This window comes from Corythoichthys intestinalis, chromosome 16, assembly GCF_030265065.1.
Source record: "Corythoichthys intestinalis isolate RoL2023-P3 chromosome 16, ASM3026506v1, whole genome shotgun sequence".
Lineage (NCBI taxonomy): Eukaryota > Metazoa > Chordata > Actinopteri > Syngnathiformes > Syngnathidae > Corythoichthys > Corythoichthys intestinalis.
The window spans coordinates 20,180,305-20,301,126 of record NC_080410.1 but is presented as its reverse complement, the minus strand read 5'-3'; the positions used below and the strand labels follow the sequence as shown (position 1 = coordinate 20,301,126).

At 39.1% G+C, this 120,822-nt stretch overlaps 2 protein-coding genes across 8 annotated transcripts; both read left to right on the top strand.

The window, feature by feature from the left end:
* The first annotated feature begins 6,720 nt into the window (after positions 1-6,720).
* On the top strand, positions 6,721-7,452 carry LOC130932182 (ADP-ribosylation factor-like protein 8). Its single transcript, XM_057861654.1, has 2 exons — positions 6,721-6,849; positions 7,266-7,452. The coding sequence occupies exons 1-2, from the start codon at positions 6,727-6,729 to the stop codon at positions 7,431-7,433; spliced, it is 291 nt and encodes a 96-aa protein (XP_057717637.1). The 5' UTR covers positions 6,721-6,726; the 3' UTR covers positions 7,434-7,452.
* An 18,067-nt stretch (positions 7,453-25,519) lies between these two features.
* On the top strand, positions 25,520-120,472 carry LOC130904785 (thyroid hormone receptor alpha). Of its 7 annotated transcripts, none has more exons than XM_057817800.1 (11): positions 25,521-25,727; positions 45,308-45,387; positions 48,062-49,175; positions 69,142-69,370; positions 103,722-103,783; positions 106,549-106,670; positions 109,558-109,705; positions 110,379-110,584; positions 113,623-113,769; positions 114,739-114,997; positions 118,907-120,472. In XM_057817800.1, exons 4-11 carry the CDS (start codon positions 69,315-69,317, stop codon positions 119,155-119,157), a joined length of 1,251 nt encoding a protein of 416 aa, XP_057673783.1. In that variant the 5' UTR covers positions 25,521-25,727; positions 45,308-45,387; positions 48,062-49,175; positions 69,142-69,314; the 3' UTR covers positions 119,158-120,472. The 7 variants fall into 7 exon arrangements, with proteins under 7 accessions (XP_057673785.1, XP_057673783.1, XP_057673781.1 ...); XM_057817799.1 differs by lacking the exon at positions 25,521-25,727 and adding an exon at positions 44,257-45,089; XM_057817802.1 differs by lacking the exon at positions 45,308-45,387 and having other exon boundaries at positions 25,520-25,727; positions 106,570-106,670.
* Positions 120,473-120,822: the final 350 nt, after the last annotated feature.

Sequence of the window (120,822 nt, the reverse complement as noted above, 5' to 3'; positions counted from 1 at the left end):
TGAAACGTCGTAAAAAATTTTTAAAAAAAATCAATGGGAGCCTCCACAAAACATCCATATTTACGTAAAATAAACGCTAACTGCCCGTTGTTTTTTTTTTTTTTTTTTTTTTTTTGTTTTTTTTGGTTTTTTTTGCTTTTAACCAAGAATTGTGTTTTAAGTCTGTATCTATAAAGAATTCAGTGATTTAAGCATTTATTCACAATGAATTTTGAACGTAAAAAGCCAACTTATGATACCAAAGCTAATAGACTAGCATCATTCTTCGACAGATTTAAGTAAATTCAAACTGCCCATTTTTTTTTTTTTTTTCTTTTAACCAAGAATCAAGACTGATTTACGCGCATATACTGTATATATAAAGAATTCAGTTATTTAAGCATTTATTCAAGAGATTTTTCTTTTTTGTTTACACATGGAGGCGGCTAATTTTCGTAACTGAATAGCCTCATTGTTCGCAATATTTACGCGCTTTTATGCTTTTAACCAATAATCGATTACGTCCATATCTATGAAGAATTCTATGAAGAATTCAGTGATTGAAGCATTTATTCGCAATAATTTTCATCTTTGGTAATGATTTTCTTCTTTGATTACATATGGAGGCGGCTTAAAGACAAGCCGCACATTTGCCATATTTACGTAAAATACATGCTACCTGCACGGTTTCTTTTGCTTTTGACCAAGAATCGAGACTGTTTTACGTCCATATCTATAGCATATATTCACAAAAATTTCAACGTAAAAAGCTCTTTGTTTTGATACGGCTGCCATGTTGGATTTTGTATCTTTTATTTTAGACATTTCTGCTTCAATATTAAAAACAATTTTTATTTTATGTAATATTTCAATTTAATAACTTTCAGTGAAACACCATGATCCTACACCAACCCCTACGACGACGGCAACAAGCAGATCTTCGTCTATTTTGACCTCGTGCAGTTTTGGAAAAATATCTACAGCAGCTTCCACAACAACGGCTGCATGGTGCTGCCCAAGTGTCTTGGGGCAAGTAAGTACGCAGCTTTATTCACTTTATAAAAAGGATGAATCAAAATGCATATGTTTCTAAAACAAACATGTTTTGTAGGCGGCTGAGAGGATGAGGACGGCCCGATTCTCAAGCCTGAAGGCGCTGGCCAGCTGGTAGAACTACATGTCCTGGACCGTGCCAAGGCAGAGGAGAAAAGGGATGACGAGGTGATCTTGATGTTCCTGGCGGCCTCAGACCTAACCTTGCAGGGGTACAGGTGCCAGGAGGGGGCACAGGTTGATCAACACCTTTTTGCCGCACATCAGCAGGTCCCTCTTCAATTGTTTTGGTGCGAACTTCTCCAAGGATGTGATTTCTGAAGTGAGGACGTACAAGGCCTTAGAGTGGCAGACCGGCAGAAAGGAGTTGGCGAGGAACAGAGACTTGTACAAGTCGAGGAAGCTGACAAGGCATAGTTCAATATTCATTTGAATGCAATATTCTATGTTCAACTTTTTCACCTGCAATATTCAAAGCATTAACTGTCAAACTGCTGCTCATTCACTTTATTTGCACTGCCTGAACATACGACTATCTCATACGCATTTTATATTTGTTTATTTAGATTTTATACTTGCAAGTCACTTTTGAGATTTTCATTTATAATGCACAGTAAAGGGAAATGCTCCACGATTTCATTGTACACAATTAAGGGTGATTCTATTCTATTCTATTCTATTCTATTCTATTCTATTCTATTCTATTCTATTCTATTCTATAATAAGTTGTGATTGTATATACAATTTATTAATAATCTATTTATATATTATTTTTAATTGATTCTGTTTTCCTCAAGTAATAAGTTTTAGAAAATTGAATGATTTATATCTGTTGAAAACTTGCAGGAAATAAAAAAATAATTACGGTAAATTGCTATTTTGGGCAAAAACGTATATGTTATGTTTAATATTGCTATTGATCCTGAAAATATAGGTGATTATCTCTAAATTTGGTGATTTTTGTGCATTTAGTGTAAAATTGGAGAATTTTATAGCCATTTTAAGTTTTGTTATACAGTGGTACCTCTACATACGAAGTTAATCCGTTCCAGGACCTTGTTTGTAAGTCGAAATGGTCGTATGTCGAGTAGGATTTTCCCATAGGAATACATTATAATTCCATTAATTCGTTCCACAGCCCAAAAACCTTCACTAAATCCTTAAAAAATACTGCTGGTACTATTACAAATGGCAATTACACATAGCAAAACAAATAAATTATAAATCAAAATCGTAATAATAATAATAATAATAATAATAATAATAATAATAATTCCTGTATTAATGTAACGAATCGGGTTCTAATGTGGCGGACGTTTTTTGCTGACTCTGAACGCACCGCGGGGCTGACGTGCCAGAGACAGACCGGTGAGCTTGAGTTTCACTTTCACTTTGAATGTTTTCTTGAGAACACCGTCAATTGCGGCAGACAGAAGGTGTTTTTGTTTTGAATAAGTTGTGAAATAAATGATAAAAACGTGGCGAAGTTGGCGATTTCTCTGGAGATGTTACCACAATAAGAATTGTCAGCTTAACTTATAAAGACTGGCGAACGATGGTCGAAGGAGGACCGTGGAGATGTATTGTTGAGCCATTTCACGGATGCCCACCCTACGCTCATATTTTTCTGTCATTTGCATCTTCATTTAGAAGGTAAGCGTCAACTTTTTCCTTGTTTCACCACCTGTACCAACCTTTTCTGAAACCAGTGTTGATTTGTCACACAAGATGTGCATTCGTCTGCGGTGCTGCCATTGTCGTCGTATTTCGAGCATGTCGTCGGATGTAGAAACAAATGGTGAGTCAAATTTTACGTCGGATGTCGAAAAGTTCGTGTGTTGAAGCGATCGTATGTAGAGGTACCACTGTACTTATATAGAAAATAATTAATCAGGATTTTATAAGGGAATGACTTTGAATGTTTTGATGCTGCTGCTCATGGAGACTCATATATGGCTAAGGCTATGGCCTGTTTTGGTTTTAGGTCAGTAGCAGCTTTGGTTTTTCAAAATATTGAATTTGAAGTTTTTTAAAATAAGCTCCCTACGGATCAGCCCCATTTCCCGTGTCCTGTCAAGTATTATGAAGTCTATTTAATAGGTTAACAGAACACTGCAAAGTGCACATACAGATGCGATGGTATAAGTGTGAATTATTGTCTCCTATGTGTCTAGCAACGGACCCATGAGTAGTCCAAGGTGCATCCAGTCAGCTTGAGAAGAATCCTAGTCACGTGACTAGAGTTGTGACCCCCCCCCCCAAAAAAAGAAAGAAATATGAGTGTATCGACAGCAAACTCTTCAATCGAAACAAAATTCACCAGTAATCAGAGATAATTGTTGATTGTTGTGTTGTGCATCAGATATCGCAAGGCTCGAAAGTGTCATTCCGAGGCTTTACATTGTTTCCTATTTGAAACACTATAAACACTTGCATAGAAGTGTTTTCTTTTTTTAAAACACCCATATTCCTTGACATCCTGAAAATACATGAACAACATGTGTTTTAAACTTTTTAACCTTGAAAGTTTGCATATTTAGGTTGAAATATCGCATCTTTCCTTGTTGTTGTTGAAGGCATTATTTGACCCAATATGTTGTTTTGCCTTTTCTTTTTTCAGAAATGCCTTCTTTTGATTGATGTCTTGATTTTTAAAAAAAATTATAATAATAATTGCTGGATCGAATAATTAGGGCCCGAGCACTAAGCGTGCGAAGGCCCTATTGTTTTGCAAAGGATTATTTTTTTTTTTATTTTTTTTATTTTTTTTCAGGGCAAATGAAAACGGCCAATTTGGAGGCCTGAACATGCACGAAAAGTCACCAAAATTTGCACATACGTCCGGAAAATTGTAAATTTCGATAATTTTGCAACGTTGCAAAAAAAATATAACAAAATGGCTCAGTGGCGCCCCCTTGAAATTTTAAAATTGGCCTATAACATTAGGGTCTTTCAGCGTAGAGCAATGAAATTTGGGGGGTCTATACCTTGTCCAAAACCGCTCCAAAAAAGCATTTACACGCATATTCCAAACCCAACAGGAAATCGGTTATTTTGGGTCAAATATGAAATTTTTGTCGATTTACAGGGTGCACATTTGAGACCTTTTCGCCGAGGGAGTTGGTTGGATCATCTTGAAAATTGGTGAGACTATTCAGGAGACATATGAAATCTTAAGTTTTGAAAATGGTGCGTTTTCATTCACGGGTCTGACCTGGGCGTGGTGCCAAAGTCGGCCATTTTTTCGGCAAAATGACAAATTCAGTAAATGACTAATAGTTCCTTGACACAACGTTCAATCTTTTTCATATTTGGCATGTATGTGTGGTATCCCACCCTTAACACGAGTGCATTGAAATATTACCCATTAGGTCTAGCGCCCCCTAGTGAGAACAGGAAATGCCTTTTTTTACGAGACAGGTTCCTCCTCCAAGGGAAAAAAATCTGTTGACCTCAAACCTGCATCAGGGGAGCCTTAAGACCTGTGTTCAGGTGCCTGATGAAAAATATTGAGGTTTCGTTGAGGCGGAGGGGTCCAAACAGGAAAGTGAAAATGAACGTAAACAATTTGTCACGCAAAAAGCTTTGAACAGTCATAACTCGGCAGATATGCAACATATCTGCGCCAAACTTCCCGTGTTTCTTGAGAGTCATACCCTGAAGGTTCTTGTAGGGGTCATTTGCATCAACTCTACAGTGCCAACTAGTGGCGACAGAAAGAAGTTTTAAAAAAGGCCTTTCCTATTGGGTTTTTTCAACATAGAGCAAGGAAATTTGGGGAGTAGATACCTTATGCAAAACTGCTCCAAAAAGTCTCTTGCACCCATATTCCAAATCCAACAGGAAATCGGGTATTTTGGATCGAATGTGAAATTTTCATGGGTTCACAGTAGGAGTTTACATTTGGAGGCTTGAATATGCACAAAAACTCGTAAAAATTTGCACATACATACGGCTTTGGATAACGTTAAATAATCTTGCAACGTTACAAAAACTTGTAACAAAATGGCTCAGTGGCGCCCCCTTGAAATTTTCAAAAAGGCCTCTCCATTTAGGTTTTTTCAACGTAGAGGGATGAAATTCGGAGAGTCGATACCTTGTACAAAACTGCTCCAAAAAGTCTCTTGCATGCATATTCCAAACCCAACAGGAAATCGGGTATTTTGGATTGAATGTGAAATTTTTATCGATTTACAGTGTGCACATTTTACACCTTGACACCTAGGGAATTAGTTTGATCATTCTCAAAATTGGCGAGACTGTTCATGAGGCATATGAAATCTTAAGTTATCAAAATGGTGTGTTTTCATTCACGGGCCTGACCTGGGCGGGGTGCCAAAGTCGGCCATTTTTTCGCCAAAACACCGAATTCGGAAAATGACTGATAACTCCCTCATACAACGTTCAATCTATTTTAAATCTGGCATGTGTGTGAGGTATACCAGCCTGAGCAGGACTGGATTGAAAATTTACCATTTGTGCTTGGCGCCTCCTAGTGGGAACAGGAAATGCCCTTTTTTTACGGGACACACTCCTCCTCTAAAGGGAAAAAATCAATCTACCTCAAAGCTGCATAAGGGAAGCCTTAAGACCTGTCTTCAGGTGCCTGATAAAAAATATTGAAGTTTCGTTGAAGCGGAGGGGTCCAAACAGGAAAGTGAAAATGACTGTCAACAATTTTTCTCTCCAAAAACTTTGAACAGTCATAACTCGGCAGATATACAACATATCTGCGCCAAACTTCCCGTGCTTGTTGAGAGTCATACCCTGAAGGGCCTTGTAGGGGTCATTTGCATCAACCCTACAGCGCCAACTAGTGGCAATAGAAAGTCACTCGTTTTTCCAATACATGTCCAGTTCTTTTCAGGTTGGTCATTGTAGTTTCAAGACCTATTAAAATACTTATTTACGGCCCATGTCCACGTGTCTCTGTCTGTTGCCGTGACGACCCTTTATTCGCCATTTAAAGGAAATACTTTTTTTCAGAGACTCAGGCAGCTTATAGAGCCACAATATTTGGCACACTTGGTCGAATTGGCCCAGTTAGAATATTAATTTTGGTTTTGAATTAGGGCTTGGCTGCACAGCTCAGTAGTACCTCCTTTTTTGTAGTACTCTCTCCACTAGGTTTTTTTTTATCTGTTAGGTGTGTGAATGTAAAGAGGCGACTTTCGAGCTTGTTAGGTTCTAATGAGATGATTAGAGAGGAGGATCTGCCACCACCCTGACCTGCACACAGTCCGAGTTGCGCTAGATTGCGAGGGCCCGTTCAGTCCTGCTTGCAGGCCTAGTTGTTCTTTGTTTCTCTATAACGGATCGTATCATATTGCTTCTAAACCGAATCATAATCGAACTATTATGGCCTTAAAGATCACGCAACCCGTGTATCTAGATCAGACCTGTTAAGTTTCACGATTTGGTCGGGAGACTCCCGATTTTGACCCCAATGCTCACGCCTCACGATTAGAAAGCCAAATCTCCCGATTTTCCAAAAATGTCTATTTTTTTTTTTTTTTTACGTTTTTGTTTGTCACCGTTTTGTAACGATACCATTCGGCCCGATTCGGAAAGTGACCAACAACGAATAGCCTGGCCGTCTCCGACTTCCCTGCCCTCCCTCCCCTTCAGAGCTGGAAAAGCCCAACCAATCATCTGACAGGGAGGGAAGAGGCGCAGCACCACCGACTTCCCAAGATGCTGGCACTAATAAACCAGCTTTTAGACTGGTTCAAGTCTTTATTTTGGAAGGAAGAGATGGAGCTGACCCTGGTCGGCCTCCAGTATTCGGGAAAAACGACGTTCGTCAACGTAATTGCCGTAAGTCTTACCTGCCAGCGATAGCTAACTAGCCTAATGCTAATAGCATTAGAGCGAATGATGGGAGAACGATGAGGAAGAAGTCGCTGCTTTTCTCTTGTGTTTTCGTGGATCAAACATCATGGAATATTAAACCACTGCGGTCCTACCCACACAATATATGAATTTAAGTGAGAAAGCATATCGTTACTTACTTGAAGTTTAATCATTTAGATTCGCTATTATGCTAAAGCTAAAGTGTATACTATACACTTTATTACATTATATCATTATTACTGTGCTGAAACAAAAAATATAAAGTTTCAATTCTAGGTTACAATTCAATTAAAAAACTGCCATGACAAAGATACTTTTAAAAACAAATATGATTAATTTTCTAAATGATGTAATTAATGTTTTTAATCTTGCTGATTTAGTCTGACGAAACCCAAATTGGAGTGATGGTTGATGAGATGAAGAGGCTGCTGAGGAAGCTGATGTCCAAATTTGTGCAAATGGATGTGATCAGGAAAGCTGAGGATATCCTAGATGTTGATTACAGGAACAAGGAGAACTGGCATGACACAGGCAACATAGCAGTATAACATGATGCCAGACAATACATGGAGCAAGTTGAAGACTATCTCTGATGCCACCAAAAAGAGGTTCTTTGACAGTGTAGTTAATTTTTACACAAGTGTTGTGACCAAAATGAACTTGAAAAAAAATGGTTGCATTTTGTCTTAGCGATTGTCGCGCACGCGCGCGTTATCGGGGTTGGCAAACAGAAATCTCCCTATTTGCAATTTCTACAACTTAACAGGTATGCTAGATATGCATTGATTCAATCACATTTCAAAGATTTCCAACCCTCTCAGTGACTCTAGTGAGCAGATATAGAAACTGGTTGGATTCAAAGGTTTTGTTTCTGATAAGCTCTTCACAAAGTTCTTAAATTGTGTAGGTAGTCAAAAAACAGTTCTTAGTGTATTATCAAATTGATTTCCATGTTATTCTTAATATTAGAAATATCAGTAAGCAATATATACAATAATATTTCCATCCTCTTCAATTCATTCACCCTAAGAAAGATATCAATATTATGTACAGTATGTGTCATAAAATTCATAAAATGTGGTAATTGTACCAATAGTGTTATGTTGTGTACTTTAGAATATCAGAGAGTGTGTGTCTATTATGAGTTACACTGTATTAAATATTTCTGTTATATTGCATGGTTCGTTCTATTGATAACTATCCCAGAAGCTCCTCCTATTTTTCTCTTTTTTCCTTTTTGTTCAAGCTTGCTCATGGTTCGTGTAGTTGTGTGTCTCTGGCACAGTAATAAATGCCAGAATCTTCAGGCTGCATATTTTGTCCGTTTAGGGTTACTGTTTGGCTGGAGGGGTTTAGTTCAATACTAAACTTGTTTTTCAGGGAGTCCTTTTGGTAATAGCCTCCAGTGTATCTGGTCCCAATCCATTCTAGTCCTTTCCCTGGAGGCTGCCTGACCCACGCAGTGTAGTAGCTGCCCAAGGAATAAGACACCTGACAGTCAATGTTTAAAACTTCACCAGGCCGGAGAGTCCGAGATGCCGGCTGGGTCAACGTTTCACCCTTGACACCTGTGGAGAGAAGCATAGTAAATGTTGAATGTGACAAGTCAAAAGCAATATGTGCCTCATTGACACTCACTGGAAACAGCAGCCAGCAGAATCAACAGCGATAAAAAAAACATTGTTGTTATCAAAGGTTTGCTGATTAAAACGGCTCATCTCTGAGGTATGACTAGAGGTTATATAGCACATCGGTGGGGCGTTCACTTTGCATAGTGGCACAGCATGTCCTTTTAAAAATGGCAGATTCTGCATTTATGTGTAACCATTAACTTCATAAAACAACTTATGTAGCAAAATAACACGGATTATTATTTAGTCTTTATTAGTACTGCTCTATTATTATTATTGTTGATATGTTTTAAATATTTTCAAAGCTTTTATTGTGGCAGTAACATCTAAGATGAATGCATATAAACATTTTTTTTAACTGATTATGATAAAGGAACTCTTAGAGAATAGAATTTTATCAGATTATGATATTAACTAAAATATATATTCATTGGCTGCCACTGGCGGCGTGGACATCCGATCCATTTTGACTGACGTTTGACGATTTAATGATCGATGCCAACTCTCCAGTCAAACTGGATTGGACTTCTGTCGCTGCCTTTGGCGTGTAACGTGATCACTCAATGCCAGCCATCCCATTTGAAATAAGTTTGATGGCTATCAGTGTCGATGGCATGGAATGTGTTAATAATATTAACAAAGTTTTTCATTGAATATATTTCTTTGACACTGTCTTAGAAACAAATTCAGACATAAAGCCAGGAGACAGATACTCTCCTTTTTTCCAAAAATATAATCAATAGATTAACTTAAAACTGTGAATTGCACATACAGGTGTTTGATATAAATGTGAATGGTTGTCTGTAAGTGCAGTGCAATTGACTGGTGACACTTTCAAGGTGCCTCATATCAGCTTTGGCTGCAGGTTATGTGACTATACGTCTATTTCGCGATTTTCTCACACCAAAACATTCCTGCACCCGTCCACGGTGAACCTCGGCGTCAAACAGAGCTCTCTTCAACAACTTCACTTACAGTAAGTTTCGGACTATAAGGTGCACATGAGTATTAGCCGCCATCCACCAGATTTGACATGAAAATGGCATTTGTTTATAGATAAGTCGCACTGTACTATAAACCACAGCTGTCGTCACTGTGTGATCTTATATTTACACCAAAAGATAACCGGTAACGCTTCATTTGACAGCGGTGTCATAAGACTGTCACCAGACCAAATCAACTACCATGAAGCTTTGAACCAATTGGCAGCAAAGCTTGATTGCTTCATTTGGCCATCACTGCTCCCTTGGAGGAGACAGTCAAGTCCTGCTGCCACCGTAAACACTGTTATCGTCCAACATGCCTCCTAGCAGGCATTGCAGCGATACAGATGTAAATAATAATTAAAGTTTATGTTAAACGCTAATTATTTTTTCAGTTACTGTTCCAGTTGTTTTATTAAATTCTAGTTATGTTATTTGTTAAAACTTTATTTCATAGTGGCACCATAAGCCTGTCATACGACCATCATAATTATGACGTGACACTGCCATGAGCATTAATGAATGCTTATGGCAGATGTCATTTTGTGTCATCCGGCAAATTATCTCAATTCTGAATGGATGTAAACGATCCGAGCTGGACATAAATGGAGTTAGTGGCATAATTTGTTCGATGACACTTAATGACATCGGTTATAAGCATTCATTAATGGCCATGATTGTGTCATGTCATAATTTTGACGGTCATATGGCAGTCTTTTGTCGCCACTGTCTAATAAAGTGTTACCTATTAACCCAATAAATCAACAAATAAGATGCACTGGATTATAAACCACAGGTTTCAAATTGAGTGAAAAAAGTAGCGGTTTACAGTCCGAAAATTACTTTTCTTACTTCACATCGATTTGGTAAGTAAATATTTTACTCTTTTAGAAACTGTCGAGTTGCCTTGTTTAATATGGCAATGTGACAGTGTATAAATGAGTAAGATATTGTAGCGTCTGATATTAACTTGTTCCGCCACAATGGACGATGGTTAGTTGTGGTAACCACGACTGAGAGTAGTTATTGCTGTTGTTATGTGTGTTCTGTTCAATAAAGTGTGTTGTTTCTTGGGGTCGTGTAATGTATGGGGGACAAAAACAGGAAGTGTTAAAAACAAAAGCCAGTCTTTGCCATTTTTCTCCACGTTGCTTGCCACGATATTTATTTTACCAAATCGATGTGAAGTAAGTGATGATGTTGAAGAGAATTATAGTTATACTGTATAAGGCTATACGGCTGACTGTTCATTTCACACCAAGCATTAACAAAATATTCAGCTGTATGTCAAGAGCCAATGTTTTAAATGCATTGTTGAGCATTTTAAAAGTTTAATTCTACTGAATGAATCCATTGAGTGTTCTCCCTTCATTTATTTGAGGGCAGAGTCATTACTGTTTCAAAATGTGTTCTTTATTAAATTAGCATAGGCTGTTTATATTGTAGAATTATTTCAGGTAAAAGAAAAAAAATGAAGTTCATATGATGAATTGGCAGCACTAAAGTTCTCTAAGGTATTACCTCAGTACTGGAAGCTCACAATAAATAAGTTACTGTGATCTAAATCAAGTTATTTTGAGTACTACAAACTCAAAATTAATAAGCTACTGTAATTTAATTCATTTAAATTAATTTATGTACTGCAAGCCTAAACACTTTATTCATTCATTCATTCATTCGTTTTCCAAGCCGCTTATCCTCACTAGAGTCATGGGTAAACAATTTACTATAAATTTTTAAGGTTAATTTGAGTCCTTAAAACTTGAAATAATTAAGTGAATTGCATGTAATTATTTGTAAGTAACATAAATTACATTTTCTAAGGCAGGAAGTTTGCATTTTTTAAAGTAAAGTCAATTTATCATATTTTACCGTGTAGTGTATTGAAACATATTAGATTCAACATGGAAATGATAGTAAATGCTTGTGCAACATTATTTCCATCCACTTCAATTCATTACATTTAAGATAGATATCGGTGTTGTGTACAATATATGTAATTTAGTGATTCCCATTGTGTGGTAGTAGTAGCATTAGTGGTATGTGGGCTTCCATATAATTTTAAGCAAAGGGAATCAGCAAATTAAATGTGTCCCGTGCATAATACAACAATTCTTTTTTTTTCTTTTTTTTATTATTTTAAGAAATTCATTAAGTAGATTTTTTTCCAAAGTAAAACAGTGTATAATAAAACAACAATATATTAACATACTCATAATTTTAAGATAATAATTCTTTGTATTTCAAATGAAAACTTAATCAGATTAACTACTACATTTTAATACTGGTTATGGTAGTACTTCAAGAGCCAAGTAATTTTAAGATAGCCCTCTATGTTCATCAAGCACGATGTAATTTGTGTATTTCTTCCATTTATCCAGAGATGGCTTCAGATATACATTTTTTGTTGTTATTTTTTTGTGTGTTTGTGTGTGAATTTATCAAAGTTTAGTACTACTGTATATTAAAATCCAAAATGCACGAAAACTAATTTTTATAAATTTTATAAATATTATGAATAAATCTGACTTAACTTGATGAACAACATACTTAATACAAGTCTGACAAGGTGAACAGGAAACGATGGAAATAACTGATTAATTTTATTTCATTCAACACAACATTTTTTCATATTTTTAATGATACCAAATATAGTATTTTATTACTTCCTAAAAAAAAAATGGGAGCAAAGAAAGCATAAAAAATTGATCATGTTTCTTTAATGGCAGATGGGTGTTTCAACTTTTTAAGTTTTCTTTTGTGTCTTAAGCATTTGTGCTATTATGGGAGAAAGAAATGTTTCTAGTTCCTCTTTCACACGAGCAGATGGTGTCCCAGTGGTGCTACCAGTAAGATATGTTTGGAAACCGAGAAAGCTTAGCTTAACTGAACAGAAGTTTCTAGTAGGAACATTTGTTTGCATGTGTTAGCATGCATAACCGTAATTTACATATACATTATTTTCCTAGACAATGTTCACACTTCATCCTGTGATACTGATCAATATTATATTGTTGTTAAGGGTGGTAGTGGTGGTGGGGAAGGGGTATTTTGGTGATGGAAAAATCAATTGAAACAATGGATTTGGTGACTTTCATTTTATTGTGATAGTTCGCTATTTAGGAAATTAATTAAATTAAAATTAAGTAATACAATTCAGTCAGAGCTAAGTTTTGCCACTTCAGATGACATTTCAAAAAACAAGTTAAAAACACATTTGTTTTGACATGACTGATTTGTATCATTTAAATATTGGGACATCATTTTATCACAAACAACTCACTAACACACTTACTTTGTGGTTTCTTGCTTACAAGCTCATTCATTCACTCATTTTCCATGCCGCTTTTCCTCACAAGGGTCACATAGGTGCTGGAGCCTATCCCAGCTAACTCCGGGCAGTAAGCGGGGTACACCAAGAATTGGTTGCCAGCCAATTGCAGGGCACAATAAGACAAACAACCATTCACGCACACACTCAAACCTATGGACAATTTGGAGTGTTCAATCAGCCTACCACGCATGTTTTTGGGATGTGGGAGGAAACCGGAGTCCCCGGAGAAAACCCATGCAGGCACGGGGAAAACATGCAAACTCCACACTGGAAGGCCGGAGCTCGGGATTGAACTGTCGATCTCAGAACTGTGTCGCAGATGTGCTAACCACTCGGTCACCGTGCCACCCACTAACCCGCTTATACTGCTCACATTTTATTTAAAATATAAAGCAATTCTACTCATAAATACTATATTTAATGATTGATAAGTATAATACATTCTGCTATTCATGTGAAAGTGGTTTGTTTTATGTATGCATTTGTGACCAGAATCAATGCTGTTATGTAAAAAGGTGATTTCAGGACTTATACATATGTTAATGCTGGAAAGAATCTGTCATAGTAAAGCCTCCATGAAAAGTTACTATTACTTCTTTATATGTCCCAGTGATCCAAAAACTTTGTAGTCATTTACCATAGATGGAACTACATTAATGACAAAAATCCAAAAAAATAGAAGTGTGAATGTACATGGTATATAAAATTGTGCATCATGAGTTCCATATTTCTATTCCAAAACAAAGCTGTAGCTATTATTCATGAGTGACCTCATCTCTTCTTTCTGACATAGTTCACAATGATCACATTTTGCCCCTAACATACTTAAACATACCCACTCTCAATATAGACAGCATACATTCATGTCTATCTATACATCTAGCCATATGCAATAGTGCATTTACTGTATATATGCTTCTTAACAAAAGCAGACAGCATAGCCCTGGAACAAGCCCTTTATCTTTAAAAAGGAGACAAGTGAGTAATGCACTTTTTACACCATTTTAACTTTATACCATCCTCGAAAATTTTTAGCCCAAGGAAATATGAGGGAGGAGTCAATAGCATTAACTGAAAATTCATTTGTAAAATGATCATTATATTGTTTGGTGAGATGATGGAATATTGTTGAATAGTGATTATTTACACCCCGTAGTAGTGCTGATGTAGCTTCATTATAAATTGAAACAAAACGGGGAAAAAACTTCAAATTTCATGATTTAAAAAAACATTTTTTTAAGATTATAAAAATCTTTATCTTGTACATTGAAAAACTAAAATGTACATTACATGTTGAGAAGTTCACTGATTGCAAATTGATCAATATACCGTGGTAAAAAACAAATCATATAAATGATATCAAACCAAAACAATAAATAATGCGTATCAGTTGTTGTCATCAAGTTGTTGCTCTGCAGAATTGGCCTGCTTGAAGCACCTTTTGTTAAAATATGCTGTGGGTGATTTTGTCATGTAAATTAAGGATGAACTTATTCGGGAGGAACTATACCTTTTTGTGTTTGGAAATGATGTGAGAATTAATCGTTTGGGACCAGCCTTTTGTGTCTAATGAATGATACAATGGGGAAAAAAACAGTTTATTTAGGTAATGTGTAGTGGTGGATGTTAAGTAAATTTTTCCAATAAATGTGCTACATTTTACGTCAAATCCAACTGATTGTGTCATGTACAGTAAAAAAAAAAAAATAATAATCTGTATCGCTTTATTGTTTAATGTCTCACTAGAGTTGATACACAGAACATAAATATATTTTTTAAAATAATCCAGTGGATAGTTCAAACACAACTTATAACTTGAATTTTATGATTGCATGCTTGTGTCCATCCCTACTGTTTTGCAGAGAGCTCTTACACACGATTAGGTAGAAGGTAATTATTGCTTTTTATTGGCCCACATACATGTTTTGAATTACCAGGGAGGTTTTAACCAAAAGAAGCTGTCAGAGGGCTGAGCTCAGTCAGCCTTTAGTTTCCTGTTGTCAGTCTTTGGCACCCCTTAGTGGAGAAGTTTGAATGTACTGTTTTCATCATGAAGCGGCTGCTTGATGTTTTAGTTATCTCTTGTTCCTCCTCCTCCAAGCATGTGTGGGTGTGTCAACATTCTGATTATAGGATTGGACAGATGAGTTAACCTGGGACCAGGTGCAGACGATCATCATCCACAGCGTTCTTAAACTAATCCTTTCCTGAGTTTCCTCTACAGGTGGATTGCCTTCTCCGGGAATGAGGTCCTGCCTCAAGTGAAGGGGTTCAAGTATCTTGGGGTCTTGTTCACGAGTGAGGGAACAATGGAGCGTGAGATTTGAAGAAGAATCGGGGCAGCAGGAGCGGTATTTCAGTCTCTTTATCACACTGTTGCAACGAAGAGGGAGCTGAGCTGTGAGGCAAAGCTCTCCATTTATCGTTCGATCTTTGTTCCTACCTTCACCTATGGTCATGACGATGGGTCATGACCAAAAGAACAAGATCACGGGTACAAGAGGCTGAAATGGGTTTTCTCAGGCGGATAGCTGGCGTCTCCCTTAGAGACAGGGTGAGAAACTTTGCTACTTGCAAGAGACTAAGAGTCGAGTCGCTGCTCCTACATGTAGAAATGAGTCAATTGAGGTGATTCAGGCATCTTGTGCGGATGCCACCAAGGCGCCTCCCTAAGGAGGTGTTCCTGACACGTCCAGTTAGGAGGAGACCTCAGGGCAGGCACAGGACCAGGTGGAGGGATTACATCTCAATACTGGCTTGGGAGCACCTAGGGATTCCCCAGTCAGAGCTAGTTAATGTGGCCATGGAAAGGGAAGTTTGGGGCTCCCTGCTGAAACTGCTGCCCCCACGACCCGTCTTCGGATAAGAGGTTGAAGATGGATGGATGACAGTGTCAGATATTTGACACTATTATTGAGTTACCATATTAACACTTTCCAAAGTGTAACTTTAACCTAGAATCTGTGAGAACGATATAAAATCTGAAAAAGTGTTGATTTTTAATCTGAGTTAAATTAACAGTCGTGATTTTGCTGTGTAGGACTAAAACCACATAAATAACTAACAGAATAGAAACAATGAAGAATAATAAAAAACAATGTGTTTACAATCAAAATTCTGCCCATTGTCTTCATGGAGTTTTCAAAAGCGGTTGAAGATGTCATGGATGATGGATGCATGTCAAAGAAGTAAAGACAGAGGACAATACATTTGAATTCTTTTCAAACTGAAGAGCACTTGCTTTACCTTGACATTTTTTTTTATATATATATCTTATGGTAAACAATTTAACTTTGATCAAAAAATGTACAGCATGAACCTGTAAATATCCTATTTATGTAGATTTTAATTTGGTGTCACCCAATCTTTCCTGAGTTGTGGCGCATTTCATTGAATTGCATTGTATTGTGTAGTGGTCCTTTCCCAGACTCCCCTCTACTTTGACTTTTATTGTTGTAACTCTTCCTGTTTTGACGTGTGGCATTGGTTCAACCTTGCCAGGCTGGGCGTGGTGGACCTGAGAGTGCACCTGCAGCTAATTGGCAATCACAACTACTTTTATCGAGCAGCCTGGGCAGCAAGCAACTGTCAGATGATTCTGCCTGTCACATTGGTACATCGGCCAACTAAAGGGCCATTTACATGGTGACGCACCCAGAATATGACAAATTTCATATTTGCATTTATATGGTTCCGTCTTGGTTCCCCCATTCGAACGATGTCGCGATTCCGCGTGAAAACGATGTAGTACGAAAGCCAATGATGCACTTCCTTGACAACAGCCGCCTCGGCGAGGAAGACAACATACCTGCCTACTCCAAGCAATGGTGTCCATGGGGTTTTTTCTTTTGCTCCAAATGGCACAAAAATGCAAACATTAAATATATTTAAATTGAGAATATTATAAAAACAGCTAATTAAAGCCAACGTCCCACCATGTTTGCTGCTTTGAATGTTTAGTAGCGGCTGTGTTGGTGTCACAGCGTCACTGTGTAAACGGCCACTAGGCCTAAAGGGGCCGTTTACATGGTGACTCTCCGAGGGGCCGTCTCCATTCAAACAATGTTGCAATTCCGCATGAAAACGATGTAGTATTCATACGAGGCCCTAGGGGGCATTGCAGATTTACAAGGCGACAGCAAATGATGCACTTTGACCCCACCAAAGTTCCTCAGCTCGGAAAAAAAAATATTCCCGTCCACTTGAAGCGATGGCATTTTTCTTTTGTTCAAAAAGGCACAAATATGGAAACATTCAACATATTTAATTAAAAAATATTATTAAAACAGTAAATTAAACCCGACATTCCGCCATATTTGCTGTTTTTAATGTTTAGTAGCACCGCTGCGCACGCCCATTGGGACGTGTAAGAGTGGTGACATTATTGGCGTGGTGTCGCGCCGCGGGAGCCTTTGATATGCATGCGGAGATAGCCCCCCTCAATCCCCCGCAATCGAATTATTTCACTTTGGAGGCAGGATTCAGAATTTTTCGTCTTCGCCGACACCATATGCCATGTAAACTGCCCCTCTTGTTGTTGAAACCTTGACTGATTCTGTCTTTGCCTTCAGGACACCCACCCAGCTAAGCCTCCTACCACAGCCACATTACTGACTTATCACCCTCTGCCAGCCACCGAACACCTTGTCTTTGTTTAATACATATCACTTCACTCTTCATCTGCTTCCTGGTCGCACTTTGGTCCACGTTGGCTCTGCCTACCCTGCTAACAGTATCGTAATGTATTGCATTGTATTGTATTGTATTATATGCTTTCTTATCGGATCATACCGTGTTGTGTCGTGTTGTCGTATCGTATCTTATTGGATAAAATCTTATCGCATTGGATTGGATGCGTGCACGTGTGTTTTGCTTCAGTGGTATGATAATGCACTCAAATGACCAAACAAAAAAGGACAATTTACTGTATTACACATATGTAAAAATAATCCAATCTTTTATGAGTTTTTGAAAACATGGAGAAAGAAGGGGATACAGTCATATTAATGAGACATTCCAAAAGACAAAGCAAATCCCATATTTTTCTCTCATAATCCAATATTAGTATAGTAACAAGTATTTGATACACTCACAATGGGAAAACCCATTGGCAGTGTATCAAATACTTGTTCTCCCCACTGTATGTATATATATATATATGTATATATATATATATATATATATATATATACATATATATTAAATTAAATGAAAAGTCACAGGAGACGGTAAAATCAATAATTAATTTTCCATCCATCCTATTTCTCCCATTTATCTGAGGTCGGGACAAGGGGGCAGCAGCTTCAGAAGGGAAGTGTGGACTTCCCTCTCCCCAGCTGCTTTCTCCCAGGCCAGCCGGGAGACATAGCCCCAGCGTGTCCTGGGTCGGTCCTGTGGCCTATCCCCGTGGGACGTGCCCGGAACACCTTACCAGGAAGGCCTTTGACTAGCACCTTAGACAGTCATTTGCTTTGCTTAGCCAAAACCACCCGAAGACCAAAGAGAAGATGGATATACGTAATTTTTTCAAACCTAAGCTTGTAATAGCGACAACAACTACTGAGCAAAAACCAAGGATTGAAAATGTGGACCATGAAACGCCAGAGACCGCCGTCAAAATGGTGAGCAGAGTTTCAATTTTCCCCACTAAAGTAAAATAATTGTACAACCGAGCCACCACCGGTGTCTTGCCAATGTTATTACCCAAAAATTGTATCCCCTGGCCACGGGAGCGCACACACACATATTAGTTATGAGTTATGTCGACTTCAACAATTAATTGAAGCCAGAAAAGAACCACAGTTGTATATTTTGCACATCGACGTTTATTAAACTGGAGAAACTCCATACAGGACTTGAATTACAGTAATAACAGGTATAGGCCATCATACTAGAAAAACAGTAAAACATTACCTTTTTTTTACATTCAGTATGTAACATTCCGTTTTATTTTTATGGATAGGCCATGTTTTAAAAACCTCGTAGATAACTACATCGCCAAAACACGGAAATCAAGCAAATCAGTGCAGTGCAGTGGCTCTGCCCAGGGGATACAATTTTTGACGGGAGTAACTACTTTGAAACGACACCGGCAGGCGTACTATATTCAATGGATGACGATCTTGGCGAAAAGTATAGCTGTCCTAAGCAGCCTGATTTAGAATTCCCTTCAAGAATGATGTGAAACAAAAGAAAAAACACTCATTTTCAACTTATTATAACTTATAGGTAAGTTAATTAAGTAAGTTAATTTTATTGTTGACACTGCGTTTCGGGGCCATCAACATACTGTGCCCCCCTGCCCCAAAAGTCAAACTCCACATATGGTTACATTTCAAATCCCCATTGTTACAATACCCTTCATTTTCCCCACAAATGTACTTAACACTGTACATAGGTAAATATTTTCCTTTTCTCCCTATGGAAATCGGGCATCCCCTGGCGCACTTTTTAAACTTATTAACTGCGATTGAAGGTGCTAGACGTAGGACGTCTAAACCATTTCATGTGGGAGCGCAGGCCAACCATCTCATTTCAAATGGATCTACTCGTGACAAACATATTTCAAATTACACCACAAAAATGAAAAGATCCACATTATTGGACGTCTATCATCGTCAAAGGTACTGAAAGAGTTAATTGACGTTCCTGGGTAGGAGTGGGAACCTCTTGGTACCTCACGATGCAATACGATTTGCGATACAAAGCTCACGATAACGACGATCTGGCGATATGTCGATACAACGATTATCGATATATTGGTTAGGAAATCATTCGGATATTCTACAAACAGCTAACAAACAGAAAAATAAGCTTCTGCTGTGAATTGGTAAGAGTTAATCAATAGTAGACGTCCAATCCATTTGAACTGGGAGGGTGGCAGCGAATGAACATTCGTTCATTTGCTGCCATCCCTCCCACTTCAAGCGGATTGAACGTCTATGGCCGTCAGTGGCAACCAATGCCGGGCAATGAGGTAATTATGGGCCATTTAAGGTCATTTACTTGTTGATGTTCAGTTACTTCCTGTTGATTTTGGGGTATTTTATGGGTCACTTCCTGTTTATTTTTAGTCACAGTACAGGAAGTGACCTGGGAATCACCCAAATGAATAGGCAGTGACTCAAACTCAACAGAAAATGACCGGTAAATGCCCTAAAATAAACAGCAAGTGAACTGTAAATGCCCTGAAAATCGGATAGAATGACTGTGAATGAACGAACGTTCCCAGTCTAAATGGATTGGGCGTCGAGCACAGTTAATGCAGCCTTAGAGTTAACAGACACTATTATGGTTGAAGATTTTGGTAGCAACTTGTTGGTTCCTTTTTATTTATTTATTTTTTTTAAGACATTGACACCTTTTTAAAACGATATGTCGATTCTTGGCAGCAGCATATCGATAATCTTTTGGGATACAAAGTATCACAATATATCACCATTTCGATATTTTATCACCAGTGTTGTTAATAACAGCGTTAGAATATAACGGCGTTACTAACGGCGTTATTTTCTTCAGTAGTGAGTAAATCTAATGAATTACTTTTCTCATCTTGGCAACGCCGTTACCGTTACTGAGGCGGGAAAGGCGTGCGTTACTATGTTGGTGACTGACGCGAGAAAAGTCTGAGAAAAACGGACTCATGGAGACAAGAGAGCAGAGCAGGAGTGTGGCGAAGGCAAGGGAGGGTGACGCCGTTGCAAACACGATGCTACTATGCTAGGTGGCTCCAATAATACCTGACTGTAGCCGATAGCCGAAAAACTACGCCCACATGATGCTACGGTAGATATCACATACTGTATATACAGGACTAGATGCAAATGACAGACACGGCTGCATTAGCAACATGTATAATAAAGAACTAGATGCGTTAGTAAACAGCCGCCATCTTAAAGCAGTAAATTTATCAGGAAGGCTCTGTTGTAGAGAACCTTCCTAGCGAACCTAAGTAACTTTTTATCTAAAATGCTCCTAAATCGGCAAAATCTTGACTTAAATCTATCTTTAAATGATGAAATAGTTTTAAAACTTACACATGTCAGAAGTAGACAGAAGGGAATTAATGCAATAACGGGAGCAATTTTGACAACTTTAACAGTTGATTCACAACATTAAATGATTTACACACATAGCAAAGGTTACTATCTAGTTATGGCAATATCCGCAATACCCCTGTGTCTATTTAAATTTAGGGTAAAGAATTGGGCTAGGGCCAACTGTCCCACAAAAACCCTTTAAACTTCACATTGTGTGACCTCCTTTTATTTATTTATTTATTTATTTATTTATTTTTGAGGGAAAAAAAATTATCACCAATTACTTTGCCAAGTAACTAATTACTCTTACATTCAGGTAACTGAGTTACTAACGCAATTACTTTTGGGGAGAAGTAATTTGTAACTGTAATTAATTACTTTTTTAAAGTAAGATTAACAACACTGTTTGTCACACCCAAGGGCGTAGGTTTGGTCTTAATATTGGTATGGACGATATAACAGCATAACCTGTATGTACACTTTATGCTGGGGACGGGACATTAATAAGACCAAACATATTTGGTGAATTGGGGTCAGGGCTACATTTCTCACCAATATGAACCTAATTAATTGATAGGCTAAATGATTAATGCAAAATAAATCTGTATTGACCTATACTAACTTTCACACTGCAAATTTATAACGTCTTAATCTGATATCTTTTTTTTTAAATCTAGTCAAATAATTGTCTCCATCTTTTTTTGAATGATAAAGGCTAGTTAACAGACTTATGCGTCAGATTTTTCCACTTACTTTACGTAAATATTACTATTTGTTCGTATTGAGCTCATACATCTAAAAGTTGGTCATCTTTCACCTAAATCAAGAAAAAAAATCTTTCAAATAATGTTTTGAACAATACTTTTGAATTAAGAACATTTCTGACAAGCAAGTTTTTCTTTTAAGATTTTTAAGATTAGATATACAAACCTTTTGCCTAAAATAACTCTGTTAAGCTTATTTTGAGCTAGCTGTTTTTCTTATTTCAAGAAATCTCAGTGAGTAAAATCGACTTGAAGCACTGTAGCAGTAGAAAAATTAGTGGAGTGTCTTTTTACATTACTTACAGTGGCGGCTGCTGGCGGGGGAAAAAAATAATATCTCTTGTCTTTGAGGAGGCGGCATGTTATTTCTGTCGGGATGTGAATGTGTGTGTGGGGGGGGAGGGGGGGTTTGGGGGGGTTGAAGTTTGGGGGGGTTGAAGCAGGGCTGGAGTGGGACTCATTTTCAGACCGGCCCTCTTTGTGTCATGACCAACCTTATTTTAAAATATTATAATAACCGTACTGTCAAGCGATTAATTTTTTAAAATCGCGACTAATCGCATGCTGTCAATAGTAAACTTGCGATTTTCAAAATGCATAAATTATATATTTCAATTTTTAAATACACCTATTAGCACAGGAGTTCATCAAATTTAAGCCTCATTAGAAACAAGAAAAGAGTTTTCCTTTACACTTGTAAAGATGAATCAAATATGATAATCAAATAACTTGTAAAAAGGGAGGCACGGAGGAAGAGCATGTCTACTGACAGTTCTGAGATCAAGGGCTCAAGCGCGGGTTCCGTGTGAAGTTACCATTTTATTTTGGGGGTACTAGCTATAATTATATCTTATATTAGACTGACTTTTTAAAGAACGAGAAACCTTTTGCAGGTGTTTTGAATTACACATGTGGCAAGTGTGTACAAAACTGAAGCTTTTCATCATATTCATTTTTTTGGGGGGTTTGTGGTACATGCAAATTGACATACTCAATTTTGTTGGTTTAATCTACCAAAATAAAACAACTTTTACTTCATATTCAAAATTTGGGGGGCATACTGTGTATAGTTTAAATAAATAAAAAAATAATGTAACATATCATTGCTAGTGTTTTCATATTATTCATGACATAAAATTACCGCAAAAAATTAAATGTGAAAGACTGAATGATTGATTGAAAGAATAATTGAACTCACCAAAACGGCTGTCTCCCAATGCACTTATACAGTTCAGACACCTGTTTATTTCAGGGTAGTTCACGCTCATCAGTCCACCTCAGAATGCAATGTTTTGGGTTAAAATGCCTACTTATGTTTTGCCTGAGAACGTGGATTTCACCCCAATCCTCCGTCTTTGTCCCCAAAAATAGTGTCTGGAACCTCCATGGTGGAAGTTTTAGTGGTGCTCTCATTAAAATCATTTCATTCTGCATGTTCATTTACGTTTACTGTGTATTGCAGTAATAAATGACAAGAGTGACACATTTTGGTCTAGAAAAATACAAAGGCCAGGGGATTTCACCCCGAGGGTGAGGCTGGTCTGACTGCAGTAGCCTCTGAGTGCTTCTGTGGGTCTGCCCTAGGGCGTCTCGGGCGGCTAACAAGCGGGTAGGTTTATCGCTGTACTTTTATCCAAACATGCTCAAAAACAACGATAATGGGTCGCGCCAACAGCCAGACGGGTTCACGCTCGCCATGCTGCCTCAGCGTGCCCCGTTTCGGCCATTAAAACCCAAAATTGAGTTTTTCCAGAATCAAGTCAACAGTATGATATCATAATACTCTTTCCCAGAGGCAGAGCTGGCGGCATTGGAGAATGGGAGCCTGTTGCGGGGTATCGAATTTCAAACTACGGAATGCTAGAAAGGCCACAATTTATCGCGCAAAGCAGGATTGCGTTAATGCAGTTAGTTAATAGTTTAACTGAAAGCTTCGTTAAAAATGTGTATTACGACCGGCCCAAACGTCAGGCCGGCCCACCGGGAACTCTCCCGGTTCTCCCGATTGGCCACTCCGGGCCTGGGTTCAAGTCATCAGCCAATCAAACGTGCGTTTCAGGGGAAAAATGGACTGCCACATTCAGCGAGTGAAAAGGGGTCAGTGTAAGTCTGAACATTATGAGAGTACTGTAATTCACTTAACAATGGTAGGATCAATTCTATCCTTACAACATATAGGAAGACAATCTAAATGACCTACAGTTGTGATCAAAAGTTTACATACACTTGTGAAGAACATAATGTCATGGCTCTCTTGAGTTTCCAGTTATTTCTCCAACTCTGATTTTTCTCTGATGGAGTGATTGGAACAGATACTTCTTTGTCACAAAAAACATTCATGTAGTTTGGTTCTTTTATGACTTTATTATGGGTTAACAGAAAAAGTGATCAAATCTGCTGGGTCAAAAATATACATACATGGATCTGAAAAAGCGAATCATTGACTTGAACAAGTCAGGAAAGTCACTTGGAGCCATTTCAAAGCAGCTGCAGGTCCCAAGAGCAACAGTGCAAACAATTGTTTGTAAGTATAAAGTGCATGGCACTGTTTTGTCACTGCCACGATCAGGAAGAAAACGCAAGCTATCACCTGCTGCTGAGAGAAAATTGGTCAGGAGGGTGAAGATTCAACCGAGAATCACCAAAAAGCAGATCTGCCAAAAATTAGAAGCTGCTGGAACACAGGTGTCAGTGTCCACAGTCAAGCGTGTTTTGCATCTCCATGGACTGAGAGGCTGCCGTGCAAGAAGGAAGCCCTTGCTCCAAAAGCGGCACCTTAAGGCTTGACTGAAGTTTGCTGCTGATCACATGGACAAAGATAAGACCTTCTGGAGGAAAGTTCTGTGGTCAGACGAAACAAAAATCGAGCTGTTTGGCCACAATGCCCAGCAATATGTTTGGAGGAGAAAAGGTGAGGCCTTTAACCCCAAGTACGCCATGCCTACCGTCAAGTACGGTGGTGGTAGTATTATGCTATGGGGCTGTTTTACTGCCAATGGAACTGGTGCTTTACAGAGAGTAAATGGGATAATGAAAAAGGAGGATTACCTTCAAATTCTTCAAGATAACCTAACGTCATCAGCCCGAAGATTGGGTCTTGGGTGCAGTTGGGTGTTCAAACAGGACAATGACCACAAACACACATCAAAAGTGGTAATGTAATGGCTAAATCAGGCTAGAATTAAGGTTTTCGAATGGCCTTCCCAAAGTCCTGACCTAAACCCCATTGAGAACTTGTGGACAATGCTGAAGAAACAAGTCCATGCCAGAAAGACATCAAATTTAACTGAACTGCACCAATTCTGTCAAGAGGAGTGGTCAAAGATTCAACCAGAAGCTTGCCAGAAGCTTGTGGAGGGCTACCAAAAGCGCCTAATTGAAGTGAAAATGGCCAAGGGACATGTTACCAAATATTAGCGCTGCTGTATGTATATTTTTGACCCAGCAGATTTGATCACTTTTTTCTGTTCACCCATAATAAAGTCATAAAAGAACCAAACTTCATGAATGTGTTTTGTGACAAAGAAGTATCTGTTCCAACCACTCTATCAGAGAAAAACCAGAGTTGTAGAAATAACTGGAAACTCAAGAGAGCCATGACATTATGTTCTTCACAAGTGTATGTAAACTTAATGCAAATAATGTTGCTTAAAAGTTGGTGGGGATAATTTGAGCATCCTAAAAAGTTGGTAGTGTCATGTCCCTACCGTCCCTATGCAAACCTACGCCCTTGAGTCACACCCCTATTCCTGGGGGAATAGGAACTGTAGTGTCATGTCTCTTTAACTCCGCCGGCATTCCCGGTGATTTATACAACTCTCGCCCGCGGCAGGTCCTCCGTTCGCCGCTAGAGAGCAGCACTAAAGTAGCCCTGTGACGAAACATCCATAACCGAGGTAGCCGCGCTCTGTCCTGACCCGCATTCGCTGTTCGGCCGTACTGCCAGTGACTGACTGTACAGGCATGGGGGCGGACGCAACGCACAGACAGCAGCGACCGTGGCAGTGGCTTTGACAGTTGCGAGCACACACGCGCCGGCTAGCGGAGGAAAGCGGGCCAACTGGGAGAGGCTCGGACGCCTTTTCGTGACGGTAAATGTAGCTCCACTCGCATTCACTTCCACGTATTTTTTCGGTGTTTTTCGCTGCCTTTTACCATGTTGACGTCGCGGAATTATTGACGGTTGCTGAGGCGGTTATGCAGCTTAGAGTGTTGTGAGTTTATGTGAGGTCCACCCTAAAGAGAACATTTAGTACAGCTGCGGTGTGTACATGTCATGGGACCACGGTGCAAGGTGAGTGCTGTCCTCACGTCAACCCGACCGGCCTGCTTGTCCCCTCCACGGTAACCTGACCTATATGTTAATGTATATAAGCCTACGCCGCCTACATGAACTCAGTTGCCTTTTTCTGTGCGCTTCCTCGCTTGTGTTGAAACGCCTTAACCCTTTATAGGGCAAGTGACTATTTTTGCTCATTTAAAAAAAAAAAACACTTTAACTTATTGGCTGCTATTGACTGTGATAGACGTCTAATCCATTTGAAGTGGGAGGGATGACCTTCCTTCAGTTCAAATGGATTGGGATATCTGCTTGTGATTAACTCATTTAAATGACGTATGTCATCGTCACGGGCAGGGAAAGAGTTAATAATATTAAACATTATTTTATAGTTATGTTTTGTATTAGTAATTATTGTACTTTTACCTGCCCATGTTTAGCTGGAACAGGCCCCCACAACCCTGGTGAGTATAGGCTGTCCAGAAGATGAATTAATTATTCTATACTATCTTTACATTTATAAACATGTTTATAAATTAATAGAAATTTATAAATTACTTTTTTTTATTATTATTAATTAGATTTTGGTGCATTTATCGGTCACTTCATCTTGATTTGGGGCATTTATGAGTCACTCTCTGTTGATTTTTGGGCATTTCCGGGTCACTTCTTGTTAATTTTGGGGCATTCACAGGTCACTACCTTTTCATTTTACAGGCATTTACAGGTCACTTCCTTTTCGTTTTAGGTCACTTCCTGTTCATTTAAGTCCACCCCTACCCCTAAAAAAAACTTCCTGTTATGTTTAGGTGACTTCTGTTCATTTGCACCTCTCAGTCATAATAGAAACGTCTAGCGCCATCAGTGGCAGCCAATGAGTTAAATGAGTAAACGAGTGCAAATTATAGAGTTAATAACCCTACGGGTACAAAGTATGCACTGTTTTAGAATATTTTGTCATTTGAATGAAAAATGGCTAAACCATTGCCTTTAGGAAAATAATGTATCTCACAAGTGCATCGGTGGAAGGTAATGCAGTCAAGCAACAACAAGTCTGCCTTACTGTATTTGACAGCTTGATTACATTGCGGTTTACAGACTACAGTGTTAGAATACATGTATGATCTTAAGGTCTGAGTTGGGCAGAATTTTAGATGTGTTTTATTTGTGTGTGAGTGTCATGAGTGATGTGCTTGATAAAGGCTACTGTAGTATAATGCTTGGGTGTTATGGCATCAGAAGTGTATTGTGTTATGATCTAGTATGGCAAAAGCGCAATGCAATACGCATTGCAATATGTTGAGCAGTGCTTATTAAACTTGTATTTTTATGTTTACTGAGGAATGAAATATAAAAAACATTGTTTAACTAATATTCCTTATTACTGTACATCAGGGGTCCCCAAACTACGGCCCGCCTCCACATTTGGTCCGGCCCCGTGAACAATTTTTTTTTTACTAGTGTTATTTATTTCCTGGCTTTTTCTGTGAAGAACCCAAAGAGGGTTATTTGGTTATCATCTATTTAATTAATGGCATTATATTATAGTATTATATTATATTATATTAATTTTTATTTAATTTACTTTTGTTCCATGAAGAATCCAGAAAGGGTTATTTGATTGGTGCTTTCTGGAAAAACAATACATTTTTACATTTAGGCACTCCTGCAATCGTCACACTTTTTCAGTTACGAACTGGCCCCTCATCAGAGTAGGGAAAAGTTTTGTGGCCCTCACAGGAAAAAGTTTGAGAACCCCTGCTGTACATGCAACTGCAAAAAATTTTTAGGAATTATAGCTAGCTAGCAATAGCCATATAGCTTATGTATTTTACGTTTACAACAACCGTGTGAAAATCAGTAAAAAATACAAACAAAAAGAAAAAAAAACATGAGATTACTCACACGATTACTGTATGTAGTTGTATGTTTATTCGTTGAAATCAGCAGCTACGCTCTTTCCAAACATGCGTGTCTCGAGGAGCTACAATATTTTAAAAGTTTTTTTTAAAAAACTACCCTGTGGTAATACTGTTGTTGTACAATAAGAGGACACAAAAAATGGAGCCAGCAAATCCTCTTTGAAACGACAAGGTGGTAAAAGCCCTCCTTGCTATTTGTTCAATTGCTGCTGTGTCCAAGACGGTCTCCATTAGTTGTTTTCCATTCAGCTTAGTTTTTGCAGTTCCTTTAACTAGAAGTTTATAGTTATAGAACCTAAGTAGGGGTAGTCCCTGGGTTACGAGTTTACGACCTACCCTACTTACGTGATTTCGACTGTACGAGTCTCATACGTCATTTTGCCTCCAGTCTTTGTTTTTTTTGTGTTTTTTTTTTTTTAATAATGTTGACTTTTGTTGTGTGATGCATGATTTTTTTGGCGTTGGAAGCATAGAGCAGGTAATACTCCCACATGCAATTAAGAGCGTATGTACACACGAAGAAGAACGTACTGTATTTACTAGAGGTGTGCAAAATTTCCGATTCTTAGATTATTCGCGATTCGGCCGTGGAAGATTCGAGAACGATTCACAAACATCCAAATTCCGATTATTGAAATATGCGAAGTAAAGCGGAAGTACACAACACTCAGGGACGGAACGGAGCGAGAGTAGCTAAACATCATGCTTCCCATTACCCGGCCCCTCGGGTAATGCCAATGCTCAACTCACGGCTCTAGCTCAACTCATGCAACGAGATAAAAAAACACAACAACATACCTGACTGCTGCCGAAAAGCTGCTACAAGTACATCCATATAATGTTACGGTGGATATCATTTATATAGGACTAGATGCAATATAGATTTGGTCGTGTTAGCAGCACGTCTACAAAAAGCTAGATGCAGGCGTTATAAACGGCCGCCATCTTAAAGCAGTACACTTCCCTGCAAGGCTGTTGTAGCGAACCTTCCAAGCAAACCTAATTAACTTTTTATCTAAAATACTCCTAAATCGGTAAAATATTGACTTGAATCTATCTTTAAAATAGTTTTAAAACTTTCACATGTCGAAAGTAGACAAAAGGGAAATTATGGAATAACGGGAGCAATTTTAACAAATTTAACGGTTGATTCACAACATTAAATTAATTGAATGTAGTTTAAAGCTGCTGATACAGAATGGGGACTGGAGTTTTTTATTTAATGTTATTTTTGTATATTTGTTTACTGCTATATGTTAACTTGATACTGAAATAGTAGTGTGGTTTAGCCTGAGAGTATTTTTGAACAATTTTGGAACTAATGTACAAAACATTAAAAAAAAAAAAATCGTAATCGAATCGTTAGGTGCCCAGAGATTCCCAGCTCTAGTATTTACACACACGAAGAAGAGCGCAAGCGCACATACGAGTATAAGCGCGTTCGCGCCCATGAAGAAGTCTTGCAGCCGAGTGAGAGAGAGAGGGGAAATAATACAGCTACAAGCCTGCGTGCACATTTGTTGCTGCTTGTGCAAGCAACCACAGAAGCAGCACCTGTATATGACACCTTTTGTACTGTTTATTGCGCGTTTTCAATTGTGGTCAAATACTTGAGGCAAGTTTATGTGATTGTTTTTGATGATGTCCGGACCCTAACTGATACATCTAATAGTTTGTGTGGATTGTTATTGCTGTATCAGCAAGAAGTTATAAACACAAATTTGAATTGCTGTTATTGAAGACGAAACTGATTTAAATTTCATTTAAGTTTCATTCTGCAAGTGTTGATGACATGAGCAACTGAATAAAGTCAGCAAACCACACAGACATCTGTCATTTCTGACTTCAGCTCGCTGTCTAGCAAGGATTTAGCTCTAACGTCTTGGCGAGGACAGTACAATGACGTATAATACATGTTTTTGGATCGTTAATTTTAAGATTTGGGGGTTATTTAAAGGGTTGATTCCGACTTGCGTGGAAATCGTGGTTACATCTCCAGCGTAGGAACAGAGCTCGTTCGTAAGTTTGAAAGTAGTAGTGTTAGTGAGAAACATATTCAAAATTCACAGCAGATGGATGAAAAGAGCCATGTTTGGACATTTGTCATCATCATCATTGGGATTGAAAGAAAAGAAAGTAATTTATCCCACTGATTGATTCAGCTGTACACGCAATGACTGCGAAAAACACAATACAATTGGGAAAAAAATGGTTAAATAGGATTTACATCATTATTCACTGTCTCATTTTATTTGTTGTTATTTCACCGAAATACAAAATAATCCTTGAAATAATGAATCCATGCTAGAGCTGTTTAAAAATATTTGAAGTACAGTTGTATGTTTACATCCAAAGCTATAATCTCCTCTTTGCATGCCAGCAGCCAGACATGACCTCCTTTGACGTGCATGGCTAAACCCCCCCATCCGCCCTCCTTCTCACAGTGTTCCCATACAGCTTATTGCTGCAAGGCTGTGTTCTGGTTTTCTGAGGTTAATGCTTAATGTATAGAGTGTGTATGTAGTGGAGGAAGGGGGAGGAGACAGGACAGAAAACCAGTCTCTACCACCCCGCCTGTATCTGTCTGAGCAAAACTAGTTACACAACAGTCCCACGAGAACCTGCAGCTTGCTTACGTCACTGAGGTGGAGACGGTGCAGGTGGGGCTCACGGGGATCTATACAGTTGGTCAAGTTAGCAAAATACACTTTTTACCCTTCTCTAGTGTGATTTAAAACATACATGAAGGTGTTTCCAATGTGTATCTTCCCTAAATCATTTATTCTGACAACCCCCAAGGGACACCGACCAAGGCATAAATAGAGAGACAACATAAATTGTGAACAGAAAGAGCCATTTGGATTAAAGGTGGAATGTTTTTAACCAATCAATGAAGTTCACATTGGTTCATTCGCACCTGGCAGTCAAAATGAATTGGACGTCGTCAATGGCACTGAAAAATTTGCATTCAATGACAGTCGTTTCAGTTTAAATAAATCGTTTATCTACCGTTGTGAATGGCAGGCAATGAGTTAAATAGTATGAAATTTAAAAATAGAAAAAGAAAAAAAACCTGAGTGCTATTAGGGGCCATAACCAGAATATATTTCTGTTTTTATTTATGTATTTTAATGTTGTTGTTGTTTATGGAATGTTTAGTTATTTTACAATTGTATTATTCATGAAATAATGATAGTAGTAATACCAATACAAAAATATATATAGTTATAATTGAGATCTGGCATCTACATATGTGGGCACGTATGTATTAATATTGTGGCCTAAATGACCTAAACTGTCATGTCTACAGATGTGGACGACAGGTCTTATGTTTCTATTCATTTATTTTATTCATTTATTTATTTATTTATTTATTTTGATTAGTGTAAGTAGTCACTTTTCTTATAGAGAGTTTGAATATGTTAAATGTTTAACAAAAGCAGCAAAAATAAAGTGCAACATTTCTGTCATAAAAATATTTTTCTCTCCCCCTATTTGTGCAGTCAGCCCCCAAATACAAAGTACAGTACTATAATTTTTGGACCAATATACACTGGACTGTAAGCCACAGATGTCCACGTTGTTTTGTGGGATATTTACACCTGCTCATTAGCCTGTAAAAATCCACAATTAGCAGCACCGGACTATAAATCACAATGTTTAAAGATGAGGTAAAAAGTAACGTCTTATTGTCCGAATTTTAAGGTAATAACTTCACAAAGAACCAGATTATGCCATGAGAAAGAATTCATCTAATAACTAGTTCCTAGATTTCAATTTTGGCAAAAAAATGACAAAATAAAAAACAACAACAATATAAAATTTATTATTGAATCCGCCACAAAAGAAAAACTCAAAATATATTAACAAAATTGATTCATCGCCCATGCTTACTTACAGTATACATAATTGTGATTCCTGTGATAATATTTCTTTTGAAAATTATAGGTATATGCTTTCGTCCAGCAACCCTGGGATGAACTACGTTATATTGGACATTAGAGGTTCTGCTGTACAGTAGTTTGTTGTGGACTGCTTTTTATTTGGTAATCTTATTAGCAGTGTTGTTAATAACAGCGTTAGAGAATAACACTGTTACTAACGGCGATACTTTTGTTAGTAGTGAGTAATCTAATTAATATTCCCATCTTTGCAACGCCGTTACCATTACTGAGGATGTAAAGGCGTGTGTTACAGACATGGAGAGAGCAGAGCGGGAGAGGGGAGGAGCGGAAGGGGGTTTTGACGCCGTTGCAAACGTGATGCTAAGTGGTTCAGAGCATTAGCATAGCATTCGAGTTCTCGCTAGCATTAGCATTTAGCGTGGCGAATGTCATGTTAAATGCTTGGGTAACTTTTTACATACAGTTCGTGGCGTTCAGGTGGGTACAATTAATTGAAAATAATGGACTGTTTTCCTGTTCAGTATGTATATTCATCACCAAGTGGGCATTTTCCTTGTAGATGCTACAATATAATAACTTTTTTTTAATTACCCTTGCCCTTGAATGACAGATCCATAAACTGTGTGTGAATTTTTTTATTTTTTTTATTTTTTTAAATCAAAACAACTAGAGCAAAGATAGAAGCGGAAAGAGATTCAAGCCTCACCTGCACATTGAAAAATATATCTATATATATTAGGGGTGTGACTACACGCAAGTCACACTTCAGTATAACAGGAAAAAGTCGTTTGTATACCATTACACTCCTATATAGGTAAAAAAAAAAAAAAAAAATTAAATGTAAAAAGGGTGACTAGTTTTTTTTTTTTGAATGAAAAAGACAGTTCAATCAGTAACTAAAACATAGAATGAATCATGTAATAACATGTAGAACATAAAAAATAACATCAGTTACTTTGCTGAGTAACTACTCTTATGTAACTGAGTTACTGACGCAATTATTTTTTGGGAGAAGTAATTTGTAGCTATTTTTTTATAGTAAGATTAACAACACTGCTTATTATTATGTTTTTCAAACTTTGTCCTTCATTTGTCCTGTTGCATACATTTGCCTTGTAATATAATTGAGTCAAACAATATCAATATTGCGTGTCTTTCGTTTTTTCCATTGCGTCAATTAGTGTCTCTGATGTCAACCACAGCACTTGAGAGAGCCGACAAATGCATTTGTTCATGTGTCTAACCTAATCTCCCACATAAGCCTGATCAAATGATCTCACACCTCAAGGAAAGACTTCCCATCAGAGTGGTTTGATTAATGCAAATTATGATCATTGTATTCGAGTGAAGCATTCATTTTATCTCTTGACTTCTAAGGATCTTTTCAGCAACAGAGATCAAACAATTTTGTTGTGATTAACAGACATTAATTAATTGAATTTTTAACTCAAGAATGTTTAATTCTTAACTTATTCACTACACTCACCACAAAATTAAGAAATTTAGTACCCACCCACAGTAAATACACACGCACAGCCCCTCCCCCCACACATCACCAGGTATATCTATAGTATTCACAGAATATGTGTTGTGGTAGTTATCAAAAGAAGAATATCATTTATATTAACGCATTGGTTGCCATTGACAGCAAAAAGCGTCCAATTTGACTAGGAAGGATGGCAGCAATCGAATGAGTCAAATTGGATTGGACGCCTATCGCCGTCAATGGCAGTGAAACATGATCACTCAATGTCAGCCATTTAAAAAGAAGAATATGAAACCCTTAGAAAACCAACACAAAATACACTGCACAGTAGATGAGATCACCTCCATTGCATATAGTACTGCACTTGGGGAAGAAAAGGAAACACCTGCTTCAGATGCTCCCACAACGGGTAGTGGTCCAAGTATTAATTTCAAAGTATAGACTCCCTGCTTTGAATGACTTTCTACAGGAAGGGTGTATTTTGAAGTTATCCCTTTAGTCGGTTGTGGCTACAGGAAGGCCTTCATATTTTTAGGCAGCATTTTTTGGCAGCGAGTTCTTTTAACAGTATGGCTTTAGTTGTCTTTTTGTTCTTGGCGCTTACCTGAAAATTTAGTAGCATATAAAATAAACTATGAATATTTAACAGCTTATCTGCACATTATCACCAACAACTGGGTTTTAGTATGAAGCAGAACATCACCAGCAGAAAAAAAAGTACCATATTTAGAAGAAAGAAAAATACCCTCATCATATTTCCTATTTCAGCAAATTTGCATTTTGTTCAAAATAATAATTGCACAGCAAAACAAAAAGTCTTTGGTGCATTTAGCAGCATAATATACATCCAAAATAAAACAACTTTCTGAATATTTCATTACGAAAATGATTACTGTCACACAATCAAGTAAGGCCTCATCATTGTAGTACTGTAATCCAAAAGATAACATTACAGAGCATTGTGACTGACTCATTTTATCGATACAAAAATGCTTGTTTGGATTAAATTCATAAATCAGTGAACACCAGTTGACCTGAGATGTCTGGAATTGGTTAGATCAGAATTTATTTTGACCACTTTACATTTTACAGAACTACAAAGTAAATTTTTATTTATTTATTTATTTTACTTCTGACATTCAGAGAGAGCCAGGACTGTTGTATGGAAAATTAGATTTTTTTACCTGTTATATTGCTACTCGGGCTTCAGCAAGAATTTTTTTTTTTTTCCCCCAGACGTTGGATTGCAGCATTACACTGTAATCATTAATTTAAACATGAAGTTGGTCTTGAAAACATTTCTAAACTGCTTTAATTATTGATTCTGTTTAAGTGTTAGCGTGACACCACAGATGAGCATAGGTTTTTTTTTAATTCCCAATACAAACTGTGTTCCTATGATTCTATGGACTGAAATGAGGGCATATCATATGCTGATAGTCAAAGAAGTGGCAGCAAATTGTTGCGAAAAACATTTTATTACAATTAAAAGTGTTTAAAATCCGTTGAATGAGAGAGAAGAAATATAATACATATCAAGGGCGTAAGTTTGAATAGGGACGGTGGGGACATAACACATCCAATTTTTCAGGATGCTCAAATTGTCCCCACCAACTTTTAAGCAACCTTATTTGCATGATATAATGACTTCAGTTATATAGGCCATTTATGTTGTCTTCCCATATATTGTAAGGATAGAATTGACCCGACCGTTATGAAGTGAATTACTTTCATTATGTTCAGACTTACCTTGACCCATTTTTTTTTTTTTTTTTTTTTTTTTTTTTTTTTTTTTTTTTAAACCTGTCCTGTTCAGCTGTTTGACACAGAGAATGGAAGTCTAAGTGCCCGGATTCTGAACAGTTTTAATGTTTCACATTGAGAGTCTGACATACTCCCATTGTGATCATTCAAAATACCTTTTTATTATGACAAAGCAGCGAACAGGAAGGGATTATGGGGGGACAGAAGAAAAGAAATACAAGAGAAGAAAGAAAAGAAACACATACACAAACAACAACAAGAAATACATTGAACATCTAAACTAGTTACTAATATGCTGGTGCTATCGTCAGCGAGATGTATTTCCGGTTTACACCATGTGGGGGCCTATTGGCCAGTGAAAGAGGAGAATGGGGGTGGGGGTGTCTATAAGACTATAAACTAAGTGATTGAAAGGGGTAGAGTGTACACAAATCAGTTCTGTGATCTAGAACCCAGTAATCGTGTGAATCTCTTATGAGTGAAAGCCCGTTGGCGACCAACCCTACGCCGCCGCATCGCCAATCCCGGCACCGGAACCCCCAACCCGAGCATGCCCTACCACATCTAGCAGCACGCAAGCCCCACCGGGCGCGCGACAGCCACGCAGACGGGCGGAGAGACCGCGCGGGCACCAACCCAGGGCCACGGCCCACACCCAGCCAGCCCGGGGAGGGAGGGCGGGCGGGGGGGCGGGGGGATCCATGCGCAGCCCATCCCTCCTCCAACCGCCCAGCAAAGGAGCCACCGTCACCCCCCCCCGGGACCCAGGGTGGTCCCCCGGGCCACCCGCGCGCCCATCAACCGGCCTTCAGGGATGGCAGGAGGGGACGCATCACCAACCCCACGCCTACACCCACCCCCGCCCGCCCACCCGGACCACGAGCCACAGCCCCCCAACCGGCACGGCACGCCACGGGACCCCCAGCGGCCCACCAAGCCCCAGGCAAGGCAGGGTCCCCCGCCGGTGCAGGCGACACCCCGCTGATACACCGGCGCCCAGCCAGCGACCCGCGACGGAGCGCAGGGCGGACGCCCAGCCAGAGAAGAGAGGGGAAGGCGGAGGCAGGAGAACGCCCAGGGACTGCCATGGGGCGACGCAAGATCGGAGACCCGACCCCCCAACCCACTCCCGCGGCCGGCAGCCGAGGCAGAGGGGAGGCCACACCCCGGGAGCCACGCCATATAGAAAAAGTGTGGGACCCACCTACCACCCTATTACTGTGGCTGCCAGGTTCCCGACTGGCAGCCATCACCCAGCACCGTGATGGGGGTGTGAGGGGAGGGTAGTGCAATGTATGCATTAAAATAGGAGAGCTTGGCTTGGGGCAGTGGGACCGCAGCATGGAGTTTCTGTCCAGCCGCCCGTCCCACCGCCCTTTGCCAGAGCTCTCCTGTGGAGTATGATGTGTGTGGTGCATTTAAAAAAGGTGCAGGGATGGCGGGGCCTGTGGTGAGGAGGCAGCCGTGAGGCCCCCCCCCCCCCCCCCAGCAGGTCCCAACCATCCCACAACCTTGGTGTGTGGTGCATTAAAAACAGGGGGGAGTCGGGCTGGGACTGTAAAGCCCCGTCCCAACTCTCCCCGGAGAAATGTATGAGCATGTAAGTGCCAGGGTGAAAAATATTTACAGTGCCGAAGTGAGAAGTGCGTGAGTTAAGAGGCAGGCTCCCGCGGGCGTGGCCCCGTCCACCAGAACCACCGGCCCCAGGGCGGAAGAAGCGTCAGGGCCCCGATCAATCCCCGCCCCAGAACACCCACGGCGCCTCCGCGACCGCCCACCCCCCTCCCACCCACCGAGCACCCACCCCGCACCCCGAGCAGGCGCCACACCAAGCGCCGGCGACCAGGGGGCGTCCACCCCACCGGCAAGGGACAATAAGCCTCACCCTAGGCCCCGCGGGCCCCAAGAGGCCCCGCTAACGACCCCGCCGGCCGGGGGGCAGCCGCGGCCGCCGCGGCCCAGGGAGGCAGACAGGGCCGGAAACAGACCAAGGGGAGAGAAGCGCACCCCCCACAACCCACCCCCGGGCCAAGAGGGGCGCGCGGTATGGCACCAGAGGGCACCTCCCCGGCACCCGGTACAGGGAGACGCGGCTCCGGCCGGGCGGACCTGGGAGGGAACCATGGCTGCCGCATACACCCCCCGGCCCCCACCCCAACCCCAACCCCAACCCGGCCGGCCGGGGACGGGCCGCGGCCCCGGACCGGCACCCGCACGGCCCCCCCACCCGCCCACGACACCAGCGCGCGCCCGACGGGACCCCCCGCACAGCCAGACGCAACCGGACAAGCCCCGGCCGAAAATCCCGGGGGCCAAGACCGGCGGCGGGACGGCCCAGGGCAGGACGCCAACAAACTCCACCTGTAAAGCTGATAGAAGAAGAGGTTTATCAAACACCATTAGATGTATGCCAAGGACCAGTGAAGTGTATTATTTACGCATAGTTCCTTAATTGTTCCAAGTCTGATAAGTAATATATAGGGTGTTCCAAAAAAAGTTGCATATGATCCCCAGCAGCTGGAAACCAAATTGTCCATGAGTATCCTTGTAAAATAAGCCCATTGACCGACTAAACTGTGAAGGAAGAAAAATTATTTATTACATGCTGTTGGGAGTGTATAAAACAATTCGGATTTAAACATGTCCAGTTTCCAGCTGCAGAAGGATGCATACAACTTCCCTGGACACCCCGCATACATCCATTTATGTATACAATTTTATTATTTTTGTGGCATTCCTTCGCAGGTGAGAGAGAATCCTTAAGCCTGAGTTATACTCCCGCGTTGCGGTGACGGCGTAGCGACTACGGCGTCATTCGACATTCGATAGTTCTGCGGTGAGGGAACGCGTTGCTCTGTAATTCACCGCCAAGCCACTAGAGGGATGTGGCGTTATGTTTGTACGGTTTTGGGGCATGATTGTTGACTACTTCCGCTAGTCGGAGAAAAAATAAACAATGCAAGATGGAACTCTTGAAAGTAAATATTCTGCTCATCAACACTGAATAAATATTGAACATACAAATGTTGACGGGCAGGCGACGCAGAAGACGGTTTCGAGGCGGTCTGGCCGACTTTTGATGCCGCACAGAGAGTTTTAGACTCGGGTGGTGAGAGCTAGCTGTGGCGGCTAGCTTCAAACTGGCGTCGAGCACTGCGTTCAAGGTCTGCAAAGCCCTCCAGCCTGATTTGTTTGCCTTGTCCTACAACCAGCCAGTGGGAAGCCATAGCAGATTTCTGGCGTCTAGGGAACTTCCCAAACTGCGTTGGGAGGCTTGATTTTAAGGTTATCATAAAAAGCACCGAGGCACTCTCAATCAGTGATGATGTATTGTGTGTGTGAACTGTCTGTTATTGAAAATTAAAGATCAAAACAACTCTTTTGACACCAAATCTGTGCTTTATTCTTCATATACTTGAAACATATGTACACAGTAAATGATGAAGTGCACCAACCAAAAATACGACATAAAGTGATAAAAAGTTGGCAGTTTTTGGCCGACTGTGTCACCGCTTCGTGTGGCCACTCGATTCCGACCACCCACGTCTCGGTGGTTCTTCCATTTATTTATTTTTTCGATCGCCGACCTTGCCATTTGGCAGTCACAATAATAATTTCTTGACGAGACTTGCTCTTCGATGATACTCCCGTTGGCTTGGTGCATTTTTGCGTGTAGAAAATAATGTTTGATTCTATTCTACAATGGCGGTGTTTTCGCCCGGAAACAACAGTCTGAGCGGACCAATCACAGTCCGTTTTCGCTACGTCAACGCGTCTACGCGACGCGAAGGTTAGAAAAATTGAGAGGTGCGCGTCAGGCTACGGCGTAGGGTCGTAACTCGATTCTTCCTTGACGGCGTAGGTCTGACGCGGAAGTATAACTCGGCCTTTAGTCTATGTTCATCATTCTTGCGACCGTTTCCCACTGTTGTTCGTATTTGTCCATTTTATTTGTCTGTTTGGCAGATATTTTCTCTAATGTTATATATTCAATGATTAGATTTAGCCATTGGTTAATGCTAATGTTTTGTTTGTTTTTCCAATTCAACAATATTGTTTTTTTGGCTATCGTTAGACTTGCTAGTAGTGGACGGGTTTGATGGATAGAGATATTCACTGTATTCAGATCGCCAAGCAGACAAAGAGTTGGAGACAATGGAATCCTGCAGTTCAATAGGAAAGAGAGTTTCTTCGTTATCTGTGCCCAGAAATCTAGTATTGGTTTACATTGCCAAAGAGCATGAAAGTATGTATCTGAAATATCTTCGTTGCAGCTTATACATTTATCGGATTGGGAGAACCCCATTTTGTGCATTTTAGATTGAGTAATATGCCATCTGTGCAGTATTTTGAACTGTATAAGCTGAAGGTTCTTATTCTTTGTCATTATAAATGCATTTTTACAGATGTTGGACCAATAGTTATTATCTAATGTTACCGAAAGTTCGTTATTCCATTTTTCGATTGGTAGGCAAGTAGAGTTGTTACATGAAAGGGCTTTATATACTTTTGAAAGTATTTTTTTTTGTTGAGGATGTATATTTATTATTTTATTTACGAAAGGTGGTGGGTCTAACGTACCCGTTAGTGATGGAAATTTGCTTCTGATGGCTGCCCTGATTTTATTGTATTGAAGGAAATTGACCCCTTTGATCTGGAAATCTTGTACTATTTTTTCATATGACATGAATGTATTATCTTTAAACAAATGCTGTAACTGGTTTATTCCCGTATCATCCCATGTGCTGAAATAAATAGGAATTTTATTAACTACAAAGTCTGGGTTGTGCCAGATTGGTGAGAATTTACACGGGGCTTGTTGTGATTGCGTAATTTCCATACCTCTCCACCAGGCTTTCAAGGTACATGCTATCATTGGGTTTTTGAAGCAGCTATGGTGCTTAATACTAGAGCTAATAAAGGGGAGGTTTGCCAATTGTATTTGGTTGCAGTCTGTTTGCTCTAATTCTAGCCATGACTGTTGTTCAGTGTTAAGATATAACCACCTAATAAGATATTGTATTTGATTTGCTATATAATAGTGTTGGAAATTAGGGGCCTCTAGACCCCCCTCTGGTTTATTTCTTTGCAATTTGGCAAGGCTAATTCGGTTTTTCTTGTTTTTAAAGTAGAATTTTGTGACAGCTGAGTCTTGACCCATTTTTACTTGCTGAATGCATAGGTCCATTTTTTTTCCTCAAACGCACGTTTGATTGGCTGATAACAAAAAAACCCCAACCCCCGCCCCACACGAAATCCAGCCCGACACAAGTACAACACGCCACGTCCTCCGCCCCCTTCAAAGACGAGGAATAATTTTTTTCCGCTAGCAGTAGCCACTGAAAGTCATGTAAAAATGTTGTAGAGGTGGGGAAGACACCACTAATTTTGCCACTGAAAGTCCAACCTGCATCTGAGTTAGCATACCATTAATCTGTGTGAATTTCCCTAACTCGAGTAGGAAGCTGCTTTGGGAGTAATATCCTCCTGTATGTGTTTTCTACTGTTGCGTTAATTAAACTGTGAAAAATGTAGTGAACCCAGGTTTACCCCCTTCTCCCATATTTTCATTTTTATTTATGTGGTCTTAAAGCAGCCCAAAGAAGCTTTCATTTTTTTGTTAAGTTTTGCTGTGCTTGTGGAAAAAAGCAAAGTAGTGTTTTACCTGAATGAAGGCTCAATTTTTATTTATTTTTGTTATACGCTTAGATGTTTTTTCAGTTATATTAATTAATTTATTTAGATGAACAATGTTGAGTGGTCTTAAGACAAATGTTTATATATTTGCATTCTTGGATAGTTAAGAGATTAGTAACAGGTTTGTATTTATTGTGTATGTTAATATAATTTATGTTCAAATATTGCAATTTAAATTTGCTAATGAAATCCAGACATTTATTATTAGTTTTTCAAAACAAAGTTTTGAATCGAATGGTGTATCACCTGAACCAACACATATGCACTGCAAAAACGCACTTCCTTAAAACTAGTTATATTAATTTGTTTTCAGTGAAAATATACTAGAAATGATCTGCCAGTGCTTCAAGTAAATTTTACTCAGATTTCTTGAAATAAGAAAAATAACTAGCTAAAAATAAGGTGAACAGACTTTTTTTTAATTAAAAGGTTAGTATATTTAATCTAAATATAATATATATATATATTAGGGCTGTCAAATAATTAAAAATTTTAATCGAGTTAATTACAGCTTAAAAATTAATTAATCGTAATTAATCGCAATTAATCGCAATTCAAACCATCTATAAAATATGCCATATTTTTCTGTAAATTATATATATATTCTGTAAAATAAATTGTTGGAATGGAAAGATAAGACACAAGATGGATATATACATTCAACATACGGTACATAAGGACTGTAGTGGGCATTTCACTCTACTGTCATTTAAATCTGTCTATGCTGTCCTCACTCCGAAGCGTCTACTTTTTCCAAAGCTAGACAGCTAGTGAACGACGCCTTAATAATCAGACTTCTTCCTTTTTCATCTGATTTATTAATAAAATGGCCTCAAACCATTGTCCTCTTTAGACTGTTGTAAAACTACAAAAAAGTACACAAGCATTGCATTAGCAACAACGTTAGCTTAGCACGCTATACAGGTTCACTAAACATAAACAAAAAGCGTCTCATGCAAAAAATATAACATTTCGCTTACTAACATAATATGTACATTCTTTACAACAACCATACTTACGGACAAATCTTGTCCAAGGATCATATAAGCACAACATTACAACGTAGGCGTCAGCCCGAGACGTCGTGCAGACATATTGAACTGGAAAGAAAACAATAAACCATGTCACAAAGCGACCACAAGAGTTCGCTGTTAGGCAGCACAAAAAGCCTTGCTGTAAAACTTACCAAAAGGCAGAATACTGTCTGAGCGGGACATGTGCGTTAATTGCGTCAAATATTTTAACGTGATTAATTTAAAAAATTAATTACCGCGCGTTAACGCGATAATTTTGACAGCCCTAATGTATATAAATATATACATATATTTTAAAAAAAGCTTGTTTGTCAGAAATGTTCTTAAATCAAGGAAATCAGTTTTTCTGGATTTAGGTGAAAAACTTTTAGATGTATGGGTTTAATAAGAGCAAATAGTAGTAATTACTTAATTTAACTGGAATAATCTGACATATTAATCTGTTAACTAGTCTTTAACACTCAAAACAAGATGGAGAAAATTATTCGACTAGATTTAAGAAAAATGATCAGATTAAGACGTTATAAATTTGCAGTGTGAACGTTGGTATATACACATATTATATATATACAGTATATAATGTGTGTTTGTATGTGTTTAAAACACAAACCAACAGAAAAATGACAAAACACAGGACAGGAAACTAGAAAAGAAAGAACATTAAAAAGGTGCAAACTATGTGCACAGCAAACAGGCTTTTACGTCAATGGCGCCACATGCTTGACCTACATCTATAACTATTTGTGGTGTCGGTTATTTTCATTAATAAGTCAATACAGATTTATTTTGCATCGATCATTTAGCCTATGAATTAATTAGATCCATATTCGTGAGAAATGTAGCCCTGACCTCCGTTCACCTAATCTGTTTGGTCTTATAAATGTCCCGTCCTCAGCAAAAAGTGTACATGCAGGTTATGCTGTTATATCGTCCCTACCAATATTGAGACAAACCTACGCCCTTGATACATATGGTATAGATATACTGTTACTATGAAGGCATTTATTCAATTTCTACCATGACATGCATTTTAGACCGTATTGCTGTTAGATGCAATTAGTCTGTGACCAAAAACACATTTACATTCAATTTATGTATGATAAAACATCTACATTAGGTAAGCGTTAAAAAGTGTTTGGTTAAAAATCTACATTTTTACATCGAGTATAACTTAATTACATATTCGTATACTGTATGTCAGAAGGGTTTATGGAACTTGTAGCACTTTAAATGAATATTTAATATTGAAAGAGTAGTTCTCAGTTGCAAAAAGGTTAGTGAGTACAGCATCACTCCTTATCATGTCATATTGCTTTAAAAGTGCTGTTATTGTTTTGTTTTTGTTTTCCTTAATTTGGCTACATTTAGTCATTATAATGAAATAAGCAATTATCAGGTAATTATGATTTTCTTGTCGATTTTGATATATACCAAATATTTATGTGATTATTTGATTGATAGAATAATTGATTGTAAAAAAAATATTCAAAGTTGACTGCCCCAGTCTTCTGTTTGTAAATGCTCATGTTTCAGTGCCACTGATGGAGCTAGACGTGCAACTAACTTTATTATTTATTTATCTTTTTTTAAATGAACAATTGGTGACCAGCTGCTTACCTTTAATTATTCCCATGTAAATACTTACAACTGCTGTAAACTATGAACATACTCCTTTTTGCTCCATTAAGCAGGTAGATCTAAAACTAAAAGGAAAAAACATTCTTTTGATTCGTTTTGAAAAAATGTTGTTTCCTGTTTCCATGGCACCCGGTATTTCTGGCTGAATCCTGAATCAACATTACTGTGATGTCCTATTAGAACATTTGCTCATTCACCTCTCCTAGTCAAAATGGATTGGACGACGCGTGCCATCAAGGCAGCCAATAAATTAAATGAGGAGCTGAGTTCTTGTTTTCAACATGTATAGATGTGGTAGTAGGCGAACTAAACAATTAAAGTAGTTGAATATATGAAACAAACACACTAACTTCGGTGTAAAAGCCAGTTGGTAAACCTGATGTTTGTTTAGTAATTTATTAGTTTTTTTTTTTTTTTTAAGGATTTTCTAAGCTTACAAGGTCAGAGTTCTCCCTGAAATCTGAGTCATGTGATTATACCTGACTTGGAGTCTGAGCATTCAGTTGATTACACTAATGCATTTTCTCCTTAAATTCAATCGGATTTTAGATTATTAAAACAAGGGTGCACACTGTTCTTTCCTTTTACTTCTATAATGCTTCATTCTTTACGTTTAACCTGACTATACAAGACAATTGAGTCTCCTAACAGTCAACATATCTTTTACGGTTCTCAATTCAATCAATATTATATTTTCGTAACTAGAATCGTCAAATGCAAATATTTACAGTATACGGCAAAAATAGTCAAATTGGCCTCACTGTTCAAGTGTAAGAGTGTAAACGACTTGCTCAAACCATTCAAAATTGTTTAGTCTGCTGTGCTGTTCAGGCCTCATTTAGGGAAAACATTGATTAACACTGGGTAGGCTTGGCTAATCTGGAATGAGGCCTAGATAATACTAAGAGACAAGTGAAGCTTTGTATTCAACTGAGTGTTCGCCAAAACCACCACACTCATTGTTTGAAATCATTCATTTACTGTATGTCTCTATTGGTCCATCCTGCATGAATGAGTTGAACTGCTAGACTCCAGCTGATAAGTGACCGAGTACTGAACTCACCGTCAGGTTGGGGTCAATGATGGCTTTGCCTTGACTGAATGATGACTGATTGTGGCCATAATGTAGGTTTTTGTCAGGCAAATTTAGGGATGGTGTACGCGATAACGGTAGCTGGGTAAAATGCAAAAAAAAAAAAAACCTTTTCAGATGTCCTCATCGACTGGTCTGAAACCGCAACAATCTGACAACTCCTTCCATAGTCAAAATCTCTATGTCGCTCCACCTTGTCACCGTGGTCTAAATTGTTAAAAATGCAATCGTGAGTTTTGGTGGCATTTTTCTCCAGGTCTGCCAAAATGGAAAGATGGTCTCTAGCCCAATCACACTGTCAAACCCACCAGCTCAATAAAAAAACAGCCCAGATTACAACCTCCTGTTCGAAGTATGATTTTGTCAAAATTTTATCAACCAACTCAATGCATTCCTCTCCCACCCCTGTCTATAAAAATAGCTTATATGGGTGGGAACCAGCTCAATCTGGCAACACTGTCTGTCTGTCATACTCCTGAACAGGAGAGAATGGTTACACGCAGGAAACAAGTTTTGGTAGTGCTGCCACCTACATCGAAAGAATGTACTCAGCCCTTCCAGTCAAAATGGACAGCTAGCACCATCGATGGCAGCCAATGATTCCAATGAGTGCCCTATAATGCGTTTAACATGTTGTGAGTTTCCTGTCTTTTTTTCTTATTGTGTTCTTAAATTTTTAGAGGAAAGAAAAATAATTATATTTATGCAATTATTAATTTTGGCTTAAATAATCAGATTTTTTTTAAATAATCACAGATTGTGATTTTTAAGCCTTCTCACCCTATCCTATTAGCTGCTGTCCATTATTTCTTAGATTTGTTAATAGTTGTACCTCTCTCTACTCCCACTTCAGCGTCAACTACAGAGCATCCTACCTTCTTCATGAATGTTCTGATCTTGGCTCAGCTGCTGTCACAGCTTGCAGCATTCAAGGTCATCCATATTGTGCTTTAAGTCCAACTAAAGGGCTGTGAGTGTGTGTTGTGTGCTAGTGGAATGGTTGCTCACACTCATGAACAAAGCAAACTGGAGTACAATATGGTTTTTATGGCATGTTACTAACCCTTTATTTTTTCGTCTAGCAGTCTATAACGTGTTCATTCAAGAGCTCATTTACATCATTTGTCCTCAAGTTGCCTGGTTGTATAAGCAACCCCGTTGACGTATAGATGGTTATATAAGAGGTCCATGCTCTGAAACATGCTGGAGCAGTTTCTGTCTGCATGCAATCACATTATTCAACACACATTGACATGTCTATATTGTGAACATCTAATGTTTAAATTGGGGTAATGTTATAGAAGATACAATTGTGTTGTTTTAAAGCTGAACACTGTTTTCCAACCATTGATGTTCTTGGCTAGTTTTGGGGGAGGTGCTGTATGAATATAGCCAGTTTAAGCTAATGCAACCCTTACATGCACAAACCTTTTCATTAATAGTATTGACATAAAATTATTTGATATTTTTTATTGTCTATTGTTACATTGATAACCTATAAATGTTGTTGTCAATATATTGACATAGCTGTTTCATTAAGAAACAATTGCTCACGAAGTGTCAAAATATTTGTACATGTGGCACCGCATAAACATTTTGTGCAAACTTCATTTCTCGACTTGACGTGGAAGAGAATACACCATCATGGCACCATCGAAAAAGAAAAAAAAAAAATTCTTGGGCTGATAGATTTTCTATCGAAGTTCACCCATTTTTTCGAAATCTAAAAGCAACCATTACAGTGATAAAAATATTGATATTGCATATGAGACTGTTCTATGCAAATACCGCGAGTGCATGTATTCCCATTTGGCAAAAATCAAAGGTCACTCAGCCGGAGATCTAGATCTTGTTTGCTTAATATAATCGTGTGAATCTGGCATGACATCATGCCTGTTTTTCCAATTCCAAATAAATAATTTACTGTACTAAACTGGCACATTCATCATTAAGCTTTCCAGACTGAACGACGACACACTTTCAATCACAAAGTTTGTTTTAAAAAAAATAATAGTATGAAGAAAATACGCTATGAACACTCATAGTGCCTTTGGTCATTCAAAGGCTAACAGTCTCTTCCGAAGCCCTAAAACCTGCTGCATTCAGACCTAATGCTACATAGGAAAATACATTTGACTATCAGAACATTACCGGACTTCATCTGATGTCTGAATGTGTCTATAGAACTTGAGTAGTTTTTGCACACAATTTGGCAAACTGTCACCTCTCTTTATCTATTGTCAATTAATTGGGAGCAGATAATGTGTAAATGCTCTTTTTTGATGAGTGTCAAATTATTAGAGACACACCCAAGTTGGGAATACCACAACCAGCCAGCTCAACTATGGGACCGCTGATGTTGACGATAACACTTGACAGGTGCTTGTAGTGGTAAAGTTCTGCTAGGCATTTCAAAAGATTAAGTCACTTTCCTTCCTTCCATTTAATGTCCCATTAATGTCATGGTGGTGTTAGGCATGGTGATGTGATGGGAAAAAAAGGGCAGACCCAAACGCTGGGAAGCGTGCAGTGCAGAACTAATTTCTTTTTTAAATAATTTCTGGTAATTAGATCCAAAAAGAAGTATTTTCAAACTGTCACAGTCCTTTATTGCCCCTCTCCCAGATATTCTGAAACATGTAACAGGCATCAAATTAAAACTGAGTCAATGTTTGCACACTAAATAGAAGACTTACAAGACGTGTCACACCTTCTCAAAAACACACGCACCACTGGTAGCATTGCTTAATGTTTATTTTTTTGTTTGTTTGTTTTTTGTGCAATTACCCAGAATTTATGTATTTTTAACTCTTTCACTGCCATTGACAATTATATAATTGTCCAGTCATGTTACCCTTTTCATCTTTCTGCTTTAAATTTAATTGAGTTTGTCTCTAGTCGATCCATTCCATTTGAACGGATGGACGTAGAGTATATCAAAGTAAATGGGAGCCAATAGCTCACTATAATGTGTAGAAAAAATCCAAAAGCTTAAAGGTTAAAATAGTTTTTTAATCGTTTAATTGTAAATCAAGCCAAAAGCAGGTTCTACATCCTTGGTCAAAAGTTTTCGGACTCTCTCATTCATCAGAATGGTGAAAAATCTTAAAATTTATGACGGCGAGTGTAAATTGGAAGAAAATAGTTTCGACCATTTTTAGAGTGAAATTACCTACAGGTAGATGTTTCTGGTGCGCTGGTTTGTAAGGAGAATAATCGCTTTCATTGCCCATATTGGCCTATGACTTAGGTAGTATTAAAACAAAAAAAAAAGTATAAACAATAATCTGCACCCCCTTAGGAGAAAAGGAATTAAACCTATTGGTCACAATAATGCATTACTGTAGGTGTTTATGCGCACAATCTCTATATGAGATATAAAATATTAATGCATCCCTCCAAAATGTTTATTTATTTTTTTTAATACACAAGTAAATACAAATAATAATGATTTGGGGAAAAGAAACCTATAATGTGGTAATGTACAAGTAAAAAGATCCACTCTTGGAATTAATGTGCATATCCATGTTTTAACTTATAGTCATACTCATTTCCAAGTCTGATATTAACGTTCTGTCTCTGGTTTGTTTGTTTGTCTTTTTTGTAGATGGACACGCTGAAGAATCCTCCCAATCTGAGTTGAGAACAACAACAGGCTATTCATTAGTGACTTGGACCACAATGCTTTTTTTAAAGACAGGATTTCTACCCGCTCACTTCCTTGGATTGTGCTCAGGCTGATAACTTTCTATTAATTACAGTTTAAACCACCAGCATTATTTTTTACATAATACAAAATTTTGAGATACTTCGACAGACTCCTAGCCACCATCAGCTACTCCATCCAGTCAGAAGCTTTATACCTCCTTTACAAATACAAATGGATCAAAACAATTATCTATAAAACCAGTTCCTGCATTTTTCTTTGTGCAACATTTCTATAAATACCTCGGGGATACTCTCCATTTACCTACCTCTTCCATCACAAAAGCCAACTCAGTGACCGGAACACAGCAAATCTTACACCTGTGACCTCTTACTGCTGTAACCGTGACAACCTGGATTGCCTCTCAAACTCTTTTTGCTGCAAATGTTACACTCAGCAGTAACTCTGGACCTCATACCACATGCTGGCCTGGATCAATGCATTGTTTAAAATTGTACTCACCTGAGCCCTGAGATGGTTTTTACTGATTAAACTTCTTGCTGGAGGCTAATGTACAACAGCTTCAGCCTCACCTGTCCAGTAGCATACCTCAGTTGACAAATTGTCTACATACTCAGTAAAAGTAACAAAAGGGAACAACAAGGATCATTCAAAACCCAGGTGCTTCAATTGCCCAATGGACTTCTCTTTTCAAGTAACTTTGATTTGCCTTAGAGACTGATGTATAACAAACGTAGCCGAGGAGTCCATTAGAGAATCATTCTACAACATCAATCTCAGTTTGCTTCTCAACATATATATACTTAAAGCCCAAATGTTTATGTAGTAGCACAGATAGACGATTAGAGAGGCCTTCAGAGGTGAGAGGTTTCATTCCATTTGAGATTCCTATCATCAATTTAAGCCTCCAGAGAAATGCTGATCAACAAAGAATGCAGACTTGGAATATAGACATTTAAGAATTCAGTTTATTGAACGGAAAGTCTGAGAAGATTCGCTGTGATTACTACGAAAGAACTGAAGACGCCTTAAGAGTAAAGAAAGGAATGTATCGGTGAGTTTTATATTTTCTATTTTCCTGCTCTCTTGTCTATCTTTTTAAACATGGTTGGCAAAAAAACATTTTAACTCATTGGCTGTCATTGTCTGTGATAAACTTCCAATCCATTTGACTGGGATAGCTGGCAGCAAATGATCTTTCGTTATTCGCTGCCAACCCTCCCAGTTCAAATGGATTGGATATCTACTTTTAACAAACTCAGGTGAATTAGAGTGCATATAGTACATGCTTTGTTAGTATGCCACCCCCCTTCAAAAAAAATCCCTGTTTTAGAAAATAGGTACAGTATGCAGGGGTTTTACTGCTGATAACAAGGGTTAGGTTCTGAAAAAGAAAGCGTAAATATGAATACATTTGTAATTGCCGAACCGCGAATATGCGGGGGTCGACTTGCTCCATCATTGATAGTCTCCTCACATCATAGCACCATAACTTATTCCCATCCTCTGCTTCTTGTTGGCATGGCAACACAGTCTCCCCCACCACCTGTGGCTTGGATATGCTGTAAAGTATAGTGGACTGTGTCAACCAATGACATTCTTGTTTAGGGATGAAGAGGTGAGGTGGGAGTGGGTGGGGTGGCTCTCTCAATCACAAATGCTATTGTGATTACAACATGCCAAAAAAGCAACAAGCCAGCCTTATGATGTTTGTCTATGTGGACATATTTGTAAGTGACCCACTTTTGCTGTTGTAAAAGTACATCGGGGATAAACTAAGACAGGAGGAAATCTCATTACTTTGTAGTGTATGTATGCGGTACACATATGGACCGTGGGCATGTGTAAGTGGGCCATTAGATGAGTCATACAGTGTCTGTCTGGGGACTGTGGCTGTAGTCATACTACCAGATTGTGTTTGTGAATTTGTGTATATTTTTTTACAGGCCAAAAGGCTATTAAGTCTCCACTCAGGTTTTTGTTGTTCTTGTTGACACCAACTTTGAAGTCCTACTACTCAGTCTTTCATGAACCAATGGTCTTCAAACTTGGTAGCTATGTAGCATAGGCCAGTACCTAATGATCCTTAAAGCCCGATTATATATTTTTTTCAGGGCAGATTAATTAATTGCAAAATTACTGTAATTTCCCGAATATAAGGCGCACCCGTCTATAACGCGCACCCCAAATTTACTTGTAAAATCTAGAGGAAATTATTGTACCAGTGTATAACGCGCACCCTAATTTTAGCACTAATATATAGAAGAATACAATAAAACAGAGCTCATGTACAGATACAGAAATGCCATTTTACTGACTGGTGAAACACAGCACAAGCATAGCACATTTGTAGTTCAAAACATTACCGTAAACTGACGATATGTACGGTAATAATATGATCTGATAACTTCTTGAACTTACCAGAATCCAGGAGAAAACAAAACAGATATGACTTTTCTTTTAAAGGCTGCTGTATAACTTGCTCGTTTCATCAAGATGAATAAATGTTTCCTCATGGATTGATACGGTAAAATGAAGTGAGAACGTAAGTCGGAAATCCGAGAGAGCTCATCGTTGTCGACATGACAGTAACAATAGGAACTATTGTTATTTGGGTTTGAGTTTCCCGAGGGACGGATATAGTTGACTGACACAGGAAGTCTGTTGTGTTACGTTTGTTATAGTCCGAGTTGCGGAGCTGCAATAAACGTTGACTCAAATGAGTTCAAGAAACCAAATTCTGTGCTTTATGAAGAGTGAAAAAAGCAGAATTTAGCACAGACGAAATCATTCGGCCGATCAGAGTGAAGTATTACCGAAACAAAATGGTGACGTCACGTACCGTAATGGTCGGCAACGGATCGCTGCATACGTTTCTTCAACACAACATGGCCGTGTCAATACAAAAAAAAAATCTGTTTATATATATATATATATATATAATCTTAGGGCTGTCAAATGATTAAAATTTTTAATCGAGTTAATTACAGCTTAAAAATTAATCGTAATTAATCGCAATTGATCGCAATTCAAAACATCTATAAAATATGCCATATTTTTCTTTAAATTATTTTTGGAATGGAAAGATAAGACACAAGATGGATATATACATTCAACATACGGTACATAAGGACTGTATTTGTTTATTATAACAATAAGTCAACAAGATGGCATCAACATTATTAACATTCTGTTAAAGCGATCCATGGATAGAAAGACTTGTAGTTCTTAAAAGATAAATGTTAGTACAAGTTATAGAAATTTTATATTAAAACCCCTCTTAATGTTTTCGTTTTAACAAAATTAGTCAAATTTTCAATCAAAAAATAAACTAGTAGCCCGCCATTGTTGATGTCAATAATTACTTACACATGGCTTATGGGTGCTGAAGCCTATAAAATCAGTCGCATCCAAGCGCCAGCAGAGGGCGCCAAAACTCCATAAAACACAATTAACAAGTGAGCGTTTCACTGTACCGTCATTTAAATCTGTCCGAGCGGGTAATCTGCGTTAATTGCATCAAATATTTTAACGTGATTAATTTAAAAAATTAATTAACGCCCGTTAACGCGATAATTTTGACAGCCCTAATATATATATATATATATATATTTCTGTCTCTATCTATTTACCCGTGTATAATGCGCACCATGATTTTACAAGTTGATTTTGGGGCGCGTTATATTCGGGAAATTACGGTACAGTTATAAGTTACCCAGTAGAGGGAAGCCATATGTGGGTTAGGATTTTGTCCAGTACAGAGTGCATGTGTGCACAACAGATTGGCTTATTGGTGCCTGTGTTGCCTATATTTTACAAGCTTGCCAGTAGTGGGCATTCTTCAGCCACACTTGCATGTAAACTGCAGTAAAGTAGCAATAGCGTACCGCACGAGTGCTATTTTTAGACTGCAAGGCCGTGTGACGTCATCGTCGTAAACCAGAAGGGGGTCAACATAGAAACGAGCTCGCATACAATCCGTGCTAATACTGCCCTTTTTTCTGCCGGTAATCTTTCAAAAAAGAACATGCTGAGTAAACACTAATGCTATTGAACTTGCAGAAACGACTCTAGACATTACGACAGTCCACATATGAAGGGTGTTTTCTTCATTCGTTTGCCGAAGCCAAAAACTCAGAAGGATAAATGTGAACAATGGATCAACTTGTCCGGACTTCCAAAAGACCAGTTTAACACCAGCAAGGTGAAACCATTCACCTTCATATGTAGTAAACATTTTGTTGAGGGCCGTGGTCCTACAGATGACAATCCTGATCCACTGCCTGCCACAGCCTGCCCCGAAGAGGTAAGCCATTTTGATATAGGTAGGCTCTAGATGTAACAGATTTACTTTTTCTGTTGTAAAAGAAACAACCTTAGTTAGGGAAAGTGTGAATAAATTAATAGAATTAAGATTTATGTTGAATGAAAACATTAAAAGTGTTCGGTGGCTGTCACTGAGTAGCATTTGTGATCGCTACACAAAAATGGCAATTTAAACTACCCCCAAGAATTGTCAGAGACGTAAGACAAGCAGAGGATATAATATATAAGAAAAACAGGGCATATATGGTGGTAAAGGATAGATTGTTGAAACTGGAGAATGTCAGTGGCGTAAGGCAATGTTAGTAAAAAAAAAAAAAAATTTAAAAAAGAGAAAAAGAAAAAAAAAATGCACACAAGAAAAAGGTGTTAAAGCTACCTCTGGATCAGGCTGGCTCTTTTTCCCGTGTTTTTCAGACTTCTATACTCAAGCCATCTCTTTAACTGAAAATGTATATGTTCTTCCACATCTTTACCAATAAATTTGGCACCAGGGACATCATTTTCAGACAGAATTAGCAGGTGTAGCTCCGTAGACATCTCATTCGTACATTAATTACATGCAACTAGCATGTGGGACAAGCGCGAGTTTGACCCCCCTAGCAACAGTCACTAGCGTCATGAATATTAATGAGCAAGCGTGACGTGGTATGTGCGGTATGCTATTATCAGTGATCACAGCAACAGTGAACTGTCACTGATAACTATCTACAGCAGTCTAGTCCTTGCCGATAGATCAATTCAGTGAATTAATTTGAAAAAGATTTTGTCTCTTTGTGTACTTTTTACTTTGTACTTGGGGTCTGACACATATAGGGAAAAAAAAAGTTATTTAGGACAAAGGATTAGTACTTTATGTACTTTAAGGCGGAGCAAATGAACAAAATAAAAATGGATTGGACATCAATCGCCCTCAATGACAGCCAATGATTTTGCCCAGCTGTACAGCAGTCATTACTTTTTATTGTTAGGCTCATGCTACGGAGGTCTGGGAAAAACTTCCTTTATACATCACATGGTAAGTTACCAGACTGCTCACCACTAAATTCAAGTTACTACAGTGCTGTACGGGCAGGACCTGTGCAGTCAGAGTTCCAAGTGTGCCTCCTTTCAAAGTTACATTCTGACATTTGCCTACATCAGTGAGCTAAGAGAGACTGATCGTTAGAAAAAAAATTCAAGGCTTCAAGGTTAGCTTTATGAATTTTTTAAAATTGCTTTTATATCCCGTATATAGTGATTGTTTGCGCTGCCTAAACCTCCCAGTTCAAATGGATTGGATGTCTATCTGCATGTTACACAAACTAATTAAATTACTGCACGACTTTAATGCATTAAAATAAGGTTTCAGAGCGCCTACTTATAGGGTTGAGCGCTCATTTCATTTCTGCACTCCAAACTGATTTGTACTTATTTCTTTCACAGAGCATCAAATTTTTGTCAACATTAGTGTCTTTCACTTCACATTTCACTGCCACCTTAGTATGCAAGGAACATCATGGAGGCGTTAACCACCTGTCGAAAACCTTTTCTACCCTGATGATTCCACCTTGAGTATCCTATTACTTACCTTTAATGATGGTGCAAAGTGACAATACATTGCTTCATTTACATACAAGAAAGTCATACAAATTAGTTTTATAGACTTAGTCTGGTATTTGCCCTACATTGAAGTGTCCAGGTCTAGGATACAGAGTCCATTATGCAACACGGGGGCCTTGGCTGAATGAATAAAATGAACATCTTCGTGAGTGTGCAGTCATTGTAACAGCATAACTTAAGGAGAGAGAAGCAGTGAAGACAAGCATGGCAGAATTATAGGAATGACAAACTGGTTGGACTGTGGAAAAAGAGAAATACTATTGGAGAAGGAAATGGCAGTGGAATACATTAGAAAGGGGGCAATACAAAGCAGAGGTGGAAAGTAATGAGTTACATTTACTCTTTTTACTGTAACTAAGCATTTTATTGCCTAACTTGTATTTTTTTGTGTAGCTCATAAACTCAGTAATATAAAACTTTTTAATTAATTTGCTTAATTTGCACAGACATTGTAAACGTAAAAGTCACAGTCAGTTACAATACTATAGCGATTGCAACGAGCTACGAGTTAGTATCTATAGCATTGGTGATATAAATACTATGGCTGCTACCGAGAAACATACAGTAACTTTGCTAATTAGCATGGCTAACATAAGGGCACAGCACTCAAATTTTGGGGGAAAAATGGGTACTATTATAATTGTGCTTCTTTTGAGCATCTTATAAGTAAAGGGGCACCTCGATATACAATCGCTTCGATACACGATCTTTTCGACATCCGACGTAAAATTTAACTCGCCATTTATTATTAAAACTTCAATGTAACAAACATGTAAAAGAAAAAAAGGGGAAAAAGTTGGCTTAGCTTGAAATTTCAAGTCAACCAATTGCTTTTAGGTTTTGATGGCAAACTTAAACAATAAATAAATAAATAAATAAAAAAGCAATAAGTTAGTGTTGTATATACTGATTTGCTCCAACCGAGGATCAAATCTTAGCCATCATCAAGGCAGTCGAGCATGCAAATGACTAAGCTAAACACCCTGGCTGACAGCCCAGTTACCAGCGCGCTCTTTTGAAGGCATCAGAAGTGATCAAATGCTGCATGATTTATTCGTAGGTCCACTCTGATTAAGCCATTGGCTGCTATTAACGGCACCAGACATGCAATCTATTTAAAATGGGAGGGCTGGCAGCAAATGAACATTCGTTCTTTGAACTTATTCATTTGTTCATTGATCAATTGTTCATTCGCTGCCAGCCCTCCCAGTTTAAATGGTTTGGATATCCACTGGTGACGAACTACGGTAATATAATTCAGAGCTGAACGATGAAAAAAGCCACATGATTGGACATCTATTATCTATGCATAAGTGATAAATGTCCAATCATTAGATTTTTTCTTTTCCATCTTTTTGCTGTAAATTGAAATTAATTTATTTACTAGAAGATATCCAATCCACGTGAACTAGGAGGGTGGCAGTGAATGAACAAATTTGCTGCGAGCCCTCCTAGACAAAATGGAATGGACATCTATCGCCGTCAATGGCAGCCACTGAATTAAGTGTGGCAAGTGAAGACTGTATGGGAGACACATCCCTTGGCAGAAACTGGAATGTGGAAAAAAAAAACAGGGATGCCAGCATAGACGAAATTAAATGAAGGAAGGGATTGATTAGATTAGTTTGGAATGAATTGGATTACTAATATTTTATTTTCATATATACATTTATACATGCATTAGCTCATTTGACCATTAGTGTAGCTTTCCAGCATTTGTAACACTATTAAAGGGGTTATACTCTATGTCTTGTTGTGGGAAGGGGAAGCACGTGCGCCCAGAGCCAATGATTTTATAAGTGTGGTACGAGTATTTCTATCTCTAGTGGTACACGCTTAAATTACTTAAGTTAACATGTTTTTGCTTTAAAAAATTTATCAAGAGGCAATTTGTATTTCCTTTTTATGTGAAATGCATTTGAATTGAATCATTAGGCTATAGTTTATTTTTAAGTACTTAAAGAGCATATGACACGAGAAAAAAATTCTTAAATGGCATTATTATTTGAATCAGAATCATATTTTGAGACTATTCGACTATATACAACAATTTAGCAAAGCACAGATGACGAGAAATTAGTCTTTTAATCTGCCGGTTAGCCACGCCTACCATTATAGGGCTTTAGCTTCCCCAACAGGTGGATGACGTCAGCAGTAGACTGGGCTCATCGGTTTTACTATTCAGCCCATTGAGGGGGAATTATTCAGAACGAGGAAAACGCGACGAAGAAAGCCGCAAAATGTCATTGTTTCAGTCTCTCTGCTCCAATATTTTTACAGGATATTCTTTTTATCCAAGTATTTTTCCCCAATAGCTATATAAATGGCTTGAGAAGGACCAGTCAGCCCGTCTAGGGGGAACTATTCGCAACGAGGAAAAGGCGACGAAGAAAGCCGCAAAATGTCATTGTTTCAGTCTCTCTACTCCAATATTTTTACAGGATATTCTTTTTATCCAAGTATTTTTCCCCAATAGCAATATAAATGGCTTGAGAAGGACCAGTCAGCCCGTCGAGAGGGAACTATTCACAACGAGGAAAAGGTGACGAAGAAAGCCGCAAAATGTCATTGTTTCAGTCTATCTACTCCAATATTTTTACAGGATATTCTTTTTATCCAAGTATTTTTCCCCAATAGCTATATAAATGGCTTGAGAAGGACCAGTCAGCCCGTCGAGGGGGAACTATTCACAACGAGGAAAAGGCGACGAAGAAAGCGGCAAAATGTCATTGTTTCTATCTCTTTACTTCAATATTTTTACAGGATATTCTTTTTATCCAAGTATTTTCCCCAATTGCTAAATAAATGGCATGGTCATGACAAATAACAGTCTTGTGCTGAATGGAATATGAAATAATAAAAATGCATTTATTCAGGACGACATGGCAAAATTACTCCATAATGGTCAAAACTGTCGACTTCACCTTTACTGTCGCACCTCCTGAATGATATTTTATGACACCTAAATGGGACATATGTCATTTCCTTCCCCGGCTTCGGAGAATGTAAACAAACCAGAAGGCGTGACAGCTAGCCGACATGCTAACCCGAACCGAGTGATGTTTCAAAGTCTTCAAAGTGGAAAATCACACATAACTATCCTGGATTATTTGACATGACGACCCGGTTGTCGATTGTCTTTGTGGATCGGCAAACCGCCCGGCGGAGAGCAATTTACAGTTCGTTCCCCAGAGGAGGGTGGCTGGAGTTGTTGTGCAGCTAACGTGCTGCTGCTAATGAGCATTAGGAGAGCTTTTTACATGCCTATCAATGATCAAACATAAGTAGTCCTTCATTTAAAGGAAGTTTGTAGTGTTTACTTTGTAATCGCTGTATTCGTATTTGACATAATACAAAACAAGATGTTTATTCACTTCCTCGTAAGTCCAATGGTCCCACAGTAGATATCCACGGTGAATGGGAACCTTTTGAAACTCCAAAAAGGCGCATACGCCTCTCCCTCATACAGAATGATTTTTCTGCAGCCGTTTGGCTGGCGTGATGCGAAAAATAAACGTATTAATCCGCAAAATCAGATGAATCCTTCGTCCTCATACACAACAGTGCACTGTAGCGTGAAGAGGACGTCTTCTACCGTACACGTCACAGCGCCCTCCTCCTCAATGCAAGACCGAAACCGGAAATCACTCATTTTCATCGCGCGAGATTCAAAAAACTAAATAAAAATAGCGATCCCTTCCACACACATCCAAGCGGCCCATATCATTTCGGGGCATAAAATACCGCGTGTATTATGAAATAAACATGCTTTTTCGTGTCACATGCACTTTAAGCTTTTGCTAAAAACATTTGGACTTTAATTCTGTAAAAAATTATTAACAACTATTAAGTAATATTTTTGAATGTTAAATTAACTTTGGTTGTTAAATTTTGATTTAGTTTTTTGTTTTTAGAGTTTTGGATATGTGTACTGTAGGAATATACTGTATACTAGATAGGGTTGAACAATTTGCGGGAAAAAAATTCTGGCAGATATTGCAATTTTGCAGTGATTCACAATTTTTCATTAAATCTAGCTTCAATGCAATTTCCCAATATAGTCATATTAATAAACGTGACGTAAAATGTCTTCATATAAGCATAACATATTGAAAGCTATGACACTTAAAAAAAAAATTTTTTTAAACACTTTTTTGTTATTCATTTATGTATATCTTAAAGTTTTTAATGTAAAATTAATTCTTTTTTCTTGTAAAATGAAAGCTTTGGAATTATAACCTGCGTGTATTTTTTAGCAGGATGGGATGAATATTAAGGCCAGTTGCACTCCTATCTTTTATTTCAAGTCATTACAATGGTGCTTTGAGATCCAAATACTGTTTTGGGGGTTAGTACTTGGTGTCAAAACCACCAGCCTATACTATTTGGAGTGTAGTAATAGAAGCATTCTTGAATTTCCTGCTAAAGGTTTTTCATGTTAACTCTTTCAGTTTCATTAATGATAATAGACCTCCAATCATGTGCATCTTTTCATCAGAGTGCTGTGAATTTAAATTAGTTTGTCTCTAGTAGACATCCAATCCATTTGAACTGGGATTCTGGCAGCAAGCTATGTGTGTGAGTGTCTATAAATAAAATAACGTGAAGAAGAAAAAATTGCAAGGTCCCCAGAAAGGCCTTTGAAAATTTTACAACTACTTATATGATGCTTTGTCCAACTTTTTGTTCTCCTCTAATTAATTTTAAGTCAAAGAAAAAAGATGTCCACTCTCAACCATTGCGTCTTTCTTGCATGATAACAATATTGCATGTAGGGCAAAGCAAACAAGAGCATAAAGATTCATGGGTAGCTTGCAACCTCACTACAATAAAGAATGCCGTGTGAGACAATACTGTATGTAAGCATACACTGCCTTCCCAGCACTAAGTAGGTTAACATAAATCAGATCTAGTGCTTCTGTACTCTGTGACCCACGTCTGTTTGAGCTAAGACTGAGACTAGCACTTCATAAGTCATGAACTTATTTGTACTGATAAAACCATGCCAATCACAATAGTTATGGTTAATCCATGCATACTGTGTTGCTTTTAGCCATATACAGTCTGTTCTGACATATTTCAACTGCCATTATCTGGTAGCAACTAATGAGGTTCTGCATGGCATTTTTAAAAAAGCTTAAATGGACCGTCCCGTGTACTTGCAACCTCAGTGGATTAAGCACAATTCAAGAAAAAGAAAAATCACTTACATAACATTGCTTTTGTTCATTTTTTAACTCTTTATAGGCCAAGTCACTATTTTTGGTAATTTAAAAAAAAAAAAAAAAAAAAGCTTCATAAAGACCTGGTTTTCACATAGTTGGACATCATTGTGTAGGCCACAATATTAAATTTTGGTAGCAGCTGTGGCACTACATGACCCAAAATGTGGTATTCACTAGGCCTGTCGCGATAACAAATTTTAGTGTGCGATAATTATTCTCATGAATTATTGCGATATGCGATATTATTGCGCCCCCCCCCCATTTTTTTAGCCAATTTACAATAACACAGAGAGAATACAGTATATATTAACATATCAAATACACCCATTTAAGCGCGATAAATATTTACTTTTAAATTAAAAAATAAATCACAACTAAAAACAATAGACCATGCCTCTTAAGTAAAAAACAACAATATTGATACTGCACAGAATAAATAAAATGTGTTTTTAAAAAAATGGCACTTAATAACTTAAGCATTTAGGCAAATGAAAACTTTTCCCGTCATAGCTTCTGCAATGGTGTTCCATAGGGATGCAACGATACAGTTAAGTCATGGTTTGGTACAGGGCACACGATTTTTGATCCGATTCAATACATTTAATGCTCTGTAAAAAAAATAACAATTATATTTTTTGTTTCTTTTGTTGTTGTTTTTGTTTTGTTTTTTGCTAACGAGCAAAAATTAAATTGCCATCATATAAACATGCATTTTAGTGCATAATATTTATGTGCTTACTTCTTACTGATCTGAAAAAATTTTGTATAAAAGTGCTGAGAACAATCTTTACTGTTTGTAAAGTGAGGCAGGGCACACTGTTGATTGCTACAGCTCTCTTAGCAGCTAGGTTTACTACATGAGCAAGACATCCTATTTGTGGTCCGAATCCATCTGTGTCACGTACTGAGTTAACAATATTTGCAACATTATCTATAGTCACTGGTATGGATTGATTTGGCCTTCTTAACTTCCATTCAGTCATGACAGTTTAGAATTCACCGATGTAGTATATGGACTACGTGTCCCATAATCACTCTGGGCTCACGTAGCCAATGGCATGGGATGTAGCACATCTAGTTTGCCATTTCATGATATCTAGTGTGTGCGCGCATTAAAAAAGTTAGCAAGCGCCACTGAAGTCACGTCTGCTCATTATTACACAACACCAGCATATGATAATCGACTTTCATAAACAGGACGAGTTTGAAGCACAGCGCTTTTAATTTCATTCTACTGTTCGTTGTCAAAGCGAGGTTGTTCATAGCAGCCAAGTCGGTAACAATGTTTTGGCGGACTTCGTTGTAAATATCCGGCGTTGTGCTGGGAAATAGCCGCCCCGCGCGAAATTTCACTCCTGACGGGAGCGCCCACACGTCAACAACACCGGCGCGCCATAGATGGTCCACAGCAGGGGTCGCGTTAACCGAATATTTTCCGTTGTTGACCGATTTTTTAAAAACGGTGACGGAAAAAACTGAAGTCCATCTGTCATTTTGACAGGTTGCAATTAACACCCCAGACCACAGGGTGGCGAGTGAGCATATTAATTAGCTATTGTCTCTCTTGATGCATGACGTCGTTGGCCTTACTCTGAAAAATGTCAAGGCAACTGAGTGTCCGAAGTTTCTTCAAAAAGCCCCAAAACGACGATGGTGTTGATAAAAGAGGTGAAAAAACAGGGACTGCACAAGCGGGCATGCAACTCAAGTCCATGCGCACCAGGAGGAAGGTGTAAGACTCCGTTCAGGCCACAGTAGGTGAACTGTTAATTTCATTGTTCCATATGTAGCCTACCTACAGGGGCCACAGTCAGCTGTTTTTGTCACTGCGGAGAAAAAGTTACATATTCATCTGCTTGATGTGTGATGGCACGGTGTGGATTCTCTATTAAGCTTGTTCGGACAGAATATTTATTTAAAATGAATGAAAACTAAATACTATTGAATATGTTGAAGCGGTATGCAATGTTAAGAGTCTTGTTAGCTCGAATTGCTGTGTCCAGCCGCTGTACCTCTGCTGCTCTCTGTGAACTCTCTATTCTATCCTACACCTGCTGAACGCGCGCGGCTCTTAAGTGTCTCTGTCACGTGACTGTGTCATATCCGCTAACGCGCTCGGCCAAATGGACACACAAGTACGGAAGGTGAATTATGCCAAACAAAGGGTCACCACAATGTCCTTATCATCATTTTAAAAATTTAAGTGACGGGTAAAAATAGATTATGACCGGATTTTTATGACCCTGTCAGTCAAAATGACAGACAACGAAAAAGTCTAGCGCAACCTCTGGTCCACAGTCACTCCAGAGCACTGACGCGGCCGGTATACTTTGAACAATAGGATATAATGGGAACGATTGGCTCCGGCGCTAGCTTTTGCGGACCTGGAACGAAGATGCATTTTGCGCGGTTGGTAACGATGAATCCGAACTTTTAACAGCACGTCTGCCGCACGCACGTGCACGCGAGGAGATAAATCGCAGCGGAAAAATTACCGCCTTCATTTTTATTTATCGCGCGATAAATGGAATTATTGCATCTTGCGACAGGCTTAGTATTCACAGATGTGGAAACAACAGTGGGGCAAATAAGTTTATTTTATTTATTTGCAAATCATGGTGGAAAATAAGTATTTTGTCAATACCAAAAGTTCACCTCAATCCTTTGTTATGTACCCTTTGTTTTGCCTGGCACGGCCAGACTGTTCTCCCTGTATTTTTCAAACACTGAGCGAAAAGTCTGGGAACCAGCCCATTAACGGCCTCTCGAGCAGGTACAAAATCAATCGACAAATCAGATTCGTTTATTTGCGTGACGTGTTCTTAACGAGCAACGCCACTCTTGCGCGTCGAAAGTCATCCCCACAACAACACAGATGGTGAACAGGACAGCCGAGAATATGTTCCAATCCACGGTAAAATCAGTTTTAAATTACCAAAAACACATCAACACGAGTCATTGACAACAGTCTGTCTCGCGCTAGCCATGTAGAATAAACTCCGCTCTCCTCGTATGTTTACTTCCGCGCGCAAGTCCCTTGTCCTGCCCTTGTCGTTTTACTAACGTCACGTTTGCCCGTCGCTGATTGGTCCACTCCGCTGTCTGTTTGCTGTGGCTTGCTCCGCCCTGGAAATTGTATCCGCTGAATGGTGGCCAGACTCAATAGCTGGAACAGCGGTGAGTGTGGTGTACCAGGCAACCCTTTGTTGGCAATAACGGAGGCCAAACGTTTTCTGTAACTCTTCACAAGCTAGTCACACACTGTTGCTGGTATTTTGGCCCATTCCTCCATGCAGATCTCCTCTAGAGCAGTGATGTTTTGGGGCTGCCGTTGGGCAACACGGACTTTCAACTCCCTCCACAGATTTTCTATGGGGTTGAGATCTGGAGACTGGCTAGGCTACTCCAGGACCTTGAAATGCTTCTTATGAAGCCACTCTTTTGTTGCCCTGGTTATGTGTTTGGGATCATTGTCATGCTGAAAGACCCAGCCACATCTCACCACAATGCCCTTGCTGATGGAAGGAGATTTTCACTCAAAATCTCTCGATACATGGCCCCATTCATTCTTTCCTTTACACAGATCAGTCGTCCTGGTCCCTTTGCAGAAAAACAGCCCCAAAGCATGATGTTTCCACTCCCATGCTTCACAGTGGGTATGGTGCAATTCAGTATTCTTTTTCCTCCAAATACAACAACCTGTGTTTCTACCAAAAAGTTCTGTTTTGGTTTCATCTGACCATAACACATTCTCCCAGTCCTCTTCTGGATCATCCAAATGCTCTCTAGCGAACCGCAGACAGGCCTGGACGTGTACTTTCTTCAGCAGGGGGACACGTCTGCCAGTGCAGGATTTGAGTCCCTGGCGGCGCATTGTGTTACTGATAGTAGCCTTTGTTACTGTGGTCCCAGCTCTCTGTAGGTCATTCACTAGGTGCCCGCGTGTGGTTCTGGGATTTTTGCTCACCGTTCTTGTTATCATTTTGACGCCACGGGATGAGATCTTGCATGGAGCCCCAGATCGAGGGAGATTATCAGTGGTCTTGTATGTCTTCCATTTTCTAATAATTGCTCCCACAGTGTATTTCTTTACTCCAAGCGTTTTACCTATTGCAGATTCAATCTTCCCAGCCTGGTGCAGGTCTATAATTTTGTCTCTGATGTCCTTCGACAGCTCTTTGGTCTTGGCCATAGTGGAGTTTGGAGTGTGACTGACTGAGTTGTGGACAGGTGTCTTTTATACCGATAATGAGTTAAAACAGGTGCCATTAATACAGGTAACGAGTGGAGCCTCGTTATACCTCGTTAGAAGAAGTTAGACCTCTTTGACAGCCAGAAATCTTGCTTGTTTGTAGGTGACCAAATACTTATTTTACACTCTAACTTGGAAATAAATTCTTTAAAAATCAAACAATGTGATTTTGTGTTTTTTCCCCCACATTTTGTCTCTCATGGTTGAGGTTTACCCATGTTGACAATAACTGGCTTCTCTAATACTTTCAAGTGGGAGAACTTGCACAATTAGTGCTTGACTAAATACTTATTTGCCCCACTGTATATATAATTAAAAAAAAATTTTAAAATCGTGGTCTCGCCCACCCGGGCGGTATGGTCCCTCCTTTCAAGCTCGGGTCCTCTACCAGAGGGCTGGGAGCTTGAGGGTTCCGCCCATATATATGTACATATATATACACACACACACATATATATATAATTTTTTTTTTTTTGTAATGAATAAATAAAATGATAAGTTCATCGAATGTAATTAAAATGAATAACAGAAATATGTTGTAGTTATGGCTCCTAATAACACTAATATGTTAGTTAAAACCCTAACTCCCTAAACTTTTCAGGATGTTCAGATTGTCCCCATCAACTTTTAAGTAACCTTATTTGCATTATATAATGACTTCAGTAATATAGGTCATTTAGATTGCCTTTCCATGTTGTATGGATAGAATTCACCCTTTCATTATTAAGTGAATTATTCTCATTATGTTCAGACTTACATTTACCCCTTTTCCTTGCTGAATGTGTCGGTCCATTTTCCCCCCTTCAGATGCACGTTTGATTGGCAGATGACTATAGACCCCCCGTCCCAACACAACCTCGACAGTAATACATGTCTATATGCTGTCTCCACCGCCCCCTTCGAAGAGGGGGGATATTAGAAATTCTTTTCGGCCACCACCCCAGGAGCAGCAGCCACCGTAAATAATAAGGATGCAACAATACTCATTTTTATATTTAACTGTTCGATACGCCCTCTTCGGTTCAATACGCAAAAACATTCGATCCAAATGAAAAGCTCCCAAAATGTATTTTCCGAATTTATTTTTGTCGTCTCTCTTGTTAAAATGTCCAGCACAGCTTTGCCTTGAAAAAACAAATGCTAGGCTGTGGTGCACGAGGATCATTGCTTGTGAGGAAAGACAGAAACTTAAGGAGACAGCTTGCCGGCTTCAATATCGTACAGATCCGTTGTTTGGCAGCATTTTTGGTGAGCTGGTATGCTATCCCCACTCGTACATATTCAACAAAGACTGTCTTTACGGATACGTACAACAAAGTCCGCGAATGTATTGTTGCCGACTTGGCTGCTACGAATAACTTCGCTTTGACAACAGTGTGTCAGAGAGCGCTAACTCACGGTTACATGATGAACAATAAGTGGCAAATTTAGAACGCTGTACTTCAAACTCGTCCTGTTTATGAAAGTCGATTGTCAAATGGTGGTGTTGTGCAGTAATGAGCAGACGTGACTTCTGTGGCATTTGTTAACTTTTTTAATGCCCCGAGCGCGCACACACTAGATATCATCAAATAGCAACCTAGATGTGCTATGTTAGATCCCCCAAGTCCCATGCCATTGGCTGTGTGAGCCCAGAGTGATCATGGGACGGGTAGTCCATATACTACATCGATGAATTAAACCGCCATGACTGAATGGAAGTTAAGCAGGCCAAATCAATCCATACCAGTGACTATAGAACTATATGCTGCAAATATTGTACATAACACAGATGGACTCAGACCACAAATAGGATGTTTTTCTCATGTGGTAAACATACCTGCTAAGAGAGAAATAGCAATCAACAGTGTGCCCCGCCTCACTTTACAAACAGTAAAGATTGTTCTCAGCAATTTCATACAAAATTTCTTCAGATCAGTAAGATGTAAGCACATAATTATTATGCACTATAATGAATGTTTATATGATGGCATAGTTATTTTTGCTCGTTAGCAAAATTAAAAAAAAACATAAAAAAAAATAAATAAAACACTTTTATTATTTGTTTCAGAGCATTAAATGTATTGATCGAATCGAAAATTGTGTCCCTCATATCGAAAATTGTATCGAACCGTGACTTAACTGTATCGTTGCTTCCCTAGTAAATAATATAAAAAGACGTCAATGTTGTGGACGCTGGAGGAACGAGCCACTAATTTTGCCACTGACAGTCTCACCTGCATCAGCGGTAGCACGGCATTAAACTGTGTAAACTTGCCAACATGCAAAACTTGAGTACACTGCAAAAATGAGTTAAATCCCCTTGTTTTCAGTGTAAATCTGCAAGACATACCGCATTTTTCGGACTAAAAGTCGCACCTGAGTATAAGTCGCACCAGCCATAAAATGCCCAACGAAGAGAAATAAATATATAAGTCGCACTGGTGTATAAGTAGCATTTTTGGGGGAAATTTACTTGATAAAATCCAACACATAGAACAGATATGTCATCTTGAAAGGCAATTTAAGATAAAAATACAATAGAGAACAACATGCTGAAGAAGTGTACCATGTACAGAGCATGAACAACGAAATGCGAACATGCCGTCCTCACCAGGACGCTACGGCTCGGTCCTGACTATACAGCGAGCTTAACTCCCTGTTAGAGTTGAAGCTAGGTTTATGTACACCTAGCTTGGCTAAAAAGAACACGCAGGAAGTCGATGTAGCTTTTGTGGAGGTTGGTTGCTGCTCCCCCCAGTTGGTGTGAAGCAACCTTATTTATTCAGGGGAAAACAATGGGATGGGAGGGGTCAGGAAGGCATCATGGGACATTGAGTAGATCACATGGGGGCCACATGGCCCAGAACAAAGGAAAGGCTAACTAGACAGAGGTTATCCTATCTGGTACCTAACTATAAGGAAAGCATAAATGTTAACTGTATGCACAACAATTCCAACACTCCCAAATGACGATGCTAGATGTCCGTATAATTTGCTGAATCAATTTCGTCCACGATACTAAACAGGTTCGCATCAACGTAAATAAATGATAATTAGGTGCTATTACAGCAATGACACAAACGGTTAGCATACGTTTGCTAGCATTAGCACATCGTTCAAACAACCACACAACTGGCTCAAAATGTCCGATCGCGGGTGGAAAACACACAATAACAACAGAAAAGATGATACAGACAGGTGTTGCTCTGTTGAGATATTTTACAAGAATAAACAATGAACGTAGGTTCGCAGCCGTGTCTTTCCCTCTCTCGCCCACTCGCTCAGACAGAGACGCTGCGTAGCTGTCAGTCTTCTTCTGGCGTGTGAGCGCTCTTCTTTGCGTAAACAAGTGCGAGTGCGCCCCCACGTGGGCGTGAAAGCGCCACAAACTAAAAGCATGCATTTGGATTTAAAAAAGTCAATGATACAATTGAACATGCATTGCCAAAGGCAGAATGCGAACATGGCCATAGCTATTAAGTTATTCAGATAACTATAGCATAAAGAACATGTTAACAAGTTTACCAAACCATCAGTGTCACTCCAAAACACCAAAATAACATGTGAAATGATATCATAATGTGTTAATAATTTCACACATAAGTCGCTCCTGAGTATAAGTCACACCCCCAGCCAAACTATGAAAAAAAAAAAACTGCGATTTATAGTCCGAAAAATACGGTAATTGACATGATCTGCCAGTGCTTCAAGTAAATTTTATTCAGATTTCTTGAAATAAGGAAAATAGCTAGCTGAAAGTTAGATTGGCAGACTTTCTCCCATGAAATTAAGAATTTTAGCTTTTTTTCACTTTTACGAAGGATACACATCGGCATATTCGTGGGAAATGTAGCCCTCACCCCCGTTGACCTAATCTGTTTGGTCTTATTAATGTTCCATCCCCAGCAAAAAGTTTACATGCAGGTTATGCTGTTGTACCGTTCCTGCCAATTTAAAGACCTAACCTACGCCCTTGTTTCATCGCCATTCAAAACGTTGGATGTCTACTCCAATTTGACTGGGAGGGTCGAATGAACTCTCAATGGCAGCGAATGAGTTTGATGAATGCCCCATATTGGGTTAAACACGTATTTTTAGGCCATATCACCCAGCCTTAATATAAGCATGTGTCCATAGATGAGGGAGCGTCAAAGTAGTGGTGCAAATCTTTTTCTGTCAATTACATTAAAACAACATAACACTTATTATTCAGTTTGTTCGCCACCTTTCACCTATCCTACCTTCTCTTTGGCTGAAAAACTGAAAAATACACTAGAAAAGGACCATTAGTGACATCTCTGTAAACGGCCAAAGTTGTTAACCTTAAACACTAGTTTAATAACAACACTGTATTGTACTTTTAAATCCTAATGCGAGAGCTGCACTTCGTCTTACATGTCAAAAAAATACATCTCCTCCTTTCCCTCACTCACCAATGCCATCTACTAGCACACATGAGGATGTGAAGCATTTTTTTTTTTTTGTTGGCAATCATATTTCATATAGTTATCCTATTTTTACAGTTGTCACATCACCTATAGCTTCATGTGGTTTCAAGCCCTCGTGGTTATTCACAGTGTTACACCTCATATGTAGCCAAAGTCGTGATGTTTTATTCCATTTTAGGGCCCAAGAAAGTAATCTTAATATGTCTGTTTCTACCACCAAAAATCACATTTGTTAGAGCAAAATCTAACATCTAATCTTTCTAATCTTTTTTTTTTTGTGTGTGTGTGACTTGATGTTCCCAGGGCATATGAGAGCCACTAGATGGCAGCACAAACAGGTTAATAGCCTCCTTCCTCTTTGGCCAGATTGCACTGTATATTTTTTCCTAATATCTGTACAGACACACACAAAAAAAAGTTTCCACCACTTAATTGCCACACATAGTTGAACTATGTTTATATATATACACCCTTCTTTAAATAAGACATGACGAACCAGCCCTTTTGAATTTTAATGGGATTTAAAGTAAACTACAGCTATAACCTTGTAATATTTACCAATCTTTACCAAATAATTTAAAAAAAAGGTTTATTTTTTAAAATAAAGAACAAACATTTTAAATAAAGAGGATGTTTGCATGTTAATCCTTTCTTTTTCTAGCTTTTATTTTTAACTTTACTTTTACTTCACTTCTACTTACTTTTTTTTTCTATGTTAATATTAAATAAATTAAAAAAAAAAAAAAAAAAAAACTTATTTTAATGGATAGTCAGGAAAAAAATCACTTCGTTCATTGCCTTTCAATGACAACAATAGAGGTCCAATTCATAAAACTGGGAGGACTGTCTGCGAATGTTTCAGTGCCATTGACGGCGCTGTCAATAGCAGCCAGTGAGTTCAATGAGTGACCTAGAAAGGGCTAATCTTGGGGATCATTTTTGTGGTTTGGTTTTAATCCAGAGAGTTACATTACTGTGAAACAGTTTTTGTAAACAATGTTCTTATTTTAACTTGTGCTCAAAAAACTATATTACCTCCAAAATAAGTCCTGCTTTGGGATGCGTCATCATATTTACTAACTGGAGTGACATTCATATATTATGTCATATTATGTCTATAATTTACTGCAGCATGTCATAGCACAGTTCTTGATGTCACCGTTTCTCCATCTCTCTCTCCTTTTCCAGATTTCTTTTGCCTCAACTGTTTTTGTGCCAACCAAGTTCCTCCCAGCCAATGGGTACAACCATTCCCATGTGGCTGCCTATTGAAGGGTCTTCTATCAAATCCTAAGCAAGCTGGCAAGGTCTTGGCCAACCTCATTGTCCTGCCATTGGCTGCTGGATGGGACTGAGGCTGAATGGAGCCAGAGCCCAAGAAGCAGAATAACGACTCATCAGAGAAAGATGAGAAAGGGTAAGAGAAATAATTGCACAGTAGTTCAACCCTCTATGGATAATGCACTCATTGGCTACTACTGACATTGCTTGACATCCAATCCATTTTGAGGTGGAGAGGCTAGCAGGGAATGATCGCTGCCAACCCTCTCAGTCAAATGGATTGGACGTCTAGCGTTGCTAATGGCAACGAAACTAGGGCTGCTACCATTAACCATTTATAGAGCACTCAGTTAACTCATTCACTCCCAGCCATTTTCAACAGTGCAACCCCCTTCGCTCCCTGCCGTTTTACTGGATTTTGACTGATTTTGCAAGGCCCACAGAAAATTCTGTTCTATTGCTTTATAAACATGGAACTCACCAAAAGAAAGATTAGACTCTTCTTTCAGCAGGGAAAAAAAGTTAGTTGATATCTTTTTCCATTCTTTAGAAATCAGCATTAGAAAATAGCGTAGTTTGAGCAATTTTCCAATTTCTAATGAAAAAACAGAGAAATTGAGCTTTTTGTAAAAGCATACATTTCAAACATAACTTTGACTTTAACACAGCTATTTTTTGTTTTTGTGACATCCCAAACATCTGACTAATGTTTTTCTTCTACAAAATAACATAAACAACAAGACAAATAAAGCTTTTGATAGCAAAGTAACAATTTATTTTCACATAACTAAACTATTGAACGGAAGATGACACTGTTGTGGCTGCAACAGCCGGGGTAAACTTTTCCCTCATCACCGCCTGTCTCATCAAGATGGATTTTTTTGAGTCTTTCTTTTGTGGTGACCACTGCCTCGCTCGTGGCGGAGTTCGCCTGGGGAACTTGTGTTCCTGGGGGGGAACTGGTTTGGCCGTGCTCGTTTCCGGCTGAGTCGCGGGACACTGGAGGGTGCGGGGGACGCGAGCGGCCGAGCACGGCGGCGCGGGCTCTGCTCGGCGAGCAGCACGGACTCAACGGCAGCGTCCGCTGCACTGGCAGTCCCTGTCGTTCTGCTCGGTCGTCCAGCGCCTGGCATCCCAGGCATCCTCCCGGTTGTTCTGCTCGGTCGTCCACCGCCTGGCATCCTGGACGTCCATTCGGTCGTCTTCCGCCGGCACCCCGGCCGTGCGGCCCGGCCGTTCGTTCCGTTGAATCAGGTTGCGGGTCTTTACTAATGCGCTACTGCCCTCCAGTGGCCAGTTTTATTGTTTTAAAGTGGATTTTCAGCATTGTTCTTTGGAGCTAAGTTGCATAGAACCTAGAGATGTCTCTTGTGAAAAAAAGTGAAATTGTTTTTGGGAGCAAATGAGTTAAATAATATGATTAAAATTATAAAATAAAATAAAAAACCTTTGAGTTGAGTTTGTTTGGGGGCCAGACACATGGAAATGCTCCAAAAATCAAAAGTGACCCAATATCAACAGGAAGTAACCTGAAAATACTACTAATTCAATAGGAAGTGAAACAAAATGAACAGGAAGCCAAGCTGAATTAACCCGAAATAAACAAGAAGTGACCAAAAAATCATCAGTAATTGAACCTAAATAAATAGGAAGTGACCCAAAATGAACAGGAAGTGACCCAGGGGTTACCCCCAAATCAACAGAAGGGTCAACTATAGCTACAATTGCACAGTAGACAATTTACCCTTCATCAAACACTCATTTAACTCATTGCTGCCGTTGACATAGCTAGATTAATCAATAGGAATGAGCCAAAATGAACAGAAGACGACCCAGGAATGCCCCCAAATCAACAGGAAGTGACTGTAAATGCCCCCAAATGAACAGAAAGTGATAAAAGAAAGGACAAGAAGTAATTTTGAAATGACCTAAAATCAAGAGGAAATGACCCATGAATGCCCCAGAACAATCAGAAAGTGACCTATAGGTGTTTACCAACCAGCAGAGCAAAGCATCTCCATGCACTTTCTCCAGAAATGACTTTTTCTAGTTAACTTTTTTATTAATGTTTTATTAACATAGAAACATAAATAGTAATATTAAAAAAACACAAATATGTGATAATAATTAATGATACGTTATTATTTTAATTACCCAAAATAGTCACTTGACCTACAAAGGTTTAATGCACTACAAAAAAAGAAACCAACTGTTTTAGAAAAAAATCTCAAAAAAGGATGCACTATACAAGTAAAATGATAAACCTGGCTGTGACTTTGGCAATCTGTTAGGTTTTGTGTTGGTTACCTCCTAGTGTGTCCCTGCGATTGCCCATTGATTTCACCTGTTGTGCCTGCTCCTAGTGTATAGACCTCAATCACGTGTCGTCACAACTCCGCCCCCCTGACTGGTGCCGCCATATTGTCCGTCAGCTCATCGTGTTTACATATTACCGCTACGTACATTCCTCCTATTACTGCGTGTTTTTCTGCTTGTCTAAGGAATCAGCGCCTAGTAAACGAACCCAAAAACCTTCCTGACAATCGTTAACATTGATTGATCAAAATTGCGAAGGCATGTGTGGCGGTTGGTTGCAGTAACAGAGAAGATAAACAGTCTATTTAGTACTTGCTGTGTGCCCATTGTTAAAAGGGCAAATCTCGAAAGCAGCACGGTTTGTTTATCTCGGTCCATGATGCGCTTGTGTCGACAGCCGTTAGACAGCGGCAAAAACATCAATATGATGCCAACGTGATCGCAGACATCATCAGATGGAGACTAGGAAGCTCGTCGCCACGGTTGCGCAGCAAGAAGGTGAGCGCAACAACAGGTGTTGTGCCGAAAAATAGCCGCCCTGCGTGAAATGTCCCCCCTGACGGGAGCGTATACACGGAAACGACTTTCTTGTACCGTGAATATGTATTATTTTACCCTGCTTGAACTAATAAATTTCATACCGGTGTGATTGTCATTGGGATATGGTCGTGAAAACCTATAGACTAATACATTTCTGTTCAAAGATGGTTATGTGGCCCAGTCCACGTTGTTACTAAAATATAGTACTAATATTTTGTGTAATTTAATTATTTAAAACCGATGTTACAGTCGTAAATCCATTACTGTAATGCGTCCATGAAAACATTTGATTTTTTTCACGTCAATAAAGCGTTATAAACAAGCGCTCCCGTCAGGGGGAACATTTCACGCGGGGCAGCTATTTTTCGGCACACACCGGCCCGTTATCGATCAAGTTTCATTTTACAATCGTGACAACGGTGACGCTCAGCTGACCAAATGTCGGTTTATATTCGGGCCGTTGCCGATTTTGGGTACCCGACTCCTCATCGTGACATAAACTGGAGTATGATTGGAAATTTTGTGGTCTCAGGACGAGCTCTGACGCACTGGACGGGAGGAATCATCGGTTTGGGCATCAAATATGGATCTGGCGACTGGATCGACCAAAGCTTTTCCAAATAACGGCTTTTATGCAACTCATCCAATGAGTTTACAGCGTCTGAAAGCACCGGGGCTTCCATAATTTGCAAGTGAATCCACCTTTAGAAACTACGATCAATGACAATACGGACACACACACTAGCCACGTTTACATGCTGACTTTTATTCATACCGATTCAAATCATTCCGAATGGAAATTTCACATCAGCTGTTTACATGTCACTTCATCTATTCCGATCCAGCGTTTACATGTGACTGCCTTTATTCCGAAAGGACGTTTGACAACTGCCGTCTGACATGCACAGATTAATCAAAACAAAGCGTCACGTTGCAAAACATGGAGATCGATCGTCAGATCAGCTGCTGTTTTAACTTTTCGAGTGGAAACAAAACTTCAGAATGATACGCCGTTCATTTAAAAAGTTGTGTGGGTGCGCTGTGCGTGCGCTTGGAAGCCATGTTGGAAGTGACATTACTTACGTCACCGAGTGACGTCACCACATCAGTACGGAGCATGCGCAGAAAGAACGCAACCAGACACCATTCCGCTTCCCTGTTTACATGATATAATTTTACTTCTAATCGGTTTGGGAAAAGGAATATTCCACCCCTGTGAATCGGAATGAAATTCCATTCGGTTTGGGCCTGTTCATTCTGAATGAGGTGTTTATATGGAACACATTTATTCGGTTTGAACAAATATTCCGATTGTAATTGGAATATTTGGCTCCATGTAAACGTGGCAACTGATGGACAATATGGCGGCACAACACAGCGATCACGTGATTGTGTGACGTTGGTGATTGGGGTCTATACCATAACGTGCATCCTCCTGTGTCGCTCACCTGTTACTTATTGTCTCGTTACCCCTTGTTTTTGTGTATATAAGCTCCCAATTTCTTTTCACTCATTGTTGCGTCATTTTTTAAGTCAATCCCAGTGTTTCGATATGTACGCCTAAGCCCTTGTCTTCCAGCATTCCCTGTTTAAGTAAGTTTTGATGCCTTTTATTTGATCTGCTGTCCTTTTGTTGGTACTTTGTGTTTTTGTTAATTATCATTAAACCATTTTTTAGTTCACTACTTCTCTCACCCTGCCTTGCTTGCATTCCTTAGATTTGTGTCCCTGCTGTTGGGTCCACAAAGCTCGTCCCTCCTTGATCCTTGACACAATCAAAACTGAGCACAGATCTACGTACATATGGATATATTATTTTTAAGTGGGGTGGCACAGTTAACGCAGAACACGCGTGGTAGGTTCATTGAACACACTAAATTGTCCACTGATATAAATCTGAGTGTGATAAAATGTTGTCTATTTGTTCTCTGCGATTGGCTAGCACCCAATTAGGGGTGTACCCTGGTTACCATCCATCGTCAGCTGAGATAGCAGGCTCCTGAACCTCTGCAAATCTCACAAAGATACGAGGGGTAATGTTAATGGATGGATTTTTAAGCAGCGGGTGACAGAGTTGAGCCCCTGTGTTGAATCCCAACAGATTGTGCAGGTTAACTGGACAATTGTACCCACTGAATACATGTACTGTAGTGCTTTGTGCATGCATGGGTGTGTTAAGTGTGTGACTTTAAAGTTTAGATGTAAACATCACAGGAGAGCAGCGATTCACTCACTGGAAAAAATGAAAATTGATGGAATTGTGTGTCTAAATATTATTTCTTTTTATCAGTTTAACAGGACAGAATATAATTTTACAACCTGTTGCAGTAGGACTACTTTAGATGAATTTATGTACAGTACTGTATGGATGTATGTACGTATGTATGAGTGTGGGATTCATGATATTGGGGGCATTTTGGTTGAGGTAAACTGAAAGGCTATAAACACCGTCAGTCCATCACACTGCCATCTGTGCTCTTTCCGTCTCTCCTCCTGCACATGTTCACTCACACGCGTACATGCAGCCCCCAATGCCTCATTTAACAAATTCACTGACTGAGTTCAGAAGTGCCTAGAACATTCTACTGCATAAAACCGTACAAGAAGAGCTTTTTATCATGCTGGATATTAGAAGGGAATAATAGTTTAATCATATGAAGCACACATTCTTGGTTGATTGAAAGCATTAAATCAACTTCTTATTCAATTATTAATACTGGACATATTTGTCAATTGGAATTATCCTGGAACCCGTGCACACGCTGAGTGAATTATATGAATGCAATGATGCTAAAAGTGTACATTAAATTTAACACTAGTTAAAATAATAAATTACAGCCCAGGAAAGACTGAACAGTATTATTAATATAATAATCTGAAGGCATCGCTACATACTAAGCGTTTGTTTCTTTCTGTTCATAGGCTCAGAGAAAAAAAAGAATCGAACCACAGAAATGCTACTCGTTTCTAAAATGAAATTAAGGCAATACATGATGTGAACATGATAAATAGAAAGGAAAGAAATTTTTAAAAACTAAACTAGCATTTTGTCTATGTGTGGGGTGATGGGATGCGACTTCACTGATGTGAAAACACTTATCCTTATGAATAGTTGTAGCAAGTTATTTGGTTGGACTACAAAATGACAAAAACCTACAGCCATCTGAAAAAAATAGGACACCCCATTAAATACTCAGTTCATTATTAAGAAATGTTCACATATCGTACATATCACACATCACATATCACTTACCAAGAGACTAAGGGACATCCGATCTATTTGGACGTCTAGCGCCGTCAATAGCACTGAAAGATGAGCATTCACTGCCATTCCTCCCAGTTTAAACAAATTGGATGTCTATTGTTGTCAGTGGCAGCACTGGCAGGGAATAATTTAATTTCTAGTCACTTCCTTCTTAATTTGGGGGTATTTACAGGTCAATTTCTTTACATTTTGGATAATTTGGTTATTTCCTGTATAATATTTGAGTTTGGAGCATTTGGGGACTCTTCCTTTTGGTTTTGGGGCACTTACGATTCATTTGTTGATTTTTAGCTTACATTCTGGTAATTTTAAGGCATTCCTGGATCACTTCCTCTACGTTTTGGATTTTTGCCTTTTTGAATGGAATTTGTGGCTTTTTTTTTTTTGTCAAAAAAAAACAACAACATGTTTTTGGCACAATGTGTGAAAGTTCCAAAGAGAGCCTGCGTCTCATGAATTTTTGTAACATTTCAAAGTTGGAACGGTGGGCATGTGGGCTGTGGGGTGTGACAAAAAGGTAACAGGGAAAAAATAAAAAAATAAAACCGTTGATACTTGGATATAGGTTGCCCCGCCAGATAGGTCGCACCCAAAGTTTTCGGTTAAAATTTTTTCTTAGGTTGACTATTTTATAGGTCGCACCACAATATGGGAGATTTGGGGGCAAATTTTTGGATCAGTTTTTAATACCAATATAACTGAAACAGATAAAGCTTGGCTCAATTTATTATATATTGACTGTAATTTTATTTGGTAATAACTTACATACAGCCTAAGTGGCAAAACACATGGAAGGTGATTGCAAGAGTCATCGCTGTTGAGCTGAAAGCCAACACACTGGGCACGATGTGCCTGCAGTGGCAAGCGACAGTGACATGCATCGGCTTCTGACTGTGCGTCATCGCTCATCTTTGTTTGGCTACGAATTTGTAGGGCATTTCAAAATTTTCAGTCTTTTCTGAGCACCAACATCTTACCATACTGCTGCTTTTTTTCCGGGTTGGCCAGTGTCCTCTCAGATGATTTGTCGATCAATAAATCCATTGTTGATTGGTTGTAGTGCCAGGCAACAGTGATAGAAATAGAACCATTTCCTATTTTCTTACATCGCGTCGCTGGTCCGCCTGTGCACGGGTACATGTACGGGCGTGAAATTCCACATGCACGAATGTCGCGTGTCGCTTCGCTGCAAGAGGGTTGGCGATTTTAGCCTCGACGTGCTTGTCCCAAAGAAAATGTATTGAACGCGAGCAACGTCAGCTCCTGTGTGTTTTGCTCCTTTGTCCACAACACAAACAATGCCAAGTTGGTAAAAATATTAAGTTTCTAGTTCTTGTTTCTTAACTGTCTTACGGTAGTTCTTCCTCATCATCATTGATGGAAGCCCTCAAATTCCTCTTCATTATCACTATCGGGTCTTTTTATTTGTTTTTTTGCGTGCTCATAGAGCGCCCTCTTGAGGTTGCTTGGTGACATTATTTTTTGTGAAAGCAAAACAGCTTCATGACGTACAGTTACAGCCTCGGCCATGATGATGGTCTTTATTTCTTCCTTGGGCAGGTTTTGCTCATAAGTACTGTTTGTCTTAAGTACAGTGCATATTTTTGTTGTACGAGATGTGGTATTTCTTATTACCACATACAACTAATATGTCTGTATATTTAGCATACGTAGCTAATGCTAAGTTTTATACTTTTGACTGTCTAAATTGGGCAATGGTCAGGATGGGGGCAGCATTTCGAGCGTATAGGTCGCACACGCAATTTTGGGCAAAATTGCTTCACATATCAGAGTATGTACGGTACAAATATTATATGTGGTGAGCTTTGCTATGCAAAGCATCCCCACAATAAATGGGTACATGCATTTGATTGTGTCTACATATGTGCTGAAACTACTATTAGTACATATTGTATGTGTGTGTACATGTGCATGCATCATGCGGACAAGAGACATTTGGATTATAGAGATTAAGAGGTGGTGAGGGCAGAAAGTAGAGGACAGCTCAGGATGCCTCAATATGTGACATCAGCAGGGGATTGTTGCCTTGTGATTGTGCGCATGTGCGTGTTTCTCATGTGTCATTGAGAATGCACGTGTTCTTGTGAGTGCTCCCTCATGCACTGTACCCTCCCCTCGGTTAATGTTCAGTCTCACCATTTTGAATGCTCACAGAAACACAAAGATGCTGATGCAAAACTTGGGATAATGTCTCGATTTTCTTCCGATGAGGTTATGAAATCTTTAAGCCATTTATTTATTGTTGTGGTAAAATGAATTTGACAGAATAGTGTGTGTTATTTACAATTTAAACTAAAACTACCAATGATTATTTTAATTCATTGGCTGCCATTGACGGTGCTTCATTCAACATTCTCTCATAGATTAGACGTATACTTGTGACAAACTCCTTTAAGTTCACAGCAGAAGGGTAAAAAGAGCTACGTGATTGGACGTCTCTCTTCGTCAGTGACATTTAGAATTACCAATCATTAACATTATCATTAACAGAGCAATGGTCAGATGAAACAACGTTTGAACTTCCATCCTTTTATTTAAAAACAACACATTTCAAATTGGAAATGCACAGATACACAAACAGGTAATAGTATATAAACTGTATATACATTTTTTTCTTTTAATATATCATTGTTCACTCAACGACTGATTTGTGTGCAGGAAGGATGTTTCATAGACCACTCCGGGCAATAATATATATATATATATATTTTTTTTTTTTTTTTTTTAAACTATCGTTGACTGCCCCAGGGAACACACCAAGTGAAGCATAAATAAAAGAATACCTCACAAAAAAATTTGAATTGCAGAACCTTTTAGTTTAAATGTGGAGCAACTTCAACAAACAAGAACATTAGAGTTGCCTTGATTCATCTTGTGAGGGTTACCTAAACATCAGTGATGGAGAATTTGCAATTACTATACCAGGGGTAGACAATAAAAGAAATTTTGGTGTTCATTGGCCGCACTATCAAGACCCAGGTCAGCGCGTCAGTAATTGATCCCAATAATCACGAAAAACAACAATTTGTTTGAATATCATGAATAACTTTTTTTTAGGTACACTAGCATTCAAAAGTTTGGGGTCGCTTTGACCCCAAACTTTTGAACGGTAGTGTAGATTCAATGAAAAGTGCGGCAAAACTGTGTAAAAACATGAATCTAGTGCAAATAATCCTATTCCAATTCCATAATCGCTCCAGTATAGCAAAAAAAAAAAATTGGGGAGCTCCAGGGGAAGGCGGGCCCACAGGAGAGCCCGTGCCTTTGTGAAGCTTTCCTGGCTTACTTTGGAAGTCTCTGTTGTCGTGGCAACAATTTAGAATTCAAAGAGATGGCTAAGGCAATTATGGCGAATGATTTTCAAGCCTGACCGTCGTTATGAAAATTTTATTTTCTCTGTAGTCACGCGGCTAAATTATCACGTTATGTTCAAAACATAACTTGTTCTAACTAACTTGTCTGCATATGTTGGCATTGATCTGCACATCTCGAAGTAAACCTTGTTTTTTTGTCACATCGTAGCTGAGTCAATTCCAGCGTTCTAGCTACTGGGGCTGAAACCTTCTCCCCCTTTTCTCTTCATATTGGTTTCCCATAACTCCTCTGGTGACTTTCTGGTGATGTACATTGTATTTTTTTATATTAGACATCTTGTACAGCAAAAATATGCGCTGTAATTAAGAAAATCAGAACTTACAAACAAAACCTGCCCTAGGAAGAAATAAAGACCAACATCACAGCTGAAGCTGTACCTGTGTACGTCATGAAGCTATCTCGGCTTTCACAACAAACAATGTTGCCAAGCAACCGCAAGAGGGTGCTCTACGAGCACGCAAAATAAGAAAACAAAAAAAAAAAACTATAGCGATAGTGATGCTGAAGAGAGATTTGTGGGCTTCTATCAATAATGATGAGGAAGAGTTACCGTAGGACAATTAAGAAACAAAAAAACTTAGTATTTTTGTTCTGATGACGTTACGCTATCCCGATCCCAGACAACCTTACATGACATGTTTCTGAAACTCCCAGCACCCGGCCAAGCACTGGGGAATAAAAGACCACTCAAGAAAGAGGAAGTCACCGGAGAAGTTGAGGGAAAGTGAAATCCAGTATGAAAAGAAAAACACGTAAACACTGGGAATTGATAACTTTTTTTTTTTTTTTTTTTTTTTTTAAATCAGCGCTTTTTTTTTCTGGCTCCACCAGGCCAATAATGGAGCATTCTGGTGGCCCTGACAGTTTTCAAAGTATGTCCAGGTCACCGGGCCATTTATACTTGTATTGTCGACCCTTGTATACTGTACCTCTACTGGTATGGGGCAGGTTAGTATCCGATTTCAAGTAAAAGCCCAGTTATATAAAGAGCAGTGGCACACTGTGAGCATTACAACTGGGCCTTCACCATCCAAAAATTACACCGTCATAGCAACGGTGTTGACCAGAGCTACAGTATGTTTCGATTAGCGGTGCAACGATTTGCGGTTCAAAGCCGAATCGTACGGTTCGCCCTGTACGGTTCAATACGCCTTTATGAACCGCGCCTTTTCGGTTTTGCAATTAATATATTCCAAACGCTTGTGGAATGAATTGATCGAGCTCTGTGTGCCTGTGTGACGTGAAGCACCGCTGTGGAGAAATTCCCGCCCCGCAATTAAATGTCGGATCGCTGTCAAGCACCTGTGTAATCGAAGCCGAGTAACGCCCTCACTCGCTTAGGAGCGAAGTGAAAGTGAAACAAGAAAGAAAACAAATTGCTATGGGGAGCGGAGGAGTGGAGAGACCGAATTTTGAGGAAGCACCGGCTTCTTTCAAATCTGCGGTGTGGCAACATTTTGGTTTCCCCATGGACTACAATGCGGAGGGAGAGAAAATATTGAAAAAAAAAAAAAATTGCAAGCATTGCTCAGCGCTTGTTCCCCATGCTAATGGCAACACTTTTATAACATGACTCCGGCACCTCAGCCGGCATCACCCACAGATATCACATTCTCAGGGTAGGACAACCCCAAAGATGACACCAGTGAAAACACACGGCGGGCTTCGTTAATATATTTGCAATGCTTGACCTGCGTTACATTGCTCCCTCGCGGACATATTTCTCCAACAACGTAATCCCCGACATTTATGAAATGGCACGCAAAGCCATCGAAGATGATTTCGCTAAAGCACATATTTTCGCCCTGACCACTGATAGTTGGACGTCCCGTGCTACAGAGTGCTACTACCTAACTGTGACGGTCCACTATAATTCATACCTGTCAAGTTGTGCGGTCTCGTCGTAATTTGTACAAATGAGCACTCATTTTTAAATGTGTACGCCGTACGTTACGTTCAAAATCTGCATGTTTTTCGTGCATTACGTTTTTTTTTTTTTTTTCATCCGTTCGGATTTGGTCACCGTTTCTGCAACGAGACAATGTTCGTTGACGCGAGAAAAGTCAGAGACACGGAGAGGGAAGAGTGTTTGTTGAGACGCTGTAGCAAACGCGATGCAAGGCTAGTTGGCTCCAATATTTCCTGACTGTAGCCGACAGCATACAATCTACGCCTAGATATCTCATGCATATAGAACTACATGCGAAATGACAGACTCGATAGCTTTAGTAAACAGCCGCCATTTTAGAGCAGTAAACTTCTCAGAAAGGCTCTGTTGCAGTAAACCTTCCGAGCGAACCTAAGCAACTTTTTATCTGAAATACTCCGAAATCGGCAAAATCTTGACTTGAGTCTATCTTTAAAGGATGAAACAGTTTTAAAATTTTCACATGTCGAAAGTAGACAGAAGGGAACTAATGCAAAAACGGGAGCAATTTTATCAACTTTAACTGTTGATTCACAAGATTAAATGACCTCCAAACATAGCAAAGGTTACCATGTTTTGTTTTTTTGTTGTTGTTTTTTTTAATGAAAAAAAAAAAAACATGAAAGTTATCACCAGTTACTTTGCCAAGTAACTTTTTTACTACTGTGTGTGTATTTCAGTAGTCAGTCACTACACTAGCCAAAGAGCTAAGAGGCATTTTAATAGTCAAAAATGTTTACATTTTAAGTGTTTATTTCATTTTTTAAAAGCAAAATAAAGGCAGTTTAAAAAAAAAAAAAAAAAAAAGCAAAAAGCAAACCGAACCGAAACCGTGATCCCAAAACCGAGGTTCAAACCGAACCATGGGCTAACTGAACCGTTGCACCCTTAGTTTTAATGTAGTTCTCAGAATCTCATCAACAAAATGCTATCTTTGCTTCGATGTGATTGTATTAATACATGAACTGTATCTTAGTAAAGTGCTTGCCACCACCTTAAGACTCATTTGTAAGTTGACTCCAATTGTCACATTCTTGTGTATCAGTGTTAGAAAATGTATATATATGAAATAATATTGTAAAAAAAAAAAAAAAAAAAAAAAAAAAAAAAAACGATTGGCCGAAGATGGTGTCTCTTTCTGATGACGATGTGTGATCTCTTGCCCTCACCACTCAGCGTTATTTTATAGGACTTTGCGAAGCTCTAAACCTTTTTGGGGGGAGGGGGAGAGGGTCCCACTTGCCAACATGATGTGTTGTTGATTCCCCTATCACTCTCCAAACCAACAAATATACCTTGGCCTTCTCTCAGATTCGTGAAGTCCTAACAAATGAATGAGCATGCTAATCAGGTATTGTTAGTGCTCGAGAATTCTTATGGGACTATGTGCTTTCACAATAGTAACCTTTAGTTGCTTCTGTGCCCTGGACAACAGACATGATTTGGACGACTAGGGAGCACTTCGAGGTCCTCTCTTTTGGATGTCTATTGCCATCATTGGCAACCAATGAGTTAAGGGAAATAGAATGTTTTAAATTAATAATATTTTAAACAAAGTATTTGTTTTATGTGTAATACTTTTTTTAACAGTCTAGAATTATTTTAGTCCTTTTTTTGAAGGTGAAGAATTCCCTGAAAGTGCTCTAGTGCTAAAGAGCCTCTCATACTATATCAGTATTAAAGGTAATTTGACCAGATTTGTAATCTTTTGAAGTATATAGGAAACTGATAGACCTTCACATTAATCAATATCAAGAAGTAGCTCTCATTTTTGGTGAAACACTCAAAGTACTAAATGGTCTACCTGTATATCTGAATACTGGATTTTAGAAGTAGAAGAAAAGTAAATTTGTTTTGTTCAGCAACTCTATTGGAACATCACATAGTGTATTTTATATGCTGTAAGTAAGACAATTAGAGATTGCATTTCCAGTTTAGCATGATCATTACAGTTCTATAAGGGCTTCTTGTGGTTTCGTAGCACTGTATGTGCATCCCCATAATTGCCTGGCATTCTTGTGCTTTTAATAACCCTCATCGCAAACTAGTATCTGCATCAGGGTTTTGAGTTCATCATGAATTTGAATATATACAGGGCCTCTTTGTGTACCACTTTGAACAGCTAACCACATGACTGCCCCACCTTTCAACAGAATCTCACATATAATCACCCTCCATCCTAGCCAGACTTTATTTTCATGTGACAAAACATTTTGTAATACTTAGTTGGAGCTCGCAGGCAATGTTCCTCATCAATTAAATTAAATGCCTAACTGAAGCATGGCAGTCACATGAAGAGTTGCTGGGAGTTATGGATTTATACTATTAGTCTGGTTTCTATTCTAATACAGAGTAATTTTTAATAGACTTTTTGTAGGGATAACCAACTCCTCGCTTTTTCTTTTCTCCCGATTGAGACACGCTTAGCCACGAGCTCCGAATTATCCAATATCACTATTATGTGAGAGAGTTGGGTGTTGTTAAGGACCTTTATGGGGATGCTTTGCAAAGCAAATCTCCCCACACATACAGTGCCTTACCAAAGTATTCTGCCCCCTTGAACTCTTCAACCTTCAATCAGAAAAAAAAAAAAAAAAATATATATATATATATATATATATATATATATATATATATATATATATATATATATATATATATATATTGTCAGGCCGAGATGACGAGGTGGACTCAGTTGCAGAGTTTCGGGCAAAAAACTTTTATTTTGAAAACACAGGTTCTTCCGCTGACATGCGGGGATGAGAAAAGTACAAACAGAAAGCGCTCCAACGGAGGAATGAGTCAGGATGACTAGAAACAAAAAAGCACTCCAAAAGGGAGGAAATTTAACAACATAAAATGCTCCAAAAAGAGGACAGTCAGGATTACTATGATCAAAATTTACTAACACAAAGCGCTCCAAATGGAGGATAAATATACAGGGTTACTATGAAAGCTATGACAAAGGCTGCGGTGACTTACTTGAGTAGAAAGACACTTCTGCACAGGACCAGGGAAACTAAGGCAATATATACACAGGCGGTAATGGGGAACAGGTGGAAACAATAGGTGATTAGGTGACCAGAGGAAGGGCAAGTGCGCAGACACGAGGAGGGTGAAACCTTCAAAATAAAACAGGAAATGACATGACATGACAGAACCCCCCCCTCTAGGACCGGCTACCAGACGGTCCAGGCTGGTCGGGGTGGTCCCTGTGGAAGTCCCTGATCAAGGAGGGGTCCAGGATGAACCGAGAGGGGATCCACTGTCTCTCCTCAGGGCCGTAGCCCTCCCAGTCCACAAGATACTGGCGGCCTCGACCTCGGGATCGCACCGCCAGCAGTTTCTTGACCTGGTAGGCAGGGCCGCCGTCGATGTCCAGAGGAGGTGGAGGGGGTGGCGTAGACACCATGGAACTCTCCACCACTGGCTTGACTTGGCTGACGTGGAAGGTGGGGTGGACCTTCAGGGAACGTGGGAGTCGCAGGCGCACTGCCGCCGGGCCTACAACCTTCGAGACTGGATACGGACCCACGAAGCGGGGGGCCAACTTCCGGCAGGTGGCCCGGAGGGGAAGGTTTCGGGCGCTCAGCCACACTCGCTGTCCCGCCTTGTAGGCGGGTGCTGGGCGTCGGTGGCGGTCTGCGGCCTTCTTCACGCGATCTCCTTGGCGGACGAGGACTTGGCGAGCTGCTTCCCAGATGCGTCTGCTGCGGCGGACCAAGGCATGGGCAGACGGGACAGAGACCTCCCGCTCCTGTGCGGCAAACAAAGGCGGATCGTAGCCATGGACGCATTTGAAGGGTGACATACCTGTGGCTGAGGTGGGAAGGGTGTTGTGGGCATATTCGACCCAGACCAGGTGATTGCTCCATGTGGATGGGTTCTGGGATACCAGACAGCGGAGGCCGGTCTCCAATTGTTGGTTGAGGCGCTCGGTCTGGCCGTTGGACTCCGGATGGTATCCCGACGTGAGGCTGGCCTTTGCTCCGATGAGACGGCAAAACTCTTTCCAAAACTGTGACACAAACTGTGGCCCCCGGTCAGAGACGATGTCCCGGGGGAAGCCGTGAATGCGGAATATCTGTCTCATCATGATTCCTGCAGTGTCCTTAGCAGAGGGCAAGGCTGGCAGGGCTATGAAGTGGGCCATTTTGGAGAACCGGTCGACTACTGTGAGGATCGTGGTGTTTCCCTGGGAAACAGGGAGCCCCGTGACAAAGTCCAAAGATATCTCTGCCCATGGTCTGGAGGGAATCGGGAGAGGTTGAAGGAGGCCCATGCGTGGTCTGGTGGACGTCTTGTTTCGGGCGCAGACCGAGCAAGACTCAACGTACTCCCGGACCTCCGGCTCCATGCCTGGCCACCAGAACCTCCGGGAGATGGCGTGCATGGTGCGCCTGACTCCCGGATGACAGGAAAGCGGCGTGGAGTGGGCCCATTGGATCACCCGGGGGCGTAGGTCAGCCGGGACGAATAGTCGGTTCTCAGGGCACCCCCGAGGTGTCCGGACCCCCCCTAATGCCTGCTTAACCTCCGTTTCTATTTGCCAAGTTACCGCCCCTACCACACAATTCAGTGGCAGGATGGTTTCAGGTTCCTTGGCTACAGGCTCGGGGTCGTAGAGGCGAGAGAGGGCGTCTGCTTTGATGTTCTGGGACCCCGGCCTGTAAGAGATAGAGAAGGAAAATCTGTCAAAAAATAGCGCCCACCTGGCCTGGCGAGAATTGAGTCTCTTAGCTGTCTTGAGATACTCTAGATTTCGATGATCTGTCCAAACTATGAAGGGTTGCTCCGCCCCCTCGAGCCAATGCCGCCACTCCTCCAGAGCGGTCTTGATGGCGAGTAGTTCTCGGTCGCCCACGTTGTAGTTCCGCTCAGCTGGAGATAGGCGGCGGGAAAGGAAGGCGCAGGGATGCATCTTCCCATCATGCTCCGCTCGCTGGGACAGTATAGCCCCAATGCCCTCACAGGAGGCGTCGACTTCCACCACGAACTGACGACGGGGATCAGGCATGGTCAGGATGGGGGCTGTAGTGAAGCGGTTCTTCAAGGCCCGGAACGCTGCCTCTGCCGCAGGGGTCCATTTGAACTGCACCTTGGTGGAGGTAAGAGCGTGAAGAGGGCCAGCAATCTTACTAAAACTGCGGATAAATCGCCTGTAAAAGTTGGCGAACCCAAGAAATTGCTGAAGCTTCTTACGACTGCCCGGTGTTGGCCAGTTAACTACTGTGTTTACTTTGGCTGGATCCATCTGGATCCCCCCAGGGGTTATAATAAAGCCCAGGAACGAGATAGAGTCAACATGAAATTCGCTTTTCTCTGCTTTAACATAAAGGTCATTGGTGAGAAGGTGCTTCAAAACTGATTCCACGTGCTGCTTGTGGGTGGCTAGATCTGGGGAGTAAATAAGGATGTCGTCCAGATAGACAAAGACGAAACGGTCAAGAAAATCACGGAGGACGTCATTGATTAATGCTTGGAAAAATGCAGGTGCGTTGGTGAGGCCGAAGGGCATAACCAGATATTCATAGTGGCCATCTGGGGTGTTAAAGGCCGTCTTCCACTCGTCTCCCTCTCTAATGCGCACTAAGTGGTAGGCATTGCGTAGATCTAACTTTGTGAAGACTTTGGCCTGCTGCAATTGGTCGAATACTGAAGACATGAGGGGGAGTGGATAGCGATTCTTGATGGTGATGTCGTTGAGCTGGCGGTAGTCTATGGTGGGACGGAGTGACCCATCCTTCTTGCCTACAAAAAAGAAGCCCGCCCCAGCTGCGGACGAGGAAGGACGGATGAGCCCTGCTTTCAAGGAGGATTGAATGTATTCACGCATGGCAGCTTTTTCGGGACCAGAGATGGGATACAGGCGCCCCCTGGGGATAGTGGAGCCAGGGATAAGGTCAATAGCACAGTCATAGGGACGGTGGGGTGGCAGAGACTGGGCTCGGGTCTTACTGAAAACCTGGCGTAGGTGGTGATAACACTCGGGAATGGTGCTCAAGTCGATCTTTTGCTCTGGAGTGACAGAAAGAGAAAACTTATTAATCACAGTCTCACCAACACCAGGATCGCCAACCCCCGGGTTCACAACCGCCAGACAACGTCCCCAGCAGTCTCCACCCCACCCCAGTATGTACCCGGAGTTCCACTCAATGTGGGGTTGGTGTTTGCGAAGCCATGAGAGTCCCAAAACTAATGACTGAGTTTGGGCAGGAAACAAACGGAATGACATGGTCTCAGTGTGTCCTTGAACTGTGATTTCTACCGGTTCGCAGGAATGGGTGATGGTGAACAGTTTCTCCCCATTGAGGGATCTGGCCACCAGGTGTCGATCGAGTGGGACAGCCTGTAGGCCCAGGAGGTTGCAAACACTCCATGGCATCAGACAGTCATCAGCGCCGGAGTCAATGAGGGCGGGGAGTGTATGTGAGGAGGACCCGTGTTTTACTTGAATGGTGGTCGTAGAGCGAGGAGTGGCACACACAGGTTGATTGTTGTGGCTGGGCTTAGCTCTGCGGGCGGCGCAAACCGCAACCAGGTGTCCCGAGCTCCCACAATAGAAACAGTCTCTTCTGGTGTCGGCGTCTGCGCTCCTCTGGAGATGTACGCATGTGTCTGAGTTGCATGGGTACGGTGTCTTTATGGGCCCTATGAGGTGCGACTGAGGGGGTTTGAGCACGTTGAGGTTCGGACCGCTCCAGTGACTCGGGAGGCGATCTCACAGCATGGATAGGTCTGCTCTTGCTAAGCTCCTCAAGATGGTGGTCAGTGCGTATGGCAAGGGCGATGAGGTCGTCCAACCCCTCCGGAAGGTCGAGCGGTACGAGTCGATCACGGATAGTGGGAGAGAGTCCCTTGAAAAAAGTGTCATACAGGGCAGTGTGGCACCAGCCACAACCCGCGGCCAGGGTACGGAACTGAATAGCATAATCGTTGACTGAGGCTTTACCCTGATGCAAGCTGCTGAGTTCTCGGGCTCGGTCTCTCTCAGAACAAACGGGGTCAAACGTCTTCTTTAGGGCGTCTTTAAATGAGGACAAGACATGGCATGATAGTGAATCGCGCTCCCACTCAGCCATGGCCCAGGCCCGGGCCCGTCCCGACATGTGGGACACCATGAAGGCAATACAAGAGCGATCTGAGGTGAAATCGTGAGGCGAACAATCAAAGTGCATGCCGCATTCAGTAATAAAAGCTTGGCTTGTACCTGGATCCCCACAGAACCGCTGCGGTGGCGCTAATCTAGGTCCTCTTCCAGAGACTGTGGGGGAGGAAGCAGGAGGGGAGCAGGCGGCGGATCTAGCAGTGGGGGCCGAGTGTGCTGAGAGCAGCTGGGCTGTGAGCCCCATCATATGATTGTTCATCTGGACCAGCTGTGCAGCCATCGTGGCTTGGAAGTCTTCCTGGCGGGTGAGGCGAGCCGCTTGCTCTTGCAGCGTGGCAAAGAATTCGGAACACTCCGCTGGGTCCATTTCTGGCAGAAGTGTTCTGTCAGGCCGAGATGACGAGGTGGACTCAGTTGCAGAGTTTCGGGCAAAAAACTTTTATTTTGAAAACACAGGTTCTTCCGCTGACATGCGGGGATGAGAAAAGTACAAACAGAAAGCGCTCCAACGGAGGAATGAGTCAGGATGACTAGAAACAAAAAAGCACTCCAAAAGGGAGGAAATTTAACAACATAAAATGCTCCAAAAAGAGGACAGTCAGGATTACTATGATCAAAATTTACTAACACAAAGCGCTCCAAATGGAGGATAAATATACAGGGTTACTATGAAAGCTATGACAAAGGCTGCGGTGACTTACTTGAGTAGAAAGACACTTCTGCACAGGACCAGGGAAACTAAGGCAATATATACACAGGCGGTAATGGGGAACAGGTGGAAACAATAGGTGATTAGGTGACCAGAGGAAGGGCAAGTGCGCAGACACGAGGAGGGTGAAACCTTCAAAATAAAACAGGAAATGACATGACATGACATATATATATATATATATATATATATATATATATATATATATATATATATATATTTATTTATTTATTTATTTATTTATTTATTTTTTTTGTCTAAAAACAACAACAGTTGGGACACAATCATGAAGTGGAATGAAATTTATTGGTTTGTTTATACTTTTTTAACAAATAAAAACCTGAAAAATGGGGTGTGCAATATTATTCAGCCCCCTTGCATTAATGCTTTGTAGCACCACCTTTTGTTGCAATTACAGCTGCAAGTTGCTTGGAATATAAATCAGTTTTGCACATCGAGAGACTGAAATTCATACCCTTCTTCTTTGAGAGCGTTTGTGAACAGCAGTCTTCAGCACTGCCCACAGATTGGATTCAGGTCTGGACTTTTGACTTGGCCATTCTAACACCTGGATACGTTTATTTGTGAACCATTCCATTGTAGATTTGGCTTAGTGTTTTGTATTATTGTCCCGTTGGAAGGTAACTCTCCGTCCAGGTCTCAGGTCTTTTGCTGACTCCAACAGGTTTTCTTCCAGATTGGTCCTGTATTTGGCTCCATTCAACTTCCCATCAATTTTAACCATCTTCTCTGTCCCTGCTGAAGAAAAGCAGGCCCAAACAATGAGGCTGCCACCACCATGTTTGACAACGGGATGGTGTGTGCATGTGTTTAGGGTGATTAGCTGTGTTGCTTTTACGCCAAAGATATCGTTTTGCATTGTAGCAAAAAAATTTCAATTTTTATTTCGTCTGACCAGAGCACCTTCTTCCACATGTTTGGTGTGTCTCCCAGGTGGCTTGTGGCAAACTTTTTATGGATATCTTTGAGAAATTACTTTCTTCTTGCCACTTTTCCATAAAGGCCAGATTTGTGTTGTGTATGACTGATTGTTGTCCTATTGATAGACTCTCCCACCTCAGCTGTAGATCTTTGCAGTTCATCCAGAGTGATCATAGGCCTCTTGGCTGCATCTCTGATCAGTCTTCTCCTTGTTCGAGGGGAAAGTATAGAGCAGGGATACCCAAGTCCGATCCTCGAGAGCCCCTATCCAGCTTTTTTTCATGTCTCCCTTCTCCAACACACCTGAATCAAATAATCAGGATCGTTATCAGGCTCCTGCAGAGCTTGGTGATGAGCTGAACATTTGATTCAGGTGTGTTAAAGTGGGAGACAGGGAAAACAAGCTGGATAGGGGCTCTCGAGGACCGGACTTGGGCACCCCTGGTATAGAGGGACGGCTGGGTCTTGGTAGATTTCCAGTGATCTGATACTCCTTCCATTTCAATGATTGCTTGCAGAGTGCTCCTTGAGATGTTTAAAGCTTGGGAAATCTTTTTGAATCCAAATCGGGCTTTAAACTTCTCAACAACAGTATCTTAGACCTGCCTGGTGTGTTCCTTGGTCTTCATGATGCTCTCCGCACTTTCAACAGAACCCTGAGACTATCACAGAGCAGGTGCATTTGTACGGAGACTTGATTATACACCGATAAATTCTATTTATCATCATCAGTCATCTAGGACAACATTGGATCATTCAGAGATCCTCACTCAACTTCTGGAGTGAGTTTGCTGCAATGAAAGTAAATGGTCAAATAATATTGCACACCCCACTTTTCAGGTTTTTATTTGTTTAAAAAAGTATTAAATATCCAATAAACTTCCATTCCACTTCACGATTGTGTCCCAATTGTTGTTGATTCTTGACCAAAAAAATGTATGTCTTTATGTTTGAAGCTTCAAATGTGGCGAAAAGTTCAAGGGGGCCGAATACTTTCGCAAGGCACTGTATGATATTTTTTCTGTCTACATTTTCGCCATATTCTACAGCCCCCATGCTTTGACCGATTAGCACTGTTCCAACTTCCAAATGTTCCAAAACCTCCCACTTCCAAAAGCGACACTGGCTCTCTTTCCATTTTTCCCAATTCAATTTAAAAAGCCCAAAGACAATAAATAAATTAATAATAATTTAAAATGCTATTTTTAATTATATTACCACCAAGTATTTGGCAAAAACATAAAAATCCACCAAAATTTGACAAAAACTTCCCCCAAAAATTTTTATCGGGCTCATTCATTTCCAGTGGCTAACTCAACTCCCACAAAAACGTGTCCATTCACTCCTATTAACTTTCTACTCTGCCCATTCATAACTCATTGGTGGTCATTATGTTTTTTACAACAAAACCAAAAGAAAAAAAACACTCAAATTGCCCCAAATTTAATGAAAAGTGGCCAGGGAATGCCTCAAAATGACCAGGAAAGGGCTCCAAAACCAACAGGAAATGACCCAAAATCAATAGGATGTGATCTGGAATTACTCCAAATTCAATAGGAAATGACCCGTAAATACTCTGAAATCAACAGGAAATGGTCCAAAATGTACAGGAAGTGACCAAAAGATCAAAAGTAGCCCATCGGTAACAAAGAAGTGACCCAAAATTAACATATTCCCAACAATTGGCAACAATAGACGTCCAATTCTTTTAAAATGGATGGACTGACAGTGTATGCTCATTTTTCAGTGGCTTCGATGGTGCTAGACTTCCAATCCATTTTGACTGGGAGGAGCGAATGAACAGTGTTGTTTTGCCTTAGCCTTGGAACATTGGAGCAGCTCCAATCGATCATCAGTCACCAAGGTCCTTGAGGGCGTCTGGTAATCCACCCAACCAATTCGCAGAGGGTCCTTTGGGACGTACTCCAGCCATAAGGTGTACCTGTTACGCTGAAACACACTGTTTGTTCCCTTTGCAACCAGTGTCAGAGTTCGGTCTGCATTGCCAGCTTTAATTTGGATAATTTTTTTTTTCATCCCAGTGAGCGTTGGATTCTTCTATAGCTGCCCTTTGCCACTTTTTGTTTAGAGGTTTAGGTTTGTTGGCATCAGTATTGCATCTGACTTTAACAAATAGTGTGGTTTTATTGGTTTCATCAAGCTATACTTTCCAACCCTTTCGAAAGTGCTTCGTAGCCGAGTGTGAAGCGGTTGGAATGAAAATCAGCACCTCCAAATCGCAAAGCCATGCTGATGTTGGCACACTGTGCATTAGAGGGAAGGTGCTGTGAGCCGTGGCAGTGTTGTATGAAACAAACCCCCACCCCTCCAAAACGACTTGTTTTTTTTCAATAAGGTCTTCACAAAGGGAGTGTAAGGTGTAATTTTTTTTCCTTAACTCATTCACTGCCGTCGACGGTGATCAACGTCAAATCCGTTTTGACTGGGAGAGATTGGCAGCTACAGTATATGACTGTCACAATAAATCGGTTAATGGACAACCAATCAATCGCCTCTTAACTGTTAAGTTCCCTTAGTTCTTTTTTCCAATAAATGAAAGCAAGGGGAAAACTAAATTTTATTTTCAAAAATTTTACTTATTAATTATATTTTGACTTAACAGCAAAAAAATTTTTGATTTTTTTTTTTCTGTTTCATTTATTTTAGACTTTATATCTTAAGAATAAAAAAATAAAAACAAAACAATGGAGGAGTATAAAACGGCATTAATTAAAGGCGGAGTTTGACTTTTGTGGCGGGGGGCATTTTGATGACGCAGAAACGCAGTGTCATCAATTAAATTAACTTACAAGATATATGCACGGATAGTAGCTTAGCCCGTGCTCGTACATACAGGCATCCCAACTGTGTCTGTGCGTTCGTGTGTGAGGGCGCACGTTTTTCTGTCTTACCTAGTGGAGAAGTAGAAGCCACATCCTTTTTGACTAAATACTCCAGCCAATATTTACAATAATATGTTGAAAATGAGCGTTTTTTTTTTTTTTGTTTGTGTCCCATAATTTTTTAGGGGAATTCTAAAATAGGCTGCTTAGGACAGCTATGCTTGGCCAGTATCATCGTCCTCTGAATATGGTACGTCCGGTGGTGGCTCTGTTATACAATTAACGTCTTTAATGGGGTAAACTGAAACTCCATTCACCATTTTGGCGGTGTTCGCCGGCGTTTCATGGTTCACATCTTCAATCCATGGTTCTCACTATGTAGTTGTTATCGCTTTTGAAAGCTGTGGTTTGAAAAAATTACGAATATCCATCTTGCGTCTTCTGTCCTCAGGTGGTTTTGGCTAAGCAAAGCAAATGACAGTCTCTAAGATGCTAGTCAACATGATCTGTTTGAAAAATAATTTTGACCCATTATAACATTTTTTTTTTTCATTTCATTCATTTTTGTTGCTTATTTTATTGCTTTACAATAAAAGCCCCCCCCCCCCCCCCCCCCCTTAATCTCCATGAATTTTAACAGAGGCATATCATAGACACATGCGTATGATTTTAAATTGTGGGGAAATTGCGTAATTTGTCTTTTTTTTATGTAAGTTGTGTTAGAAGTGTTATTTTGTGTTCAAGACAATGTCACACTTTTAAGGAATCTGTTTTATACCAGAAACTGAAATGGAAAAGCAACAACATGTAAAAACAGAGCACATTATTCATTATGTCCTTGTCTCTAGTACTGTGTGGAGTCGGCCTGGAATTCAGAAGTGTTGTTAAAACAGGCAGTGTCTCTTTGTGGTTTAACAAAAGGGCGGTGCCATTTCTTGAATAGAAGAGACACTAGTGATTCTGTTTTAAGTTGTTTGTTTATTGTTTTTACCAAGGTAGATTATTTTTAACAACATTGAGTAAACATAATGCAAATAGTAGTTGCATTAATGCTTGAAATTATTTAGAGAAATACAATGTTCAAATAACTATATTGTGTTGAATTACCGTAATGACCCAATAAAGACTTATTAATGTGAGAACATAACAGCATATGTTGCAGACAGCTCCTTTCAACAAAATATATTAATCACCACTGGATTTCTATTTTAATTTTCACAAATTCATCTCTACTATTGAATGTAAAGTATGTAATAATTGCTTCTTGCTAAAACATTTTTATACAAAATGTATATGAGTATTTTTCTAATACTGGACAAAATACAATACTGCACTCTTCAAAGAAAAAAAAACATTTTCCCACCAAGGAAATTTATAAATACTAGATAAACATAAGGTCACTTCAACATCAAAATTAAAAATATATACAGTGCCTTGCAAAATTATTCGGCCCCCTTGAATCTTGCAACCTTTCGCCACATTTCAGGCTTCAAACATAAAGATATGAAATTTAATTTTTTTGTCAAGAATCAACAACAAGTGGGACACAATCGTGAAGTGGAACAACATTTATTGGATAATTTAAACTTTTTTAACAAATAAAAAACTGAAAAGTGGGGCGTTCAATATTATTCGGCCCCTTTACTTTCAGTGCAGCAAACTCACTCCAGAAGTTCAGTGAGGATCTCTGAATGATCCAATGTTGTCCTAAATGACCGATGATGATAAATAGAATCCACCTGTGTGTAATCAAGTCTCCGTATAAATGCACCTGCTCTGTGATAGTCTCAGGGTTCTGTTTAAAGTGCAGAGAGCATTATGAAAACCAAGGAACACACCAGGCAGGTCCGAGATACTGTTGTGGAGAAGTTTAAAGCCGGATTTGGATACAAAAAGATTTCCCAAGCTTTAAACATCTCAAGGAGCACTGTGCAAGCCATCATATTGAAATGGAAGGAGCATCAGACCACTGCAAATCTACCAAGACCCGGCCGTCCTTCCAAACTTTCTTCTCAAACAAGGAGAAAACTGATCAGAGATGCAGCCAAGAGGCCCATGATCACTCTGGATGAACTGCAGAGATCTACAGCTGAGGTGGGAGAGTCTGTCCATAGGACAACAATCAGTCGTACACTGCACAAATCTGGCCTTTATGGAAGAATGGCAAGAAGAAAGCCATTTCTCAAAGATATCCATAAAAAGTCATTTAAAGTTTGCCACAAGCCACCTGGGAGACACACCAAACATGTGGAAGAAGGTGCTCTGGTCAGATGAAACCAAAATTGAACTTTTTGGCCACAATGCAAAACGATATGTTTGGCGTAAAAGCAACACAGCTCATCACCCTGAACACACCATCCCCACTGTCAAACATGGTGGTGGCAGCATCATGGTTTGGGCCTGCTTTTCTTCAGCAGGGACAGGGAAGATGGTTAAAATTGACGGGAAGATGGATGCAGCCAAATACAGGAACATTCTGGAAGAAAACCTGTTGGTATCTGCACAAGACCTGAGACTGGGACGGAGATTTATCTTCCAACAGGACAATGATCCAAAACATAAAGCCAAATCTACAATGGAATGGTTCAAAAATAAACGTATCTAGGTGTTAGAATGGCCAAGTCAAAGTCCAGACCTGAATCCAATCGAGAATCTGTGGAAAGAGCTGAAGACTGCTGTTCACAAACACTCTCCATCCAACCTCACTGAGCTCGAGCTGTTTTGCAAGGAAGAATGGGCAAGAATGTCAGTCTCTCGATGTGCAAAACTGATAGAAACATACCCCAAGCGACTTGCAGCTGTAATTGGAGCAAAAGGTGGCGCTACAAAGTATTAACGCAAGGGGGCCGAATAATATTGCACGCCCCACTTTTCAGTTTTTTATTTGTTAAAAAAGTTTAAATTATCCAATAAATTTTGTTCCACTTCACGATTGTGTCCCACTTGTTGTTGATTCTTGACAAAAAATTAAAATTTTATATCTTTATGTTTGAAGCCTGAAATGTGGCGAAAGGTTGCAAGGTTCAAGGGGGCCGAATACTTTTGCAAGGCACTGTAAATACATAAAACTCTAGATATTGTCTTTGGTTGCTAGCTTGGTTTAATAATGTAACATGGAAATTCTGCTGACTAAATCATGAATATTTTTTTTTTAGAATTAGTAAACTAAGCTACATCAACCCATTTGTATTGATTGGAATACTGGGGAAAAACATTAATGAGAAAAACGAGGTAATTGCACTCATTTAGCCTCATGAAAATCCCGTAAAGGATGTTATGCTTGGTGTCAAAAGTCGCGACATCCGTAAACAAGGTTGTCTGGCATGTAGAATCAAAGGTGGGTAGTAACGCGTTACATGTACTCCGTTACCTTCACTTGAGTAACTTTTTGAGAAAAATGTACCTATAAGAGTAGTTTAACTAAACCTTACTTTTACTTGAGTAGATTTGTTAAGACAAAAACGCTATTGTTACTCTGCTACTTTTGGCTACACAAGAGTCGTTACAGTTCCCCTCTTTATTCTACATATTAGATTTATTTATTTATTTGCCAGCGATGCCAAGAGTAGCGCTCATAATTTCATCAATGAGATGTCACAACAATAATCACATGAATCCATTACACCAATCAGATGCAAGCTTGCCGTTCTAAGATCACGCGAGCCTGTTCAATCACGTGGCGTCTTTAAAGCACCGTAAAAAATGAAGTACAGTGGTACCTCGGCATACGATCGCTTCGACACACGATCTTTTCGACATTCGACGTAAAATTTGACTCGCCATTTGTTTCTACATCCGACGACATGCTCTAAATACGACCATCTATGACGGCCCCGAAGTTTCTTTGTTTTCCTGCAAGACTGATGCACGGCAGATTTTCTTGTGAGAGAAATCAACCTGGGTTCCAGCAATGTTAGTGCAGGTGGTGAAAAAAAAGGAAAAAGGTGATGCTTACCATTGAAATGATTGAAATGGTACAAAATTATGAGCGTGGTGTGCGCATCCTTCAACTGGCTCGATAATACAGCCGTAGAATGTACTTTCGACGGTCCTCCTACGACCTCCGTTCACCAGTCTTTATAAGTTAAGGTGACAATTATTATTATTGTAGTAACTTTGCCAAAGTAATCGCCAGCTTCGTCAGGTTTCTAACTATTTATTCCATCAACTTGTGCAACATAACATGCCTACTGTCTGCCGCAGCTGAACAAAGTAAAGTGAAAGTAAAAAATCCTATCTCCCTCTGTCATGTCAGCCACGCAATGCATTCAGGTACACCACGCAAACGCATTCGCTACATTAGAACCGGATTCGTTAGATTATTACAGGTATTATTATTATTTCTATTATTATATTATGTAATTGCGATTTGCAACAGTATTTATAATAGGTTTTTGGGCTGTGGAACGAATTAATGGAATTATAATGTATTCTTATAGAAAAATCCTGCTCGATATGCGACCATTTCGACTTACAAACAAGGTCCTGGAACGAATTACCTTCGTATGTAGAGGTGCCACTGTATTTGACATAGAGCGCTGCCCTCAACATGACTCGAAAGCGCAGCTTTTAACCTCTCTCCCAGTTTTTGTTTGGCACCGATTGACCACGAAAAACAAGAGATATGATCCTTTTAATTTCAAAATAGTAACTATGAAGGAACTACAGGATTCACTATTCAAACTAGGAACTATTTTCTCCACTAGAGGGAACTCATGCTCCTTGTACGAATATTGCTTCATTTCTTTTTTTTTCGCAGGAATTCAGTTTTTTTTTTCTTGTATTTCTTTGGCTCAGCGTGGTTATGTAATGGGTTATTGTACAGTATCATTATAACAACAGTTCTTATAGCTTGTGCTAGAGAGAAAAAAAAACATTGTTTAAAAAAAAAAAAAAAAAATCCAAAAAAGATCAGCAGTTAATCACAATGTTACTCATTGCTTGAGTATTCTTTTCACTAAATACTTTTTTACTACTTTGGATGACTACTTTTATTTGAGTAATATTAATTTGAAGTAACGCTACTCTTACTTGAGTAAAATTTGTGTAGAATGCACCATCGAAGCTCTGTACCCGTACTGCTTCTTACAAGCCCCAATGGCGTACCTCAAGCAACACGTCACTTTTGCTCATTAATATTCATGACGTTAGCAATTGTTTTTAGGCGGGTCAACCTCCCGTTTGTCCCTAATAGTAAATGCATGGAAATAGTGTACGAACGAGATTTTTGCTGAGCCAAATCTACCAATTCTGTCCGAAAATGATGTCCATGGTGCCAAATTCACTGGTAAAGATGTGGAAGAACATACAAATGTTCAGTTTAAGAGATGGCTTGAGTGTCGAGGGCTGAAAAAGAGCCGACCTGATCCAGAGTTAGTTTTTTTATCAACACCTTTTTCTTGTGTGCATTGCCTTATGCTACTGAGAATGACAGTCTCCTGTTTCAACAATCTATCCTTTATGCCCTGTCTTTCTTATACTAAAGTTGTTTTTTTACAACAGAAAAGGTAACAGTGGAAGTCTGATACTATTTTTTTTTTTTCAGGTCATTCATTGTCAGACAGAAGCAGCACAGCAAAGCGCCACACTAAAAAATAAGTTAAAATATCAAAATGGCTTACCTCTTCGTCCTCTGTAGGACCATGGCCCCCAACAAAATGTTTACTGCATATGAAATGTGAATGGCTTCACCTTGCTAGCGTTAAACTGGTCTTTTGAACGTCCGTGGAAGTTGATCCATTCTTCATTTTTTCCTCTGAGTTTTTCGTTTCGGGAAACGTATGAAAAAAAACATCCTTCATTTGTCGTAATATCTCAAATCGTTTCTACAAGTTCCATAGCAGCAGTGTTTGATTGGCATGTTAATTTTTGAAAGATTACCGAAAAAAACAAGCAGAACTAACATGGACTGTATGCGAGGGCGTGTCGATAATGATCCACTTCCGCATTACCATAGTGATGTCACGATCTAAAAATAGCATTTGTGCGGTACACTATTAGTTTCCATTTCTATGAATATAAATTATGTTAACATTGTGGCCTTCGTGCCCCATAATTTGATGTCCACGTACATTGCATGGATGCCAGGTCTTTATCGGGTTAAATGTTTTTAAATGACTAAAAAAAATTTTACTTAACCATGACCCCGATATATACAAAGTAATACCTTCACAAGGAAACCAAATCTCATGGAATAATTGGTTGACAACTAGTTGCAAACAACAAAAACTTTGACAGATTTTTTTTTTTCAATTGCAATAAAAAATTAAAATAAACTCAAATATTTAATAAATTCGATTCATCACCTTGGCATACCAGAAGCTGAAGCATTTTTTGTGACAGATCAGAGTGAAATGAATTGTATTGTGACAGACGAGAATACCACATGCTGACGAGCACACGCACAGACAGGGGGGCCGGACCAGAGCAGCCAGAAAGGAGGAAGAGAGAGAGCAAAAAGAGAAGGCGGGGGCAGAGAGAGAAATAAACATCGTAGTCATTCTTGCTAGCAGACAGTCTTAGGCAGGCTGAGTAATTCTCGGACTAGCAGAAATCAGAGTACAAGCTTGACTTTACTTGACAGTCCGTTAAACTTTTACGGGGTCAGCTTCAGTGTTGAGGTCATAGGGAGGTTGCTGGAGTTCAAAGCTCCATGTAGAGGTAGATCAATGCTGTTTGACGACTGATTTGCGGATCTGGACTCCCTGCCCTGACAACTTGACTGCAAAAAGAGCAGCTGAGGACTGCATAGACTCAGTAAATTAGATTGCCCGGAGGCTGAAAGTGCATAAAATTAACAGGAGCAACATGCATATTTTACAGCCATACTGCATCAACAGGTTGGTGTTTAACGACTTGATGTGTGTGGGTGTATGCATTTGCAGTTGAGAGATACCCGCTTCTGTTTGGTTTTGATTGTCTCAGCAGTGTGCTCTTCTTAGAAGTAGCTCACAAATGTGTTCTATAATGTTTATTAACCCTTTATAAGGCAAGTGACTATTTATAGACCTGCCGTCATCATAAATGGACATCACATTTTGGGTCATGGAGGCTACTACTACTACTACTATACCAAATGTTAATATTGTGGCTTACACTACTCTAAATGTAATGTCCACGTTTGTGGAGGCTGGGTCATTCCAGGGGTTATGCTTTGTTTTTTTAATTACCCAAAAATGTAACAATATGCATACCAATTCATTTAAACTGGAAGGATTGGCTGTACATAAACAGAAATACGGTCTGGTAATGGCCTACAACAACATTCTAAAGTTGATTCAAAAACTTTGAAATTGAAATTATGAATTTAAGAAATTAAGTACCGTAATTTTCGAACTATAAGCCGCCACGCACCAAATTTTACATGAAAACGGCATTTGTTCTTAGATAAGCCGCACTGGACTATAAACCACAGCTGTCATCACTGTATTATGGAATATTTACACCAAAAGATAATAACCGGCGCACAAGACTGTCATAGGACTGTAATACTTGTAATGACACTGTCATGACCATTAATGAATTTTAAATTTGAAATTATTTGAGTAAGACATAACAGTGCTTTTACTTGGGTGGATTTGTTGGTACTCTTTCCACCAATGGGTACTTTAAATTCTTCCTTCTGCATCATATGTATGCATCTTTTTATTTGGACCTAACTCGATATTCAGCTGAGCCACAACTCATATGGACTCCCTTCTAAAGTGCTGTAAGAATACTAGCCTCACTACTTTTTTTCAATGCAGTAATTTGATATTGACATATAAATATAAAGTGCTGGCCAAAAGTAGTGGCACACATGCAATTCTGTTAGATAATGCTCAATTTCTCCCAGAAATTATTGCAATTACAAATGCTTTGGTAGTAATATATTTATTAATTTTGATTGCAATGAAAAAAACACAAAAGAGAATGAGAAAAAAAGTTAAACCATTATCATTTTACACAAAACTCCAAAAATGGGCCAGACAAAAGTATTGGCACAATCAGCCTAATACTTGGTAGCACAACCTTTAGACAAAATAACTGCAAACAACCGCTTCCGGTATCTATCAGTGAGTTTCTTACAATGCTCTGCTGGAATGTTAGACCATTCTTCTATGGCCAACTGCTCCAGGTCTCTGAGATTTGAAGGTTGCCTTCTCCAAACTGCCATTTTCAGATCTCTCCACAGGTGTTCTGTGGGATTCAGGTTTGGACTCATTGCTAGCCACTTTAGAAGTTTCCAGTGCTTTTTCTCAAACCATTTTCTAATGCTTTTTGAAGTGTGTTTTGGGTCATTGTCCTGATTGAAACCCATGACGTCTAATGGAAACCCACTTTTCTCACACTGGGCCCTACATTATGCTGCAAAATTTGTTGGGTTTTCAGACATCATTATGCCATGCACACGGTCAAGCAGTCCAGTGCCAGAGGCAGCAAAGCAAACCCCAAATCATCCGCCATGTTTGACTGTGGGGACCGTGTTCTTTTCTTTGAAGGCCTCGTTTCTTTCCCGTAAACACTATGTTGATGCCTTTTCCCAAAAAGCTCTACTTTTGTCTCATCTGACCAGAGAACATTCTTCCGAAATTTTTTTGGCTTTCTCAGGTAAGTTTTGGCAAACTCCAGCCTGGCTTTTTTTATGTCTCTGGGTCAGAAGTGGGGTCTTCCTGGGTATCCTACCATAGAGTCCCTTTATATTCAGAAACCGACAGATGGTACAGGTTGGCACTGTTGTACCCTCAGACTGCAGGACAGCTTGAACTTGTTAGGATGTTAGTCGAGGTTCTTTATCCACCATCCGCACAATTTTTGGTTGAAATCTCTCGTCAATTTTTCTTTTCCGTCCACATCTAGGGAGGTTAGCCACAGTGCCATGTGCACGGTAGACACAGGAACATTCAGGTCTTTGGAGATGGACTTGTAACCTTGAGATTGCTCATTCTTCCGCAAAATGTTGCTTCTCAAGTCCTCAGACACTTATTTGGTCTTCTTTTCTCCATGCTCAATGTGGTACATACAAGGACACAGGACAGAAGTTGAGTCAACTTTAATCCATTTTAATAGGCTGCAAGTGTGATTTAGTTATTGCCACCACCTGTTATGTGCCACAGGCAAGTAACAGGGGCTGTTAATTAGACAAATTTGAGAAGCAGCACATGATTTTTCCAAAGGGTGCCAATACTTTTGTCCGGCCCATTTTTTAAGTATTGTGTAAAATGATAATGATTTGAAATTTTAAAAATCCATTCTCTTTTGTGTTTTTTTCATTGCAAGCAAAATAAATGCAGATATTACTACCTAAGCATTTGTAATTGCAATCATTTTCCAGGACAAATTGAGCATTATCTGACAGAATTGCAGGATGCAAGACAGGAACTCAAGTTACTTAACGTTACAATAGTTTGGGCTGTTGCTGATCACTTTTAACATCAAGATTGTGCAGCAGATGTCAAGGAAGTGATGTCACTGTTATGGTACCCAACAAAATCTACATTATTGTGAAATGTACCTTGGTGTTTTTGTGTTTGTTTTTTTTTTCCGGTTGCAAAATGACAGTGTTTCGGTTTCAGAGCTCAGTTCACAGAAATCATTATCATGACCGTAAAGGTTCTCACAGTTGTACCAGTCGTACCAGATTGGGTTGATTGAGAAAAATTGGCAAAATATCAATTATAGAAAATGTAAATTTCAATAAACCTAAAGTTTGAGTGGCCATTTCAAACTATTTATCATCCGTGTATGTATGTTGCAGACTATGTTTCCTGAAGAATCTTGTCATGTTTTGATTTCTAGCTATATTGTTGAAAAATGAATAGTACCTTATTGAACAAAACAAAACAAATGAAAGGTTAGAAAACTGGAAGGGGCATAGAAGAGACCAGCTTTGGATGAGTAGGGAGGGAATATCTGATGCGTGTTAACAATATACAGTAGCCACACTTGGAGGAGGAGCGAGAAAAAAAAAAAGACTAAGAAGGTGGTCAGGAGAAAGTGGGTCATCCAAACCTGTCAGTGGCAGCAGATGCAATCATGTGAGAAAAGCTACAAAACTATGAAACATAAGAACAAAAATGAAAACTGAATACAACCTATCTATTTATCAATCTACTATTGACACATGTCTGGGTACATACAGTATCTACCGGTATTTAGATCTGAATCTGAATACACGCATAAAAGAATTTTAATTAACTTTTTAGTGCCATTGACAATGATAGACATCATAAGGCTCTCTTAAACCTTTTAAAAATGAGTTTGTCCGATTCATTTGCACTGGAAGGCTGGCAGGCCCTCCCAGTTCAAATAGACTGGGAGGGCCTCCAAGCTTACCAGTTCAAATGGATTGGACATGTATAGCTGTCAGTGGACTTAATTTAACACTGTTTTAGGTTTCCTTTCGGTCATATGATTTGAAGTGCACTTGAAGTCAATAAAAGGGCAGGGACGTAATTTTGGGGATGCGTCACAAAGCAAAGCTCCCTCGCAATATTTATTTTTCGTTCCACTTTTTCGGTGAGCCACACAGGCTACATGCTTTAAGTGATTCATTTGGACCTTTCCAACTTAGAACCTTTCCAAAAATTCATGCAATGCATTATTTCTTTGGATTTCACTCCTAACGTTCACAGTTACGCCAAATACATGTTGTTGTTGTTGTTGTTTTTTGTTTGTTTGTTTGTTTGTTTTTACATAAGTCACGATAAAGCAACACTAGGTAACTTTTTAATGAAAATATTTTCATAACATTTGCGATGATATGTCGACTGACAACTAGCTCATGGGAAATGCAGTCTTCCTTAAGGCAAAACACTACCGCTTTTGTCCACCGGCACCGCTAAAATCGACCAAAACTGAAAAGTTACCAAGTGTTGCTTTAATTTGTAATGGCAAAAACATAACAATTTAAATTTCAAAATGCTACTGATATTAGTTTTTGTCCAATTGACAATAACCCTAACACTAACCCTAATTGACAATATTACAACTTTTTTTTTTTTATAATGTACAAACTCAAGGCGCACAAAATTATCAGCCAGTTTTTTTTTTTTTTTTTTTTCCTTTGTAAAAACAAACTACAAAAACGTTCTTTTCCTATGGTACATAAAACACCCCCAAAAATGTCATTATGTTTGGACATGACCAAAAATCAACAGGAAGTGACTGAAAATGACCAGGAAGTGAATCGTAAATGCCCCAAAATGTCTGGACGTGACCCATATATGCCCAAAATTATAACAAATTAACCTAAAATTAACATTAAGTGACCTGTTAATCCCCCAAAATCAACAGGAATTGACCACTAAAAGGTTGCGGACCAGAACAACAAGAATCTTCACACAATTTCTCAAGAAGCTCCATTTTGTAGTTGTTTCAGTGTTGCATTTGTTTTTGTGTAAAATTACAAGCAAATAATGCAACTTTAGCACGCCATTTTAACTTTATTTTCCTCATGTTAGGTGGCTCGATGTGCCAAAGAGAAAAAGGAAGAACAGCCAGTCTTCAATGAAGAGTATGTCTGGTAAGGACAAATCACCTCAAACATATCCCATCCATGACTTTGTCATCACCAAAACAAAACAACAAAGTGAGATTTGTTCAATAGATTAGTCACATAAGATGCTCAGGCTTTGAAGTGTTACAGGACTCTTTTTCGGGTATTATATTCAGTGCAGCTCATCATACTAGAACTGACTACCCCATGGACTGTTAATGGTATTCCAGCTTTGTCCTCACTGTTGTATTAGACTCCTTGCTGTTTTCTTTTAGAGGCTTTGTGAACATGAATAAGCTTCAAGGTAGCCTAAGAGTCCCCTTTATACCTGTTAATCAATCGCAGAAAGAACAGGACCCAAGTATGGAAGTGAGACTTTTAAAAGTTAATCAAATGAGCAGGCTTTGCAGTTATAAATCCGAGAGACTTGTTTTCCAAGTATCCAACCATTTTCGTCCACTTGTCATATCACATGGGCAGCAACTCAAACAGAGAAGCTCAGACTTTCCTCTTACCAAGCCACTGAGAACAGCGCTTCCAGTGTATCTCATCATCTTCCCAGTCCAGTTGGAAGATGCAGTATCTCTGTGTCCTCCATTCATTGAACTAACTGGCAGCCGCAGAAATTTCAGCAATGCAAAAGCATTCACAGACAGTCCTTACAGTTTAAATGAATCGTATATGTACTTGCAAAAACAGAACATAATCACTTTTAACTTGCCTACAAAATTGGATTCAAATATCACATAAAACATTTTCATTTTAAACACAATGCAAAGTCCAAACAGGATGTTTGATAGCAAGGGTACTCGTGCTTCAAAGTCTCACAGATGGACAGTAACGTGAACGAGAAGTTTCAAATAATGACTTCCTGCTGTGCATCAACACGATAGCTTTGAGCTCCTAAATATATACTCTGAGTGAGCGCAAACATAGTCATGTGAAATAATAATGCCCAGCATGTGATCACCATGCCTCCATTCTGATATACGCATATGCAGAAACGACTGTCGGCGCGGAATATTTCACATGCTAGATCACAGACGCTCAAGATGTCATATAAACTATTGGACTGCCATTGACTGGGATAGATGTCCAATTCATGTTGACAGTCATCATAAATTTAACTTCTATTGTCAACGAGTGTTTTTAATCCATATAAATACTTGCTGCCGCCCTCCCCGTCAAAATTAATTGGGCATCTACCTCAGTGAATGGGTGTTTTTTTAAGCCATGTACTGTATATTTTTGAAAAATCACTGCTGGCGCTCACAGTCAAAATGAATTGGACGTATATCACCGTCAATTGATCATAGACTTCATAATGATATTGACGGGACACTACCCCAGACACTGCGCCACGCCTTTAAGTAGGGGGCCGTCCCACACTCCGCTTCAGTCGGTCGAAGTCGGTCGCAGTTATTCTCAAACACATGCAGCGATCCAACGCCGAATTTAGGTTGAAAAAGTATGAAATCTGTACCGCATACAAGGAGTGATTTGTTTGAGGATTCAAGCTAATTATTATATTTTTCGTACCATGCATGCATTTTGAAATGTTGTGAAAAAAATCAATGAATGAAATCAACCGCTACGGCACTTGCGTCATGATTGGCAATATTTACGTAAAATAAATGCTAACTGCCCGTTTTTTTTTTTTTTTTTTTTTGCTTTTAACCAAGAATCATTCATATCTATGAAGAATTCAGGGATTTAAGCATTTATTCACAAAAATTTTCAACGTAAAAAGCTCTGTGGTGATAAGGCGGCGCCACAGTGGCTTAAAGACTAGCAGCATATTCAACATGTTTATGTAAAATAAATGCAAACTGCCGTTTTTTTTTTTTTTTTTTCTGCTTTTAACCAAAATTCGAGACTGTTTAACATCAATATCTATATAGAATTCAGGGATTTAACCATTTATTCACAAGAATTTTCATAGGAAAAAGCTCTTTGTCTGTGTTTTTGTACTCGGGCAGCTTTAATAGAGATAGGCCCCCTATTAATCGGCCCCGCGCCCAATGTCCCGTCAATATATTATGAAGTCTATGAATGGATGATTTTAATCCATATATTTCTAATATCTTACTAACTACCACAGTGCGTACTTGGTAAATACTAACTATACTGACAGTCAATGAGTTAGGGATCTTTGTTGAAAGTACCCAGTTTTAATTCTTTCTTTGGAATTCTCATTGTCTATCCCATTGTAGTCACTACTCATCACTCTACACCAGGGGTGTCAAACCCGTGGGCCGGAGCCAGATACGGCCCACCGCAACATTTGGTGTGTCCCACGAAAGTTAATGACGTGCATTGACTTTGTGTTTTTCGCTAAAATTTATGTGCAGTTTCAGCAGTCCAAAAATCAGAGGATATTTTTTAATTGCTTCTTTTTGTTTAAACTAAATAAATATTTAACAAAAAAAAATAAAAATAAAATGGATTGTTTTCCTTTTTATTTTTTTTTTATTTAATTGGGGAAAAAAGTCATGTATAGTGATTTTTTTCACATTGTTTATTCAATATATATAAATAAAAGATCAAAATGAAAAAAATAAAAAATAAAAAGAGCATGTTGTTGAACATGTTGTTAAGATGCGCAAAAAAAACAAAAAAAAAATTTTTTAAGAATTTGGTTAGACGCCCAATCCTTCAAAGATAAGTTTGACACCCTTGTTCTTCATCTTCCATGTGCCTGATGTTCATCGCTGCTTACTCGCCATTCGGTATTCACCTCTCTCTTCATCCCATCCCATCTTTCTCCTTAACCTCCTCCTCCTTTCCTATAGCTCTTAGCATCTCTGTTCCAGGGTACATTCCCAGCTACTTGGAGAAGGATGAGCCATGCGTGGTATGCGGTGACAAAGCAACGGGTTACCACTACCGATGCATCACGTGCGAAGGGTGCAAGGTACAGTCTTTTAAATGGTTTTTGAGACTGTCAGGCCAAGCAAATAAGAAGAGAGTCGCAATGGTTATTGTTGTTCGTTTGCTAACTATTTCATATGCTTTAATCTGTAAAATTTATCGGATAAATAGATAACCAGTCGTACCGTGTTACCTCGACATACGATTGCTTTGACCCACGATCTTTTCGACATCCGACGTAAAATTTGACTCGTCATTTGTTTCTACATCCGACGACATGCTCGAAATATGACGACATGACAGCGCCACAAACGGACGCACGGCGGATTTTCTCGGGAGAGAAATCAACACAGGTTCCAGCAAGGTTAGTGCAGGTGGTGAAACAAGGAAAAAGATGACGGTGACTATTAAAAGATGGAAATGATAGAAAAATATGGGCGTGGGGTGCGCATCCGTGGCAGTCCTTCACTGACGTTCGTTCGCCAGTCTTTATAAGTTAAGGTGACAATTATTACTGTGGTAATGTCGCCAAAAAAATCGCCAGCTTTGTCAGGTTTTTATCATTTATTTCTGAACTCGTGCAACACAACACGCCTACTGTCCACCGCAGTTGACGGTGTTCTCAACAAAACATTAAAAGAGAAAGTAAAATCTCAACAGCACCTATCTCTCTCTGTGACATTAGCGACGCGGCGCGTTCAAGTACAGCACGTAAAGCACATCCGCCACATTAGAACCCGATTTGTTACAGAAATTATTATCATTATTATTATATTATTCCAGTTTTTATTAAGAATTTATTTGTTTTGCTATGTGTAATTGCCATTTGTAATAGTACCAGCAGTATTTATTAAGGATTTAGTTTAGGTTTTCAGGCTGTGGAACGAATTATTGTATTCTTCTGGGAAAATCTGGGAATTTCGAAACAAGGTCCTGGAACAAATTAACTTCGTATGTAGAGGTACCACTGTATTTGAATTTTCAAGTTTTTGTGGGAAACTAAAAAAAAAAAAAATAAATAAATAAATAAAAGGATGATTGGATGCCACATGATTGGATGTCTATCATCATCAGTGGCACTGAAAGAGTCCGTTCAGTGTAATTGTACAGTAATTAATTTAGACTAAGTAATGTTTCCTATTTGTCGATCAACTTTTTAGCCATAGACTTCATAATGACGGGTCAGATCAGGTCATGCACTGCGCCTCGCATTCAAGTAGGGGGCCGTCCACATCATGAGGACATATTCACAAACACGCATGCAGCGATCTAATGCCGGATTTTTGTTGAAAAAGTATGAAAACTGTACAGCATACAAACAGGAAAGATTGTCTCAGGAGTGATTTGTTCGAGGATTCAAGGTAATTATTATATTTTTTGTACCATGCGTACATTTTGAAATGTTGTGAAAAAAATCAATGGGAGAAAATAGCTGCTACTGCGTTGGCATAATAGCAATATTTACGTAAAATAAATGCTAACTGCACGGTGTTTTTGCTTTTAACCAAGAATCGAGACTGTTTTATGTCCATATCTATAAAGAATTCGGGGATTTAAGCTTTTGTTCTCAAGAATTTTCACCGGGAAAGCTCTGTTTACATAAGACGGCCGCTAGCTACATTCACTAACAGACTAGCATTGTACTTTGACATATTTACGTAAAATAAATGCCAACTGCAGTTTTTGGGTTTTTTTGGGGGTTTTTTTTTTTTTTGCTTTTGACCAAGAATGGAGACAGTTTTACGTCCATATCTATTAAGAATTCTGGGATGTAAGCATTTATTCACAAGAATTTTCACCGAAAAGTTCTGTTTACATAGGGGGGGCCGCTAGCTACATTCACTAACAGACTAGCATTGTACTTCGACATATTTACGTGAAATAAATGCTAACTGCACGTTTTTTTTTTTTTGCTTTTAACCAAGAATCAAGACTTTTTTACATCCATATCTATAAAGAATTTGGGGATTAAAGCATTTATTCACAAGAACTTTCACCGGAAAAGCTCTGTTTGCGTAAGGGGGCCACTAGCTACATTTACTCACTGACTAGCATTGTGCTTCAACATATTTACGTAAAATAAATGCTAACTGCACAGTTTATTTATTTTTTTTTTTTTTTGCTTTTAACCAAGAATCAAGACTGTTTTACTTCCATATCTATGAAGAATTCAGTGATTCAAGCATTTATTCACAATAATTTTCAACGAAAAAAGCTCTTTGTCTGTGATTCCACTTAGTCAGCTTTGACGGCCTCGCCAACAATGCAGGCCCCCTATTTATCGGCCCCACGCCCCGTGTCCCGTCAATACATTATGAAGTCTATGCATTAGCATTAAATCATCTTAAAGCTAATCGTACTGCAAGCATATCTGCACGCTAACGGTTGCAAAACATTCATGAATTAAATATGGATATAAACTGGTGCAGCAGACTAGAATGTGTTCCATATTGATTTTCTCCGAGCTAATCCTGCTAGTATAGACTCACATGAGAAATCAAGTTCCTCTTAAAATCCTGCAGTGTTGAATTTTGTAATGTGGTCACTTTTTCCAACTAACTGTTAAACTGACAGTTTTATAGCTATTATATCATTATAATCAGTGAAATCTATTTTGGTGTAAATGGCCCTTAGAAAGCTACCATTTTGCGCCTTGCCAACAAGGAAGCTGTGTTTTAGCTCTTCAGATGCTTTGTTTTTCTGTTTAAGTAAGTTTAGCCAAAACAGCTGCATTTTAGTTCATGGAATATTCACTTTTTTAGTGGATTAACTAGGGTCTGTAAAATTCCACTTTTTCCATCAACTCTCTTTATTACAAAGCAACTGTTACACAATTTAATGAATTTCCCCCCTTCCTGTTTCCTGTTTATCTGCACTTATCTTGTCCCAATCGTTTATCACTGCCTTTTTGTTCTTATTAACTCTTCCAGGGTTTCTTCAGACGAACCATACAAAAAAACCTACACCCAGCATACTCGTGTAAATATGAAGGCTGCTGCATCATTGACAAGATTACCCGCAACCAGTGCCAGCTTTGTCGCTTCAAAAAGTGCATCTCTGTTGGCATGGCCATGGACTGTGAGTTTCTATAAATTAAATGATAACACTATCTTTGTACACTAGCTTGACACGTGAATGCCCCAACTCAGTGATCCACAACCTTTTTTGTGCCACAGACCAGATTAATGTCGGACAATACTTTCACAGACTGGCCTTTAAAGTGTGGTGGATAAATACTATATAATTAACTCATTGGCTGGCATTAATGGCGCTAATGTTCATTGGCCCCTCTCAGTCAAAATTAATTGGATGTTTAGCATCTTCAATGGCTTCGAAAGATGAGCATTCACAGTCAGTCCTTAGTTTAAATTAATTCAATGTTAATCATTGTGAACAGCAGGCAATGAGTTAAATGATGAGGGCATTTCTGTTTCTCATCCTATTAATTTGGGGGCAATTTTTGCCGGTTCTTGTTGATTTGGGGGAAAATCGAGGAAGTTTTTTGTCAAAAATTGACATTTTCATATTTGTTGTATGCGCCATTGGAAATGAATGGAGGCATTGAATTTTGGTAGAACCACGTTTTTTCCAAAAACTTTTGGATGCCTTGATTTTGTGATTTAATTTTGATTTCGTAAATTAAAACCGTTGGATAAGTAGCAATTTTTGTCTCTGGAAATTAATGTGACTCTTGCATAACCGTGAACCCAGTTATAGTTACTTAACAACACCAAACTCTTTCATCTATCAGTGGTATTGGACGATTCGAAGCGCGTGGCTAAACGGCGTCTCATCGAGGAGAATCGAGAGAAAAGAAAAAGGGAGGAGTTGGTACGAACGCTGCAGGTGAGGCCAGAACCAAACACAACAGAGTGGGAGTTAATCAGGATTGCAACTGAGGCCCACCGACACACCAACGCCCAGGGATCGAGCTGGAAACAGAAGCGCAAGTTTCTGGTAAGTGTAAAAAGTAACAAGCCCTGTAACCAAGTGATGTTGCTAAAGGGCTTGGTTTGAAGATTTTCCATGTTTGATCAATGATATTGAATTGATAAAGCTGTCATATAGTTTTTTTTCCTCTGTTTTTCGGCTTTCTATCTCGCTTCTTCTCATCTTTAACATTATACTAGGAGTGCATCAGTCACAATTTTCTGGCTTATTTTTGAAAATCCCGATCTGCCGATCTCGATTTTAGCAGATCCCAATTTTTTTTTCCTCAACAACAGCATGCCATTTTTTATAATACATTCAGTCATATTTCATTGTATATCATGAAACACGGCCTATAAAACAAGACTGTTTTTGTATTTTAAAAATTAATACCACAGTGATCCCTCGCTAATTCACGCTATATATATATATATATATATATATATATATATATATATATATATATATATATATATATATATATATATATATATATATATATATATATATTAGGGCTGTCAAACGATTAAAATTTTTAATCGAGTTAATTACAGCTTAAAAATTAATTAATCGTAATTAATCGCAATTAATCGCAATTCAAACCATCGCTAAAATATGCCATATTTTATGTAAATTATTGTTGGAATGGAAAGATAAGCCACATGACGGATATATACATACAACATACTGTACATCAGTACTGTATTTGTTTATTGTAACAATAAATCCACAAATGGCATTATTAACATTCTTTCTGTTAAAGTGATCCACGGATAGAAAGACTTGTAGTTCTTAAACGATAAATTTTATAGTTACAAGTTATAGTAATTTTATATTAAAACCCCTCTTCATGTTTTCGTTTTAATAAAATTTGTAAAATTTTCAATCAAAAGTAGAGTTAATATAATAATAATAAGAATAAAAATATCAATAATAAAAATAGAGTGAAAAGTTTTATGTGTATTTTGCATAGCTAAATTGATATGGAATGCCAGTTTATTTAGCATTGTTGTTTAACTGTGTGTCAGAATAGGGCCTCATTACTATAGACTGAAGTGCTTTTCTTTTTGAGAACATTAATTTTTTTTTGAGAGATAGGAATATTATTTTTGTTGTGCTTTCACTAAAGGATACTTATGTTTGTTGTGAAGGAGAAGCTTATGCCAATAAACGGCGCGCCTGTGTCCACTCGCCTTTACTGTATAACATATACAGTGGGGAGAACAAGTATTTGATACACTGCCAAAACCCATTGGCAGTGTATCAAATACTTGTTCTCCCCACTGTATCTGTACATATCTTACCCAAAATAAAACAAGAGACACATAATTGCCACTAAAAGAAATAAAACTTACCGAAATATGTGTGGAGCACAAATAGCAATTTGCATTGCATTGTGAATACAGCATAAACGTCTCACAGCTACTATTTCTCCCACGTTTAGAAGACATAACATGAGTATGGAACAGCGCTGCCCCCAAGCGGCCGGTGGCATTCTCTTCACTCTTAATGTCCATAAACGGCCTCATTGTAATGTTTGAGGCAATATGCCAGCGGGTGCGTTAATTGCGTCAAATATTTTAACGTGATTAATTTAAAAAATTAATGAACGCCCGTTAACGCGATAATTTTGACAGCCCTAATATATATATATATATATATATATATATATATATATATATATATACATACATACATATAAATAAAATATATTAGGGCTGTCAAACGATTAAAATTTTTAATCGAGTTAATTACAGCTTAAAAATTAATTAATCGTAATTAATCGCAATTAATCGCAATTCAAACCATCTATAAAATATGCCATATTTTTCTGTAAATTATTGTTGGAATGGAAAGATGAGACACAAGATGGATATATACATTCAACATACGGTACATAAGGACTGTATTTGTTTATTATAACAATAAATCAACAAGATGGCATTGCCATTATTAACATTCTGTTAAAGCGATCCTTGGATAGAAAGACTTGTAGTTCTTAAAAGAAAAATGTTAGTACAAGTTATAGAAATTTTGTATTAAAACCCCTCTTAATGTTTTCGTTTTAGTAAAATTTGTAAAATTTTCAATCAAAAAGTAAACTAGTAGCCGGCCATTGTTGATGTCAATAATTACTTACACAATGCTCATGGGTCCTGAAGCCTATAAAATCAGTTGCACACAAGCGCCAGCAGAGGGCGGCAAAACTCCGTAAAACACAATTAACAAGTGAGCGTTTCACTGTACCGTCATTTCAATGTGTCTGAGCGGGGCATCTGCGTTAATTGCGTCAAATATTTTAACGTGATTAATTTGAAAAATTAATTAACGCCAGTTAACGCAATAATTTTGACAGCCCTAATATATATACGTATATATATGTGTGTATATATATATATATATATATATATATATATATATATATATATATATATCCTTCCAATGCTAAATCTGAATAAATACATTGAACACACCCCAAAAACAAAAATTGGGGGGGAGGGGGTGATACCTTGCGGTTTTTCACTTATTGTGGCGTTTTTGTGCCTATTAACTGCAAAAAACGAGGGATCACTGTAATTGAAAATTTGAAAATTTTATTTTCCAGATTTTTAGCTCATTCACTGTCATTGAACATGACAGACATGGCATAACAGGTCTTTTATCTCTCTTTTTTTCACATCCTGATTGAATGTGAGCTAAATGTGAGCTTTTGTGAAACAGGTTATTATTATCTGACTGAATTCACTCACAAGAAAAGTCAGCGTAATGGTTAATCATGCGACTGCAAAACAATTATTCTTTCTCACATTAACACGGTAGAGCAGCATTATATTGGTGAAAGTATCAAAATACCAAACAAGTGCACATGACCAAATGCTAACATGTAAATATGGCTAACTGACTTAACTTGACTTTAGCAGTGCTCAGTGAACGAAATTAGTTATATTTTTTAGTGACTGACTGATCCCACAAAATATATTAAATCGGTGCACCATTAACATTATACATTTCCACCTCCTTTTTTACATGAATGGTAACATTCATCAACTATATTTTGCCTCCAGTCAGATGATATTGGTCAGGGAAAACTGGTGCCCACAACGGAAGGAGATAAGGTGGACCTGGAAGCCTTCAGTGAGTTCACCAAGATCATGACACCTGCCATCACGCGTGTGGTGGACTTTGCCAAGAAACTGCCCATGTTCTCAGAGGTAGGTTATGCGGTACACACTTTTAATTTAAGTGTACATCAAGACCAGAAAACAAACAGTTAAAACTTCTTTGAGGTTACTTCTTTCAGTGTCACTGACAATGGTAGACATCCAATCATGTGGCTCTTAAAAACCAAATTAAAACTTAAATTACTTTGTCACGAATATAAGTCAAATCCATTTGTACTGTGAAGGTGGTTTGCCAAACCTCCCTGTTCAAAGTTATTGGATATCTATTACCATCAATGGCTGCCAATGCACATGGGGTAAAGTCAGCATTCAGCATACCTAACTCGACAGAAGTGGTGGTTGATGGGTAGTGATAAGAATCAGACATGCCTTTGGGCACCAACAATCCACAAAGAGGGGACAAAATGGAAACACAACCAGACCACCACGACATCTTAAATTTGACCGAAATATTTGTTCATTCAGTAATCAGTACTGCTTATCCCAGTCTTGAATATGGACAGGATCTGGGGAAACACCTTGAATTTCAGACAAGGGACAATTCATAGTGTTCAAGCTATCTACAATGCGTGTTTTCCAGATTTGGGAGGACAACTGAGTGCCCTTTTTTTTTTTTTGGTTGGTTTTGTTTTACCCTTCATAGGGAAGCAATTAATACTCTGAAGTGATGTATAATAAATGAAATAGAATTGATAACTGATAACATTTTGTAAAATTTGAGCTAAAAACTCAGGTTTTCTTTTTAAATAATTAAATGGAATATTTACTTGTGACTCATTATCTGCCATTGACAAGGATGAATGTGCAATTTCAACATCCAGTTTCAATGCCGGCGCTAGATGTCAAATCCATTTTGAATTGGACGTTCGTTCATAGTGCAGTCAGTGGCAACCATTTAGTTAAATGCTAAACGCGTTAAAAAAAAAAAGAAAAAAAACAGTTGCGTAATCTACCACAGGCAGTAAAAAATGACCGTGCACATTTTACTTGACTTCACAGCTTCCATGTGAAGACCAGATCATCTTGTTGAAAGGCTGCTGCATGGAAATCATGTCACTACGAGCTGCCGTCCGCTACGATCCGGAGAGTGAGACTCTAACACTAAACGGCGAGATGGCCGTGAAACGTGAACAGCTGAAAAACGGCGGCCTGGGAGTGGTGTCGGACGCCATCTTTGATTTAGGAAAAAGCCTAGCCCAGTTCAATCTGGATGACTCAGAGGTGGCACTGATGCAGGCCGTCCTTCTTATGAGCTCAGGTGAGGATCATGATTGTAATTCAGATTTATCTTTTAGGGTTATCTTTCAAACACAAAATATATTTAAGGAAGAAGATAACAAGAAAGTGCTGGAGGCAAATTTATTTCACTGGTTGACGGGGTTCACTAAGAAAAAAAATGTCATGTGTCAACCGATGATGAGCCATGTGTTGAGAGAACAAGGAATTGTGTGTGTATTTTCTCATGAAAGGGGAAACTCAATTTGGTACACTATTTTTATGCAATCAGATGTTTTTCTCATAGTGGGTTCCTTCATTCGCTACATCCATTTTACACTTTCTTCAGTTTTGAAAGCTTCTGACATTAGACTCAAAGCCCGCTTTGATACTACTCGTAAGCTTTATTACTAACTGCCATATTTGCTATACCCAGAATATTTAGCCGACAGGGATATGCTGTATTAGTACACTTGCCCGTTGACATACAATCACACACATACGCACACACACAATGTCAATCATAACAAAAGATTTAAAATGAAATATTAAATTTAAAACCAGTATATGACATATTAATGGCAATGTTTGCTGAGGCAACCAAAAAGAGACCCAATTAAATTAGGCTGAAAAGGGACATTTTGGGCATTTTCTTGGAAAATTATCTCGCAAACTCGTATAAAAGGAGATTGAGGATTAATAAAAAATAAATAAATAAAAACTAGGGCAAAATTATTGCGTTAACGGGCGGTAATTAATTCTTTTAATTAATCACGTTAAAATATTTGACACAATTAACGCACATGCCCCGCTCAAACAGATTAAAATGACAGCACAGTGTCATGTCCACTTGTTACTTGTGTTTTTTTGTTTTTTTTTGTCACCCTCTGCTGGCGCTTGGGTGCGACTGATTTTATGGGTTTAAGCACCATGAGCATTGTGTAATTATTGATATCAACAATGGCGAGCTACTAGTTTATCTTTTGATTTGAAATTTTACAAATTTTATTAAAACGAAAAATTTCAGAGGGGTTTTAATATAAAATTTCTATAACTTGACTAACATTATCTTTTAAGAACTACAAGTCTTTCTATCCATAGATCGCTTTAAAAGAATGTTAATGTTAATGCCAGCTTGTTGATTTATTGTTATAACCAACAAATAGAGTACTTATGTACAGTATGTTGAATGTATATATCCGTCTTGTGTCTTATCTTTCCATTCCAACAATAATTTACAGAAAAATATGGCTTATTTTATAGATGGTTTGAATTGCAATTAACTACGACTAATTAATTTTTAAGCTGTGATTAACTCCATTAAAAATTTTAACCATTTGACAACACTAAAAAAAAAAAAAACAGAATATAGATACATTTCCACAGGTCACATTTAAGAAATACCTTGTTTTGGCTTATTCTTAATAAGTGCATGTGACACCATAAAAAAATCTTAAATAGCATTATTATGTGGATTAAAATCATATTCATATCATAAATCACATTTGGATTCAACGAACCCTTTGGAATGAGATAATAAAGCTTTTTTTGTTTTTTTCAAAATTCATTAAAAACTGATATATCTAAGTTAGCAAGCTAATAATTCGGCAAATTCCCGTTCGACTTCTTCTCATTTTGACAGCATTTTTTACAAACAGGTCAAAATTTGAGACCACGCTGCCCATTGGTCTGTTGTATTCCCTCATACCAAGTGCGAGTCAACCTTCCACTGAGCAAACCAGTTCCTCCTCCCATTAGATCAGACATGTCCAAAGTGCGGCCCGGGGGCCAGATGCGGCCCGTGGTCAAATTTCATCCGGTCCCCAGCCTATCTCATAAGCTCAATATTGTCTGGCCCGCACACAGACTTAATAAATTGGTCAGCAGTACTGCTACCAGCATATGAAGTAGCCTACACACGAAATGCTGCTCCTCATTTACCCACTAAAAGGCAGCAGCACTCTAAGCAACATTACCCCGTGTGATCCGTGACTTCCTATTTTCTAAAATGGCAACAATCAACAAAAAAATAAAAGTTGACTGCGACGGCTGGCGTTTCAAGGATAGGTGGAAATTGGACTATTTGTTCAATAAGATATGCAACAACTGTGTCTGCCTCATTTGCAAAGAGACAGTCGCTGTTTTTAAAGAATTCAATGTGAGGCAATATTACCAAACAAGACACGCTAAAATGTATGACAAGATTACAGGGAAGATACGCAGCGAGGAAGTGGAGCAACTTTTGAAGCTAGTTTAATTTCACAGCAGCAGTATTTCGCAAGAGCCAGAGAGTCAAAAGAGAACGCATCAAATGCTAGTTGTGAGATTATTGAAATTATTAATAAAAAAAATAATAGTAATAATAAAGCAAATGTGACACACAGAATGGCTTGCTAAAATTTGCTTAAGTATATTGTTCTACGTAAAGGATGTCAGCCAAGGTCGGCCCCCCATATTTTTACCGCACCAAATCTGGCCCCCTTTGCAAAAAGTTTGGACAACCCAGCCTTAGACTTAACTCACCGAACCCCTGGGGTTCAACCCATAGGCGGAGTTTGACTTTTGGGGCGGGGGGGGGGGGGGGGGGCACACCATGTTGATGACCCTGAAACGCAGTGTCAGCAATAAAATTAACTTACAAGAATATTTAATATAATAAGTTGACAATGAGCATTTTTTGTTTCCCATCATTCTTGAGGGGAATTCTAAATCAGGCTGCTTTGCCAATACTTTTCGCCAAGATCGTCATCCATTGAATTTGGTACGCCCGCCGGTGTAGTGCCAATGTAGTTACCCCAGTCAAAAATTGTATCCCCTGGGCGGATCCATATGGAGGTAGATTTGTGTCTTTATTTTTCAATCAAAAAAGTTGCTTAAATTTAAAACAAAAAAAAAAGTTGCTTTAGTCAAAATATATATTTTCAACCCCCCCCAAAAAAAGTCGCTTCAATCAAAAAAAAATTTGTTTGAATGCAAAAATAAATTTGAAACTGAAAAAAATGTATGCGAAAGCTATATTTCTTTCTTTTTTTTTTTTTTTTCCAATGTTTTTTTTAATGAAGCAACTTTTTTGATTGAAGTAATATTGATTTGTGTTTGGGCCACATTTTGGCTAGGACATTGTTGTCATTATTCAATCAAAAAGTAAGTTGCTTCAAAATTTTAAAAAAAATATTTTTTTTTTTAAATCACTTCAATCAAAAAAAGTTTTGGAATGCGAAAAAATATTTGAGATTGAAAAGTTTGGATTTGAACACAATTTTCATCGTAAAACTTTTCTTTGATTGAAGCAATCCTTTTTGTGTTTGGGTCATAAAAAGAAGTTGCTATGATCAAAAAATTTTTTTTTCAATCAAAGAAGAAAAATCATTTGAAAAATATGTGTTTTTAATATTTATATGCAAAGCAAGTTGCTCACATGATCTGTTCATAAAATAATTTTGACCCATTATAAAAATTTTTTTTTTTTTTGCTCATTTCATTCATTTTTGTGGCAGTTTTATTGCTTTACAACTTTTATGTATAAGCTAGTCAATTACATGCAATGACACTTTTCGGCCACGGGAGGGGGGGGGGGGACCCCTTAAAATCCGCTTATGGACCCAGGTTCAGACCCACTGCTTTAGAACATTCTTTCACCATTAGGGTAAAAATCTATTTCCTGTTGGTTTTAATGTATTCCTGGGTCACTTCCTATTGATTTTGGGACATTTGTAGGTCACGTGATGATATTCGCTTTCTGTTGATTTCTTGAATTTAAAATGAATAAAAAGAGAAATAAACTGGTTATTGCCCCCAGTAGCACTCTAAAGTTGTTGTTTTTTTATAGTGTTGTTGTTTTTATAGTACTTCAACGAGTACCCTATAAATACTTAATGAAATAAATAATAATAATAATAAATAAATAATGGTTATGACTGCTCATATACTAATATTTCATTCTCTTCCCAAGATCGCTCAGGATTAACAAGTGTGGAGAAGATTGAGCAGTGCCAAGAGGCTTACCTGCTGGCGTTTGAGCACTACATCAACTACCGCAAGCACAACATTCCTCACTTTTGGCCCAAGCTGTTGATGAAGGTAACGGACCTACGCATGATTGGAGCGTGCCACGCCAGTCGCTTCCTCCACATGAAGGTGGAGTGTCCCAACGAACTCTTTCCCCCTCTCTTCTTGGAGGTCTTTGAGGACCAAGATGTGTGACTTCATGTGACAATAGCACCCCCTTACAGAAACACCACGACGCTGAATTAACTGGGTAAAGGGGTGCTCTCGGAAAGATAGAGAGAAAAAAAATCTTTGTTGGGAACATTTGGTTTCGGACACCCACCACCTACCACCAGCACTTAATATCACAAGGAAAAAAAACATGGCTTCTTTGTCGTGTCACTTTAAAAGGTACAGATATTTTAAAACATAGATATCACATATGTATATAAATTGTACTATATAGAAAAAGATGCAAAATGCACGCTGTGAGCCAATCGGGACGGCCGTTATTGCCTGTGGTCCATTTTGTGTCAATGCCATTTGATAAACAACATGGAGCGTGTACTTTTAAATTGTTATAAACTGACCGTTTTCAACCGATTTTGGAAAGAATTGGGGTTTTTTTCGTCAGTGATGCAGTCAATTAACTGTATTTATATTTTTCAAGATGCAGCCTGAATCATAGCCAAGTTAAGAGTACTTTAGTAGAGAAAATAACACACCTTAGCTTGGCCCACCTTACAAAACTACTGCTTTAAGATGGCCACCAGTTACTAACGCCACTGACTTTTTGCATCGAGTTCTATATTTGTGATATCTATGATTTAAACTACACACTCAAGTAGAACTATATGCAGTCAAAGAAAAATCCAACAGGTTAACATCTCCATACAGACATCTTTCACTTCATGTGGTGTAATTTTTTTCTGATCATAATTTCCTCAGACAATCCCACTCCATACGCTTCTTTGCACCTTCTTTATTAGCAGCGGCGCTCGCAGTCCAGCTTGAACCCTATTGAGCCGCAGCTATGACAGTGTTCGCAAACCTACCTCCCTCACCTAGTGAGCTTTCGATACACACACGTTCTCCAAAATACAACATAGCCTACAGTTTTACCTCATGGCTTGTAAAATGTAGTGTCTTATTTATTAGTGGTTTACTGAGAGAACACACAAGTCTTTGCGCTTTGCTTGTCCTTTTAGAATGGGTCTTAGTAGGAAGCTACAGTACAATATAATCGTTATAATCATCAAATGCCTAACAGGAGATGCAGCTCTCTTCCTGTAAGCTTTTCTTTTATATTATGACGGGCTATGAGCACTGGCCTAAGATTTATATTTGGGATTTGTAATCAGTGGCGGCTGGTGGGACATAAACACGTAGACCATACCTTTCCAAGCATTACAGCAAGCGGCCCTCTCAGATACAATATATTGGGGAATGGAGGTGTTCCAAGTACACAACTACTTAGTATATTTGACAATTATTATATTCAAATCTACAAATAAAAATGATTATTTATTAAGATGCTTCCGTGGATCTTATTTTGGTGTTGATGGGAAAGCCAATTGGAAAGATGAAGGGAAAACAAGACACATGATTTACACCGCAGATATTTGGATGGAGTACATCATGATGACGCAATGAAGTGCCAAAAAATAAGAAGGCTGTGAAGAACTTAAAAAAAAAAAAATAAGTAGGCTGTGAATAAAAAATAAAAAAAAAGTGGATTAAGCAGGGCTTGAGACAGTTATTTTAAGTTACTTTGAAAAGTACTTTCCCTTAAAGGCAACAGCCTAATACTAGCTACTACATACATTATATTCTGAGTTGTATAATTGATCTTACTGTCTTGATTTGTTGTTTTTGTTTGTG

Coding starts and splice junctions, on each gene's coding strand:
- LOC130932182 (XM_057861654.1), top strand. CDS start 6,727: ATGCTGGCACTAATAAACCAGCTTTTAGACTGGTTCAAGTCTTTATTT. Junction 6,850..7,265: donor CGTTCGTCAACGTAATTGCC/GTAAGTCTTACC, acceptor TTGCTGATTTAG/TCTGACGAAACCCAAATTGG.
- LOC130904785 (XM_057817798.1), top strand. CDS start 69,315: ATGGAGCCAGAGCCCAAGAAGCAGAATAACGACTCATCAGAGAAAGAT. Junction 103,784..106,548: donor TTCAATGAAGAGTATGTCTG/GTAAGGACAAAT, acceptor CCTTTCCTATAG/CTCTTAGCATCTCTGTTCCA. Junction 109,706..110,378: donor TGTTGGCATGGCCATGGACT/GTGAGTTTCTAT, acceptor TTCATCTATCAG/TGGTATTGGACGATTCGAAG.